General features: G+C 39.1%; 6 protein-coding genes across 12 annotated transcripts in view; 3 read left to right on the top strand and 3 right to left on the bottom strand.

Annotated features, from left to right (window-relative positions):
• Nucleotides 1-10673: 10673 nt before the first annotated feature.
• On the bottom strand, nucleotides 10674-27150 carry FLVCR1 (FLVCR choline and heme transporter 1). Its single transcript, XM_007425641.4, has 10 exons — nucleotides 25987-27150; nucleotides 24189-24333; nucleotides 23074-23214; nucleotides 20904-20971; nucleotides 20221-20324; nucleotides 19458-19568; nucleotides 19081-19186; nucleotides 18325-18436; nucleotides 14532-14599; nucleotides 10674-12897 (listed from the first exon to the last, which is right to left on the bottom strand). The coding sequence occupies exons 1-10, from the start codon at nucleotides 26686-26688 to the stop codon at nucleotides 12823-12825; spliced, it is 1632 nt and encodes a 543-aa protein (XP_007425703.1). The 5' UTR covers nucleotides 26689-27150; the 3' UTR covers nucleotides 10674-12822.
• Nucleotides 27151-27378: 228 nt separating this feature from the next.
• Nucleotides 27379-44092, top strand: SPATA45 (spermatogenesis associated 45). Of its 4 annotated transcripts, none has more exons than XM_088146946.1 (3): nucleotides 27379-27493; nucleotides 32864-33128; nucleotides 40984-44092. In XM_088146946.1, exons 2-3 carry the CDS (start codon nucleotides 32888-32890, stop codon nucleotides 41001-41003), a joined length of 261 nt encoding a protein of 86 aa, XP_088003072.1. In that variant the 5' UTR covers nucleotides 27379-27493; nucleotides 32864-32887; the 3' UTR covers nucleotides 41004-44092. The 4 variants fall into 4 exon arrangements, with proteins under 4 accessions (XP_088003072.1, XP_088003065.1, XP_088003079.1 ...); XM_088146939.1 differs by lacking the exon at nucleotides 27379-27493 and adding an exon at nucleotides 28544-29333; XM_088146953.1 differs by lacking the exon at nucleotides 27379-27493 and adding an exon at nucleotides 29339-29423.
• A 682-nt stretch (nucleotides 44093-44774) lies between these two features.
• Nucleotides 44775-60403, bottom strand: TATDN3 (TatD DNase domain containing 3). 4 transcript variants are annotated; one of them, XM_007425639.4, is made up of 11 exons: nucleotides 60292-60403; nucleotides 57346-57378; nucleotides 55861-55920; nucleotides 55597-55670; nucleotides 54314-54398; nucleotides 53762-53824; nucleotides 52769-52878; nucleotides 48507-48562; nucleotides 47465-47577; nucleotides 45933-46010; nucleotides 44775-45132 (listed from the first exon to the last, which is right to left on the bottom strand). In XM_007425639.4, exons 1-11 carry the CDS (start codon nucleotides 60340-60342, stop codon nucleotides 44989-44991), a joined length of 867 nt encoding a protein of 288 aa, XP_007425701.1. In that variant the 5' UTR covers nucleotides 60343-60403; the 3' UTR covers nucleotides 44775-44988. The 4 variants fall into 4 exon arrangements, with proteins under 4 accessions (XP_007425701.1, XP_007425700.1, XP_088003047.1 ...); XM_007425638.4 differs by having other exon boundaries at nucleotides 44777-45132; nucleotides 45933-46013; XM_088146921.1 differs by lacking the exon at nucleotides 55861-55920 and having other exon boundaries at nucleotides 44778-45132; nucleotides 60292-60384.
• Nucleotides 60404-60469: 66 nt separating this feature from the next.
• Nucleotides 60470-77880, top strand: NSL1 (NSL1 component of MIS12 kinetochore complex). The gene is made up of 6 exons (XM_007425647.3): nucleotides 60470-60717; nucleotides 63319-63397; nucleotides 65012-65142; nucleotides 67713-67764; nucleotides 73851-73918; nucleotides 74732-77880. The coding sequence occupies exons 1-6, from the start codon at nucleotides 60520-60522 to the stop codon at nucleotides 75002-75004; spliced, it is 801 nt and encodes a 266-aa protein (XP_007425709.2). The 5' UTR covers nucleotides 60470-60519; the 3' UTR covers nucleotides 75005-77880.
• A 3899-nt stretch (nucleotides 77881-81779) lies between these two features.
• On the top strand, nucleotides 81780-102670 carry BATF3 (basic leucine zipper ATF-like transcription factor 3). Its single transcript, XM_025165044.2, has 3 exons — nucleotides 81780-82148; nucleotides 90217-90321; nucleotides 98631-102670. The coding sequence occupies exons 1-3, from the start codon at nucleotides 82080-82082 to the stop codon at nucleotides 98814-98816; spliced, it is 360 nt and encodes a 119-aa protein (XP_025020812.1). The 5' UTR covers nucleotides 81780-82079; the 3' UTR covers nucleotides 98817-102670.
• Nucleotides 102671-133325: 30655 nt separating this feature from the next.
• The window catches only part of ATF3 (activating transcription factor 3), a 16429-nt gene continuing 5575 nt past the window's right edge, over nucleotides 133326-144179 (bottom strand). Inside the window, exons 2-4 of the mRNA XM_007425636.3 lie at nucleotides 142123-142366; nucleotides 141190-141297; nucleotides 133326-139793 (exon numbers count right to left, since the gene is read on the bottom strand). Coding sequence (XP_007425698.2) covers nucleotides 139596-139793; nucleotides 141190-141297; nucleotides 142123-142362 — 546 coding nt within the window. The 5' untranslated portion in view covers nucleotides 142363-142366 and the 3' untranslated portion in view covers nucleotides 133326-139595. The remainder of the gene's footprint in view (nucleotides 139794-141189; nucleotides 141298-142122; nucleotides 142367-144179) is intronic.

The following is a 144179-nucleotide window of genomic DNA, read 5'->3' on the forward strand; positions in this document are numbered from 1 at the left end:
AAGCCCTAACATTCCAGGCATAATTTGAGCCAGACCTCACTGGTATTCATTTTCAGAAAAAAAGCTTTTCAGTGTTATATCTCAGCCTCAGAATACATTCAGCTCTAACAAAGGGAAGACATCTATATATGAACATAAATAGTAGCAAGTGTGTAGCCCAGTTTCTAAGATTTGGAAGCTGAGTCAAGCTTCCAGGTAAACTTAATTTGTCACAGTATGGTTTACATACAGCTGTATCTACACCAACTTTTTTGCAGGAATGAATTGGACATTCAACTATTTAATCAGTGTTTCTCAAGCTCAGCAATTTGAAAGTATGTGGACTTCAACTCCCAGAATTCCCCAGCCAGAGTTGAAGTCCACACATCTTCAAGTTGCTGAGGTTGAGAAACACTGATTTACATGTTTGTAGTTCTCCCTAGTCTCTATGCACAAATGTGCTCTGTGCTGGAGGCTTCACACTGGGAGAAGAGGGAAGATTTTGCTAGATGTAAATGAACATGGAATTCAGATTATTACAGAAAGAACAGAAAAAGCCAGCCATTAAAAAACTAAGCTCTGCCTTTGGTCCAGAGGTAAGCAACCCATAGCCCGTGGAGAAGCTGGCAACATTCTGAACTGTGACCCAACTGCCTGTCCCATTGGGAATTATTTATCTGCAGCATTTTTGTATCACCAGTTAAGTTGAACTGTTGAACTCTTCTCACCATAAGAAGCTTCACTGTTTCTACTATTCAACTAGAACTTGCACTCTGAGACATATTTAACAAGAGAATCTCTTCTTTAGGGGAAGAAAACTTTTGAGAAGTTACAAGCAGATTTCAGGACAGCATTATCTAAATGCCATGTTCTTGCAATAAGTATAGAGGGAGGCATTTTTTTAGATATCAATATATATTACAAAGTGAAAAAAATGGGACTCAAATATAAAGCAGACCAAACTAATGACAACAGGTAGAACCACCAGCCTTAGAATTGGCAATGAAGATATCAAAGTGGTGGATAGCTTCTGCCTTTTAGGATCAACCCTCAACGGTAAAGGAACAAGCAGTCAAGAAATACACAGCAGACTAGCACTTGATAGAGCAGCCATGAAAACTTTGAAAAGATATTCAAATGCCATGATATGTCTATACCTACAAAGATCAGAATTGTGCAAGCCGTGACACTCTTGGAAGTGAAAGTTGGATTTTGAAGAAGCAGGATAGGAAGAATATTGATGTTTTTGAACTCTGATGTTGGAGAAGACTCCTGGGAATACCGTGGACTATCAAAAAAACAAACCAATGGATAATCAAACAAATGACCAGGCTCAAATTATCCTACATCAGACACATTATACAAAGATCTAGTTCTCTGGAAAAGGCTCTACAAGTAGTCCTTGACTTACAACCATTCATTCATCAACCATTCAAAATTATGAAAAAAAAATTATGAAAAAAGTGACTTACTGGTCCTCGAAGTTAGAGCCATTGGAGTGCCCCCACAGTCATGTGATCAATTCACTTACAACCACAGGGGCGGTTCAACTCCCCCCACCCATCTCCCCCGCCATCTCTGCCCTTTTGGCTGCCCTGCACTCTGCCTTGCGGCAGAGTGGAACTGTGTGGCACTGGGGCTGCTTGCTATGCCTGGGAAGCCGCAGCCGCCCCAGCCCAGTCCCAGCTGCAGTCACCCTTATCACCCTGCATTCCAAGACCCCTGCCACCTGTGTTCCACCACCCCGGCTCACCTTGCTGTTTTCTTGCTCCCACTTCTGATGAGGTGTGCCCAGCCTGGTCCTTCAGACCAAGAAGCCCCTTTGTGCAAAGCCGGCAAAAGCAAGCCCTTTTCTCCAGCAAACAATTCCTACACATGGCTCCATGAATGAACTCCCAGCCCTTTCACATTGGGTGAAACTGTTTCCTGTCTTCCCCACTGGCTGCTGCTAATGACTGTAAAATTCACTTAACAACAGCAAGGAGAATTGCCAGGATTGTGGTCGCTAAGTGATGCAGTCACGACATCTCGCTTTATGACCACATCGCTTAGCAATGGAAATTCCTGTCCCAATTGTGGTCATAAGTCGAGGACTACCTGTAATGCTGGGAAAGGTAGAAGGAAAAAGAGGGTGACCAGCAGCAAGGTTGATTGGACTTAGTTACAGTGACAATGACAATGTTGGAAGACCTGAAAAATCAGGTTAGGGACAGGTTATCATAGAGAAAAACTATCTATGTGGTCACTAAGAGTCAAAAACAACTTGATGGCACATAATCAATTGAATCCACTGACTGGGGTTAGTCCTGACATTATTTTATTTAAGACAATTATGCTTTGTAGCTCCTTAGTCATTAACACAGTCAAATTATGTTCATATCAATCTGCAGCAATGCAGAGTCCCCAATGCAAACTGCTGGCCACACAATTTCATATCAACAGACATCTTTGCTAGAATTCCTCTTGAGCTGAATTGCTGAACCATGTCATTGACATAAGTGCCAGGAAGACATGACAATCTTATTGGAGGCAGTCAATTCCACCAGCTCTGTGAACTTGCAATGCCTCTGCCACATTTGGTTCTGACAGAAAGAGGCATTGATGAAGGGAACTACTAACAAAGATGCCTCTTTTTGCTGTGAATCTGCTGCATGGGAAGGATTTTTCAGACTTATTAACTCTTAGTCCTAGAGTCAGTCCTATACTGACAGCAAATGAAGCACAAATATTTTGTGACTGAATTTCCCCAATGCTGTCTCTCAGCATCCTTGTCCTCTAAATTGAAAAAGCTATTGATACGTTACTCCTGTTCAGGGCAGTGCTGGAAGGTGTTTGGGGCATAGAGAAACTAAGGGCTAGCTCAACCAAAGATAGACAGACTATAACTCCTTGAAAGGCATGCCCAGCGAATAACCTTTGCTAGCGATCATGATGGATATTGAGCTTAATCATCTCTATAATGAACACTCAGTCAGTACATACAGTTCATCTGAATACACAAGTCTTGGAAATACAACCGCATGCTAGGGTAGACTAAAACAATGGTGTACCAAAGACCAGGACATGTTTTATTTCTCTTATGAATGGAGCAGTAGTGAAGGAATTTTTGTTATTCTGGATCAGTATTGACTTAGAGTAGGGCATGAGTGAATTATTATATTTTCACTCCCCTCTATTGGTCATCCAGAAGAGCACTGATTGGCCCATGGCATTGTCTGCATTTCAAGGTCAGCAAAAGTAAATATGATTAGAGGTTGAATCCAGTCTGCTTTGTAAGGGATTGGAGAGTGGAAACAGTGCAGTGTAGAAGTTGATTATCTTCATCCATTTCAATCTGTTGAAGGCCAGGATTGACACTGCCTTTATAGTTCAGGTAGATGATCTTTGCCAATGAGAAATAGAGAACGTGTTCCTGTTGAATATGATAAATGTCTTGTTAGCTTTTGAGTTGATAGCAAGAGGCAGGAACAACTTCTACCTAGGATAGCACTCACCAACCTGGCACCTTCTGGATATGTTGAATAGCAACTCTGATCATCTCTGGCCAGCATAGCTTTTGGTCATAGTTGGGAGGGGGGCACTGGAAGGTGTAATTCAACATACTGCAAAGATGTCAAGGTAGGATGGTTAAATTCCTACAATTTTTCCCACTCAAATTTAGTGATGGGATGTCAATTAAAATCAGATTCTCCCTGTAGTAGGCTGCCTCATGAATTAATTTCAAACACAAAAATACTGAATACATGTGGCATATGGGTGTTTATGCTTGGCATGGTTGCTGTTCTGCTGGTGTGAGCCAGCATATGGAGTGGGAAAAGGGGAAAAGCAGCTCACTTTTGGCCTTGAAGGGCAGCTGTGTTTTCACAAGGCCTGATGAGCTGACCTGACTACTAGCTAGGGCTGTTGTGGTGAGATGTCAAGATAGCAGTCCTATTGGTCCAGCTTGGTATATAGGTGTTGGGGGCTAAGATTTATGTATATCTTAAGAGGGATCCTAACATTGATTTCTATTGGATACTGTGCATAGATATCTATTAGATACTGTAAACAGATAAGTTATGTGGAAACTTTTATGGCAGGCTAAAGCCTTGTAAAATATATTTGGCTAAACTGAGGCTACCTTATGATAATAGCAGTTCTAACCTACCAGATTTTCAAATACATCACTGATCTTTTATTTTAACATTTATATGGAGGGGGGGGGTGAAAGATTACAATTATTCTCCTTTTTGGAGAACAAGTGTGTAACATCTTGGAAATCTTGGCAGGTTTTAGAGTCCAGATACACTATATTGGGATCTTTACTTCCTGTTTTGAAAGCTTTTAGGTGTATTTTGTTATTAATAGGGAAGTAATTACATTTTGATCCTGAATCACAAGAAATTGATGCTAGGATATAACTCAAATTTGAAAATAGAAGGAAAGATGCTGTATTGGAATGTTTTGTTTAAACAAAGGATTAATACTTTAAATCAGCTGATTTCTAATGATTATTTTAAAGATTTTAAGAGATTGTATTTGAGTCTGACTTATCCTTATATGGGTGTGGCAATATGTGCAACTAAAACATATAACAACTAGACAGTATGGCCTGGATGTTTTAGCAACCTCCAAGATACCTGCAATTTTAGCTTTTTTAAGAGATGCAGCCCTTGAATGGAAGCCTAGAATTCAACTTTATAAGGTGTGAAAATGTGAAATGAAAGTATTAGTTTTAGAACAGTATTAGAACAGTGGAATGAAGAATTAGAATATCCAGTTTTGGAGAACCAATGGATCCAGGTGCTAAAAGATGTGAAAAATACTTCCTATGATTTAAAAAGGAAAATAATTCATCAGAAAATATTATTTCATATTTATTGGACCCCACAAAGAATGTTGAAAAAGAGGTGTACAAAAGTTTAAAGATTTTTTTTTTGGCTTCAAATCACTGTATTTATTAGTATGAGTTTTGGGAATAAATATTATAGTTAAGGATCTCATGTGATGTTGGACTGTATCCCTAAAACACAGAATTTGCCATCCCATGACAAGTTTGGCTTTATGAAGCCTGGGGTATGGCCAAGAGAATAATTTTACATAATTGGAAAAAAAGTTACTTTCCTGATTTTAAGGAATGGATCCAGGATATGAGTTTGTTATCTGTGTTCTAAAAAGCAGAGGATGATACAGTATGATGCTATATGGTCTAGATTTAATGATAAGCTTAATGATTGGATTAACTTTATATAGTTATTTGTAGTTATTATATTGTTTTCTGTTAATTAGTTTTTGTTACATTCAGTTTAATCACTATATTTAAGGGGTTTTTTCTTCACACTATAATCACTATTCATCCTTTTTAGTGGTGATGGTGTAGATTTTTTAGATAGACAGACAGACAGACAGAAGACAGACAGACCCTTTCTCATTAACATTCTTCTCCACCAACTTCTCCTTTATATAAAAGTTCACTGAAGAACTGAAAATGTCAAAACAACAGCAAGGATCATATTAGCAACTTTTGTTCAAGGATCCCAAGGTACTTCGTAAATATTGATTAAACTTCAACTCAGTTATTAATGAAGCTGGTAAGTCTACTTTGTAAAGCCTTGTATGATTTCATTGCAGCCTTTAATAGATGGAAAGCATGGGCACAGAACCTCTGGTCTCCAAAAAGCCTTTTCCAAAAGATAGACTAAATTGTAATGTTTAATGTGACAGGAGATATTTTAAAAGACATAGAAAATAATTGCATCACCTGTAATAATTTTAATTCTCGGTCTGACCTCACCTATGTCTTTGTCACGGCCCATCCACTTTATGGAGCATGACCTAGATGCAACACTGGAAGGCATGAAGAGGATAGACAGATCATCTGGATATCCATAAAAATTACTCGGTTTAAATTGATAGCCAATATATGTCTTAGATGATATGTATGGTCTTTCAATCTTCCCCTAGATTAAGAACATAAGAGCTCTGCTGGATCAGGTCACAGCTCATCTTATTCTAATGTTTTGTTTGGCATTCTTACTAACCAGATGCCTCTGCGGGACTAGTAAGCAGGAGATGAGATTTACTTTTGTATCACTATTATTCCCTGCAGTTAGTATCTAGAGGCAAGCTATCCCAAACCAAGAGGCAAAGACATCAGGGGAAAGGATCAAAATCTTCCAGATGGCAGGTGTGGTGTCATAATCTAAACCCTGCCCCTTTTGTATGTGCATACAATGCACATACAATAGGGGTAGGGCTTGGATTGCAATGATTTACCCACCATACTGAGTGTTCAAGACAACCCTCAAAAGACTTATCCTTTGAAACCATCCTCTTGTGAAAATGAAATCCACAGATTATGTAAACCTGAAGTATCTTTTAGATGTTTTAAACCTCTTCCTAGTCAGTTTCCTCAGATGATTCTTAATCCTACCATTTAGAGAGAAGGAGATAAGCTTCTTCCTATCCACTTTCTCCAGGCCATGCATGATTTTATATACCACGATCCTGCTCCTCCCTTAGTCATCTTTTTTTTTAAAGCTAAAAAGCCCCAAACATTCTAAACTTTTCTTATACAAAAGGTATGAGCTGCCTGGTCATTGTCTCATTTTTCACGGTTATTGCTACTCATTAAATTTTTTTTAACTTTCTTTTATTGATTTTACAGTCAGAGACCAAAACAACCAAAGAAGGCACCCATATTAAAAGCAGCCAAAAAGTTTGTTTGATTGATTGAGCAAATCAGCTTGAAGGAGAATTGTCAAGATTGTTCTACAATCAATCATTGAACAGCAATAGTATTTGCCACAAATTTACTGACACTTCTAAAGATATTTGATGATTTGTCAGCTAAGAGGGGATAAAAAAATTGCTCAGAACTAGAGTGGCCATGGGTTAGTCAAACGAACTCTAAAGGTTGGTTCTACCTGAAGCAAGCAGCCCTATAGAATCCTAGATATGAAGCTATAATGGACTTTAAAAGATAAAAACACTTTGAAATGTATGCTTTGTATACTGCTAGTCAATGAACCAATAGAAGAACAGGTGTTACAGTGGAGCAAAAAAGTATTTAGTCAGCCACCAATTGTGCAAGTTCTCCCACTTAAAAGATGAGAGAGGCCTGTAATTTTCATCATAGGTATACCTCAACTATGAGAGACAAAATGGGGGAAAAAATACAGAAAATCACATTGTCTGATTTTTAAAGAATTTATTTGCAAATCATGGTGGAAAATAAGTATTTGGTCAATATCAAAAGTTCATCTCAATACTTTGTTATATATCCTTTGTTGGCAATGACAGAGGTCAAACGTTTTCTGTAAGTCTTCACAAGGTTTTCACACACTGTTGCTGGTATTTTGGCCCATTCCTCCATGCAGATCTCCTCTAGAGCAGTGATGTTTTGGGGCTGTCGCTGGGCAACACGGACTTTCAACTCCCTCCAAAGGTTTTCCATGGGGTTGAGATCTGGAGACTGGCTAGGCCACTCCAGAACCTTGAAATGCTTCTTACGAAGCCACTCCTTCGTTGCCCGGGCGGTGTGTTTGGGATCATTGTCATGCTGAAAGACCCAGCCACGTTTCATCTTCAGTGCCCTTGCTGATGGAAGGAGGTGTTCACTCAAAATCTCACGATACATGGCCCCATTCATTCTTTCCTTTACACGGATCAGTCGTCCTGGTCCCTTTGCAGAAAAACAGCCCCAAAGCATGATGTTTCCACCCCCATGCTTCACAGTAAGTATGGTGTTCTTTGGATGCAACTCAGCATTCTCTCTCCTCCAAACATGACGAGTTGAGTTTTGACCAAAACGTTCTACTTTGGTTTCATCTGACCATATGACATTCTCCCAGTCCTCTTCTGGATCATCCAAATGCTCTCTAGCAAACTTCAGACGGGCCCGGACATGTACTGGCTTAAGCAGGGGGACGCGTCTGGCACTGCAGGATTTGAGTCCCTGGCGGCATAGTGTGTTACTGATGGTAGCCTTTGTTACTTTGGTCCCAGCTCTCTGCAGGTCATTCACTAGGTCCCCCCGTGTGGTTCTGGGATTTTTGCTCACCATTCTTGTGATCATTTTGACCCCACGGGGTGAGATCTTGCATGGAGCCCCAGATTGAGAGAGATTATCAGTGGTCTTGTATGTCTTCCATTTTCTAATTCTTGCTCCCACAGTTGATTTCTTCACACCAAGCTGCTTGCCTATTGCAGATTCAGTCTTCCCAGCCTGGTGCAGGTCTACAATTTTGTTTCTGGTGTCCTTCAACAGCTCTTTGGTCTTGGCCATAGTGGAGTTTGGAGTGTCTGAGGTTGTGGACAGGTGTCTTTTATACTGATAACAAGGTCAAACAGGTGCCATTACTACAGGTAATGAGTGGAGGACAGAGGAGCCTCTTAAAGAAGTAGTTACAGGTCTGTGAGAGCCAGACATCTTGCTTGTTTGTAGGTGACCAAATACTTATTTTCCACCATGATTTGCAAATAAATTCTTTAAAAATCAGACAATGTGATTTTCTGGATTTGTTTCCCCATTTTGTCTCTCATAGTTGAGGTATACCTATGATGAAAATTACAGGCCTCTCTCATCTTTTTAAGTGGGAGAACTTGCACAATTGGTGGCTGACTATATACTTTTTTGCACCACTATATATGGTACTAACAGCTCTCACTGTATGTGGGCTGCTGCATCCTGCAGCTTCTGGGTAGTCTTCAAAGGCAGCCCAATGTAAATTGCATTGCAGTAATGAATCTGAAAGGTGAGCTTATGAATAAAGATTGTCAGGGTATCTTGCTGCAGACACCCCTCCACCCCTTGGCAGTTGCTATAAAACTAGGACCACCCCTAAGTCATGGACCAGCCCCTTCAGGGTAAGTGCCTCTCCATCTAGAATGATCATTAGAGCAAGCACAGTGTCACCTGATTTCTGAACAACTAGTACCACTGTCTTGCAGGGATTTCATCTCAGATTGTTTTTTCCCATTCAGACCAGTGCAACCTCTCAATACTGTGTCAGGACTTCCCCTACCTCCCTAGCTGTAATGGTACGTGGGAATGATCTTGGGAGACAGAAGGAAGAGCTGCAGAGAACAGTCATGTAAAAGATACGTCAGTTCACAGAACAGGGAGAGGCGGGCGTGGGAAGCGTTTCAGAAGGGACCCTCCCTAGCTTTCCAGAGAGTAAAAGGAGAAGAGGGGAGAAATACTTTCTGTCTTGCAAGATTCTGTTAATGTATCCTTACAATAAATATAGAGTTAGTACTCATAGTTGTGCTTCTTGTCTGGGCTATAGTAACACTAGCTTAATAAGGAGTGATTATATATACTTGGGTCTCATCAGTACTGATCAGACTGCATCCCAAGTCAATGGATTATGTTCCCTGTGGCTTCATGTAGATATTGAGTAATGGGAAGAGATATGTCACTAGCTTACAAGTGAGTAATTGAACAATCTCTCCTCCCTATTACCAATTTTGTCTCCTTTCAGGTTTCTAACTGACTTTTAAATGCACTGCATGAACTCGGCCACTGTGAAGCTGCCTAGATGAGACAGAGCAGAGCAGATGTATTGGTTACCAACTCTTGCTTACTCAGCACAGCAGATCTAATACTACTAGTCATTGAGCTGAAGGCTTTGCATAACATACTTTCTGGATCCAGATTCAGGTAAAGGTATCCATTCCTAGCCCAAAACCAAAAACACTTATATTAACAAAATTAATTGGGATAGGCCCAATTTGAAGTGCTTGTAATCACTTATAAAGCACTATACAAGGGAGCACTGGGATACAACAGACACCATCATGCTAAAAGCATTTACTGTACAGAAGGCCTGCTGGGAATCTTCCCAGTAAGAAATGCATTGGAAATTGGCTAGATAACAGACCTTTTCTGTTATAGCTTCACGTACTGGAGCACTTTTCTCATGAAGGTACATTTGGCCCCTTCTCACATTCTACAAGGAAATTAAAACTGGCCCAACTTGATTGTGGGTGGCTTATCTTGGGTACATATATGTAATTATTCATTTTTGTATATTATTTTGTTTTAGTCACTTTTTTGTTCACTTCCTGATGTCTTAGTCAATTTAGATGGTCTAGAAATATAAAAATAAATAAAATGCACACGATGCATCCCTCATCAAACAGCATTTTTTGTACGTTTTAGTTTCCTATTAGACATATAACATACCTTTCCTCTTAAATAGCTAGTCAGTTGTAAAATACTTGGGCAATATGGGAGTTGTTCTCAAATTCATGTAGCGCTATTTGGAATGCATTAATAGCATAAAATCTTTGAAGAATTATGCTGCCATCTACAGCAGAAACTGCCTCAACTTGATCCATTTGGGAAAAGCAGCAAATGATTCATCCCAATAGGTGACCTAGAACTTAAACCCCCAGAGATTTGCATGACCCCCACCTTACCAGCTTTTAAAAGAATATTAAAAACATGGCACTTCTCCCAGGCCGTGGGTTAGGGTGATTTGGGGGGCCATGTCTGCTGACAGGGGAGAGAGTTGGTTGATGTTGCCTCCAAATGATGCTATCTTTGGAGTTTTATTTTTGATGTTATTGCTTGTATATGTTAAGCTGCCCAGCTGAGTGGCTGGAGTTTGCATCCTAGAAATGTGATTACAAATAAATAAATAAGCAAGCAGGCTAGCTACCGAAGAACCAATGAATTGCTCTAATAAATTATATAAATGTATTATTCATACATTTCATTTATTCAAATGATTGTACCTAAAATAAGGTTACCTTTACAGACAATATTCAACAAGCCAAGACCAACCAAAAAAAGAAGGCAGATTGCTAAGCAACAGAATATTAGGAGTTTTGGATAATTATTCTATTTGTCTCACTGAAGAAGAGAAGAAGAATGGAGAAAAGAACATGGCATTATTTTACAGTAAATAGTTCTAATTCCCTCACATGTTGGTCATTTTGAAAAATACTGAGTATTGCAAACATTGGTGTGATCTAGCCAAATTTAAATGCTCTTATATCCTACAGATTTCAGAGAAAGAAAAAAAGGATAGGCTTACTTTTTTTCTCTGACAATTGGGAGTCTATAGGAGTGTAATTTGATCATGCTTTTCTCTTATAAATTACTAGGCACAGATGTATATATACTATAACATTAGCATTCGAGCAGCATATATTCCTCATGTGAAAATGAAGACTGTTACTAGCATCATGCTTACCCATTCGTAAAACAAGAACAGCAGGACCAGCGAGCTCAGCAAAAGCAGCAAACCATTCACTTTCATCCTTCTTTTAAAGGTGAGAAAGATCTAAAAGTTTATCTTGATTTACTTCCAGGTAAGCCAAAAGTCATGATAAGAGAACATTTAAGAAACATGATAATATTTCTTAAATATATACGAAAGAATTGACATACTTCTGCCAAATTAACAAGCTGAAAACAAGCACTGGCAATTTCTATTAACATCAAAAAAGGACACATGTAAAGATTTGCACTAAATCCAATTTTTGACGCGGTGGCGCAGCGGCTTAATGACGCCAAAAGTTGCCGGCCAGAAATGGCTGACGCTTCGGCGGTTCGAGTCCAGCCTTCGCGTTAAACAGGGTGAGCTCCTGTTTCCTCCCCAGTTCCTGTCAACCCAACAGTTCGAAAACTTACGTGAGTAGATAAATGGGTACTCACTGCGGTGGGAGGAAAAATGCTGGCGGCGCCTTGCAAAAAGGAGTTGGGAGCAGTTGCTGGTAAGCGCGAAAAACCGCGCGCGCCCAAAAAATGGCGTGAAGCAACGGAAACTCCGCCTCCTGCGCTCGCCAGCTGGGCTCTGCCCTAGGAAGGAGGCTCTGGCAAACCACTTCCGAAAAACAGTTGCCTTGAAAACTGCAAGGACTCGTCCAAGCAGTCACTGCAGGGTCAGCAATGACTGAGCGCAGACAAAAAAAAAAAAAAAATGGTAGACTTATTTTAAACGTAGCTACACACATTCCTGTGAGCTCTGCCTTATTTTATTTGCCAGAAATCCTTTTGTACATTCACTTTTCACAAACACACAAACTGATGCAAGGAATACAATGGCATGCATATGCCTTTGTATGATCTGGCAGTGCTTTCTTGTGATTTACATAATACAAAAAGATGTATGTTCATTTTCAGAATGTAATGAAAAAAATCCAGGATCCATGAATATCTAGTTTTGCAATCAAAAGTTCAGAAGGCCTTTACCTTCAAGAGCTTAGCACGTAAAGTACTTCTTGGAAACCAGGGAGTTATACCACTCTCTCATATGTATTTCAACATGAAGAGATTTCATAAACCACAATTCTACCAAAGCCAAAAAAAAATGGCAAATAGGATTAACAGTATAACACATTCAAAAAATGAATTTCTCATACTGCCTATTGTGCTAAAGACAATGCCCTCCTATAGGAAGGGCAGTTTTGAACATTTCAAATATATTTACAATAAAAACACAAAACACATATTTAATTTACATCAAACTGTTCAGTGTACACATTCTATACAAGAATTCCAAGGGTCGATTAGTTACTGGCACTCATTTTGACAGATTTTGATAAAATAGGTTCTAATTTATCACTTACAGCATAGTATATTTTATGAAAGTGCACAGCTTCCAAATAAGAAATGGAAGATTCCTGGGAATCTTATCACTGAAACTTGAAACAAATGTTGAAAATTACCATTTCAAAGTTAAAATGTTGTGTTCATTAAGCGTACACAAATCCTTACTTCATCCAGGAGTAGTTATACAATTATCACTGCTACCATGCAGCCCAATTTTTAGGCTTACAGTTCTTGTGATTCTCCATTAGGTTGCTTCTATTTGACAAAGCTGCCAATTGTGAGTCTAGTGTTTTTCCATTTTAAATTTTTGATTCTGACTGGCTTTTTGATGCGGCTGTATTTTGTTCATCTTCAGTAGGACTGTCAATGGGTATCTGTTAAGAGAAATAAAAGGCAATTCAGAACATCCCATGAGCAATTTTAGAAAATGGATTTAGTGAGAAGCTAGCATGGAATACAGTGGTACCTCGGGATACGAACGCCTCTACTAACGAACTTTTCGGGTTACGACCAGCTCCGGCCACAAAAATTTACCTCGATGTGCAAACTCTGCCTCAGGGTACGGTCATTTTTCCGCCCTAACACGTGGTCCGTGGCCATTTTTCCGCCCCTGACACGTGGTCTGCGGCCATTTTTCCGCCCGACATGTGGTCCGCGGCCATTCTGCCCCTGACACGTGGTCCGCGGCCATTTTTCCACCCCTGACACGTCCACGGCCATTTTCCCGCCGCACCGCGTGGCGCCCGGCCGTTTTCCCGCTGCGCCGCGCCCGGCCGTTTTCGCGCCGCGCGGCGCAGCACCTGGCCGTTTTCCCGCCCCTGACGCGTGGTCCGTGGATGGCAGAACGGATTAACAGTAATTATATTGAACCTTATGGGAAAATTTGCTTCGGGGTGCGACCAAATTCGGAGGGCAGAACGGATTAACCGGATTTACATTGAGCCCTATGGGGAAATTTGCATCGGGTTACGACCAACTCGGGATACGCCCAGAGTCACGGAACGGATTAAGTTCGTATCCCGAGGTACCACTGTATTATCAGGGCAAAAAAAGGGAGGGGTTCCCTGGATTCCAATGAAACATGCAAAAGAGTGGAAATATATACTCTATGACTTGTCCAAATCCATTCCTAAAATGAAGTGAACCAGCATTAATGCTAGTAAAAAGTTCAACTGGTGGGAATGTGTATTAAACACAAATGTGTCATATTTTCATGTATATTGAGAATTCTCTAATTCATGTCTTACAGTTCATTTAAATATTAAGATATTGGACCATAATGTTCATATTCTTTTGATAGACAAATGAACATTTACCTTCCATAAAGGTATCATATTAAATTTGAAACAATAATACTTGCAACAGTTTTGTGGGCAGTATGTGTAATAACATGAGAAAAGAATGTCATAGTTCGCTATTATGTCATTTCCATAAGTAGGGTAATCCATGCATTAGACTAAATCACCTGCTAATTATTAGCTTTTGGGACTGTGTACCCCAATATAAATAATTATGGGGGGATCTTGTTTATGGGACATAACTCACTAATAATTATACATATAACTGCAGGTTAAATGTGCACATAGACACGGAAGAGTAGGTAATAACATCATGAAATATTACAGTGCTGCTGATGTCATTTTAAAATGTGCAACATGACATCTACTGAATTTCCAGGAAGGAATGGTATGCTTGTTAGGTTCCAACTCAGATGGTGAGAGTGCTTTCTATAGAGAACTATTATCCTGCACTCTTTCAACTTCTCGGTGGTACCTCTTCCTCACATGTTGCAGACAGATTTGAAAGAAAACTTGGATAAATTGGAAGATTCTTCAGAGACAGCAAATAACACATTGGGTTCTGAGACTTCTAACAAAAAATGTACAAAAGATGCAAACTTCACAAAAAATATTTACTCAAATTTGGTCAAAAGAACTGATGTCATAATGGTACTGAGTTCAATGGTCTTATAATCACAACAGTAAATTTAAAGATTAAAATTACTTACAGATTTAATGTCCACAGTTACAATCCCTGAATTTACAATGTGCCTTCGCAAATCAGATTTAATTAAAGCTGAAAGAAAAAATAGCATTAAATATCAATTCGAACACATTTACAGTAGTGAATATTTTAAAGGTTGGCTTTGTTAATTGTGCTACAAAGACAACAGATTAATATGAACTGTCCTCTGCAAGATATCTGATACTTGCTTCATTGCAATGTTTTTCAGATATTCCCGAATGGAAGAATAGTTATATGAACTAAATACTGAAACACATTACTCAAAAATGCAAATCTAGATCAGGGAGAGGATATTTTGGTGATGGGTAGAGTGATTAAAACTCTCAACACAACATGGGGACAGAACAGCAGCCTTTCTGATGCAATAAAAGTAGAACTGATACATATAAGAAATATTCAAACTGACTGAACAAATAATTGAAAGCATTCTATGGAACATTTATTATGCTAAGAACTATCTCTATTCCAGCATCTTCACAACTTTCCATTTAAGTAAACTCCTACTATACACATAGGTAAGCTCTGACCTATGAGTTGAATACTACCCCCTTCTCCAGATACCTCCACAGTTTAATCCTCCTGGAGTCTGAGTTAAAGCTCAATTATTGCTAACTACAAGGAAGAAAATAATTTAAAGGCAAATAGTAGAGCAAGTCACTTTGTCCTTATTCAACATAATTTAATTTATTCTTTCCATGAAAGTTCTATTTTTTATTTATTTATTTAGTTATTTATTTATTTAGGTAATTTCGAGTCAGTGTTGACTCCTGGTGACTAATTATGTAATATCATGATCAAAGCTTGTTGAAGTTAAGCAGCAATATGTTTTTTATATTCTAGTTATACTATTAATTGGAATAAGTTCTAATTTCTTGTCTTTGGGATTTACTATATCTATAAATTACTGTAGGAGATTAAGATTTACTATTTCTACAGATTCTATAAATATCTGGGTTTAGATGTTTCTTGAAATGTATCACAATATCTTGAATTAAATATATCAAAATGTATAGATATAATACCAGTTGATACAAGTTGATGATTAAAAGGGCCATTAAGTATTTGGGGCAAGATTAATATTACTAAAATGTTTTGTGTGTGTGTGCGTGCCTTCAAGTCAGTGTTGACTCCTGGAGATTGCCTGGGCAAGTCCCTGCAGTTTTCATGTCAAGATTTTCAGAAGTGGTTTGCCCTTGCCTCCTTCCTAGGGCTGAGAGAGAGGGACTTGCCCAAAGTCACCCAGCTGGCTTTGTGCCTAAGGCAGGGCTAGAACTCACAGTCTCTCGGTTTCTAGCCTGGTGCCTTAGCCACTACACCAAGCTGGCTCTCTCAAAATGACTTACATGTATATCTTAAGAGGGATCCTAACATTGATTTCAATTAGATATTATGCATAGATAAGTTATAAAGGAAAATCTTATGACTGGTCACCCAGGTTTTAGATTTAGATTTTTTTTAAATTCCGCCTTTATCATTTTTTTAGAAATAATTCAAGGCAGTGAACATACCTAATACTCCCTCTTCCTCCTATTTTCCCCACAACAACCACCTTGCCAGGTGAATTGGGCTGAGAGAGCGTGACTGGCCCAAAGTCACCCAGCTGGCAGGACTAGAATTCAGTTTCCTGGTTTCTAGCCTGGTGCCTTAACCATCAGACCAAACTTGCTGTTTGATTAAATAAGAAACTAATTTAAGTTAAATAAAAATAAAATGGCCTACACTAGAATTTGCCTTAATACTCAAGACATATATCTTACCATCTTCTATGACTTGGATATGTAAGCAGAATCGGGCTTTAGATCACATGCTAATCAACTTTTCAGTTTAGGCTTTAATCCAGGTTAAAATGTTCACACATGCAGTGGGGCAAAAAAGTATTTAGTCAGCCACCAATTGTGCAAGTTCTCCCACTTAAAAAGATGAGAGAGGCCTGTAATTTTCATCATAGGTATATCTCAACTATGAGAGACAAAATGGGGAAAAAAATACAGAAAATCACATTGTCTGATTTTTAAAGAATTTATTTGCAAATCATGGTGGAAAATAAGTATTTGGTCAATATCAAAAGTTCATCTCAATACTTTGTTATATATCCTTTGTTGGCAATGACAGAGATCAAACGTTTTCGGTAAGTCTTCACAAGGTTTTCACACACTGTTGCTGGTATTTTGGCCCATTCCTCTATGCAGATCTCCTCTAGAGCAGTGATGTTTTGGGGCTGTCGCTGGGCAACACGGACTTTCAACTCCCTCCAAAGGTTTTCCATGAGATTGAGATCTGGAGACTGGCTAGGCCACTCCAGGACCTTGAAATGCTTCTTACGAAGCCACTCCTTCGTTGCCCGGGCGGTGTGTTTGGGATCATTGTCATGCTGAAAGACCCAGCCACGTTTCATCTTCAATGCCCTTGCTGATGGAAGGAGGTTTTCACTCAAAATCTCACGATACATGGCCCCATTCATTCTTTCCTTTACACGGATCAGTCATCCTGGTCCCTTTGCAGAAAAACAGCCCCAAAGCATGATGTTTCCACCCCCATGCTTCACAGTAGGTATGGTGTTCTTTGGATGCAACTCAGCATTCTCTCTCCTCCAAACATGACGAGTTGAGTTTTGACCAAAACATTCTACTTTGGTTTCATCTGACCATATGACATTCTCCCAATCCTCTTCTGGATCATCCAAATGCTCTCTAGCAAACTTCAGACGGGCCCAAACATGTACTGGCTTAAGCAGGGGGACACATCTGGCACTGCAGGATTTGAGTCCCTGACAGCATAGTGTGTTACTGATGGTAGCCTTTGTTACTTTGGTCCCAGCTCTCTGCAGGTCATTCACTAGGTCCCCCCATGTGGTTCTGGGATTTTTGCTCACCATTCTTGTGATCATTTTGACCCCACGGGGTGAGATCTTGCATGGAGCCCCAGATCAAGGGAGATTATCAGTGGTCTTGTATGTCTTCCATTTTCTAATTCTTGCTCCCACAGTTGATTTCTTCACACCAAGCTGCTTGCCTATTGCAGATTCAGTCTTCCCAGCCTGGTGCAGGTCTACAATTTTGTTTCTGGTGTCCTTCAACAGCTCTTTGGTCTTGGCCATAGTGGAGTTTGGAGTGTGACTGTTTGAGGTTGTGGACAGGTGTCTTTTATACTGATAACAGGGTCAAACAGGTGCCATTACTACAGGTAACAAGTGGAGGACAGAGGAGCCTCTTAAAGAAGTAGTTACAGGTCTGTGAGAGCCAGACATCTTGCTTGTTTGTAGGTGACCAAATACTTATTTTCCACCATGATTTGCAAATAAATTCTTTAAAAATCAGATAATGTGATTTTCTGGATTTTTTTTCTCATTTTGTCTCTCATAGTTGAGGTACACCTATGATGAAAATTACAGGCCTCTCTCATCTTTTTAAGTGGGAGAACTTGCACAATTGGTGGCTGAATAAATACTTTTTTGCCCCACTGTAGTAGGGAAGGTGGCTTTTCAAAGATATATAGAGACATTCGACAAGCAAAAAAGTAGGCAAAAGCCCACAACCTGTTTCACCACTCTTGTTTCTTGCTGTTAACATATTTAAATGTTTACATAATTTTTATGTGCTTTACTGTTATGATACATTGTGCTTTTATTCTTGCAAGACATGTATGTTTTTAATAAAAGGAATTTTACAGTTTCAAATAGATGACTTAAGCCTTTGGAACAGATCTCATATTATTCACTATTTTTCCATTAAGAACAAAAACATGGATATTAATGTGAGATAAAGGTAAGTGGTTACCTGTTAAAATGATACCTATAAACATCCACACAAAGAGGAAAATATTTCCAGCACGAGGACTGTAATCTGTTGCAAGCTTCCCTTGGATCAATGTAAAGATAATCCCAAATATCTGCAATTGTTTGTAAGAAGGAATTTCAGAATTTAACTCTGCCAGTTTTGCCCAAGTTCCCTGAACTCTGCCAGTTTTATTTTCTACCATGCCTCATAGGTGGGGTTTTGTTTACCCACCACTTTCAAAAAAGAACAGCATGTTCTCATCATATTGAAAGAGTACTGCTCACAGCCTGCAAATTTGTGCAATTGTGAAAAAAGAAAAAACACCCCACAATTACTCTACAATTCCAATGGAAAATAGCTTACTCAAGAAAAGTATTGCTCTGGATTCCAAGCATGGACAGAGATGTGAGAAAAAAATAACTAGAATAGACTGGAGTAGGCAAGATACCAGCGTCTCCACACATTATTTGTTCCACAGTTTCAGTGTAGATTCAGCAAAGGACAAATATTTTTTTAGATTATATTGATATAATTTTTACAACATATATGCTGTTTTCCAAATGTTTTCAACAGAGATGCTGCAAGCTTTAAGAAAGCTTTGTGTAATCACTGAACTATGATACTTTTAGATGCCTGAAAGTTCTTTCCTTAATTTTGCTACCCTATGATTTATCAATTATATTTTTACAAAACAGCATTACTGAAGAGATAGTTACCTGAGCTCAGAGATTAGTTTAATAAAACATTCCCCATTACCTGTGCTGAAGCATTTAGAAGCCCTGATGAGGTGCCTTCTGACTCTGGGTATGTAATTTCCACAGCAAATTCAAAACCAAGGGGCAGGTAACCTGTCATAAAGAAACTGACATAAAAAGTCAAAGTTCAAATTAGCAATAATTCCTACTATTAGCATCAAAAGCAATTGTTCTTCAGTATTTATTACCATGAGGACAACCTACAATGGTTTTTCTAGGCAGCTCCAATAATTTGAATATCCAGTTACAAAAATCCACCTTTGAAGGAAACATATATTCCACTAGAAAGTCTGCAGCCTGTTTAAACAATGTTATGTACCAAAAAATTTAACCTTCTTGAATTAGCATAGCAATATATTTTATTGCAAAAATCCTTACCCAAGTACTCCACCGGTCACAAATACAACTATAAGGCGTCCACAGTCCAAGGTGAATGTAAATACGACCATCCCAACAAAAGAGAGGATGTACACAACTAATGTAGTCTGTCTATAGAGGGGGAAAAAAAACAATCACTAATTATTTTTGTTATCATTTCATAACTCAGAGCTCAAACAAAAATGTACAATGCATTTTCAGTGACAATCTGTCATTGCCTTCTTTTGCCACCAAAGAGGTTACAGATAGTCCTCAGGTTATGATGGTAATTGGGACCAGAATTTCTGTTGCTGAGCGATGTGGTCGTAAAGCACAACATCGTATGACTGCATCACTTAGCGACAGCAATCCCAGCAGTCCCCATTGCAGCTGTTAAGTGAGGATCGTGGGTTGTTAAGCAAGCAATCTTCTCTCATCCTTTCCATTTCTCCTGTTATGTGCTCTTTGGCATAAAGATCCTGGCATTGATACAGCCAGATTCCACTTACAACTAAACCAAGAAATTTTGGTCCTCTGCCAAAAACAAAAAAATGAGCTATGGCTTCTAGCCAGCAGCTTCCCAAGAAATGGCTAATTAGCCATAATTCTCTCTCTCCAACACACACACAAACACTTTCAGCTAATGAACAAAAGATAGAATAATGCTCTGTATAATGTCTTCTGTAGGCAGTCTTTTGATCACTATTAACTACTCATCTTTCACATTAAAACTACAGTACAACAGATGACTTAAATAATTTGCTATTCCCATTCATACACTTACTTGTATGTCTTGGTATGATCCAGCCACAAGCCACAAATAATAGAGCCCACCATTCCAGCTACCACAAGTGTGAGGCCAATCCTACCTGCATTTATTTCTTCTCCCTTCATGTAATATAACAAAATTATATTATTATGCAGTGAATATGTAAGCTCACACTAATTCACTTTCTCAAAAAGTCAATCTATGAAATATTAGTAAAATGTATCAATCATTTTTGTAGCTGAATATCAAGCATAAGTAAATTCAAAGTATGGCAACAGTAAAAGAAATACAGCAATCTGAGGCACATATATGCATAGCTATAATTTTATTTTATAGCCCATTTTCATGTAGTGTAAATGGATATGTCTTCCAGCTATAAAAGAAATCCAAATAACATTAAACAAAGATTTTATTATCAAGTTTTTTATTAAGACAAAAATCTATAAAAAAGTAAACAGATGCAACCTAAGTCTACAGAACAGCAGTTTTAGATAGTATTCTCAAAGGTCTGAAGATGGAGTACCCAGTTTCATCCTTCTTTTTGTCTGAAGCAATAATGGAATAATAATCCATAATCAGACGTTGTATCAAGCTATTATTCTTATACTTAATGACAGTTCTCACACATCCTACATGCTTCAGTCCTGTAGAAGCAGGACATTGATTTTGGTTCAACAACAAATTCTATAGAAACTTACCTCATAATGAGCTAGTATCATTTGGTTTAGTAGAGTTGACACTGAATAAAAGGCTCCAGTCATAATTCCTACAATGAAATTATCAAAAGTATTGCCATGGGTACAGACATTAAATGAAGCCAAACTCACAAAACAAAGAACAAATATTCTGCCCCCAGAGGTAAGATTAGCCCGCTCACTCCTGGCCTTCTGGAGGGCTTTGAAGACCTAGCTCTGCCACTTGGCTTGGGGTGGGGAGGGAAGACATCAAACGTGGGGATGGCTAGTCCCTTAGAGGCCTGTTGTCTTCAGCCCCGAAATCCATTATTTTCTTGGACTTTCTCTTTTTGGTAATGTTTTGTATAAATTTTTATGTTTTATGTATTTATATATATTTATTGTTTTAAATGATTTGTGTGAGCCGCCCAGAATCCCCCACTGGGGGGAGATGGGTGGAGATAAATTTAATAAATAAATAAAAATAAATAAATAAATTACCCTTCAGAAGATCGAGTGACCTGAAAAAGAAATGAAAACTGGTACCTCAGTCTGACTCTGGACAGTAAGATCTTTTTGCCCAGCATGGGTTCATTTTCTGCTTGTCAACACACAGGCATAAACAGAAGCACTGCCCAGCACATTGAAAGGGAGACACCCAAAATGTCAATCAGCTCTGGGCAGGGCTATGAACAAGTGGAAGTGAAATATAAAGGATTTACAATGTATATTTAAAGAGAGACATTCTCCTAAAATTCAGTCTGGTGGTGGGCTCTCCTATCCATTCAACCCTTATAGAACTTCTGTTAAAGCACGCACCTTGTGTAAAATTCGCTTTTTATCACAGTTTGGGGGGGGGCACCATTTGGGCATTATGCCATTTCTATGACTGTGGATAGGAGAGAGATCATGACCTGTAAATATGGGAGCAGCGCTCCAAAAGAGGCCAGGATTGGGAGGCCTCAGAGCTAAAGTTCCATTCTTTCCTCCTCATCCACTGATGGCATGGAAGCCTACGATCAGCTCAATATTGCTGTCTAAACTGCCAACCTTGCTGTTTTCCAGCCACTTAGCTGGGAAAGATTAAGTAGTTAGGACAAACACTGACTATGTTTGGATCCAGACTCTAGGCTATACCAAAAGCTCATGTAAACTGTAACTTATAACATTGTGGCCAGTACTGTCTTACTTTCTGGAACACGTTAGAGCCCTACTTGTCTTATACACATACTCATTTACGGCAGTTAATATTGTTGTGCAAGGACACTACCTTTAGCATCTACATTCTATTCATAATTTTTGCCACAGGCTGAAATTCTATCACTGAAAAAAATAGGCTTCGATTGGCCTTATGGTTACATGACATTAGACTCAAGAGGTTGCCCCAATGCTTTTGTCATCTCCGGTCTCATGTTACCTACCAGCTCCTCAGTAAATCATTGGTTAAGGTTCTATGAATCACAGGGTGAAGAGAGGAGGCATGGAATGACTCTATTGATCTTGTCAGAAAGCCTACTACAGTATTCCAAATTCTGTAGAATAGTGACAGCACCACAGTCTCATATGAGAGGACTGTATAAGCACATAGCTCCATCACTGCACACCTATAGATCATTCTTATGGATCACTTGCTCCTTCACCTGCACAAAGCCAAAGGAGTGTGGGCAAATCTCATAATTTATGTTATATTCTAAGTTGCAAACAATGCTGTCTTAATAGGAATGGCACCATCACAACAGCCTATTGAAGTTTTTTAAAAATCCTACAAATCCTGCTCATAGATGAAGTAATTTTGCTACATGTATCTTTCAGTACCACAAACATTTCAGTAACTATGAATACACACATTATATTCAAAAATCCATTAGCTTGTTTTGGAACAGTTAAGAAAGACATTAGATACCAGAGAAATGAAAAAATCAACAATATTAATACAAGTTCAGAATGGAATGTACAGTAGTGTACATGCTTAAAAGAATAACAGCTGAAAAACAGAATTAGCTGCATGTATATGTTTAATCATGTTTCTATCATGGATATTGCTAATTTAAATTTTTATATGGGAATTTATAATAGTAATCATTACATATATCTTAGCAAATAAATCTCTATTAAAGTGCATGAAGGGAGTCAGGTTATAAAAACAATACAATATTTAGTACATGCATCATTAAGTAGTTGTTAAAATACTCACCATAGCTTATCAGCAAAAGAATAAAAGGAACATTTCTGAACAGATTGAGTATTGATTGTATATAGGAGTGATCTTTTGGAGATGGATCCAGGAGAACAACCTGAGACTGACTTGGAGGATATTTAGGTCTTTCCTTAAACACTAGGGAGAAAACAAAAACAAAGTAAATATGTAACATTTTCTCATGATGGGATGGTTTTACATGCACCTTCACACATAATACATCTTCATCAATATAATAAAAGAAGCATGTTCATATGTTCCCATAAAGGCACAGAGACTGGGATAACTAGAACTTCAGTCACTATGAAATCTGAAAGTCCACGTGTCAGGAGGAGAAGTAAGTATCATTGAACTAATCCCACCTTTTCACATGTAACAGGCAGAGATTGTTTATCCACAAAGATTCCCTTCCCGACCGAGAGGTTCCCAAACCTCTCTGTTGCACACAGTTATGCTCTTCATCTTGAAAATGACAAGAATGGCAACAAGGAGTGCTAATCTACTCCCCTCCTTGAAAGTACAACTTGCCCTTTTAAAACAACTTATTAAGACTTTATAGTAGAGTCAGAAGCTGCAGCATGCAACCTTCTCTGAAGAAATGTACTTACCAGAATTAAAAAGCCATTTATTTTTCCAATTCTGATTGTCAATTGCCCATGAATTCACACACCATAATTCTGCTAGTCATGATCTTTTTAGCATAATTCTGATAATTCTTTTTTACTTTTCCTTCCATTTGCTTTTTATTCCTCTTAACCTAAAACTCACACATCCCATTATACTCTTCCTTACTATCTTCTAGCAGTTATGCTACATTTTGTAGCTTCAGCTAGTTCTAGGAAGGAAAAACAAACCAAAAAATTATTTATAACAGTCCCCCACTGAGTGTGTTCCAAATTAAAACTAAAAGCAGTTAAAATTTCCCCAAAGCAACATTTAAAGTAATACTTTTTTTAAAGAATGGTTAACAGAATTAGGTAGGAATCTCAAAAATAAGCAGGCATCATTTTTGAGCAGACATTTTAAGGTAGCATTTTCCACAGTACATTGACATAATTCTTGTACTATTTTTTTTTTAAATTTAAGTAAGAGTGAAGCAATGTTTTACATACCAATTGCTGTTAATAAAAAGAGGAGTGTAGATACTGCTGCTGTGCCATAGAACATTATGCGGATATTATGTCCCATGAGATCCAGGTCATTATATGTGTTTGGAACTAAAACTGGAGGCAGTAAAAAGCCAATTGCTGTGCCTAGCTGTCAAAACAAAGAACTACATAAGAACAAAGCTAAAAACATAAGAAACCTATTAGACCAGGACAGGACCCATCTAGCCAACATTTTGTATAACAGAACAGCCAAAAATGCATTCAAATGCATAATCATGGACAGCAGGGCAATAGCCCTGAATCCCTGTTTCTCCCCAAGAGCTTCTATTTAAGTTCTGCCACCTAGATCTCTGGGGGTAGTATGCAACCATTAAGAGTTATAGATATGAATAGATCAACCCCTTCATCTGTGTAATTCCCTTTTAAAACAACATAATTTGTGCCCATCACATATCTGATGACAGTAAGTTTCATAGCCTAACTGTGCATTATATGATTACATATTTTGTTCATAATCTTTGTTTTTCAACAAATGACTCAAAGTTCTAACACTGAGAAAACTTCTCTGCCCACATTTTCAATCATACATGTTTTTATATACCTCTGTCATAACTTTCTCTCTCTGCCTTTACGAAAAAAAGTTTTAAATATTGTAGTACTAACAGAAAAATTGATATAGTACAGCAGCCAGACCACTGAACTATCCCTGAGACTGGTTTGCACATTTCAACATAAAAATTATCTATTCTACTCTTTGCTTCCTCATCTTTTAACCAATAACCAATTCTTGCAAGGTTGAATACTCTTAATACTTTCACGGCTGTTATGGTTACTCAGGAGCCTTTGGTAAAGGATTCCATGAAAGGTTTTTTGAAATCAAAACATATATTCTCTGTTGGATCATTTCTATCAACACGCTTCCTGATACCCTCAAAAACAGTGTTAATAATAACATCAACCTGAAAGTTCATAACACAAGTAAAGAAGAAAACTGAAAAGTATTGCTTTAGTCATCAAGATGTCACAGTTCTATTGTATTTAAATGACTTGGTTTTCCTGGATTAAAGTGCAGAGCTATATTTAGAATGCAAAAGTGTTACAGTATTTTTATATTTGTTTTCCTAACTACTAATTCTCTGAATGTTGAAAACATCAAAGCTTTGGTAGAAAATATTTTCTTTGAAATATGCTCATCTTTCTAGTTTATTGGTTTTGTAAATATTAGAGGGCTACAATTGAAGAATGAAAACTTTACATTTCAACATTCTTTCTCAAAGCAATTAAAAGAAACAAATGATTTAACTACAGTACACAAATATTAGATATATTTCTGCTTTTAGCTAAAAAAACATAGCACATATGGAAGCTTTCAAGATAATGATTTTTGCATGTCAGACCTTATTGTTACATGTTTCTAATATTATATAACTTAGAATAATTTTTCAAGACAATACTAGATTAAATGGCAAAGATTATGATGTCCCTGCTGACACCACAGCACCAGACAGAAGATAATTCTTGCAATCTATAATACAAGCCTAAATAGCAAGGATTTGAATTAAACATATGAAATCTAATTATTCAGTTGTAAATATCCTTGCCTATTCACAGATAACTGCTTCAGTCACCAATGCCAACAAGGATTTGAGTGATCAGTGCTCATCTATTAAGAATGGAAGCTAGACTTTTTTTTCTTAAACCCAAATGTTATTTCTGTTAATTGTTCTCACCAAAATTATCCATCAGCATCCCTACCTTATGCACCTCCCACTCAAACATTTTCTCCTCTTTATCTACTCACCTGATTGCCCAAAACAGCTACAGCACAAGCAGTGGACACTTCCCTGGGCCCGAACCAGACAGAAGCAATTCGGGAGGGCAACCCCAAAATGAAGACCTGGGCTACCGAACACACAATCTGAGCCAGCAGAGTGACCAGATAGAGGTTTTGCTGGACGCTGGCACATTTAATCCAGGCCCCCAAACAGTTTAGTCCTGATCCCAGCAAGGCAGTGAGGCGGAGGCCATGCGTGTCCAGCAACCAAGTGGCAGGAAATATGAGAGGAACGTATGACACCATATATGACATGGAGAGCCAGTCAATTTCAGAAGAGGAGACATTATAATAGCGAGTGAAGACACTGGTCGATATACTGTACTGGATCCACTGGAAGGCATTTACTAGCGAATAGCAGCTGAACACGGCCAGCACCACCAGCCTGCGTTTGGAGAGCCGAGGGGTCAGCTTCACCCCCGAGGCACAATCTGACAGCATCGCCTCTGCTTCAGGATACTTCTCGAGATCAGCAAAGGCAGCGGCGCTTCTTCCAACCTCCACATCGCTCTCGGTTACCAAAGGCACACAGCTGCTGCTGTCACCCAGCTCTTTGCCGGCCAGGTATCCATTGGGCTGGAGGGCAGGCACCGAGGCTTCCTCCCCAACCTCGCCGCTAGCCTTGCTGCCTTCGCCGGGCTCGGCCATCTCCGTTCCTTCCCCGCCCATTCTCGCTCCCCTGAACTGAGGCCTTCGCCCCGCCCAAGCCCACCTGCCGGTGGACCCCAGCCAGGAACCTCCCTGTCCACCACGCGCAGAACCGCTACCAGGAGGTCTTAGACGCGCCTCCCGCTTTCTTCCCGCCTTCCCACGCAGGTGCGCGCCCGGCCACTCCCAGCCTGCCTCCCCACGTGCTGGCCAAGCGCTCCCCACCCGGGCTCCGCTTATGGGATGCTTCGCCTGCTGCTCCTCCGCGCCCCCGCATTTAGCTCTCACTTCTCATTTCTGCCTCCACCCCACCCATGGCTGAGCTCCGACCTCGTTTCCCGCCTACGCCCCCCGCCGACCTCAGCCCCCCCGCCAACGGCCGCTGAAGACTCCAAATTCAAAAAGGAAAAAGCGGAACGGCCACAGGGCTTAAATAACGATCGCAAACTCCCACCGGCCGCCCGGACTTGTCTCCCCGTCGGCGAGTACTCGATGCCGGCTCCCGCATGCGCAATTAGCCTTCTCTTGATCGGCAGACGTTCCAAGACGAGGTTCTCAGCCAATGAGGGGACGCAGAGGGATTGGCGCTCCAGCCGGCTCCGCCAATCCTGGTGAAAGGAGGCCGGACTGAGTCCTGCGCCAATCGCTCTCTGGTTTCCCGAGTAGGAAATGAGGGTGGGTTGCGTCTCATTGTCCTAGGGCTCCCAAGCGGCCACGTGGAAAGGATTGGCGTGGCTGCTGGTCCCGGATCATGCCTTGGGAGACTGAGTCTCACGTTTTGCATCCTGCTGTGTCATGCTTCTAATCCCCAGGCGCAACTCATAGGGTATTGGCGGCGGGGGGGAGTGGGGGGGTAGCTATCCATGCCTTTCTCATTCGTGGCATTCGTATGAGGTTTCGGCGGCGGATCTCTATGAAAGAAGGCTCCTAAACTGCTTCTGGAAAATTGGGAGGGAGGAGTTGGAGTGCGGAGAGGTTGATGGAGACCTTCCCCCGGTTTTCTTCATGTGAAAGCAGCTGTTAGTGTGCAGCCGCCTTCCCCGATTTCATGTCGTATAGAGGTGTTGGGCTACAATTCGTAGCAATCTAAACCAGCTGTGTATTGCAGGCACTGGGGCAGGGGTGGGGTGGCGAGGAGAAAGGTCCAGTCTATGGTGACAGCAAAGTAGGGATGAGCATCTGAAAGATACTAACAAATCGGGACTGAAAGGCTTCAGGTTGGGAAAACGCTGCATTTGTGGGCATATCATTTTAGGGGCTGGTAAACGGTTTTATAGTCAGTCTTCAGTAGAGAGAACAGTACTGGGCTAAGAAGGAATTGACAGTGAACGGCTTCTTGGCCCTCTCTGAGGTTCGTTGTTTCCTTGCCAACGTTTCATTACCTGGCTAGATGTTATCAGTGCTAGCGAGAGTGAGGTTTGCTGGCTGTTTATAGGTAGTACTTTGCCCTGCCAGTCTTGGGTACTGTACTAGGATATTATTTCATCCCTGATTATTTATCTGATGCTGTTTCCTGCTTATTTGGGCGTTGGCTCCTGGAGGGCAAGGGGACATATTTCAGGCTTGAAGATTTTTTTTTAATCTTAAGAACCCAATCAAAGTTCAAAATAGTGATTGCTTTTTATCCAGATGACATAGTATGCAAACTGTAATTATCACTTTTGGGCAAATCCTCTGAAAGCATCTAACTACTGTACACTATTTTTGCAGTCCCCAGGATTGAGATTCCAGAATGCACTGGGAAAATCATCAATTTCAGCATTTTGATTTTTGTTTGTTTATTTGTTTTTGCTTCTTAAAAAAACTAAACAAGACCCAAAATAATTCTGTGTGATTTTTTTTTTTATAATACAGAACTGGGATTCTGTGAGTTGCTATTGGAAAAGGGATATAGTTTTGCTATGACAGCTGTACATATTGGCCATCCATTAACCTGATGCAGATTTCTTATGATCTATTATTGATGAATCCCACCACTAATTTATAGCAACACTTTTACTAGATTAAGGAATTTTGGAGGGCATTTTTGCACTCACATTGAAGTGCTATCCATCAGTTCTTGAGATGGCAGAAAACGATAAAAGTTCCTGTCTGCTTTGCTGATCCCAACTCTATAGCAAGCTCCTCCGTTTTGGCTTGCTGCCAGATGGTATTTTGTGTATACAGCAAAGTCATTGGTTAAATCCCTTGGCTCTGTTGCCCTCCCACTTTCTGAATATCACCAACCAGCAGGAACACTATTCATCACTAAGGCAGAGATGCAGCAATGTGCAAGTTTTGACAGATGCTGATTCACCTCTCCTGTTTTACCTTGCATGTCAAAACAGGATCTGTCCAAAGAGGGAGGAGAAGTGGTAAAAATAAGGCAGGAGAGCTGCCTATCTCGAAACTCAGCAGCTCCCCTTCCCTGCTGAACTGCTGCTAGGAGTGTTGTGAGAGCTGCCGGATAAGTGGGAAGGCTCCCCCAGCTTAACCAAAAACTGTTTGGCAGACTGTGGAAAGCTATTGGTTGCTGTGTTCAGCTCTCCTTGTCTGGAGCAAAACAAGTATGGTGGTAGAGGCAGCGGCTCAGGACCTGTGGGAAAGGGTGTGCCTGAAGCAGCCAATAGGAGCTGGATTCCCCCTCCCCACAGCTCGTTTGAGAATATTCAACAAACTGATCTGCTGTGAGTTTCTGCCAGTTTTCTTTGGGGTGGGGAAACACTTATTTAAAACCGGACAAACTGACTTAAGTTTCTTTCAGCCACGAGCTAAGGGTGAGTTAAAGGCGATGTCATGGGGACGTGGCAGAATAAAGAGGTTACCAGGACATATTCATGTCTTGGTTAGTTGCAAGGGGGAATTAAGATCCTTTACTCCCCGATTTTGTTATTTCATTTGTCTGCTGAAGTTTCATGTCTTTATATGCTTTGTGATAATATTGGTCCTTCACTTTATTGTGCACCATGTCATTCATATTACCTTAACGATTTATTAAAATAGTTGGCTGCCTATGTAGTGGTTTAGCCGTGATTTGAATTGCCAGTTGCCAAGCACTTCTAGAACCTTCCAAAGTTCTTCGTTACCAGTGCCCGTTTCTCAACAGCTGTTAAATCTTGGAAACCTCATTTCAGCAGAAATTGCAGTTCTGCAGAGCATAGGTACGTGTCAGTAAGCATGTGGGTTAGAAAGATCAAGGAATCATTGTTTATTTGGATTTTAAAAGACTTGTGGTGAAGTCCCTCATCAAAGACTTCTAAGCAAACTTCCTCTTTTGTTAAAGAACAAAACTCTAAGAGTAGGTAAAATATGTTATTTCAATGGATAGAACTATACAAATAGTGGGGGCCCAATGGGCCAATGTACAGTATATTAAATAGCTGATCAACGAGCTGAAGTTAGTATGAGGCCTGAGCACTGGAGTATTCAGGACCAATAAAAAGAACTTCTTTAGCAGTTTTAACACATAGGTAAACTGTTAAATGCAGTGTTGCCAAGTGTATAATAGTCACTGGTTTCAAGTTTCAAAAAGCAGGCAGATTCATGAAGGATGGGGCTATTAATAGCTATTAGTCTTGACACTAATATATGAGCTGCTAGGGAAAACACTAGTAGTTACAATGTATACTAACTTACAGTGGAAGTTATCGGTAGTTTTAATAAGTGATATTAGAGTAAAGAAGTTGTAATGGTATGTAGGAATGACCTTGGAGGAGGAGGAAGAGCCACAGCCCCGGTTGGATAAATGAAATTTGAGTCCAAAGGAGGAGGGATGGCGAAAGCATCTCAGAAGGGACCCTCCTTAGTTTTCAGGAAAGTAAAAGAGGGAAGGGAGGGGTACCTTTATTGTAAGGTTGCATTAACAGAATCTTGCAAGTCTGAAAGTACCCCTCCTGTCCCTAAAGGGGGCTTTGGTTATGTATCCTGGCACGTCTGGGCAGAAGCCATGTTTGACTTTCATTTTAAGCCCTTTGTACTTTTGAAAAATAATGGCAGACCAGATGGCAACCTCAGAAACCAAATAGGAGCTTAAAAATTCTACAAACCTTTTTACACCATTGGAGTTTATTATAAAATGGTGTGTCACAACTTCTGAAGCTGAGGAGGAAGAGGGGTTTGCATCCATTGGATTAGAAATGCCCCTCTGAACTCTATATTAGCAATTAAATTACAACTTAAATTGATGCCTGATCATTCCCCTACAGTCCTTCAATATGTTGGAGTATGAAAGAATTCTAAAGAGCTTTTGTTACATACTTGGTCATTTCGAAAGTTACAGTGGTGTGAATTACCTATTGCAAGAGAGCAGAAAACATGATAAACAGGTTTATCATGTTTATTCCTTGACCAGGAAAAAGGTCAAGACTTCCACTTCAAGGGAAGAGGCTTATAATCTTCATAAACTCACAAGTATCAATATCTCTAGAAATAAACAGTGGTGTATACTCCAGATCAGCCATGACAGACTACTGTCATAGATTTTTCAACATTTAAAAAAAAAAAAGCCTTGGGAAAAAGTTCATCATATCTGTGACAGACATCCATCTAAACATGCCGGAACCTTTATCTGACAAGACAGGGAGAGAGGTAGCATCCATCCTTCAGAATATCCTCCAAACAGGGTACATGTCCCCCAAATTACTAACATCCTCTGAAGAAACTTCTAGAATGTTACAGCATTCATTACTTTGTCACTCTAGGGTGACTATCATAGGGAGTTTTCACTGTACCCTGAAAAGTAAACTCTGGAGAGATTTTACAGGTAGCTAGAAATACCAACCAGTACACGGACTTTTGGGCTGATGTTCTTCAGAGCTACCACTGTAGCATCCACGCCATTCCTAGCACTGTAAATCTGTCTAATGAACAGGAAGTGTAAGTAAGGCTGTATTGTATAGGAAAAACTGTAAAAGCAAAAGGAAGGAGAAAGATCTTAACATGGGGGATCACATCAGAATTTCCAGAATGAAGGAAAGATTTGAAAAGGGCCATCAGGATACCCACATGAATGAAATATTCATAATCAAAGAATGAGGCACAAGGGGTGAACTATACATGATCCTTTCTACCCTAAAGAACTCCAAAGGGTCCTTGCTGACCAAGCACATGTGTAGAACGGAAGAAGTACCCAAAAAAAGAGGGCAGAGGAACTATAGACCAATTCTAATCAAATGAATTGGCTGGCCACAGAATTTCAATAGTTAAGAGGACTAGTACTGCATCTTTGATGGGGTGGGGTTTTACATTACCCTATACAGCAATATTTTGGTGGCAGTCTTCTCCAAACCCAAACTTCTACTGTTCAGTTAATAAGGATCCTGGAAGTAGAACTACTGTCTTGTGATCTTGTTTCTATTTATGTCTAATTGTTTTTAATGGTTTTTGAAGAATGTTTTAGTTGTTGGTTTTATTGTACGCCACCCAGAGTCACATTTGTGAGATGGGCAGCCATATAAATTTGATAAATAAAAATAATTAAATACCCACCCAGCTGGAACACATTAACTTCTTTTCTATAAGAAAGGGTAGAGTATTTGGGACTCCTTAGCTTGGAAAATAGGCAACCTAGGTGGAAAGTGCTTGAGGGGTATAAAGCCATGCATGACATGGATAAAATGGGCAGAGAGTTTTGTTTCTATTTCATAAAATGAGGATGGTAGGTCATCTAATGAAGCTGACTGGGGAAGATTTAAAACAGTCAAAAGAGCGTGCTTTTTCCCAAAATATATATTTAACTGGGGAATTAATGTCAGTTACACTGGATGGCTTTAAAAGCAGATTGGATAAATACATGGGGGGCAGGTCTATCAAAGGCTGTTGGGTTTGAAAACCCAAGACCAGTTGCAATGGTGGGAGATGGTTATAGCTTCATCTTCTCAGAGACATCTGGTTGGTTACTGTGAGAAACAAAATGCAGGATTAAGATCAGCTTTGGCCTCATTCAGTAAGGCCATTGTTATGTCCTAACTGTTGTTAGGAGTTGATTTCAGGAAGATTAGTACTGAATTATCTGCATTGGAAAAGAATATTTTTCTCCCCTGGGGTCAGCTGCATCATCTGTTCTAGCCAGTATATATCAGGTTTCATTCATTCCATAAGAACAGATCAGGGCTTTACAGTATTGTCTGTTTTCAGTGATTTAAAATATTAAGCAAATGAGGCCTGGTTTTTTGTGTGTGTATGTGTGTTGTTTTAAAAACATGAATTTGTCTTACAGTAACAGGAAGCTCATTTCACTATCATGGCTGAAGATGAGAAAAAGCACTTGCTTGAATTTAATAACATGAGGGAATCAAGGTGCTTGCTAGAAGGAAAGAGTGAAATTAGTTGGCTCAGGCCCCAGAGAAGACATTATCCTCAAAGTAATCGGGCTTCAGTAGAGAACTACAAAGAAGAAAAACATGAGTATGACAGTGGCAGGACAGCCTGGCTAAAAATAACTCCTCCTCATTATAAGGAAAAGAGGCATTTTCCTGAAAAAAGTAAGCTCATATATATTGAACTGTAAATAAATGTTGAACTTCACACATCTGTAATTCTTAAAATTAAGAGGAGGAATTCAGTTGTGATGGGTCCATTGCCTTATTACTGCAAACAATGAAAAGTTCCATTGGTACAGATGTTTTGATATACTGAGTGTGTACTGTATGTATGTATGTATGTATGTACTTACATCACTTCCGCTTCTGTCGTTAAGCAAGTCAATGTGGGTCATTAAGTGAGACATCACATGACCGCAACTTGCAATTTTACTGCCGGCTTCTCCATTGACTCTGCTTGTCGGAAGCTGGTTGTGAAGCATGCAAATGGCAATTATGTGACCGTTGGGATGCTGCAATGGCCATAAATGCAAGGATTGGTTGCAAAGCTGCTTTTTAAAAAAAAACTATTGTAACTTTGAACAGTTGCTAAATAAGGAAGTTGGTAAGTGAGGACACACACACATACACACACGCACACACAAGTGGAGCAGAATGATGGCAACCAAACCGCAGGCTGCATGGTAAATCTCCAGAGGCAGCCCTCTCAAAGGCATTTTCTAAAGATCGCACACTTTCCCTGCCCTACTTTCTTTGTTTCACTGAAAGGCTGTGATTTCTAGGTGCTTGTAGACATCCTTTTCCTTGCAAAAGCAATCAAAAAGCATTTTAAGTTATACTTCCTTTTCCTGCCCAACAGATGTAATGGTAGAATACAGGGAGATTAAAGAAGATGCCATTAATCCTAACACAATTCTGTAAACAAATTCCAGGGTGATTGCATGATTAAAAGCTTCACCCAGACACTCCTTCTCCTAAAATACTTCTATCATGCCTTGTTTGTATTTCTCTGGCTGAAAGGAGAAAATAAAGACAAATTATCTTCTCCAGCTATTTCCTTGGAGTCCTTGCAACATGAATGGTATATAAAAGTTTGTAATCAATAAACAAATCTCCTAGCATTCTTGGGCCAGTTTCTCCCAGCAGATGTGTCTGGAAACATGATCTCTGGGTAGAGAACTATATATAATTTAATAAATAAATTTGGGTAGAGAAATATATAACTTAAGGATTCACAGAGAAGTCTCCATATCAGTGTCATCTTACAAGATCTAACAGGCACCCCTTCTGTGTCATCATGCCTGCCCACTGGATACCTCCTAAGGTCCACGTGGCCCCAATCCCACATTGTTCAAGAGAGCCTTAAAGACCTGGCTCTGTATCCCTCAGAACCGATAATTTGCTGAAAATGTTTCCTACCATTTTTAGGTGGGAACCTCAGGAAATATGTAGCATAAGCCTTAAAATAACCTTAATATGGTTATAAAGCAAACCTTCATCCCAGAAGTTTCCCCAAAACTTGGGGGGGGGGGAATGTCATCCTATGCCCCATGGCCCTAAGTCATCAGAAGCAGTTGAATGTAGATCTCAGCCATGAAAAGTTTGCCCATCTTTAGCAGAAAAGAATTTGGGACCAAAATGTACCCCATTTCCAAGGGAATATTTTACAGCAGGGGTTCCACCTCCTTTAAGTGCCCATTTCTGGACATATAATCAGAATGGCTTCCTCAGCAGATCATGGGCCCTGATAATACATGAAGAAATGCTTTTAACTAGGTTATAAGCCATATGGGATTGCTGGTGCTGTTCTTACTATTGCTTCGCGTTATTGTTTCTATATCTTGCTTTTCTTTAAGAGCTCAGGGCAGTTTAAATTAGGGTGTCTCCTAATTTTATCCCCCTAACAACAAATCTTTGAAGAGGATTGGGCAGGGAGAGAATGATTGCTCCAGAGTTCCCCAGGGAGCTCTATGATTGAATTGGGACTTGAACCTGGGTCCCCCGATCTAAAAACTTATTTTCACACACTGAAACTGTGACAAACGAGCCAATTCAGCTCTTTTAAGAAGCAATATTATATGGTGTTTTTGCCAATGAATTAGTCAACATCATTAGAGTTGCTTTTAGCATGTGCTCCAAAATATTATTCAGTAATGGGGAAATAATCACGATGCCCCCTTCTTTATTTATTTATTTATTTTTAATTTATTGGCCGCCCAACTCCAGTGGACTCTGGGCGGCCCAGTGTGACTTGATATATTTTGTGATGAAACAGGTATTTTATTTTACTGACAGCTCTTTGGTCTTAGTCACCAACTTCCTTCTTTGTAAAAGAAATGCTGATCTTGAATGTGGTCTGATAATAATAGAGTGATCTACAACATTATCACCATCCAATTTATTTCAGAACAATATGGAGAAAAGCAATGCTTGTTTATCTAGCTATAGTTTTATCTTACTTGGCCCATAGTTACACAATTCACTTTTATGATCAGAAGAAATCCCGCTGAAGTAGGATCTTTGCTTTTCACTTTTACTTTCAAATATTCAAAGGTGATTTCACAGTCTTCCAACAATTTTTACTACGTTGGTCATTTTGAGAGAAAGATATTGAAATAAATATGAATGGTATCTGTCACATTTTATCTCTTTCAGGAAACATAGGATTCCTAAAAAAAAAACTTTTAAGAGTTTTTACCTGAAACAAATGCCAGTGTGGAACATGGAAACTTATGAATTACCCTACTGGATCCTTCCAGTTCAGCATCCTGTGTTCCAATGAACATTTAGTTCATTGGCTTGATTTAAGCTTTCTATCCAAGCATTCAGAAGCTTAACTATTTTCAGGGATCCACCTTCAAAGCTGTTTTTATAATACTAGACAACCCTGTGACCCGTTGGGTCATTCTTTGAGAGAAAGGTAGTACAGTCTGATGTGACCAGAATGAACATTAAATTTTAGGCTGACCATATTTTTTTTACCCCAATGCTGGACAGTCCCATGATCATCTAAGAACAGTATATATCATAAATAGAAAAATAATTGTAATAGAAAACAAACTTCAATAAATCAATATTTACTTACCTAGGCAAATAAACAGAATGACTACGGGTGGCCAAAAAAGCAGTGGGAGTGGGAGCAACTTCCAATTTCCTGCTGGCTTCCCCATTGACTTTGCTTATGGGTAGCTGGCAGGGAATGTCAGAAATCATGATCACGTGCCCATGGGGATGCTGCAACGGCCACAACTTTGCAAACAAAACTGGTCTGAACATCATGGAAATTTCAATTCCACAGGAGTAATGGACCCCAGATTTTTTATTCATTCTTTAAGTTAGCGGATTTTAGGTACCTTGATTCAAAAATTGTTGCGGTATAATGAATCCATTTGGGCTAACTTGAGGGTACAAACAGATAAATGTAATGAGTTTTAGTAGTATATAGATTATAGGAACAGCTTGTAAAATGTGCAAATAAAATGGCCAAGTATACTTAGTAAAAACTGTCCTCTAGTTCAGCTTTGCTCCTTTCTTTGAAGAGTTGTTCAGTATGATGTAATTAAGGTGCTGGAGTAGAACCTAGACACCCAAGATAACATCTCCTGACAATCACAGAAGCTCATTAGATGACCTTTAGACAGTCACTCCCTCTAAGACCAGCTTATCTCACACGGCTATTGTGAGAAAAAATTGGAGAAGAAACTGCTTATGCATGCTGCCTAAGCTTCTTAAGGAAAAATGGGGTAAAATTCTATGTTGTTGTTGTTGTTGTTACAATAAGAAAGAAGCGCACTAAAACCTTGAAATTATCCATCCACAGTTAGCAGAATGAACAAGCACAGATTCCTTGGAAATAAGCTTTCCCACTATATGAAATGTCTTCTAGAATATTTAGATTTAAAGTTATTTAATTAAATCAATGGATGAATAAATAAATAAATAAATTTCCCCTCTCACCTCTAAGGGTGGTATGTGTCTTCCTCAATCTTGGGTCCTCTACCAGAGGCCTAGGAGTTTGAGGGTTCTGCACAGTATCCTAGCTGTTCCTAGCACTGCACTCTTCTGGACAGAGAGCTCTAATGCTGTTCCTGGGATCTGTTGGAGCCACTCTCCCAGCTTAGGAGTCACAGTTCCAAGTGCTCCTACCACCACTGGGACCACTTTGGCCTTTACTTTCCACATCCTCTCTAGTTCTTCCTTCAGGCCCTGGTACTTCTCCAGCTTCTCATACTCCTTCTTCCTGATGTTGCTGTCACTTGGCACTGATACATCTATCACCACTGCTGTCTTCTGGTCCTTGTCTACTACCACGATGTCTGGCTGATTGGCCAGTACCTGCCTGTCCATCTGGATCTGGAATTCCCACAGGATCTTAGCCTTGTTATTCTCCATGACCTTCTGTGGAATCTCCCATCTGGACTTGGGGAGGGTCTAGCCCATACACTGTGCAGATGTTCCTGTACGCAATGCCAGCTATTGGCATTGGTTGTGCCATTCAGTGTACACTGTTCCTGCCTGCATCTTACACCCTGCCACTATGTGTTGGACCGTCTCTGAGGCCTCTTTGCGCAATCTGCACCTTGGATCCTATCTAGTGTGGTAGACCCCTGCTTCTATGGATCTGGTGCTTAGTGCCTGTTCTTGTGCTGCTATGATCAATGCCTCAGTGCTGTCATTTAGTTCAGCCCTTTCCAGCCACTGATAGGATTTCCCACTGTCAGCCACCTCAGCTATCTGTCGATGGTACATCCCATGCAGGGGCTTGTCTTGCCATGGTATTTCCTCCACTTGAACTTCCTCCCCTGTCTGCTGCTGCCTCAGGCATTCTCTCAGCAGCTCATCTTTGGGTGCCATCTTAGTGATGCTCCAGGTTTCATCCAGGACAGTGGCTTTGACACACATCAGACCCCACCTGCCCTCTTTGCTGCTGGTATACAATCTCTGGGTGTTGGACTTGGAGTGGAAACCTTGGTACATTGTGAGGAGCTTCCGGGTCTTCACACTGGCAGCCTCCATGTCTTCCTTTGGCCAGCTCACTATACCAGCAGGGTATTGGATAACTAGTAGAGCGTATGTGTTGATGGCATGGATCTTCCCATTGAGCTGGCTCTTCAGGACCTGTCTTATCCTGTGGTGGTATTTGGAAGTTGCTATCTTCCTTGCATCCTCATCGTGGCTCCCATGTGACTGTACTAGCATTTGGCCACACTTTTCCAGTCCAAATGACATCCCAATGTCCTCACTGTAGATCCGTGTTAGGTAGATCAGTGAATCGATGTCTCATTCACTCTTAGCATACTGCTTGATGTCATCCATGTAGAGGAGGTGGCTGATGGTGATTCCACTCTTGAACTTGTACTCATATCTAGTCCTTGTGATTATCTGGCTGAGGGGGTTTAAGCCTATGCAGAACAGCAGCGGGGACAGTGCATCACCTTGGTATATGCCACATTTGATGGTGTGAGCTGTCTTGAGTTGATTTCCAGTGTTGTCTTCCACAGTCCCATTGAGTTCTTGAGGAAGGTCCTTAGTGTCCTGTTGGCTTTGTATAGCGCCAAGTATTCACAGATTCATGTGTGTGGCATTGAGTCATAGGCTTTCCTGTAGTCAATCCAGGCTGTGCTCAGATTGGTCTGCCTAGACCTTGAGTCTCGGGTGACTGCTCTATCTATGAGCAACTGGGGTTTTGAGCCTCTGGTATTGTTCCCAATGCCTTTCTGAGCGGTGCTCATGTACTGGCCCATATGGTCTTGTAGCTTGGCAGCTATGATGCCTGATAGGACTTTCCATGTTGTGGGGAGGCAGGTTATTGGCTGGTAGTTGGATGGTAGTTGGATGGTGCTGTTCCCTTGTGAGGGTCTTTCATGATGAGGGCCCTTCCTTGTGTTAGCCAGTTTGGGTGGCAGCCTGCTGCTAGCAGCTGGTTCATCTGTGCTGCTAGGCATTCATGCACTGCTGTTAGTTTCTTTAGCCAGTAGATGTGGATCACGTCCAGGCCAGGTGCTGTTCAGCTCTTCATGTTCTTGACCCACTGTTGGATGTCTGCCACTGTGATGGTGACTGGTTCCTGTTCTGGGAGATTGCTGTGGTCTGCTATCAGGTCCTGCAGCCACTTTGCACTGGTGTTATGTGTCTTCTCTTTCTCTCATATGTTCTTCCAGTACTGTTCAGTTTGCTGTTGGTGGCTCTACTGTTACTGTGTGGTTGCATTGCAGTTGGGAATACACTTTGGACAGTTCTTTGGCGAACAGGGCATTTATCTTCTTGGCCTCTGCTTCTCTAATGTATCTCCTTAGCCTTGCAGCCAGTGCTGTGAGCCTTTGTTTAGCAGTCTCTAGGGCTTCAGATGGAGTCAAGCCCATGTATTTTTTCAGTAGCTGAGTCTTGTCCTTAATCTCCACACCCTTCTTTAGTTCCACCAGCCAACTGACTTCTCTTTGAATTGCCTTGATCTTAGCCTCCAACCACATTTTCCAGGGAGGGTATGTACTGCTGTCCTTCTTGATTGTGTAGCCAAGCATTTCCAGGATTACAGCGGCTATAGCATATACCAGTTCATTGGTTTGAGTTATGATGGTAGTAGGGATTGTCATGAGGGCTTTATTGGCATCTTCTAGTATACTATCTGATGGTACTTCTCCACTGAGCCTTGGTAATCGGTCTCAAGGGTTGACTGTAGCTAGTTTATCCATGATCTTATGCCTCATATCACCTGCTGTGCTCTGTAATGGAGGGGGTGGCAGTGACGTTCCAGCTTCAGGTGTTGGCTGCACATCCAGTTGTTCTTCCAGGTCTGCTTGAGTCCGAGTTGGAATGTGAAGTTGTTCTATCTCAAGTTGTGAGAGCAGCTTCCTCTTCACTATGTTGAAGCACTGGATAACTGGTTGTTTCTCAGTTAGTGTGGATGTAGGTCTTCTGTCTATCCATAATTCCTTCATACGTTTTATATATCCCCTATCATTAGGTCCACTGTTGTAGTAGCATTCCATCAATTCCAAGTTCTCTTGTCCATGTATGGTTTGTTTGTTTATATTTCAAATTTAGATACCGCCCACCTCACAAAAAGTGACTCTGGGCAGTTCACAATAAAACAGCAATAAATATTAAAATACAATAAAAACAATATAAAATACAATAAAAATAGAATAAAAACCAAACACATACACAATATCTTCCAAGATGCTGATGGTCAGTAAGATGTTAACATATGGGAGTGTCTTCAAGGTGCTAGCCACCCCCAGGGTTGGTTGCCCTTTTTTTTGCCCCATGCCATTTGGCAGAGCCAGGTCTTTGTTCCAGTAGCTGACTTATCATCAGATTGTTCAGGTTTCCCAACATCTGACGTGGATCTTGTTAATCCAGGCGATGTCCAAGCTGGCATGACTCTCTTAGTTCATGTCACTCTCATATTTGAGGTAGGCAGGTGAAGTGTTAGGGGGTCTTTGCCCAAGGACCCCTACTGGTAAGGTAGGTACCAGCCGGGATTTGAACCCCAGTCTCCTGCGTCAAAGGCAGTGCTCTAACCACTACGCTATCCAGCCGCGCTTCTCTATATATATAAAAGCATGCAAGCTCTGTGCAAATCCGTGCTGCTATTTCTCCTCTTTTTTGGCCATGCATAAGTCTTTCAGAACAGATCAATAAAAAATAGAGTTGTTTCATATGATTGATTCTAACTGGTAGACTTATTCTGCGCTAATTAAAATGTCCAGGATGTTTCAAAGGTTACTCCATTGCCTAAGAGTAATCCGAACAAGACACTGCAAGAGCATGGTGGGTTATTTGTCACACATTGTCCTGTTGTTAACACCAAATCGCTCCCTGGCAGAGTTAATTGAATTGTTCTGATATGAGACAGACATCATAGATGGTTTCAGAAGTCTTGTATAACTTTTGTTTATACACATTTCAACTACTGTGGCATGCTGTAAAATTATTATATTGTTAACTAATATTAAGAAAACATTTAATAACCAGATGATTCTGTTTTTCACTTTATATTTATTTTATCTTTCAGACAATGCAATTTTTGGATAAGTGGTGGTCTTACAAGCAGTTTCTCTGCTGGAGTACTGGAGTATATATATATATATTCTTGAATGAACTTGGCTACAAAGTTATGGTTAACTTTTAAAAATAGATTTGTATGGGTTAAAACAAAACACAATTAATATGGTGAAATAATATCTACAATAAAAATGTCCATTTCAGAAATATTTTCTCAATATTCCCCATAATAATCATATAAGGCTGGGCGGTATTGTTATATAATGCTGGTTTGCCTCAAATTACTAGCACATACAGGAAAGATTGGAGTCATAGATTAGTTCTCAGTTTAATGTTATTGTGTTACACTATCAAACCCTGTTCACATGGTAATCTACCCAAGTTATATTTTAGAGGTTATCTGCACTAATTGCCACCATGCCGAACAGGACTCTTTTTGAAGCTGAAGACTTTTTTTTTTAAAGTGGGGTTGCATTTATATAATTTTCCACTCACTTGAGGTAAAGTGAAAGAAGCTGGGTGGTAGCATTTAAAAAAAAAATCACATTTCTGCTAGGTTTTGAACCAGCATCCTCCTCTATGCTAGGTAAAGCTCTTAGTCTTTTTTTAGCACTGATGATAGATATAGAAGTCATTAGAATGCAAAATAGCTACCAAGATTTTTTTTTTAATTTTAAACCTGGTTGTTGTGCTTGCATATAACTTTGTCTATATGAATTTTATTTTACTTTGTATAGATATATTTTCATACACGTGTGTGTGTGTGTGTATTACACACATATAAAGTGATTGGCCATTGTTTTCCTGATACAGAAGATGGGAGGGCGTAGCAACAGGAGAATTGTCCAGTGGGAGAACATGGTAGCTTTGGTCTGACCTGAGTAGCTTGAAGCTCTTGCTAAAGAATCTCAGTCTGGATATGTTTTTCTTAAGTTAGTTTAAAGTTAAGCTGCCATAAACAGATGGCAGAAGCAGCTTAAACAATAAGTTCAGATGTGTTCTTAGTCATGTGGAAGATAGCACAGGTGTCTCAAACCCCAGGTATGGGGGATAAACACAAAGGGAGGCATCCCCTTGTAGATATATTAATGGCAGTAGAAATTATGGGGCTGCTAACTCAAAACACAAAGTAGGGCCATGGTTGGTGCGAAGACTCAAAGGATTTCTGGGAGCAAAGACTTTTCCCCAGACTTTCACTTATAGGCTCAGCCATTCTTGTGCTAAAGCAAGACTGGGTAAGGATGCAGAGTGAAGCACCATTTCCTGCCTCCCATTCTCCCAAAGTTTGCACCAGAGGACATCTGCAACCCAGTTCATATTATTTTTTCATAAACCTATTTTATTTGAGCTGACTCTGTCCTCACTGAGCACCATTAGATTGTATTTGAGTAATACAAATTTCAGTGTAAAAAATTAACTTGTTGATCCAAATAGAGAGGTATGTATGCCATTTAGCCACAAGAAAAACTTTAACTTTATTGAAACAAGTTCAAAGGCTTTTCTGGACAGGAATCTCAATCCTTTCAAGCCAAAAATAGCCCTTTGAAGATAAAGTTCCTTCTTTATCTTTCTATCTTAAAAACCTTTCTGATATTATGATAGGAAAATGTCCCCAGCCTCTCAGATAAATTCCACTAAATGCTTGCCTCTACGTTGACCATTTCAGTCTGGTATATCAGTCTTAATTAAATGATTTGAGACTTGTCACGGAAAGTATAGTTACTTTTTTATCCTGAGTAAGTACTGGCACAGTCATTGTTTCTTACATCTTATCTTCAAGTGCCTTCACTCTTCCTGGAGCTGAAAGTGATTTTAAAAATACTGATCCATCTCCAGGGATAAGTCAAGGTAAAAAAGGATGGAGGGATAGAATTCACAGCTGTGGTACCTGAAGCCTAGAGCCACAATTAAAACTGCAGACTAAGAAACAAATTTGTAGGTGGGTTTACTGTCATAATTTGGTGAAGGTGCTGCTGATAGTTATCTGTAGAAATTCCTACAGTTCCTTGGAGAAAGGGAATGGTTATTATGCCAGGTTAGGTTTAGGTTCTGTGAACAGATAACTCCCACTGTGGGCCCATGGTTAAACACAACAAAAAACTTTTCCTGGGAACAGGATAGCTCCAAGTTTAAGAGAATTTCATGTCAGTCACTTCTCAAAATATTTTATCTCAATAAATATTATTTCTTGGAATGCAGAGAAACAAAAGGCATGTGCCCCGATTAATAGCACAACACTTAAGCCAAGAAAATCTTGATAGCAAAGAAATACAAACATTCTTTGCTTGTAATAGTCACCAGATTATTATTGTGCTTTTTAAATCAGTAGATCCAACCAAGATAAACAAAACCTTACTGGACCTCAAAACCTTAAAAACTCTTTGAAACTACAATAATAAAGGCAAAGAGACAGGAATTTGTTAAAAATGAGACAAAAAACATGGTACAAAATAGGTTTAATATGTGCCTCTAAATATTTAGATTTCTATACTGTTGATGTTCTTGGCTAGAAGTGTGATGTTGCAATATTGTATCTCAACAGTAACAAAGTTCCTTACAGAAAAAAATGCTGTGGTCAGAATAACATTATGTAGATTACTTTTATGTAAGATCCTGGTTTCCATGCTGGTCTGCACTGGATGACCACAGAGCAAAGTTTATCTGTGGATATGCATACAAAGCCTTGGCTGTTGTGACATCACAGATCAATCCTGATCATTTCTGCTTTTAAGACATCACAAAACCTTGTTTCAGCATAGAATCTCTCAAACTGTGAATGGCGCAAAGGTTATTTGTCTTCTGAAACATGATTAGGGATGAAAAGCAGGGCACCTAAGCTGAGTCTGTCATACAGAGACAAGCTGGATGTCAGTTTTTTTCCCTTAAGCACCAGTAAAGAAATGCATCTTAAAGATTTTGTACATTGAATGTAATCAGATGCAAGAGTATTTTTATTTATCATGCAGATTATTTGCATTACAGAATACATACGAATACTCTAAAGGAAGAAAATGCTCTCTGCCTCCAGGATGACAATAGTACTGGAGTCACCTACAGTACCTGCAGCCCTTAACCCCCTTTTTTGGCTCTCAGACTCATTTCTGACCACAGATGTTGAAAACTGGGCACAGTTTCTTGTCAGACAGAAGTGGGACACACTCAGATGACAATTAACAGCTCCAGTGGCACTGTTAATTAAAAGCGCTCTAGAAGTGCTCCATTTTGACAACTTCCAGAAAAGCAGTACTGTACTGTATAGTCAGAGCAACCCGAAGTTCCTGCAGAAGGCTATTCCATAAAACCTACAATAGAGAAGCAACATCTCCTATCCTTGCCCCCTCTAATATCATGCTAATGGGAGACTATCAAAAAAATTTCCTACATATATACTGATGATATACTATGTCTTGTTGATAATTATGCATCTTCTATACCAAAGTATATTGATATTGACAACACATGGACAGACTCAACCATAGTTTCAATTGGGAAACTCTGAGCATCCTAGACCAAACTAAATTCAAAAATGCTAGGGAATTCCTGGAAGCTTGGCATTCAGACAAATCAGCCATCAGTAGACACATAGAAATAAATCACATTCATACACCATTCAAAAGAGACAATAAAAAAACAAAGAAAAAGACCAGAACACATCCTCTCCAGCAGCCAACACCCATGTAAGCAAGGATTAACTCCAGACAAACTATCAAGCAGAAAACAATACCCTAATCAAGGAACCATCGAGGAGAAAACCACACCCCCACCAAAACCTGGAGGTTAACCTACTGTATATAAACAGGGAGCAAACCCAATATTCACTAGCACGGATGACGTTACCTAGTTGGATAATGAAATGTCTGCAAGCAAACCAAGCTCAGAGAACATCAAGGACTCCACAGTTCATTTATTCTCTTCTATTAGATATTTTAATATTATGCATCTTATGAAATTACATTTACACATACATTTACTATATAGATAATCTGAATTAATGTCAAATACTATAGAACATAAGCTATTTCCTGAGGAAGTTTTTCAGTTTGGGAAAGACCTTCAGTGAATTCTGTGTTGTTACATCTAAAACCTCTTCCACTGAAATTCCTTTTATTTCAGCAATGTATTCTGCAGCAATGAAGATATTCTTTGGTTCATTTCTCACCTGAAATGCAATTATAAGATGCTGATTCTTTGCATCACTCATTTGCCTTTGGAACCAGTCACCAAGAGATTAGCTTTAGTCTTTATTCTGGGTCTTATTTATTGCCTCTTTTTCCTATTTCTTACATTTAAAAGAAGGCTTCCTAATTTTTATTGCTTATTGCTTAACCTGTCCATTTTAGACATTCAAGCTGAATAGGTGACCCGTTTATTCTTATTACTACTATTAATATTATATTTCTAACCCATGCAATAATCAGATATATGATATAGATTGCTACTTCAAATATAAACAGCTTCAAAAAAACATTGAAAATGTAAAATAGTAATACAATGTATTGCAATTGATCAAAAATATAGGAAACACAAAATCCATTATTCCAGTGCAGAGCAGCTACTTAAAATGTTTACTCTGTAAAGCCATTGCCTAAATACTAAGCTTTCCACCTACATACAGTAGCTCAAAATATTTAACTTTTCTTCCTTTGCCTGTGTCCCACTTGTTTGTGCTACTTTGAAAAGATCAGGCAGCCAACATCATAACTAGCTTACGGTATAAGCTTTTCCAACCTAGAAACAATTCCCATATTTCCTAGGTAGCATGATCAAGCACTTAGTTGATCTGCCACTTTTGTACAAACAACATCTGCAATTAATTTCATTAAGATCCCCCCCCTTTCTTTACACTTAAGAGTCTTGTCATTTCCACAGACTTCAAGTGATATAAATTCTCTGAACTACTGATACATTGTGTGTATTATTGTTGATGTTGACAAGGTAGAATCTCTGGTCAGTCCTCACCTGTTTCTCAGGACCTAGGGCAGGTGAGTCAGTTTCCAAGCAAATGCTTTCCAGAGGCAGCTGTTTCACAAGTTTCTGCTTCTTAAAGGTAATCAAAGAGAACAATTAACATCTATAGCTTCTAAGCAGACAAAGCAAACATTTGAACAAAAGACCATTAATTAGTTGATACAATTTCCACACAAAGAAACAATTGAAATATCCACCTTGCCACAAGCTGAAGGCTTTATATACTCAAATAATGTTGCAATCTTATAATGGCCTAAACAATTAGATGGCAAGTTTATATTCCCTATTTCAGTATATTCAAATAAAAAAACACATTTGGAAAAGTCAGAGACCCATTGACAAATCCATGATCCTTTTGCTTAAGCAATGAATGCTTTAGTTGATTAATATCTGACAATTTGATGTAGAGATTAAAGACACCAGGCTAGAGAGCAGACCATGAGTTCTAGTCCCACCTTAGAGATGAGGCCAGCTGGATAATTTTGGCCCAGTCACTCTCTCAGCCCTAGGAAGAAGGAAATGGGAAGCTGCTTCCAAAAATGTTGCCAAGAAAACTGGGGGAGCTTGCCCAGGTAAGTTTCTAGAAGTCAAGACTGACTTGAAGGCACACCTTGCTTTCCTTCTGTGCATATTCCAAGTTAGTCCTAGGGAGTTTAATGGGGTTTATTGTCATGGTCTAACCTAAGAAAGATTCCTCAGAGGAGAAAGATGAATCAGGTGTTCTGACTAGGATTTTAATTTTTTTTTTTTTTTACTTCTGGCCCAATTTATTAAGTATTCTTTTGTGTATGATTTCAACCCAGAATAGCCCCTTTTTGAAATTAAACTTCAGACTGATTATGTAGAATCCTGATCCAGGACAGAATATTTAGAGTGACTTCCTATAAATGTTTACTCAAAATAAGATTCTACCACATTTAATGAAGTTTGCTCTCTTATGTGCATCATATTTTGGTGCATTTTAAACATAATATTTATTATAACTATCAGTTTAGGAAATGTCTAGAATGATAGAAGCTATGTTGAATTACAGTTCTAATTACAGTTCCAGAAAAGGCAGCTTTTTCTGCTTGTTAAATAATGCAGTCATTATTTATTCTCCTAGATTGGGACCAAAGGCTTTTCCACTTGATTTGTCTCTCTTTTCCCAGCATTATTTTATCTATAAACCCATTTCAGTCACAATACCAGGATATCCATCTTCAGACAAAAATGGGATGGAAAGGAATAGCTGTGTTTATTGTGGGGGTTTATTTGTACTACTCATAAAAAGACATGCTGCTTAGATTTTCAGTTGTGCTGGAGAACGAAAAGTAGGGCTAGCTAACTTTACATACAAACTCTTGTCTAATCTGAATAAGCACCAAATAGATGGGACTTTTTTTACGTGTATTGGAGTCTGTTTATAAACATACTTAAATCATGTTACATACATTTATCTCCTGTAGATCCTGGTAGGTTTGTGTTACACAATGATATGAATAAAGAACTTTTGTTCAAAGCTTTGCTCTCTTGATTCTTACCTGTTCACTCCTTGTAATTGAAGGAGGGATGGAGAAAAAATACCCAGCCTTCACTCCTTCCATTGCTACAGATGGTTTCCCATCAAATGCATGGAGCAACACTTTCTCAGCACCTGAGAATCCCAACAGCAAGGAAAGAAGTTATATTATCAGTAGAATTATAATGTCAGAACCTAACATAGGCAGCCAATTACACAATGAGAAAGTTTCAAAGCCCCGTATTGTAATGCACAGGGACAGCTTGATGCCCTCTTGTGGAGTGAGGTCACTTGTATTCCCTTGTCATATATTCATTCATACTATATTTTTCTGTCTCATCACTTAAAATTTTTTGAAATTAACCCAAAGGCAGTTTTTTTTTTTTACAGAAGGATTATATGCTACTAAAACTAGAATTTGTCAGATGCCTAAAATCCTATCATATTGTCTGTGTGATTCAAGAATGCTATTGTTTCAAGCAGTCTAGCAGTTTCTTGCAAAAATCATACAAAGACGACAAATATATATTAAATTTGGGGACTCCACTTGCAAAAAAATGCTTTATATCATGAGTTCCATATTGCAGAACTGTTTAATTTAGAATAAGTCTTATATTAATTAGTGTAGTTAGGAAATTTTAGACTTTGGGCTCAGTGGTCTTACACGACCAGCATTTTAGTCTGCATGGTATACTGCATGATTTATTTTAAAATGTGGGAAACTAGCCCCTACAAGATTTGGGGATCCTCCAGTTTCTTCTCTAAATAGGGTGCTGGATTTTACCACAAATCCTGCCAATATCCCAAAGCTGGTTCTTGCTAAAATGTAACTGCCCCAGATTTTCAAATGTCTGTGCTTTTTCCAATAATAAAGAATGGCTTTGAAAATTGCAATGAAAGCAGATGAATAAGAAACTACTTAGGGATATATTCCTCATATTTCTGATATAACATCTAAAGGAGAAAAGTTGACTTAGCTCCCCATGGAGATGAGACCCCATATCAGGTGCTGACATATTTTGACAAGAAAACTAAACAAAATCATTAAGTAAAATAAATGATACCTTGTTCCTTTAAGAGGTTAATGGTTGGCCTTCCAGCTGAGCGGGAATGAACATTTCTAGAATAAATAAAAGAACAAAAACTCAGCAAGAGATTTTGGCAGAACTAGCATAATTTTCAGGGCCAGATAAATCAGGTATATGACTGAAATTTCAGCATGTCTAAGCTTTTGATTTCAGCTGGATATTTTATTTTACTATTAATCTGTTCCAGGATTTAAGTATAGGGTAATTATTATAATAATAAAGTTGTAATAAATATAATATACAAATAAATATTTGTGGATGAATCTGCTCTCTATCATAGCATCTTGCTGGTTCTTCACATACAGTATGCCTTCACTGATGCTGACACACCAATAAACTCTGTACTAACTCTGCACTGTTTTGTTGATAAGGAGCTGGGAATAAAAGTGATTTTAGATTTTCATATGACACAGTGCTTATAGGAAAAGGAAGGGGAAGCAGATACAGAGTTGGCAAAATGCAGCAAGTCATAAAACACCCAGGATGACATGTTAATATCAGAGAGAATTCTCAGAAGAAAAAATGTCACCCATGGAGAATGGACTTAAGACAGTTCCAGTTACTGTTGAACATAACCTATTGAACTTCATCTGGAGCAAGAATGACTAGTGATCCTCAATAGACTGGGCAATTTTTTGTACTGCTGAAGGCTCGTATGTTCTCAAGTGGGGGGGGGGGGATGCCTATGAAGTATTTGAGAGTAAGCCTCAAAAGAAAACTCACCAAAGAGGAGACATTGGACAAATTACTAACTAATACAAATAGTACAATGGATGTGTGCCAGAAGATAGACAAAAGAAAGAAGACCAAAGGTATATCTATCAGAGGGTCATCAACTAGATCTAGGCCAGCAGCTAATTCATCTGAGAGATGAAGTTTGCCACTGAATTCTTTAAGCCATTTTCTTAAATCTTGATAGATGACAGCCCTACAAGGCAAACCAGACCAAGAAACAAGCTCCCTGGAATACCAAAGACTACCTTCATTCAGATTGACTATAGTAACATAATCTTGCAAGTTTGATTGTGCTCCTCTTCCTCTTTCTTTTATAACTCTGTGAATTAGGCACATAGTAGCGGCCACATATTAGATCTGGTTGTTATCTTAGTGCAGTGGTAGTATGGCCTGAAATTGGAACATTTTTATTCAGTTATTTAAATAACTTATATGGCCACCTATCTCACACAGTGATCCTAGGCAGCATGCAACAACCAATAAATATTTTAAAAAATATTTTAAAAAATACATAAAAACAAGTCAAAGCCTTCCCACCAGGTAGCAGACCACCATACTATGGACCCCCTGACACAGCCCCATCCTAGCCCAATGCTTGGGGGAAGAGACAGGTCTTTACAGCCTTCTGGAAAGCTAAAAGGGTAGCCCCCACCCCCACCGCCACCCCTGAATCTCAGGTGGGAGACTATTCCAAAGGGCTGGGGAAGCTACAGTGAAGGCACACCTCTGAGGTCATACCAGATGACAACATATGAGGAAAGGAATCTGGAGCACACCATCCTGTCTGTCCTAGTGAGATGGGCAGATACCTTCAGGGAGTGATGGTTCTGCAAATAACCTGGCCCTGTGCCATGTAGGGCTTAAACCTGTGCCATGTAGAGATATCACCTTTAGCCCCTTGCCTTGGTCAGTTCACTCGTCGTTAAACCTAGAGTTCGCTGTGACTATTCCTCATAGCAGCAAGGGAGGACTTATTCAATCAGTCCAACCCAGGTGCCTGATTAAGCCTTTTTGGTTTCAAAAGGAGCTTGGGGTTGTACCTGAGGCTCTGATGCATGGTTCATCTGAGGCCCTCATCACCACATGGAACAAGGAAACAACCATGGTCTTGGTCACCAGTGCAGCCTCTTTCTGTCTGTAGATCTCAGAGAGCTCTCTAGTTCTCTGAGAAGCTCCAGAAGATGAAACAGGGGGAAAAAAATGCCCAGAGTGCCACTGGAGAAAAATAAGGCATGAACACAGATAAGATCCTTTCTTAAAGACAACCTTGTGGTGATAAGAGCAGCAAAATGTAATTATTTTTCCACTCGATCATGTCCACAGATAGCTGTCCCACAGCCATGTTTAAAATAACCTGATCCCTCCTAAGGATGTAGAGAAATGAAAGTACATCTACAAGGGCCCTGTGCAGACTACTCTAGGCATCTGTTGAATAAAATTGCTCAGATTCCCTCTGAGTGCAGATCCCTTGAACATGATTGGGGCATGGTCTGGCATACATAGGATGAGTTTGAACCTGTTACTCTTGAAAAAGTGGACCAGGTCCTCAATGCTGTAAGTGTGGCCACCTGTATATTAGATTCATGTCCCTCCTGATTGGTTAAGGCTTCCTGAGAGATGGCATGTAGTTGAATCCAAGCACTGGTAAATGCCTCCTTGAGGGAGCAAGTGGTACTTTCAGCTTTTAAAGAAGCTGTGGTCCACCCCTTCTCAAGAAATGTTCCCTGGATCCAATGATACTAGACAAATTTCCCCACGTTTTAGGGAAAAGTTGTTGAGAAGGTTGTCTGCTTGCAATTACGGAGGGCCCAGAATGAAGTGGATTATCCAGTCAGATTTCAAACTAGGATTCAGCACTGAGACAGCATTAATCACACTTTTAGATTACCTCTGGCAGGACCAGGATGGAGGAAATGAATCCATCCTAGCCTTTCTTGTTCTCTTAGCAGCTGTCAGCCTTCCCAGGTAGACCAGGCAAGAAACACGACCAGATGAGCTAATTCTACTCTAGTAAGGCTATATGAACAGAATCTTGCAAGTCTGAAAACACAAATCATCTACTGTCTCCTTTACAGCCTAAGAAGTTAGGAAGCATCCCTTCTGAGTCTTTTTCTCCACCCATTATGCAGCTGCAGGCTCTGCCCTCTCTTATCTGATTGTTCCCTAGGCAGCATCTCTTTGCCCTATTTCTCAAGGTCTTTCTCACATACATTACATCAGCTTTTAATACATCAACCATGGTATCCTTCTAGACTGGCTTCATGATTTAGAAGTGAGACATATGATGTTACACTGGTTCTCCTCCTCCTTCCATTGCCATTTCCAGTCAGTGTTGGTAGAAGAGGGAAAGATTCAGCCCAAGTCGCTGCATTCTGGGACTCCCCAGGACTACTTTCTCTCTGCCCTTATTTAAAATCTATAGGTAAGTGCTGGGTGAGATCATCTGTTGATTTAGAGTTAGGTATCATCAATACACCAATTATATCTCCAGCCTAGGGCAACCAAATCATGGTTCTTTCCCAGTATCTCAAGGCTCTGTGGATCTGGAAAGGGAGTACAGGCTTCGACTCAAGCCTAGCAAAACCAAATGGCTGTGGTTTTTTAGGTCCCCTTACTCTGGGATCTCCACCTTTGGTCCTGGATGGGGTTACACTCACCCAGACAGAACTAGTGTGCAATTTGAGGGTCCTCTTGGACTCGACTCCTGCTGTAAGAGTAGGTGGCAGCCATGGCCAGAAAGGCCTTTGCACAAATATATCTTGTGTGCCAACTGCACCCATTCCTTGATAAGGAGACTCTAATGGTCACTCATACCCTAGTCATCTCCTGTCTAAACTATTGCAATGTGCTCTACATGGGGCTGCACTTTTAAACCACCTAGAAGCTGCAATTGGTCCAGAATGCAGTGGCACAAGTAATTATGGATGCACCTTAGTGCGTCCATGTAACATCTCTCCACAAGCTGCACTGGCTCCCTATAAGCTTTCAGGTACAATTCAAGATGCTATAAAACCATTCATGGCACAGGACTGGGTTATTTATGAGAACATCTGTCTCCAACCGTCAGTGCTTGGCCTGTGAGATCCAGAAGAGTGAGCATGCTTAGGGTTCCTTCCACAAAACAATGACATGTCATGTATGTGCACCTTCTCTGTTCCAGCACCTGCCCTATGGAACATCAATACCCCTCTGAGATTTTGTATAATCTGCACTGTGATGTCTTGCTGAAGTTTTGAAGATTATACAAAATTAGAGGGCATGGAACAGAACAATAACATGTCTGAAAACATTTCAAATCACTCTATAACAATTATACAATAATGCAACATATTCATCTAAAAATGTTGCATTATAATTACAGTACAGGAAATAACCACATGATCTATGTAAACTGCAATCAGAATTTTAGAAAAATAAGTTCATTTAAAGAATATAATTATCACAAAGAGAAGCTTATTCTCTAAATTATAAAAATAGCTGTATTTTTGCAACAAATGACCTACAAAGGTAAGTCAAGTTGTTTTGCCAGTTGAATCTGTTTCATCAGGACTTGACGTTGCCCTTCCTTCTGTTCATCACTGCTGGCAAATCTGGGAGTAAAATCCAAACCAATCTACAGAAAAAAATTTAAAAAATAAGTTAGGTTGTGATTTTGGGAAAAACTGGAGGAAAGAGGGCTACGCATGCTGTTGTGTTCTTGGTGAAAGAGAAGGATCCAAATCTATCAAATAAATAAATAACAATAATACATATTTATGAAACACTTGCAATCTTTAATCATTTATTCAGCAATGTAAATAGTTTTATGCAGCTTACAACAGATGTTGACTGTTCTGTGGGACTAAAAGCAACAAAAACAACATGTTTGTTTAAGGGTAACTTCCAACATGAAAAAATTCTTATATAGAAAGTATTTGTCATGTAGAAAATACTGTGCAACCCATATGTATATCCTCATTTATGACAACTGCACATAAGTATAGTGGAGACTTAACATACATTTTATTTATTTTAAATGATTCTATATTTGTACAGTTCAAGATATATAAATTAGTATGCATTTTTCACAGATAATATAATATAATATAATAATATATTTCAGCATATGCAGTTTCTTAAAGGACTCACACACAATTATACACACAGAAATTATACAGGGGTGTTTTTGTCACACAAATATCTAAATAACATGTGTTGGTATTACTTTCCATTCTATCAGTACAATTCTGTGTAAGTCCACCTACATATATTGTAAGCCCATTTTATTCAGTAGGACTTGATTCCAGGTAAGTGTAACGCAGAAATTAAATCTAAAGTTGCATAACATGTAAACACCATAGGCTGTGTTGCAGTGCTATGTCCTAGAAACTTTTACCAAGATGCAAATTTCAATCAACTTTTTAGGGCTTAATTCTAAGTGATGTATACTGTTTTTTGCAGAGGAAAAATTATATATCAAAAAGACCCAGTAAAAATGTTATGATTAGTCTACTTGCCTCTCCGATGGCCAGCAAATGATCCTTATACAGTTCAATGAGTGGGAATGCTTCTTCTAGATCCTGCAGAAAGATTTAACAATGTGAAATGAATGTTAAGGTAAAATATACACATTTGCTTCTGCTTCATGTTTCTCTTGATTTTTGTTCTGCCTTCTTTTCCATCTACTTACTGTAAATATTTTTCTTACTTATGTGTTCTTAAAGTTATGAGCCTTCTGTGATGGTTGTTAAGATATATGACTTATTTATGCATCCATATAATATATGGGAATTTATTACTTTTTGTGTAGTATTTAGATTAAACCAAACTGTTGGTGTTAGAAATCTTGATGATCCCTCTGGAGAGTCCTTAACAAGCTGCCCCATTTTCACATGGATCTATTCTGTGGTCTTAGGCAAGTTTTTACACATTGAAATTTATTCTTTACTTGTAAGATTAAATAACTCCTGACTACAATGTAATAAAGACTGAAAAATACTTAACAAATCAAGACACAATATAGACATAATGGTATAGCACTTTAAAGCTGTAACTTTATTTTATATCACCTTTAAAATAACGCTGCGTTCACATCCAGCTGGAATACTTTGAACTGGATGGATGCCCAAACATGCAAAAACAAATCCTGGATACCTAGACATAAACACATGTTAAGGCATGGGAAAAGTCAGTGAATCAATAGTAAAATTAATATTAAATAAATCAATACTTATTTCAAATAAAAGAAAGTTAATTATTTTTCTATTCCTGATTCTGATATTTCTAATACATTCCTTGTCTGGGTACCACCTGAAAACAACTGCAACGTTACTTGTTTTATGCAAAAGAATACCAGTCTAGGTGGTAGTGTGCTGATAAATGTTTAAGAACTGGTTCTGCTGGCTCCATTGTTGCTGCTGCACCTCACAGCTAGCTGCAAAACAGCTGATTGGCATATTAGACGTAGTGGCTCAGCTCTGCTCTCAACCAGCACACAAAATTCCAGAAAATTTAAAAATTGGCTCTAGCGAGCCAGCTCCAGCACACCACTGAGTTAAGGGATCTCAAGTTTTATATACATACAGCATATATTGAATAATGAATGAAGGAGAAAGTATGATGTCAGATTAGCAAACCAGAAGACCCAGCCAAGCCATAAATACAAATGGATGCTGATTCAGATACTAAGGAATAGCAGAAGTGCTGGAAAGCAAGGGCATTTAATAACACCTAGAGAAAAGTAACCTCTTAACAGGCACATTCTTAGGCCCCTTTTTTTCCAACCCAAAGAAGCCACTGTATTCATCCTCATTTCCTCACCTTCTGATCTCATTAACACACATATGCCACATCCCAATCAAGTATTTACTCTACTGATTAAATGTATATCACAATTTGCATAAATCTATAAAAAGAGGCCACTCTCCCTCCATTTCAAGCTTGTCTTTCACTTCAATACCATAATAAACCAATTTACCCTTCAGTGGAACTGTATGCTAGTCTCCAGGCCTAAATGAACTCTTGGGAAATTCTCCTATGCATATATCCAATTACATCAAGTTGTTAAAATTTAATTGTAAAATACTGTTGGTGAATCTAATACTCCAAAAGAAATATTGTACATATTCCAAAAATTCAATACATCTTTTGACATTGTCTTTGAACACGGATACTTAAGGAACAATAGCAGAGTTCAATTTAATTTTGAAATTTAAAAAAGCACAACAAAAGTGCAAATGAAGATGTTTATTCCAAAATCCTGTTAAATAGATATAACTAACTGGGCAATTCTTTAGATCCTAAACTGTAACTATTTTCATCCCATTCAGTACAGGCTTGAAATAATTAGTACCTTTCCGAAAGTTGAATAATTTTTGTGAAATCTCCAGAATGTTCAGCAACTACTACCAGGGCCAAAACCTTAGACTGAAACAGGAAATAAGTTAGACAGAATTAAAAGCAGTAAGTCACAAAACTGTGCCAAAGTAAATCTATCTAAAAATATTATTCCCATATTTAAAATAAATGCAATTATAAGTTTTAAATTACAGTATAATGACTTAGCTAAGGTAATCTGTGTATAGAAGGTTTACAGAAGGAAAGTTCTGCATCTCACATTATTCCAATGCTGATTCTGTCTCACAAAACCTCTCCTCAGAGTTGCAGGTTCATTCTTCTGAAAAAAAATTAGTTGAGGAAAGGAAGAGATAGAGAAATATTTCCTTTCTATAGACTTCCTCAAACTATCTAAGTCAGTATTGTCCAAACTTGGCCACTTTAAGATGAGTGGACTTCAACTCCCAGAATTCTGGGAGTTGAAGTCCACTCATCTTAAAGTGGCCAAGTTTGGACAACACTGATCTAAGTTATGGTTCAATTCCATTTTTGGTCATTTCCTTCACACCTCAACAGTTGCCACCCATGCACTCCATCTCTCAATTTTCAGAAAAGGCTTCCTGACACTTGGGAGTTCTCAGGGTTAATGAATGTATAGGGGACAGAAGCTGGCAGCCTTCTTCTATGAACCCACTGCACTGAGCCACAGAGGACTTAATTGTGGGTTACTAAAGTAATTCACAATTTGGGTGGTTATGTCAGTCAGTTTATTATGGCCTTAGACCAGTACATGCAGTGTGTCCATGAGTGCTCGGTGAGAATTTATAAATCTATCTTAATAGATAGTAAATAAAATAAAATTTAAGACAAAGTTAAAATACATTTATAAAACAACCTGACTACAATCTGTGAATGAGGTCCAAAAGGAACAATCTATGACTAGATTATAAAGTAGACTCTCAAGTTATATAAAATGTGATTATCTAAAATTACAGAGATGTGATAGTATCTAAAATTTAAGTAAAATGTAATATGTAAAGTTGCAGAAAAAAAATGTAAGATTACATAGAGGACATCCGTCTGGCAGGAAATTAGCCCATCAGGGTCCGGTGGGTCTCCCACGCTGCTGCTGCACAAAACCTAGCCACATGCACTGTAATAAAAGGCAGTTCATCTATAAGCCACATCTGGGCATAGGCCAAGTCTGAGAGACCAGGATATCTGCTAATCAGAGGGATAAATCTGATTTGAGTGTCTCTATAAAAAGAGCAACAAAGAAGAACATGTTCTGGGATTTCCACCACTCCAGAATCACAGGGGCAGAGCCTTTCAGCCAATTGTACTTTTTTTATATTTGCCATCCAATACTGTAGAGGGGAGAGCATGACATCAGGCAAGAGAGAAAGCTTTCTGATGGCTGGGTGTTTCTAGCTGTGTGAGGTAGCCAGCAGCAGTGACAATGTATCTGTTATGTACTGATAACAGGAAGGGGGTGGTTATGTACAACAGGCTGAGCCATAAACTAAGGCTTACTCTATCATGCATACCTATAGTTTACCACAGGAAGCTGAGTTCACACAATATTCTAATATGAAATAAAATAAACTGCATGTTATGGCTCACTGAACCCATTCAGTGTTTCAAACTTTAACATGATTTATTAAACGTAACATTCAGTTCTGCTTAATTTCCAAACACCAAATGCAGATGTAACTATTTCTAGAGTTTGACAAAGGGAAAATAACAACAGAAAAATGTTACAAACCTTCTTTGCATCTTCCAATACACTTTCAATGTCCTGGGGGAGATTAAAAATATTATTATGCTGGCAGATCACTGTGTTTAAACAGAGCATATTTGGTAAAGACCAAAATTCAGCACACTTTTCTTTCAGTTATTCTTTCTACCTATAAAGAGTAACATAGCCTAACATTTTTTTTTCTTAAAATGACAATTCCTTCTTTCAAAAGAAAATATTGTTGTATCTATCAATATGCATTAAAATATGTCTCTTTAAAAAGGCCAGATATGCACCTACAAAGACAGCTTGCATTTGATTCATACAGATGTGTTTACTAATTTAGTTTACCTATTATGATTGTTGAATTCATATATGCCATCTAGTTGGTGTCAACTCTTAGCAACTACATAGTTAGACCTTCTCCAGCATGACATGTCCCCATCCTGGCCATTCAGATCTTTCAACGATGCATTCATCAACATTATAATTGAGTGCATCCACCTTGCTGGTAGTCATCCTCTTCTCCACTTTTCTTCCACCTTTCCCAGCATTATCAACTTTTTAAGAGAGATGGGTCTTCACTGAATGTATCCAAAAGATGATAATTTGAGCCAGATAATTTGTGCCTAGAGTGAGAACTCTGGACTTTGGTTTGGTTTTTGGCAACAAATGTGTTCTCAGGAGTCTTTTCCAATACTAAACTTCAAAAGCATCAATACTGTACTCTTTCTGTGCTGCTTCTTTAAAGTCTAACTTTCACTTTCACAGAGTGATTATGTGCCATCAAGTTGTTTTCAACTCCTAGTGACTACATAGATAGATTTTCTCCATGACAATCTATCCCTAACCTGTTCTTTCAAGTCTCCCAATGGTGCACTCATCACCACTGTAACTGAGTCCATCCAGCTTGCTGCTGGTCATCCTCTTTGAAAACCCATTGCCTGCACGATTCTGATCTCTGTAGGTATAGAAACATAATGTCATCCAAATATATTTTCCAAGGCCTTCATTGCTACCTTCAAAGTGCTAGTCTGCAGCACATGGTTTTGTGCAAGTCTAGATTTGCACATGTGTCACCTCTCTTGCGGGAGCTACATTGGTTGCCGATTTGCTTCCGGGTCCAATTCAAGGTGCTGGTTATCATCTTTAAAGTCCTACATGGCTTGGGGCCAGGTTATTTGAAGGACCACCTTTTCCCAATTTCATCTGCCTGACCCACCAGATTGGGGGGGCAGGGTATGTTATGGGTCCCCCTCATTAAGGAGATCCATCTAGTGGGACCAAGAAGAAAGGCTTTCTCCGTAGTGGCTCCCTCCCTGTGGAACATCATCCCTGCAGAGATAAGACTGGCCCCCACCTTGATATTCTTCCAAAAGGTCCTGAAGACATGGTTTTGCCAGCAGACCTGGTGGTTTGAATGTATTGTCACCAAGGGGATGGGGGTGTAGTGGGTTTGTATTTGGGGTCTGATTTCTGTAAACTGCCCAGAGTCACCATGAGTGAGTCGGGCAGCCATATAAATTGCTTTAATAAATAAATAAAATAAAAATATTTCTTGACTGCTAGTTCCTTTACTGTTGATAGTCAGTCCTAAAAAGCAGAAACTATTCACTACTTCAGTATCTTCATTGTCAGTTCTAATATTAGTTGCTGTACCTTGTCATTAGTTTGGTCTTCTTTATGTTTAACTTTAATTCCATTTTTTCATTGTGCTTCTTGACTTTTATTACTAGAACTTCCAGATCATTTTCATTTTCAGCTATCAGAGTAGTGCCATCAGCATAGTGTAGGCTACTGATCTTTCTCCTTTAACTTTAAAACTATGTTAATCTTCTTCAACCTCTTTCAGTATATATTCAGCATATAGGTTGAAAAATAAGGAGAGTATGCAGCCTTATCTCACTGCTTTGCCAACCTGGAGACAATCTGTTTCTCCATGTTCTTTCCAGACTGGTTTCCTGTCAATCAATGGTCTTTCCATAATCAATGAAGCACATATTCAATTCTCTTTGGAATTATTTGGCTTTCTCAATTATCCAGTATGCCTCAGCAAAAATGTCCCTAGCTCCCTGACCTTTTCTAAAACCAGTGTGAACATCTGACATCTCCCTTTTCATGCAGAGGGTCTAGTCTGTGATCCTAAGCATTATTTTGCTATAATATGAAATTAAGGTTATTGTATGATAGTTTGCACATTCTGTTAAGTCTCCTTTCTTTGTTACTGGAATGTAGATTGACCTCTTCCAATCTGTTGACCAGTGTATCCTTCTCCAGATTTGCTGGCATAGTTTGGTTAGAACTTTTACAGATTCTTCTTCTGCTGCTTGCATATTCCTGTAAATATTCCATCAATATCCTGTAGATAATCCTTCTGACTTGGTAATGATCTAACCTCATTTTCTAGTATTAGAGGTTATTTTCTAAGATTTCTGACTTCATGAATACAATATACTTAATTAAAATTCACAGACCAATGCTGAATTCATAAAGAACAATAACAACTCTTCATAAATAACATGTCAACAGCTGGACTAGAAAATGACAGAAAGCACTAAATATTTGCTACCATCCAGCGGTCGTTCAGATTTCTGCAGCTCCATCTGGTAGCCCTACTTGGACTCTAAGGTGGAGATGCTTAAGAAGAGTCAGGAAGATATGCCTCCAAAATATAACCAGGGGACACACAAATGCTTGCAAGCTTTGGGACAATCCCTGCTGCATTCTGCCCGATAGGACCAACGCATATCTTTTCAGATTCACCCAGCAATCATTTCAGACGGCAAGTTCGGGCAGACATTGCCTTAACAACCAGTCATCTAAATCCTTCCCAACCCTACCTTAATTAACAATATTTCCAGATGAAGAAAGTTTGCAACTCTTTTGCAAATCTCAGGTGACCTAGTAAGAGCTCTCAGTAAGGATTTTGGTGGTGTATTTTTTTTCCCCCTTCGTCCAAAGTCACTTACTCACCCTTTGAAACTCGGGTGCCGCGAGATGGCAGTGACAGTCCACCGCCCCCATCCTGGCACTAAGAACCACAGTTGTCCCACCTTCTGTTTCTACCCGGACCTACTTCCGGGTTCCACCGTCACGGCGGCAATGCATTAAATGAAGGTCGTTAGTTCTACTTCCGGGTTGGGCGGAGGTGGGCGGGGAAGTAAGAACAGCTTTGAAAGAGAGCGGGAAACGGCAACCGAGATGGAGTCGGTGGAGTTGAGGGCGGCGGCTCCTCCTCCTCCTCCTCTACCTCCGCGTGAGGAGCCCCGGGTGCAGTGCCTTTCGCGCCGATGGACGGCCGAGTTGCTGGGCCACTGCGGGCCTTTCGTGCGCAGACTTGGGGCCGGTCAGGCTGTTGCGACCGAGAACTTAGAACAAGCTGTTGGGGAAGCGCTTTGGGTAAGGGGAGTCTGGCTGAGATGGCTTAACCGTGGTGAGGGTTGGGCTGCTAGGAGTGATGGCGGCAGGTTTATTTGAATTGCTTCTCGTTAAGAATATTTCTGTCAGATGAAGATTTTAAAAAATGTTGAATTGTTTGCGGGCAGTTGCTTGGTTGAATGGGGATTATTTCTTTGCCCTAAAGTACCTTTAGTAAGGGGATGAGTAGCCTGTGGCCCCAAATAACACTTCTCCCATTCCTAAAGACCACTCTGGATCTAATTGCTGAAAATGGACATCCCAGATTCCTGTATCTTTGAGGTCAGAAGCACATGCAAACTATAGTATAAGCTCTAAAATATGCATAGCAACTGTCAGAAACCCTCCAGAACCCCACTTCTGATCCCTGTCACACTCATATGGTCCCAACCACTTTTCACCTTCAACCCCCAGAAATTATAAATGCAGCCCTTAGCTCTCAAAATGTTGCTGACTTTTAAATATAATATGACAGCAAGGCATTTTATTTGTGATTTCTTTTCTGTGAAGACAGCAAAGGCAATTAACTATCAATTGTAAAAAAAATTGAAAAGCAATATGGAAGCAACAGAAATATATCTAACAAGTAATAAACATTTCAAGGGAGAGGCTGTTAAGCATCCCTGAGGAAGAAATTTCACAATTAGCTCAGAAATTGTTATAGAAGTTGGCACTTCTGATGTTGATCTTAATTAAGAAAGTAAATTTACTTTACTTAAAGCACTCTACATGGGGCTACCCTTTGAAAAATATCCAGAAGCTACAGTGGGTTCAAAATACAAAATGCAGCCACGCAGATGATATTAGGTGCCCCTAGGATGGTACATGTAACACCTTTGCTGTGGGAGCTGCATTGGGTGCCAGTTTGCTTCCAGGTCCAATTCAAGGTGTTGGTTATTACCTTTAAAGCCCTATATGGCATGGGTCCAGGTTAGTTGAGGGACTGTCTCATCCCCATTACATCAGCCCGTCCTACCCGGTCAGGCAGAGAGAGCATGTTGCAGATCCTGTCAGCAAGGGAATGTTGGCTGGTGGGGCCCAGGAAGAGGGCCTTCTCTGCTGTTGCCACTGCCCTTTGGAATATTCTCCCCCCAGACGTGCAGGAGGCCCCCACCATCCCGGCTTTCCGAAAAGGTTTTAAGACCTGGCTCTGTCAGTGTGCATGGGGTGATATGGGATCTACCCATCCTTGGGGGTGGTTAGCCCCCTGATGATGCTCCCTGGAATTCCTTGCCAACTCTCCATCTCCTTGGAACCTATTTATTTTTAGGACTGTTTTTATGTTGCATTTTAAATAATTTTATCTTGCTGTAAACTGCCCAGAGTCATTTCATGAGATGGGAGGTGATAAATTTGATAAATAATAAATAAATGTCTATATTGGAAGCAGCCAATAGAACCTAAGCTAACCTGGTATTTAATTACTAATGTCTTTAGAAGTTATTAATCATATTTAAAATGAAGCCTTGGAACTGAAAAAAACAATAATTGAGTAGATAAAACTATACAGATCATTTCGTTAGGGAAAGCTGCTCTTGTGCATTTATCGTGGTTCAAGAGTATTTGCTATGTAAAGTTGTTTTTTTTTTTAAGTTTGAAATTATTTGTGTGTTATGTTATGCTTGGAAATCCTGTTAAGTGGGCTTTATTCCTTAGTAAGTTTGCTTAGATTTTGTAATTCTGGTAGTAAATAATATAAACTAGTATGATCTGCATACTGTATGTCAAGACTGGCTTGATTATGGTCATCTAATGAGTTCATAAAGATTTGAAAAGAACTATGATTTTCAAGTTGATAATGCCTCTGCCATTGCTAGCTTGCATGCAAAAAAAAAATAAAAAATCTATTTTGAGTTCCAGAAAGTAATTTTTGACAACTAAGGGATAAAGACTCTCTACCAGTTAGGATGTACATTCTCCAGAGACCATGTCAGAGCTTCCTTTCTCTTATTTTTTTGTGAAAAATCCTTTCCTTTAGCTGGTAATTAATTGTGAAAGCAGACCACAAGAGACGCCAAAGATTCCCTGTAGTTATTCCCTTGAGAGAAAGTAAGTTTCTTTCTATATAACATCCAGACTGGGCCATTCACTCTGTTTCAGAAAGAGCAATGGACTATTACATCCATTAATTTGCCTTGAGTTTTCTGTTTAGCAGCACAAATGTATTTTTTCAGGTATTTGTAACTATATATTAATAGAGTTGAATTTGGCATGCATTTCTTCTTATAAAATACTTGTCCTGTAAACAAGCATTTATTTTCCATAGTTCTTTGTATTTTTTCTGTTAGGCTTTTCCATATCTGCATTGTCATCCATTCTGTTTCTTGATCATGCTGAAATGGGAAAAAGTGTTAGGAGAAAAGTGCTGAACGTTGGAAGCTATCTTGCAATTTACTTATCAACATAGGAGCACCACTGTGCTTGAAAATATTGTGGGCTTGTTTTACTAAATGTGCTCTGTCAGAACCCTGTTTATCAATGAGCAGTGTCATTTCTCTGTGGTCCATTTTGTGAAATATTATTAGCATTTTAAGGTATCTTTTTAAAAATCATTACATATATATCTTTGTATATTTTGTACAGAACTTTGAAAGGGCTGTACAAGAGAATGTCACTGTTAATGGGCAGCCATGGCAAGAATCATCAGATGATCTTCAAAACGGTATGTTAATTTAAAAGCATCCCTAGAATTAATGTACAATCATCTTGACTAATATTGTTGGAAAACCAGTTAATATACAATGATGTTGACTAATATGGTTAGAAAACCTTATCCATAAGAAGTTATTTTACTCTGAACAGTTACAATACAATTCCTTGCACTGTTAGTCTGGTATAGAAATCTTAGGTATAGACATATTATAGGAGAAACTTCAGTTGTATGGTGAGGAGACCATAACATAATAGATCATATACTTTGCATGCAAAAGATTTTCTATTCTTTTCCTGGCATCTCAAATTAAAGGGTCTATTGCTGCCATCTGTTGGCGTGTTATTGTCTGTAGATGACAGTTTATATAAGATTCTCTAGTTTAAAATGTGAATAAAGTTTGAATGTTTGTAAAAAGAAAGATGTAATACATTTCCTTTTAGTTGCAATGAAATAGTAAATTTCATAAACAGAGTCAATAATTCTATTTTATTTTAATAAGCAGTAATGAATTCTAGAGAGCCAGTTTGGTATAGAGGTTAAGGTATGAGGCTAGAAGCCAGGAGACTCTGAGTTCTAGTTCCAGCTTAGGCACAAAGCCAGCTGGGTGACCTTGGGCCAGTCATTCTCTCCAGCCCTAGGAAGCAGGCAGTGGCAAACCACTTCCCAAATTTTGCCAAGAAAATTGCAGGGATTTGTCCAGGCAGTCTCCAGGAGTAAACACTGACTCAAAGCCACCCCAAAAAAGAAAATCCTACCAGACTAACTACTAGATGGCAGCAAATCAGTAGACCATTCTATATTTCTTAATGGCTCTCTGGATTTTTGCAGCCCGGATCTGGTAGCCATACTCAGGAACAATTGTGCTTATAATTTAAAAACTAGCTTGGGGAGCTGAGGAATACTTGGAGCTCTTGATGTGAATATAGATTTTTATGAAACTGAATACTTTGGTATTTGGACTTTTTTTTTTTTGGTCCAAATGGTATTTGTACCAAACAAACTTAAATAATGAGTGTGCATATATGTTTAAATTTTAAGCACATCATGTAGAAAGATGGATGCATGATGTGCTGTAGTTGGTTGGTTGTGAGATTCAGACAAACTTCTTTCCCTAGCTTTTTTTTTTAAAGGAAATCATTGATATACCATTGAGGCTTCTCAAAATACTTAGTAACTATAGTGCCCATACCTGTAGTTTTACTTTTACTTTGAGAAGCATCCCTGTCAGTTTTTTGCACATGATTCTTTGTGTCTTTTCCAGTTAAAATGATTTATTGGCAAGGAACTAATGTAATCATTTCTAAGCAATATCTTATTGAACAGTTAATACTTAAGGTTTTAATGTAGTAAATCATCACTTAGCTGGTCTGATTTTTACAGATTTGTTTATCATACATTTATTCGTTTAACATAAGTTCAGCTGTGTTTCACATTCTTAATAATAAATAAAAATTTTGCTGTAATATATCTTTTCCCTTCCCCTTTATAGTTCCACATATCTCTGATCGAGGTGATGGTACATACGTACCTCTTTCTATATTTTTTCTTGACTATTAAAGTAAAAATAAATTCACATACTCTACTTTTCAAATATTACACATTTCTATTTTTGTTGTAAAATAGACACAGACATTAAACTCCTTGAAGATCAGCTTGATGAATTAATCGTGGAAGTAGCTTCCAAGCGTAATCAGTATCCTAGAAAAGTGCAAATAAATGTTGTTAAAGGCATTAAAATGCAACAAGAATTGTTGGTGAGTAATTTGAATTCTTAAGTCATTGGGTGAAAATGTTTATTCTGAGAGAATTAGATAATGATTTTGCTTACTACATTAGCAGATATTTGTGAATAATAGATTCTAGCTTATGTGGCCTAGCTTAATATGTATTACTGAGGTGAGCTAATGCTGTGATCTCTAAAATCTATTATCAGTTATTGTGATACAGGAAAAATATTTATGCCTAGTTACTTAAAAGTTTTTAAAAAGTGCTTGTCGGAGAGGGGTTCAGAATAGGAGCTGTTACAGGCACACATACAACCAGTACTTAAACAAATGAGGATTTTTATTCTGGATACTATTTATTTATTTATCAAATTTATATAGCAACCCATCTCAATACGTGACTCTGGGTGGCTCACAAACAGTTAAAAACAATATAAAAACAGCAAAACGATACAACAATTTAAAACAAAAACATATAAAAACCATATAGCAAAATTCTTACCAAGGTGAGCACATCCGCTGTTCCACAGTGTGCAGTACAGCCACTGCACAGGCTCTAGCACACTTCTGGGTCCCCATGCCTGTTGGCAAAGCCGTGTTTTTGGGGCCTTGCAAAAAGCCAGCCGAGTTGGAGACACTCTGATCTCCAGGAGGAGGATGTTCCACAGGGTGGGAGCCCCAACAGAAGAGGTTCTTCTTGGCTCTCCCAGAGAACATTCCTTGGCTGACAGGACCCAGAGCATACCCTCCTGCCAGACCTGATGGGACAAGTAGATGTCATTGGAGAGAGGCAGTCTCTCAGATAGCCCTTGAATTGCACTGGGAAGCAAAGAGGCAACCAACACAGCTCATAGCCAGAAGTGTAACATGCGCCAATCAAGGGGTGCACATAACTGCCTGTGCAGCCACATTTTGCACCAGCTGAAGCTTCCGAATACTCTTCAAGGGTAGCCCCATGTAGGGCGCATTACAGTAATCCGTACGAGAATTGACCAAGGTGTGAGTGATTGTGAGCAGGATATGATACCTATGCTAATAAAGTAGTATGATCTAGTATTATATACAAGTGAAAATATTTACAAAATCAGTAGGTATATAAGAATATAAGAAATAAAATCTTAACCTACTTAATTTTCCTCCTCTTAAGTCTCTTTCCCTCACTTTTTGCTTGTACTTTATTACGGCTTTTTCTTCCCCTCCTTATCTCAATTACTGATGCTGGAAGGTCTGTGAGTTTTCTCCCAGCTTTCTTGCTGCCAAACAGAGCTTTTAACTCACAAAGTTCCACTGTTCTGCATTTGAATCTCCATACGCAGAACACGGTCTGTCCTCCTGGTCTTTCCACACTCTTTCAAGCCAGTCCAGGATTTTCTTCCTGGTCTTCCTCCTTGTCCCAGGCAAGTCTCCACTTCACTGCATATTAACCAGGTGACATTCTCTCCAGCAGCATGTCCTGTAGTATCTGAATTTTTTTTAAATAAACCTTTCCTCCACTTTTCCTTGTTTTTTTTATATTCTGTAACTAAGACATATATGTGCCATTGTACAGGTGCCTTCTAGCATTTTTCTCTTTCTGCCTATATGCTCTTTGTTTCATGGCTAATTTAGACACGCATTCTAGTTCTATCTTACTGGCTTTCTTAGGGCACTGTGTTTGAGTTTGAGTTCAAGAACACCTGCCTTACAAGCTTTGAGTAAAAGCAAAATACCTGTAAAACATTTGCAGGAAAACAGAGTAAGATAGGAGAAGTGGCTGTTCAGTTTTTTATAATCACTGGTATATTTTTTGCTCTTAGAATTATTTTTAAAAGTTTATATTTTTTAAAGAAGGAATCTGCCTTTCCTAATCCTTGCAGCAGGGGGCACTGTTTTATTAGTTATCCAAATTGCTGTAAAGTTAGATAATGCAGAAATTTGGTTATTCAGATTAGAATACAAAATGAATTATAAGCAGCATTTAACTCACCTAATTAATACAGATATTCCTCGCTTACCGATGATAATTGGGACCAGGAACTCTGTCACTAAACAACGTGGTCGTAAGGTGCAACTTATGACAGCAGGTCCGGCAGTCCCAGTTGCTGTCATTAGGCAAATCCTACATGGTTGCAGCATCCTGCAGTCACGTGATCACCATTTGCAACCTCCTGCTGGCTTCCCCATTAACTTAGCTTGTTGAAAGCTGGCAGTGAAGGTCACAAATGGTGATCACATGACTGTGGGACACTGCAATATTGTAATTGCAAGCCAGTTGCCAAGCACCTGAATAGTGATCACATGACCACAGGGATGCTGCAAAGGCTGCAACTACGAAGACCCATCATAAGTGCCCCTCATTCAGCGCCATCGTAACTTCAAGAGGTCACTGAAAGAGTGGAAGTTAAGAGAGGACTACCTGTATGTAATGAGACAGCAAAACCTGCTTTTGCTGAATTTACACATCAGATAGTGGCTGTTTTTGGAGAAATTCATACATATACATATATGAATAAAAATTTTCATATACTTTTCAAATGTTTTAACCATGAATTAAGTCACATTTTAGAAGTTATAATGCAAACCAAGGAAACAGACATTAAATGCATTTTTTGTCTATTTAGGGATATCAGCCTTTCGTGAACTGTCAAGAGATAAAAGTGGAACCTTCTCAAGGTAATTTTCTGAAATGATATGCTTCATTTATTTTCATAGAACATAACAATTGTATGTTTTAAACACTCCATAATCTATCTGTTGTTTTCCATAGAGGAACCTCTCTTGGTTCATCACCAAAACCAAAAAAAAAAAGTAATGCTATACTTTGATAACTAAACATATTTATTATGGCATAAGCTTTTGTGGACTAGATAGTATGCCAGTAGTTACAGGAAACAGTATCCTAAATTGGCAGATATATAAAGGTGTGTATATAATATATATATAGAGAGAGATGAGATGAGATGCGATCTGGCAATATGAGGGAACATCTCATGCATCTGATGTGAATATTAGTCAGAAAAAGCATAGTGTATGAAGTCTCTAAGGCAGCCTTTCTCAGCCTTTTTGCCTTGGAGAAACCCTTGAATAATGTTCAGGTCTCAGGGAACCCCTGCATAACAACTGTAAAAAATACAAAAACTTCACAATACAATTCACTTTTAACCTACACAATCCACAATTTACAATGTTTACAATGACAACAAAGAGGGGGGTTGGCAGCTAAGTTGTGTGTAAAACTTGTCAATCACTGTATTAGCATGGTATGTGTGAAGTTCAAAACATGATATTTATTTTTTTCAATCAAGCTGTCACAGAACCCTGGCTGAGAAAAGCTCCTTAAGGTGACAAAGCTATGCTTTTGGAGCAGTGTTTTGCAGGAAAAAAGTTTTGAATTAACTGAACGCTATATAAAGTTTGTGGTTTTAACATTACCACCTTCCAGGCCATAGTGTTTAGAACATCAGGCTCTCTTATGTTTGAAAGAGGTTCACTGATCTCCTGACAGTTAAATCAATATTTTAATCATATTATTGCAAATACTGTTCAGTCATTTGCCTGGGAAATTTGGGAAGAAAATAAGGGTGGGAGTTCTTGCAACAGTCTTGCAACATTTTGATAGTAGAATTTGATGGTAAGGCTACTGAACAGCACAAGAGTAATGGGAATAACTGCAGATAGCCTGGCTGGGGAGTATTTGTTGGACAAGGCTGAAACTGTCTTTATTCAGAAATGTATTCCTTGACTGTAGCGTCTGCATGGTGGGTTCCTCAGTACCATCAGGAGTCTGTCCCCAGTCTCCCCTTTCACATTGTAAGCATCTGCTAGGTTCACTTTCTTGGACTAAACAATGTCATTTCTAATTGTAACTAGTCAGTTTTCTTTTTGTTTCTCATTGCAGCTGTTCTCTGAGCATTTGTAAATCATGTCTCCTCCAGTTGTAGACCCAGTGAGGTAACAAGCAATGACTCTCAATCTTCTCCCCTTTCTTACTCAGGAAATTATTCAGGATTTGTTCCAATGCCTACAGGGAAAGAGTTAAATTGTCAATTATTGCTGAAACATGGAGACATGTAACTTCTTTCGCAATGCAAGGCTTTCTTACAGTTCTGTCACTGCATAAGAGATGCACAGAAGGTTGATCCTGTATCTAAAATGTAATCAAAATCAAAGGATTGAGGAAAATAAGGGCAACACACCACATAGTCGCTATGTGCTATATAACAAAGTTGCTTTCATAGGAATCTGCAAAACCACGGCCATATTGCATTAAAATATGTTATTACTGACACTAATAGCAACAGATAAGGATGAAAATTACCTATACATGAGAGGGCATTCACACAGAAACTATTTGTCAGCAGTAGGCCCAGCCAAAGAGTAAGAACTCAGATGTCAATCGGGGCAATAAACAATAAGGCCAATTACTTGAAAGCTTTGGTTCTCAAGTTCTGGATTTATGGATTTGCACATTGTAGATCAATTTGTTCTTGCACTTGGATGCAAAACCTTTAAAATGTGATCTATACAAACAAGCAAATGAATGTTGGTGATGCCAAGTTTGTGAGAGAGCCAGTGGCAAAGAGAAAAACCTGAAGTATACATCACTAAGATACTTGCAAAGCACACTGCCTTGAGATCCATTGAGCGAAAGGCAGTATATAAACATATTAAATAAAGCAGCTGTGAATCCAATTTCACAAAAGCAGATTCATTTTCATGTGAACATTCCATCAGTATATTTTTTTGCCAAACTGAGGAAGCAGTGTAGGAAATTAACTATAATAACCTATGCGATAGCATTCAAGCACCGTGCCAAGTCAGAGTAAAATGGTTTCAAACACAGACCTTGAAATTGCAAACTATGCATTCTTCATGCTAAACTAAAATTAGCAAACCATATTGTGGCTTAATGCGACATGTGAACTCTGTCATGTAAACCATATACATTTTAAGAATAAGCATCTTTTGGGGTTCTGAGAAATTTAATATATACTTGCTCTTCAAAATAGTTGTCAATTCTTTGAGGTAGGCAAGGTCAGGAAACGTTGGGAGTCTTGGAAGATACTTTAATGCAGTTAAAATATTGTTACAGACCCTTGAAAGCCTGTCAAAATCCTCTATGCCAACTTATACCTAACACATTTAAGATGGAGTTGTTTGGGGTTTATTTCTCATGCTTTCTGCTTTCCTAGGGTTCAGATATCTTTTCTGAGTCAAACCAATACATAATCACATTGATATGAGCAATAGTTTGGCTAATATTGTTAAAGCTTTATTACAGAAAGTGTTTAGGATATACAGTACTGTGGCTGAATTTCTATTTGTATTTTACTGATACCAGTTTTATATTTTCTGTTCATAAGCACTTTTTCACCAAAACTGCCGACTAGTTTAGTCCTTCTCTCTCTCCAAAATGACAATGAATTAGTATAGTGGCTCTTGAAAACTCAGAATCCAATATTGCAGTGTTGGTAATATGGTAACTAGGAGAGAGGAAACAGATGACATCTTGAGCCAGGATCTTAGATCTGGAATTCTGAACATGTTATCTGTAGACTAACAAAGGAAGTGGCAAAATCTTTATAGCAAATTAATGCCTAGAAGAGTGCTTGGTTTTACTGATTCTTTGTTTTTGTTAGCACTGTATAATTTACAGAAAAGACTATTTTTCTTGTTAATGAAAAATAAAACATGGAAAATTGGCAAGTTTTTAATCTGTTTGATTGACAGTCTCAGGCTTAACAAGATTTTACTGTTTAATAAATAACAAAATGAATAACCATTAGGAGTATAGAAAATTTAATTGTTGTTCTGCATGAAAAACTTGGGCTATACCTGGGTTCATGGTTAGTGACTATGGGATACAATGTGAATTATTCTCTCACTGAGGTGATCATAGCAGTTGCTAATTGCAAATTTACTAAGACAGACATGACATTTTACTATCAAGTTTAACTTGCCTTCAGGCAGCATTTCCTCTAGCTCGAAAACATTGCTATGGTACTTTATTTGCAGCAAAGAATTATCTCGTACATGTGCCACAAGTTCCATAGGTTAGCTGGATTGGTAAAGTAAAACTTTTTGTCCAATTACAATTTTTTTAAACATCTTCTAAAGTGAAAATAATGTTTATGAAAACATCATGCAGATATATTGTGAATGAACGTATTTGCACACTGTCTGGAATGTATATGTATCCCTGTGCAGTAACTAGAGTCACCAGAAATGAAAGATAGAATTATAACCTTTCATTTCCTTATTTCATTTCCCTGTGTTTTGGAAGCAGTGTAAACAACTAAGCTTTTAAATACTTCTCTGATGTGTGATTGTGTAATATTCTGCCAGGGCAAACATATTTTATAAAGATTGCTGAAGTAGGTTGGTTGGAATAATCCAGTTTCTTCTCAAATGAGCTTACTTGACTTTGGAAAACCCACAAGCAGTCATTGTGCTAGGATTTTACAATATATAGCATGCTGCAGCTTTTATCATTACTAATCATATTTTATAGATGGAATGCAGAGGTAAAGGGAAATAACTTGTCCAAGTTCACTCAAATTGATCATAAGTCATCCAGAAGGAATTTATTACTGTTATAATACTTTCAGTTTTCACTGAGTTTTACAAAGTTCAAGAGGATAATTCCCAGCCCAATGACTTTCCAATATAAAAGTTATCAAATGTAAAAAGGGTGGAGATTTTTATTTTTATTTTTGTGCCTTTGAATCAGTGTTGACTACTGGCAACTGCCTGGACAAGTCCCTGCAGTTTTCTTGGCAAGATTTCAGAAGTGGTTTGCCACTGCCTTCTTCCTAGGGCTGAGAGAGTGACTGGCCCAAGGCCACCCAGCTGGGTTGCACTTACTTGTGGTTGGCTACAATAGGAAAATAGAAATTGGATTTTGGAAAGAGATTCAAAAAGCAAAATCAGGAGCATCACACAGATGCTTGGAGAAACAATTCAGAAAACTGAGGCAACAAGAACAGTGAAGATAGGTATCATATGGGAAAATACCACCCTAGGATCAGTAAGGCTAACATCCAAATAACTGCATAGTCCTAGCTGTCCTACCTTAATGTTTCAGAGAGGATTGTCAAATTATAAATTGCTGTCAGATCCTCCAGTTCTGAGACTGTCCCAAACTTATAAAGCCACTCTGTCAAGTAATTGCAGTGACCCATTTCTCCATTTCAAGACTCCTATAAGGCTTCTTACTAGAAATATGCCCTACTCTTCAGTGAGGGCTCACACTCTCATGAAGTACTTATGAGTCACCAAAAAAATTATGCGGAGGGCCTCTCTTTCCAATCAAGACTTAGTTATGCTTAAAAGATAATTATTGAAATTAATGAGGTGATTTAGTCATGACTAATTTCTGCATCCAACCCAGTGACTATATTTCACAATTTGTTCTGAAAATATGCTCCTCTCATTGCTCAAGATATACTGCTTGAGTGTGTGTTAATTATTGTTGCTGAGAAGTGCTTTCCCAAATTTTTTGAATTGGGAAAAGTTAATTGTGAGTCAAAGCTACTTGACATTCTGTGCAGCAAATGTAAGCACAGCATTAAAATTGTGTAGCATGAAGGATTAGAGCAGTACTTCCCAAACCTGAGTAAATTACCCAAATTTGGGTAAAAGTGGTTTTTCTTTGGGTAATGACATATGAACCTATTACCCAATCACAACAGGGATGTTTAAATTGACTTAAAGTGTTTTACCTACATTGGGTAAAAAGGACTTTCTGATAAGTGGTTTTGGGTAATGAAGGAAAAAGTTTGGGAAGCACTGGATTAAAGTTTATTTATAAGCATTCGATCTGTGTTTGCCAGATGGTGCTGAGAGTACAAATCCCCATATCTGTTTTGTATTTTTTCAACGTTTTGTGATAAAAATGTGTTTTGCTGTTATATGTTTAACAGTTTAATGTCACTGGTTTCTGTCAGAAAATCTTTTTTAAAATATGGTTTTAAAATAAATAATAGGCTAAAAGAATGGGATAATTAATAACAGCTTGAAGATTTTTGTCCTTTATATAACTTCATTAAAAAATACTATGAGGTTGCCAATACACAAGAGCTTTTATTACCTACCCAGCAGGTTAGGGATCGTGAAGTTTTGGAAGGCAATCAAGATGAATGTTTGTTTACAAGTCTGCTATTACCTTGTTTTTCTGTTTGTTTTGCAGGATAATCCATTCATTTCTTCTAAGGTGCTCTGATTAGATTACATAGCTATTTTTCTGTCATATCCTTGCAACAACTGTATGGTTTAGGTTATATGGAGATATGGCCAATCTAAAGCCACATTGAGTTGTGTGCTGAGTACGGATTTTGAATGAAGTATGAAGTATCCCTAATTGAGTTCCTTATAGTCTCACTATATCATATTAGCTGTTATATATTTGACAGAAAAAGGGTTTATTTTATTTATATTTAATTTTGCATGTTTCAGATGCATTTCAGAAGTGATGGAAGTTATTTCTAATTTACTGAATGTCACAGTATATAATTTCTTTATCAAAATTAAGTAAATTGCAGAATGAAGTAAGGTGGTCCACAAAGCATTTGTGCTCTTCTTTATTTTGGAATAATTTTCTTTTTAGATGTTAAATAAAATCGCCCTTTGGAATAGTAGACGACTACCCGTAATGTCTTTATAATTCCTTTCTCTCTCTTTTACATTACAGTGCAGCAGATTGATGTTTTTCTTGGTTTTTCTTCTAAGAGAATACATGAATTTCTTTTTTTTTTTTTCAGATGTATCTATGGTGGAGCTGAGACTTTCAACAAAAACTGTGTCTAGACATATTGGAGAATCATTTAAGGTGAGATTTCTAAAGATGTAATGGGTTGGATCTAGATTTAGTCAGTTCAAGACATAATGGGATATGCATTAATAACTCAACTCCAATTGACTTCAAATAGTTGTAAGTACAATGAAGTCTGGATCCAAATTAGTGACATTTATCAGCTGAAAATGAAACTAATTGTGAAAAATTACATATTCCTGTCCTTAAATGTTTCAGTGCTCTCTGGAATTCAGTGATCTAGTAGTTCTAGAAAAGGTTTGTATCTATCCAGAAGTGAATTTTCCAGGCTAGGAAGTGATTTGTGGTGTTCTACATACAGTCCAGCCCCCAAATATCCATTTCCAGGGAACGCATAGTTTTGCAAATCCCTAATTTTTACTTATTGTCAAGCAAAGTTATAGGACACTTGTGAAAACAAGTAACCTGGTTCATTAAGTGTTTTAAGATATTGTAATTCTAATGGGCTATTTCATTTAGACAAAAGTAATCTAAGGGTAAATCTCTGAGATTCATGGAGTCAACTTTAAAAAAAAAAGACTATAGTGATCTCTAATTGTTCTACTAAATAGACCTTTCAGAACTTGTCTGCTATCCTTAGTGTCATCTAGGTATGTTCTGAATCTACTTACAAATTTCAGCCCTTTTAAATGCATACTGAAATTGCAAAACAGTTTTAGGGAAGGTTTGTAATACATATCAGATATGAATTAATGTTTAATATACTATTGCTAAAATTCATTAAGACAGTTTGTGAATTGTAGTACTCCCAATATATAGTAGTTCAATTTGAATAACCTGAAATTGTTTTTTTTTCTCTGCCATCTCCAGTCCCTGTCATCCCTCATAGAAAAAGCAGAAGGATTCTCAAAAGCATTGTCTTTACAACAAACCTTGGAACAGTGCAGACTCCATCAAGAAATCATTTCTGGTTCTGAAGTTAAAAAAGAGAATAAAAGCGATGTCAAAAATCTTACATCACAAGTGGAAGTCATACCCTCACAAACGATCAGTAATTCTGTTCTACTCAAAATAAAGAGACCATCATGTTCTCCACAGAGACTCTACCCACTCCGAAAAATAAAACTTAATTTTGAAACATGAACACTGTTTTGAAGAGACTATTGCATAGCCCTTCACTTTCTCTGATTTTTTTCTATAGCATATATAAGCATAGATTGTTTATATAGCATCATTAGTGATCCCCTGGAATCCAGATAACCAAATTTTGTTTGATAGTGATGAACTTTGTTACTGGATCCCTTTATATAGCTCTTAAACTACTCTGTAAAATACTTTATATTACTAAATTTGAACATTTTTCTTTGAAAGTAAACTTGCTACAGTATATTAGAACAGGATGATCTGCTACAAGGACTTGGCTTGCTTATGAAAACATAAATACTTGAATGGTAATTTCTCCAAACATTAGGTGAAGAGTGTTATCCAGAAAGCTGTGCATTTCCATAGCAAAGATTCCTGCTGGGTGCTCTGTGGAACTTCAGAAGACCTTTGAGTGGAGCATCTGCAACTGGAGTTTCAAAAAACTCTTGAAATTTCTGAGGCAAATTCTCAATCCCTTAGATGCATATAGACGGGTATCTAGTTCCCTGTAAAGTTCCCTTTACAGATTCCTAGATCAGTATAATTTCAAAATGTAGCTCAACTTCTACAGGTTCATTGTAATGATAGGCTGAGATTAAAGTATTTAGCTACAGATTGTGTTTTCACTAAAGTCTTGAAACTAATGAGGAAAATGTGTTACTCGAATAGTGCTAATAGACCTGCTCTTTCTCTCCTGCATACCCTTTTCCCCTAGCCATGACACACAGTCTTCTGGAAACTTGATGGGGGAAAAGTATGCAATGGCAGGTGAGCTAGGATTAATATTTAATCTGTCCATAACATACTTCCAAATCACAGTTTATATTTCTCTGCAACTTGAATATTTACTAAAGTTTTTGTCCTCCCAAGAAACCAGGAATAATGCATGTTTTATTTTGGTGATTCCATGGTATGCAGATTAAAAGAGATCCAACTGAATTGGCCTTCAATCTATATCTCAGGAAGATCACTGTAAGATTACCAATCTATATATTATTTAAAAATTCCTTGACCCACAATATAAATGTCAGTTCTAGTAAATAAATTTCACAATAGGGTGTTTTCAGCTGAATTTGCTTTTAAATCTATACTTCTATTCTCATGAGAAATGAAAACATTCTGTTTAATAGTTGATGATCTTTGAATACTTAGATGTCTTTTTTGAAAAAGTAGATTAGAGTGTACTTTGAATTGCATCGAGTGACCAAGTGATGTGGCAGAGTAACAGACTTGCTTCGACAATATATATTCAAGGAGAGCTATACAGCGGCAATTCTGGATTTGGAATTGCTGGAGTTGTACTGTATGTTACCAGTATTTTCCCTTAATATTTTTTAATCTCAGTTCCTCCAGGTTTTTGAACTCCCAATCCCTTTTCATTTTTATTTGGGTTTTAAAACATAATTGAGGTCCACTTAAAATTTTCAAAATCAATACCATGTTCTCTTTTTAATTAAATTTATTGCAAATATATTGTTTCTGAAAATGCAAATGTTCTCACCTCAGAACAACCTTAAGTGTTCATTATTTCTTCAAGAAAAACATCCTGAAGGAAAGAAAATGGCAAAAATACATGCAGCAAATATATTTTTTCAGTTTTTTTAAACTTCTGATTATCCTTTTCAAAACAGCTTAGAGTTCAGAATTCAAGTATAACTAAGGTATCACAGGAGAACCAAGCTATGTAATGTATAGTAAATATATTTTCCAAAATTATTTAATAAAAGTACAATATAGTACCCAGGATTCAAACAGTGGCTCAGCTACCCTGGTGCTCAATAAAGAGCTATATGTGTAGGTTTATCAAAAAGGGGATTCTTCCATTAATTTTGAAACAGGAGACAGACAAAAAAGATCTATTGATCAAAGGACAAAAGAAGGAAAATCCATACCAAATTAGTTCTTCCCCAACTGCAAAATGAACTGTAAAACATTTCAACCATTAAAATATAAATTGGTCTAGTTCTGCTATTACATACACAAAAGTGATTGAGTCTTTTGCTGTTTTAAATGCTGCTCCAATTTTTGCTAATTTTCCTGAAATTAGGAGGCAATAAAACTACCATTAATGGAATTAGTTAATTCTCCCAAATATTCAGATCATCTGAAAATGGAACAATATAACTTGCTATTATTTCTTAACTGATGGGCTTCCCAACTATGTATGCATTAAATTCAATGTTAAAATCTGAATCTTCTATTAGCTTATGGTTCTACTTATTAGCATTATTCTACTTATACAGCAATAAATACACCGAGTTTGCTTTAAATAATAAGAATTATATTTAGCTGTTTAAACCCAGGAATGATCTTTTATGACTTATGTGTTAGTTACATCGTTGAAGGAGTTTCATGAAAGCCTATCTAAAAGTAAAGGTTTTGAGTTCTGAAATCAAGTTATCTTCATATCAGTCACTCTCCAGTCTTAAACATGCTTGCAAGTGATATTACTGAATTGTCCAAGAATGAGGTAACATACTGTATTTCAGAGGGCCTTCTTTTTGTAGATAAGTTGTTGCTTTTGTTGAAGACTTTTTTTTCAATGTAATTTCTTTCAGATGAGTACCCTGAAGTACTGCAGTTTGACTGTAAGATTCAGAAGAAGGCAAAAGATTAATTGTTGTAGGGTGAGGGATAATTATTTCTGTCTTTTTTTATTACAGCACTTGGAATATGGGACTATATATTAAGTTTTGTAGAGAATATAACTGGAGGGATTTCAAAGCTGGGAGAAGAAAGTAAAGAGGCAAGGCAATGATGTTTGAACAAGGAAGTATGTTTGTGTGCATATACAGTGCATTCGGAAAGTATTCAGACGCCCTTCGGTTTTTTTTCAGTTTTGTTATGTTGCAGCCTGACACTACAATCGTTCAAATTCATTTTTTTCTCCTTAATCTACGCTCAGTACCCCATAATGACAAAGTGAAAACAGAATTTTAGAAATGTCTGTAAATTTGTTTAAAAGGAAAAACTGAAATATCACATGTACTTAAGTATTCAGACCCTTTACTCAGTACTTTGTCAAAGCACCTTTGGCAGCAATTACAGCCTAGAGTCTTTTGGTATGACACGACAAGCTTTACATATCTGGATTGGGGGATTTTCTGCCATTCTTCTTTGCAAATCCTCTCGAGCTCAATCAGGTTGGATGGGGACCGTCGGTAGACAGCCATTTTCAGGTCTCTCCAGAGATGTTCAATAGGGTTCAAGTCAGGGCTCTGGCTGCGCCACTCTAGGACATTCACAGAGTTGTCCCTAAGTCATTCCTGTGTTGTCTTGGCTGTGTGCTTAGGATCATTGTCATGTTGGAAGGTGAACCTTCGGCCCAGTCTGAGGTCCTGAGTGCTGTGAAACAGGTTTTCATTGAGAATATCTCTGTCATTTGCTCCATTCAGCTTTCCCTCAATCCTGCCAAGTCTCCCAGTCCCTGCTTCTGAAAAACACCCCCACAGCATGATGCTGCCACCACCATGCTTCACTGTTGGGATGGTATTGGGCAGGTGATGAGTGGTGCCTGGTTTCCTCCAGACATAACATTTAGAATTGAGGCCAAACAGTTCAATCTTGGTTTCATCAGACCAGAGAATCTTGTTCCTCACAGGTGCTTTTTTGCAAACTCCAAGCGGGCTTTCATGTGTTTTGCACTGAGGAGAGGCTTCAGTCTAGCCACTCTGCCATAAAGCCCAGATTGGTGGAGGGCTGCAGTGATGGTTGTTCTTCTGGAACCTTGTCCCATCTCCACACAGGATCTCACTGGAGCTCAGTCAGAGTGACCATCAGGTTCTTGGTTACCTCTCTTACTATGGCTCTTCTCCCCCAATTGCTCAGTTTAGCCAGGTGACCAGTTCTTGGAAGAGTCCTGATTGTGCCAAACTTCTTCCATTTGAGAATTATGGAGGCCACTGTGCTCTTGGGAAGCTTCAGTGCAGCAGAACTTTTTTGTAGCCTTCCCCAGATCTGTGCCTTGCAATAATCCTGTCTCTGTACTCTGCAGGCAGTTCCTTTGACCTCATGGCTTTTGCTCTGATACAGTATGCATTGTCAGCTGTGAGGCCTTCCATAGAGAGCTGTGTGCCTTTCCAAATCATGTCCAATCAATTTAATTTATCACAGGTGGACACCAATCAAGGTGTAGAAACAGCTCAGCAACAATCAAGAGGCACCTGAGCTAAATTTCAAGTGTTGTTGCAAAGGGTCTGAATACGTATGCCAATGTGATATTTCAGTTTTTCCTTTTTAACAAATTTACAGACATTTCTAAAATTCTGTTTTCACTTTGTCATTATGGGGTACTGAGTGTAGATTAATGAGGAAAAAAATGAATTTGAATAATTGTAGTATCAGGCTGCAACATAACAAAATTGAAAAAAGTGAAGGGGGTCTGAATACTTTCCGAATGCACTGTATATATTTCTCATTTTGATAATAGGGTTGCCTCTGATTGGGAGAGCACTATAAAATCCAAAATCATTAAAATACCTTGCAAATAGGTAATGAGACTATCTTGGGAATTCATAGAAGATAAATCAATGTATTTTTAAATGAATTATACAAGAAAATTCTGTTTCTTAGCTGTTCCACTAATTGGCTGACTTAGGAGAAGTCAGTACTTTTTTTAAGGCTTAAAATATCTCTTCACTTGAAATGTCACAACATTCAACTTTATATTTTTAACTTGACCATAAACTGGCATTGCATCAGAAGGCGTCTGGTTGTTTTCTTAATATAGCTCAGGTTCTCAGATGGATACATAATAAAACTGGTTGCTTAATCCTTATATGCATATGGTCTTCATAGTTATGGTACATCCCTGAGCTCAAGATAGGCAAAAAAGTTGAGATTTGATGGTGAACAGAACAGTACAGAGTTTGGTTTCCATTGACTGACTAATGAGACTTCAATATCCTACTAACTGAATTTAGTTTTTAATGGCCTCTTGACCACTTTCACAGATAAAATTTTATCTGTGCATGATGTTGAAGCTTCAGATATGCAGGTTCTCTCCAAGGTGCTTGATACTAAGAATATGGAGCCATAACCATCAAGGATCCTATAAAAATCTATCTCAGTGCTAATCCATGGTGAATAGAACCTAGACTTCAACTTTGTAAAAGACAATGGAGAACAGCCCTTTCCACTCTCAAAATCAGTTGCAACTTAATTGTAAAAATTTACCCGTTTGTTTTTTAATATTCATGGTATTCCTGGTTTAAGGTTATGGATAAGTGCAGAAGCCTTTTACAAAACACAGTGTGACATTTTAAAATTCAGTTATTATAAGTAAATGTGGAAGTGGTCCTTTTTTCTCAATCCTGTTTGGGAAGGACAGAGCCTAAGCAGAATCAGGCACACCAGGTCTGTAGGCTGGACTGGAAAGTCAACACTTTCTTGAAGGAGGCCATATTTCTGCCAAGAAAACTACATGGACGTGTCCATGAAATCAGCAGGAGTTGAGCTCAACTTGAACAACACTTTTCACGGTATATGAAAAAGCTCCTCAGTTCAGTCTCTGATACCCTCAAATTAGGGTTGTGAGAAATTCCTGTTTGAAACTCAGCAGAGCTGTTGCACATCAGCATAAACTGCAGAAATAAATGACCTAATAGCCTAACTGGATAAGGCAATTTCCTATGTAGAATTTCAATTCCTTCATCTGGTTCTATGATATCCAGTAGCTCTTATGCTTGGTTCACAAGCAGCCTAATGACTCTGCAGGCTTTGAAGGCTCCAGGGTCAGTTGAGCAGCAAGTCAAAGATAGTGCTTTTTTTCTATTTTTTCCTTTAAGTCACTTGTTCATGTTTTCATACCTTTGGAAGCATGTTTTGTCAATCAGACATTTCACCTGCAAGCCTGTGCATCTAAAGAAAATGCAAATGCAGTGTATTGGTTAATTATGGACTACAATTGCAGAGATCAAAGCTCATGGTTTCCACAGCTGAATAATCCCTCTCTCTCAACTCAGCTTCATCCCGTAGAGGGTGATAGGTACTTCATCTTGAGCTGCTGAAGGAAAGGAGGGGATACATCTAATGAGATAAGCAATATTCAAAAGTATCCACTTCCCAGTTCATTTTCTATTTTAGAAGGTTAATTTACAGTCCAGTTTTCTACAAAAGTAAAGGTATCTCACAATAAAAGTGGAAGTAGTATTAACGTTTTTAATGTTTTACGCTGAATTATTAGCTGAAATAAATGTTTAATAGCGGGTGCAGTTTATTTTGTGCATGACCATTTGTCCTTTCAAATGCAGACTGCTGCCTTGACTGGTACTTCTCGTGAAAAGGTGAGATTCAAAGATGGCACAACCCAGCCGTCCTGCCACTTGCACACTCATTAAGTTTGTCAACGGCTCCCCTTTACTTTACGGTGGAAACGCCAGAGGCGATTCCCTAGCAGCTCCCTCCGGATTTGCTCCCAGGCACGCCCTCCTGTTCTCCACCAGCACAGACCCTGGATCGCCAGATGCGCCTGCAAGCGCGGTCCTTTTGATCAGGGAAAAGGATGGCTGAGAGAATGAACAGCTCCCACGTTCAGCTGAAAGCTTTCGGTCTGCCGCGATCATCAGCCGAGCGGATTCCGGCTCTAGAGCCACCCCAAAACCCACAGCCCGCGAGCGGGACGGAAGAAGGGAAAAGCCCCTCTCTTTTCAGTTCCCCATCGGGCTGGCTCTGCCAAAGGCCGCCTCCCGGTCTCGCAGCCAGTTCCCTCCTGAAGTTTCAAAGGGCGCCACGTGATTTCCATGAACTTGAACTGAGCAGATCCGCGGCGCCGGGCAGGGCGACAGCAGCGGCTCCTGGTTTTCCCGGCCGCCGGGCGCTCGCTAGAGAAGAGCGGGTGGGGAAGCGGGCGGGCGGGCGGCGGCGGCGGCGAGCAGGTGCACGGAGGCAGCTCTGAGGGCAGCACGCGCGCCCGGGATGCCCCTGCTTGGGCTTTCCGCTTAGGCGGCGGCGGCGGCGGCGAGTGCAGCGAGTCCCCCACGCGCGTCCCCGGCGCTTGCTGCCGCTGCGCTGGTTTCTCCGGGACCTGAGGCGTCCTTTGGCCTCCTGACCGAGCTCCCCTTTCTCTTCGGCCGGGATGTCTCATGGGGTCCCCGCTGCGGGAAGCATTTTGCAACGAAGTTCCTCTTCCGAAGGAACCCTGCAGGTAAACCGAAGCGCGATGGGGCGCGGAGGGGAGGGCAGGGGAGGAGGGGGTAGAAAAGTTGGACAGACGCGCCCGGCCTCGAAAAAACTTCCTTCTGCGGTTCAGAAAGTGCCCTGGAATCGCGCTGTTCAGATCACGACGTCCACGACTTTCTGCGTTTGCGGGGCAACTCTTTCATCCTTGTCGTTTGGACACGCCCGATCTCGCTCGCACGCGGTGGCACCACGAAAGGACTGGAGTGCCGGCGCCCTTCCCTCGGAGGAAAAGGCTTTTTTCTAGGTTTCGGATAGCAGAGAGAAGGAAACCACAGAAGGAGATAGAAGAAGTGTGTAAAATTATGGATCGCGCCGCATGCCCGACCTTTCCCCTTCCCTTCTCTTCCCTTTCCCTCCTTATTACCAGAATTTGCTTCATTCAGAGAAACCAGGGACGTAGGAACTTCTAGTCAGACAGAAGGGAGAAACCGGCGGGACTTCCCACTGCTTGAAATGAATTTAAAATTCTGCAATGGGGGGTCTTTGAACAAATTCATCTCTCAACAGCAGCTACTGATCTTGATGTATATAAATTTGCCAGCAGGATTTTACAGGTGGAGAGTGGCCAGGCCAGCCTTCACCTACTTGTCATAGGTAGGATGGAGCAGGGGACAAAACTAACATACCCAGATCCTGCAGGCTGACTTCTGTCCTCTGGTAGGCCTCTGTGGGGTTCCAGACTAGAGAGCAGCTTTGTCTGATCCAGCAGAGTTTTGATGCCCTTAATCTTCCTGGTTACTCAAGATGCTGTCAGCCCCCCAGCTCTGTTATCTGAACAAATGAAATCATTGAAATCCCCCAAAAGGCAGGCCCTATTTGAACAGTGAAGAACAAAGTCATTGTGTTATTAGTGTGCGTCCGATTAGCTTAGTACTGTCTGTACCAGTCAACTCAATCTGGCACGCTGTAGATGTGTTGGATTCAAGTTCCCATCATCCCCAGTTGAAGGTTGAGGAAAACTGAAGTACATTGACTGGCAGGAGTCTCCAGAGTTCAGTAAGGGGTCTTTCAGAGGCCAGTTGGGAGAAGGTAGTGGTTGAACCGAGCATATATTCTAACTTGTAGCAAGTTGTTAACAAGCTTGTTAACTATATTGAATATACTGAAACTGCAAGGCTATCAGGTTTGCACTGAAAGAGAAAAATGGGAGGTGGGGACTTTTTTTTTTCCTGAGCAGGAAAAATTATAACACGAGAACGTCAGTAACAAATGGGTGTTCCTTGTCCTTGTATGTAGTGAGCAAGGCAGGAGTGGGACAGATTAGTAGAAGGAAGTCAAAGATGAAATAAAGTAATCTAGCAGGACCAGGGATCCATCTTCCTTTTCCTTAATGAGGCTCCTACTGTACTTTATGCCGCCAGTTTAAATGATAATAATAATAAATCGCTTCTATTGGTATGATAATAAACTTTATCAGATCTTTTGACTGATTATGTACTGAACAACAACTCCTCTAAGAAAAAGCTTAAAGGTGGCATTTCAGCTCTTGAAAGGTAAATAAATGGTACAGTACAGGCTGAAGTGTTACGGTCAGATATAAGTGTAACTGATTAAGTTTACTGCTACCGAACTGTGTACACCAGTTTTTCTGTGTCCCGTAGCAGTTTGTCTATGAGCCCAAGTGGTAGCTTTGAGGTTGACTTTCTCACACTCTCTTACCTTCCTGTAGGATTAGGGGGTCACAGAAAGACTTTCCGGGGGCCTCATCCCCATCTGGGCTGTGCCAGTCACAACTGCCATAAGGATTTGTTTAATTATTTATTTACTCTCTAAATTGCCATGGTCCTCCCTGAATTGGATCAGTATAATACGAGATGGAACATTGTTATGGTTCAGTACTATCTTCATGTTTTGGGTTGTGCCCGCAAAAGGGCATGGAAACTTATCTAAGTGTAATATGTAGTTGATCCCAGCCTGAAATCCCATTTCTCAAGAGTTTTCTTATGCAAAAGGCATTTCCCAATTTTCCTCTCCTATTATTTGAGGTGCTGCAGAATTTTTTTTTTTTATGTGATTTGGCATTTTTCAACATTTGTGTATACGTATGCTTTCGAATCAGTCTTGACTTCTGGCAATTACAAGGGCAGATCCCTGCAGTTTTCTTGGCAAAATTTTTGGAAGTGGTTTGCCACTGCCTTCTTCCTAAGGCTGAAAGAGAGTAACTGCCCCAAAGTCACCCAGCTGGCTTGTGTACCTTAGCCAGGATTAGAACTCATGGTCTCCCAGTTCCAGCCAAACTATCTCTCATTTTTACACTTACGTGATATGAAATGGAGGAGGATATTGGTGAGCGTCCTCCCACCAATACTCAGCTCTGTCACTCTGTTTTCTTCTTGGCTGCCCCTGCCCATAATATGAAGAACCTCCCTAGGAGGAGATTCTTCCTGATACTTCCCCTGGGATTTGACCAAGGATGAGAAGGCAGGGAGACTCAGAGCACTGCAGAGTATAGGATGATTCAGGTCATTTAAGATATTTAAGATAAGGGTAAGAACTCCAACTGACCTAGGAGAATTTCATTGCCCTACTCCCACCCATTGCTCTCCTGGAAAAAAATGGCTTTTTGAAAGCTATTGGTTTTTCATCAGTTGAACATGGTTTAAAACCTTCAAAGCAAGTGTTTGGTGGAGTACAAGATGTACCATCTGGCAACTACTTACATCTGCCGTGGTTGGGAAGGCCATGCTTGTGATATCGCCAGCATCACTTGTAATGTCTTCTTGCTTTGGGGTGGGGTCTTGGGCATTTCTGAGGACGCTTGTGTGGAAGCAATTACCAACCTCTCCAGGTGGCTATCATGCCACTGGAGACCACAGACATAACAAGGCGGCTTGTTGATACTTGACATGTCTTACTGGACTTGAGGTGGCTATTATCCTGTTGTTTTCTTGAATGAATCAAATCTTAGTTATTATTCCAGATGCTGGATGGACAAACCAGAACTAGTTCTGTCTTTCAGGGTGAAGCAACCCGCTTCTGATGGTGCTGTGAAGGTGGAGTGATAGACTTATGCTTTAATTTTCTGGGCAGCTCCTGAAATAATAATGTAACAGTACAACATGATAGATGTTTAAAATTTAACATCTAGAGCATGAAGTCAAAATAAAACCAATAAGAGGAATTGCCAGCAGTGTTAGAATCTAAACAGCAGCAATGCATTTTGAAAATAGGACAGAACATTGTTAAAAGCCTGGGGAAATGAAAGGTGAAGTCAGGAATTCATGTTCTAAAGAGGGGCCTGGAAGATCTTCATACTAGCAAGATCTCCCAACAGTGCTCCTGTGGTTATACCTTTTCTCAGAACAGACTAGGCCTCATGCGGTCCATTATGATGCTTTATACAAATCTTGAGATCCTTAACTAGAGCTGGGAGCAAAAGGCAGACACTTAAAATTAAACAATATCAAGCATATAATGTGTTTGGAACATCAGCATCCTTCCAGTATAACAATATAACAAGTTTTATTCACCACTGGCATTTTCCCTCCTGTTTCAGCCATATATTTTACAGGGGAGGGATCGTTTTCTTCTTTCTCTTATTAAATACACGTTGGTCAGGAATCCCCACTAATCTGCAAAACAGATCTCTCTATAGATTCTGAGCCACCTTCTACTCATCACAGCTCTTTGAAAGATACTTGATTGCAATGTGATTTTTCCCATAGCAACCCCCATTGCAAAGAGTGAATCAAGGAAGAGTAGCCTTCAGTTCAGCCTTCCTTGTCCAATGCACACGTCATATAGAAGAGTTAGTTTAAAAATAAATATACAAAAAAAGTTTTCATCAGTGCTGGTGTAAAAATTTGTCTGAGGGAGATTCTCACCCCCAAAAATTACTGGTTATTGAAAGATTCATTAAGTCGAATTGCTTGCCTATGAGGTGGTGCATTTATTCATGAAATCTACAAATACAGGATAGGCATAGGATGTTATGTATATCTTCTTTCTCCCAGAAGATAATGTGGTTCTCAGATGGAAAAACATAGATCCTTACCTGCCTGCCTTCCTGTCTAATCCAAATAATGTACCCCAAATAATAAACCTTTTTGTGCAATTCCTGCTATATATTCGTGAGAAATAGTTGTCACATTTAAAGCAAGAATGAATAGAATAAAAGATATACAGATACCATCTTACCTACAAATGTCATACACTGAACCATTTGCCTTTGTGAGCCAAACAGTCAAAACTGAGAGGAAAATCCAAAATGTTTTTGCACCTCTCTTTCACTTCCATGATTTCCTTTTGCTTTTCTTTGTCCTTGATATTTTGCTGGGAGGGGGCTCTATAAATTGTGATAGCAATAATTTCTTTAGGAGCTACCTTTTACGGTTCAGCTCACACTTTATCGAATGCCTAACTATAAACAAACGCCTTTGGAAAATTAGATACCTTACTAAGTAATTTATGAGTAACCCCCTCCAATTTCAAAATACATTTGATGATGATGATGATGATGATGATAATGACATCCATCTGACTGTTCCATGTCACTTTGTGATTCTGTCTTGTGTTGTTGCTGTCCTTAATCTGATCCATAGAATTCAGCAGTTGATGGAACTTTGTAGTTCTTTCACTCTTTGAAACATCAAGTCAATACAGGTCAAAATATTTCTTACTCATCGATATAAATCTTCCAGGAAAAAAAAATATGTATTTCTTGCTCATTGTGAAAAGCTCTGTCCCTCGTGGCTTTTTCCATGAAGGACACGTACAGTAATATGATGGAGATGTGTCTGGAATGCATCTGTAGATCATCTACTCCTATACTGAGGCTAGATTTAATATCAAAATGTATCTGCCTATGCTTGTCAAGTCTGCTCTTAAAACCCAGGATATTCTGAATTGGATTCCACAAGCAGCTTAGATATAAATGGAAATAGTGGCATTGTTCTTACAGGACACAAAATATGATGTAGGCAAGATGATAAAAGCAGGCATGTAAACTGTCAACATGTGAGTTATATAGAATTTCTCAGACATTAAAACAAAAGTATAAAATAAAACAAGAATATTGTTGTATTGGATGTAGCAATAGCTAATTAAAACTCCAGTCTTATCAAACTACATTCTAAACACACATTCCTGCTTCTGAAACTAGAATTGCATGCAATTCAGTATATTTTAAATACCACTATACCATATAGTATCTACCTATCTATTCATCCATCCATCTCACTGGTCACAAATATAAAACGTATATTATCTGCAAGAGTTTTAAAATTATTAAAATTTTATTAAAATTATTCTTCTAACTGGTGGTTGTGATCTCTTGAAGTGATCTGGTTTTACTGAAATGTCCTAGATGTCACTTTATGGCTCTACTCTTTTTCATACTAAAAACGCTTCTTTAAAAAAGCAGTGAAACAGGGAGAGATGAAAGAATGGCTGAGCAGGGCAAAATCATGAGTTAAATTGGGAATGTTCAACATACCCAAGAGGGATTTCCCCTTGGACATGCAAAACATTTACCATCTTAGTAGAGCAGAAATCCCACTACATATCGCAGTTTGTCTGGGTTGCTCCCCCAAATATGATTCAGACATCTTGTGTTTGATTCACGATTTTTGATTTAATTATGCCATACTCTTTCTGAGCCCGATTTTCCTAAAATTTGTTGCTCCAAGAGCTCCTGGGATCACACTTTAGAAATTGCGCGGCAAAATGGCATCTTCCTTCCTTCCTTCCTTCCTTCCTTCCTTCCTTCCTTCCTTCCTTCCTTCCTTCCTTCCTTCCCAGTTAACCAACTTAACTATTCTCTCTACCTATCCCAATTGAAATGCCTGAATGTTTCAATCCCACCCCTCCTGGCATCGCTAATCTGCCTGGTGATCTTCCCATTACCTTCCGCTCCCTACCTCTCTTTAGAAAGAAATGGGGCAGAAGGCAATTGGATCTGCTTTGCTTGGAGTCTATCAGCAGTGGCCGCTAAGGGGAGGTAGAGAGGACAAGGAAGAGACTGGGAAGATCAGGGATATGTCCTTGGTTTTTTTCTTGCCCTCTCACCCAATACTTCTGTCTTGAAATTGCATATTTCAGTCCTGCATCTGGACCAAATACGTGTGTTTCATCTAGGCATGCTCCACTCAAACCTGGCTATTCCATGCATCAAATGATTCATACATGGAATATTTTGCACACCAGTTACCCAAATTTGGGCCCGATGTCTCTAACCCTACAACATACCCACTGAACATCATTTTCTTGTGATTCAAAATGGTATGTACATCTGTGTCACCTTCTCTGAGGATATGTCTACAAGGATTGTGCATGTGGAACTTGTGTCTGTAGTGCATATTAATAGCTATTTCTAGTGAGAATTTAACATTGATCAGCAAAGGGTGTTGCACAATGCTGGGTTATGCACTTTCTCTGCAACTAAATCCAGAGTGATTTGAACAACTATTTTTTGTAGACAGGGCCTCTCTACTCAAAAGTAATTTCATATTTTCCAGGTGTACTGGTCTGCAACCTTCAAGTGCTTCTACATGACAGCTCCTAGAACTATCAACAAAAAGCATTATGGAGCTATTTTGTTGCAGGTAGTCCTTGCTTAGCAACTGCCTCATTTAGCAACTGTTTGCAGTTACAATGGTGATTAAAAAGTAACTTTGTGACCAATCCTCACATTTATGACCTTCACAGATCTGTAAAGCAAAGGAAAGCTGAAGTAAGATCATAAGCACAGTCACGGTATCACTTAGCAACCACTTCACTCAATGACCAAGTTGCCAGTCCCAGTTGTGTCGCTAAATGAGGACTATCTGTATTTCAATGGATTTTCCCTCTGGGGAGAAATTAACAGAGAGTTATTTGTACATATTTTCCAATTATTACAAATCTTGAACTGATTTCCCATCAATAATTAAAATTCAAAACATAAATTTAGATTAAAACAGTACAAAACAGCATAAAATAACAAATTCAGTTTAAGAGTGAGGAAAACTCTTTATGTATATAGTCTTTTCATATAGTATGATTTTTTTAGCTAATTTAATGGATATTTATATTGTTTACTGTTTTTAACTGTTTGATTTTAATTGTGAGCCACCCAGAGTCACCCTCTAGGGGAGATGGACGGCATATAAATTTAATAAATAAATAAAATACATAAATAAATAAATGAATAAAAGGAGAATATATTGGTATATTGGCAATGTCTGGCAATATGAACTTCTGAATGGGGAAGGTACTATGTACAGTGCCTTGGGCTCCTGGAGGAAAGGCAGGGTATAAATCTAATGAATGAATTAAGGATTCTAGAGTGAAATAGTCTGAACCTCACAGGTAGCTGGTAGAAAGGCATTGGTTGCATTCACATGACACAATCTGAATTGAATTAGCCTATTTTCTAAGCAAATGGACTCAGATCACACAGCACGCTAAGCTGCATAACATTAATAAATGTAACATGTTGGGCAAATGCAGCCAGTGGGTCTTTAACTGAGTTGATTATGCCTACTGTGTTGTGGCAGCACCACTAACTCAGCCTGGCCTTATGTTACCTCACAAGAGAATAAAATAAAAGACCTTGGGCGTATTTGCTAGTATTTCTTGGAAGAAAGATAGGATCCAGGTGTGATCAGTGCATTTCAAAATCTTGATGATTTCACTTCCTTCCTTCTGTTTTACTTATTAAAATAACCAGTCCAATTTCCCAGGAAAAAGACAGCAGAGTCTGGCTCGCTCACTTCCTCTTCCTAGGAAACCCTACAAACTATCATTGTGGGTTAGCTATCTTTCACTCAAAATGCTCAAAACCTGAACCACAGTGCAACTACAAGAGTTCTTGTGCCAAGTCTTTGCATTAATATACCCACAAGATGATGTGTAAGTTACTTTTTCAGTTGATATAATGTAAATATCAATATCTGCCACTCTTGGAGAATGTGACCAGGGCTCGCATGGCTTTCTGTGGTGTGTTTGTCAATGTATAGCTTCCTTGACTTTCTGGATGTTAAGGGATTTTTTGAAAAAAAAGAAAGAGAACTAAATCATTAACTAACCAAGCATCTTCTGATTTTATTGACCAGAGTCATGATGATGATGAAAGAAGAGTAAGACGGAGAGAGAAGAACAGAGTCGCTGCCCAGAGGAGCCGAAAGAAACAAACCCAGAAAGCAGATAAACTCCATGAGGTGACTGATGCACTGGCCTCCTCTTGATCAGCAATTAGTGTCACTATCAAACACAAACAAGTCCTGGGTCACCTTAAGAATTAACAGATTGTTAGTTGCTTAATTCAGGGGCATCCACAGTGGGGGGAGGAGTAAGAAAGACAAGACACAGAGGGTGTTTGAAGGTCCACCTCTTTTATGTGTGACACATATGCAACACACATAAAAATGGTGGGGCTTCAGTTGCCATCCTGAGAGAGAGAGAGATTTACCTTCACACAGATCCTTTTGGTGTAATAAGCTTTTATGGACCAACACCCCTTTCTCAGGTGTAGGAAATGTCATCCTCAGTTAAAAACTGAGCACCGATCTAAATTTGCGTGATCAAGTTTTATTCATAAAGGCAGCCTTTCCAAGTGAGCATTCTCTAGATGGATCATGCTACAGTGCCTACATCAACATCTGGTGACCCAGTCTGGGAAAGGCTGAGCTAGACAGATGCTTAAGCAGAGACTACCAAGGGGATCACCATCTTGCATACAACATGCTGTGATTGGCGGTATGCTGCTTCTGACCACAGAACATTCCCATACTTAGATGCTGTTCCTCCATCAATACTTTTTTGAATATGCTTAAGCTACTGTCTGTCACAAACACTTATGGCACTGAATTCAACTGGATATAGCTCATTAAAAAGGACAGGTTTGTCTGGCTTTACCTGCAGCTTATCAATTTCAGGAAATGACAGATTTGTCGTGCTCTGAATCAGGATTGAGTTGTTTTCTCTCTCTACTTTCTCTCCACATTGTTCATGGTTTTATAAACCCCCATTGGGTCTCCTTTTGCTCATCTTTTTCTTCAAAACTATACAGTTTTGACCTATACAGTTAAAGGCTTTATTCAGACAACCAGATGCTAAGGAGAAAGGGCTGTCCTACATTTAATAACTCTGTAGAATAAAGGCAGGGAAGCTTCATGGATGAGGATGGGCTAGAGTCTGGATTTCCCCAGTCCTAGTCCAACATCTTACCCACTACATTACGTTGGCGCTTATGCCATGTATTCCTGGCGTGAGAAGAGCATGAGTAGGGACTTTCAGGTACTTAAAAGCTCTAGATGTAAAATTCCTGATTCAATAGCAGATTCAGTAGATCTTTTGTTCTTAAGGAGATAGTCCATTCATTGTGTGCTTGGGACTGGACTTTATAGCTAAAACCCAGGACTCTCCCCCTGCCCCTGCCTACATGCAGAAGGTCTCGTACATATGAACTTTCAAGTTGCGAACTTCGGCTGATACGAACAAGATGGACCCAGAAGGTGGACCCAGAAGTTGGGCCAGAAGGCAGGAGAAAGTGTGCCAAAAACTAACCCTTTCCTGCCATCTCCTGACTTCCAGTGCTGACTTCCGGTCCTGACTTCTCGCATGGTCGGTTGTGCTTGGTGTGTGGCGACCACAAATTGCTTAACTGCAAACGTCTGCAATTAAGTGCAAGAGTCCTGAAGGGGAGGGGGGTAGCATGAAGAAGCAGCAATCCATTACGATGCTCACGAAGATGGAGATATTGAAGAAAATGGGAGGGGAGAGAAGATGGCGAATGTGGTACGTTCCTACGGCATGAATTGTTCCACTATTTGAACGATCATTAAGAACAAAGACAAGATCATGGAACATGTGAAAAGTTCAGTGCCTATGCAATCCACAATAATATGCAAGAGGAGAGGAAAAGTAATGGAAGAGATGGAGGTGCTGCTCAGTATGTGGATTGAAGAGCAGCATCAGCAACATGTGCCGCTTAGCCTAATGATCCAGGAGAAGGCTAAGAGCTTATTCCATGACTTACAACAGAAGGCTGGTGAAGGTGCTGCTGAAGAGTGTTTGCTGCAAGCCATGGGTGGTTCCACCACTTTAAGGCTCGTATGAATCTTCATAATGTGAAAGTCAGTGGTGAGGCAGCAAGTGCAGACGAGGCTGCAACCAAGGAGTTCCTGGAAACCCTCAAGGAGATCATTGAGGAAAATGGTTATTTGCCCTAGCAAATATTCAGTGTGGATGAAACGGGGCTTTATTGGAAGAAAATGCCAGATAGAACGTACATCAGCTGCCGAGGATAGGCTAACTCTGCTGCTAGGTGGCAATGCTTCTGGTAACCTGAGCCTAAAACTGCTGCTAGTCTACCACTCTGAGAACCCACAAGCTCTCAAGAACATCTCAAAAAGCTCACTTCCTGTTGTGTGGAAGGCTAACAAGAAAGCTTGGGTCACCTTTGTCATCTTTGAGGACTGGTTTTTCCACCATTTCATCCTGGAAGTGGAGAGGTACTGCCACACGAGAAATATTGAGTTCAGGATTCTGCTGATATTGGATAATGCCCCAGGTCATCCTCCTTACTTGGACAATTTCCATCTGAACATGAAGGTTGTGTGTCTGCCTCTCAACACCATCTCCCTCCTGTAGCCAATGGACCAGGGAGTGATAGCAACCTTCAAAAAATACTATCTTCGGCCCATGTTTAGGCAGGCAGCCCAGGCAACCAAAGTGGACTCACAGATGACCTAGTGCTAGTTTTGGAAGTCCTATGACATCTACAAGGCCATCAAGAACATCAATGCAGCCTGGTGTGAGATTACCCCTGCGAACATGAACTGGGTATGTAAATGTCTGTGCCCTCAGTTCGTTCAAGACACTCGTGAGCTTGAGGTGGCAGAAAGGGAGTCGCAGGCTGTTATCAGCAACTTGGTTGCCCTCAGCAAGGAGCTTCAGCTTGACCTGGAGGAGGGGGACTTTCATGAGCTGCTAGCTTCACAGACAGAGGACCTTTCCAATGAAGACCTCATGGAGTTGGAGGAGCAGCGAAAACAGGAGGAGGAGGAGGAAGAGGAAGAGATTGAACCACCAAAGTGGTTCCAGCCCAAGCTGATGGTGGAGGGGTTCAGCTTAATTGAGAAAGTGCTATCATTGTTTGAGATATGCAGGACCCTAACGTGAAGCACTTCACCAAGGTGTCTGCAGCTGTCCATGATGCAATCCAGTGCTACAGTGTCATTTATGAGGAGAAGAGGAAGACTACCACCCAAAGTTCACTGGACCACTTTTTCAGGAAGGTGGAAAAAAGTAGAGGATGAGCCTATGCCATCTCCACAAACACCTACGCCATCGTCGCAAGTGCCTATGTCAATGCTGCCACTTATGAAAGGTGTGAACTGCGCATGTTTTTTTTGCTTGTTGCACTTACGAACAGCCTCTCAGAACGTAACCCGTTTGTAAGTAAGGGACTATTTGTGCTCAGAAAGCAGTAGACTATGAGGACAGGGCCAAATAGTTGAGCATCAGTACCTAGACTGCCATATTAGGTACACATGGTTACCTAATGCAAGTCCCTGCATTAATGCCAACAGTATTTAACAATATCACCTGGGAACCACAACTCAAAAAGTGGAGCTGCAGCTATGAATGCAGATATTTCCAGGTTTTGTCCTAGTCATCTTCTGTTATAGGGATCTTCTGCTGATTTCAAAGAACCATTGTATTTCAATTACATGATTCATGAACATGATCCATCTCTTTGCTGGTTTTTGTTTCCTTTTCTGCTGCCTTCTTCCTCTCTCAATAATCTCATAGGATTTTTCTGTCCCCTCCTGGACCAGTGTTCTCCTTCCTTTCTGCCCTTCACATCTGCCAATGTGCTGCAGAGTCTTCTGAGGAATGTTTTAGGGTATGGATTCATTTATGTTGGGATTCATTAGCTTGGCCTCTGTAAACTGAGTTGGGGACCTACTCATCCTGTGTCGCCAGAAACTCAGTTTGCAGGGCAAAATCAACGACTCTCTCCTGTCCACCATTACTGATCCATTGATTCAGATATTCCATGGGTTTATGTTATTCAGAAGCAACTAGCTAAGTGGGCACTTCCTGATTTTTCCTTCCTCTTGAATTTGAGAAAGACTGCTGCATATCTACATTTAGGGCCCATCTGGCAAGCTCTATAGGCCTCTATATACAGAAACCCTCAAAACAAAGCTCTGCTCTAAGAGCACAATCCTATGAGTGTTTCTGCAGGAGATAATACTCCTTAGACACAGGTCAACCCTACTGTTAGACAGAGGCACCAAACAGTAGAAAGCAGAGGAGGGAAGAGTGGCAAGTTGTTGGAGGACATACCTGTATCTTCCATACAGCCTAGCCCTTAGACCAGCCCCTGCCCTCAGGTAGAATGTTAAGCATTAGACTCTTCTCCACACCCCAGCAACATGCTTTTGTTCTATCCTCAAGATAAGAGAAGGTGCATTGGTTCCAAATCACATCAGGGTGTTGTTGTTTTCTTTACCATATTTCAGGAATGAGGTCAGTAGTGCTGCTGCCCTCATGGCCAGCCTCCTTCCTGAGGCAGCAATTTTACCAGGGATTGGCAGCAGCAGTCCTCCTCTACAGAAGCTGTCTGGAAATGCTACCTCTCCATTTCTCAATCTGCACTGGCACTATTGCAGCCAGAGTCAACACCACTGCTCTGTTCTTTTCTGGCCCCCAGGGCCTTGGTCAACAGCTCATGGTATTCAGGCAGCTCCAGGCACTTGGTCTGCCTGGGATCTAGCAGGTGACATGCCTTATGGATTGGAGCACTTGTCTGGAGAAGAGTGGTGGCACTGCTGTTCCAAGGAGAGGAGGTAGGAAGGGCAGAAGCATGGAGCCCAGAGCTAGGACAAACAAGATATTCCATGAGATTGATATTCCCCTGACCGAATAAAAAAGTTGATTTTTGGAGAAGGTCCTGTTTGTTCTGACATCCAGAGTAGAAATGGTCATGGAGGCACAGAGCCCTGCAGCCGGAGGGGAGGGGGCAGTCTTAGAGCAGACCAAATGGAGCCCTGCAGGTCATCTCCGGTTCCTCCTCCACATAATACTGAATGTTTGCATAGAGAAAAGCTTGTTTCATTTCCCAAAGGAAAACACAATGTTCCTGCTGGATCACCTTGATCCAATTTCAGCCTGCATCAGCAGCAGGGTGGCACTGTGATGGAAGCTCCATTGTGCAGACATGTCCTCAGCAAACAGTTAGCAGGCCATTTGGGCACTGGGGCAAGGAGAATGTGTGAATGAGCCCACTATCTTGTCACCAGTGTATTGAAGTCAGTTGCCAACCCAGGGCTTATGGACTTGGAATGAAGAGTGTGGGTGCCTTTTTATCCTCTGCTTCATACAGCTTAATATTTTGCCCCAGACCAGCCTGGCATTTTCAGGATAGCAGCCTAAACTATGCAAACAGAATCAGGATATTAGAATTTATATATTTTAGGACCTATATCTTATTTTGCCCAGGTATCTCTTCCAAACAGTCTCATTATAACTGATAGGCAGACAACTGGGCAGGGGAGGCAATTTGTAATATTATGATTTTTTAAAAAAATAGTCTTTCTCTCCCCTCTCTTGTTTTTCTTTAAGATACATTGCAGTATTTTTTCATGCTCTCCTTCCCAATTGAACAATTGATGATTATAAGCTGGCTTCCGAAGAATAGAATGTAGAATAGCAAGGGTGTTGACCAAGACTGAGACTGTTATCAGTGCTTCAGAGCTTTCATATGAGCAATCATGAATATAACTGAGTAAAATGATGAACAAGGGTGGAGGACCAGAGTCCAACATGTCCTTTCTGTGGAAGAAAGCACATTATTCATCTATTCGTGGACTCCATAAGGCAGTTAATGAATATATTGGTCACAGTGGCTGAGCACTATGACTTTTGTTGTTTTCTTTTTTGTTAAGGACATTGGTACATTTCTTTTTTAGCCACATTCAAATCAAGGGAGAAACTACCCACTTGCTGTACATTTGCCTTGTAAAGCAATTCTTTTCTGAGTCTCGCTTTCTTTATTTTGTTGGGGTTCAAAAATAGTTTCTCATTCATGCTTCGGTTGAAGTTGGCAGCAAAGACAGGCACAGAGAGATTTGATGTTTGTAGGAGCAACTTCTCTTTTCGCCAGAAGTCTGGTACCAAAGGCCTGCCCTTCCCATGCAAGAGCCCTGAGCTCATTCAATGGAGCTCTGAGGGGGCTTTGGTCATCAGATCACTGGGTCCTTTTTAGGCATTTCCAAATGAAAATAGACAGGTTTTGGTGTGATTGGCTTTGGCTTGCCATGGCATGCAGATCCTCCCACTGTGATTTGTAATCCACCCTTTATGGATCAGGAGATTGAGCAAATTCGACCACTTGTGGATTACTCAGTAAACTGTAGGTGAACAACTCCAGATCATGATGGCCTGGCAGGTTTCCAGGCATGGCCTGTAATGTCTCACTGGCTTTCTTCCAGACCACCAACTTGCTGCTGCTCCAAAAGCTCTAAGCTACATTTCTGCTTCTGCTGTCCTACTTCCCCAGTACCCTCAATCCCCAAGTATATGCATCTGTGTGTGCATGTTCACATATGCATGTTTGGAATGATTAAAAACTGAAGACAGTGTTCAGTGGCTCTGACCAGTTTTTTCATCCAGCCCCACCTGCTTCTGAAGGTGGTCCCCAAGTGTCTCTCAAAGATGTCTGCAGCCTTGGCCTGACAAGTTACACTCACTTGCTATAAACCAGGCCTAAGTAGATCATGGTTTAGCAAGGTGTGTGAATCCACATCTGTGATTTGGAATTCTCTCTTTTCCTTCCAGTTCATCCATATTTTTGCTTATCAGGAAAGAAAAAAAGTTAGGGAAAGGAAGAATAACAGCATGATACCCTTGGGCAGCACTAGGGGCTGTCAGTTTGGAAACACATATATCCTTTCTGAGTTAGCCCCACATTTGTTTCGTTTCATCAGAATAATTTGTGAGAAGGGAGAGAGACATCTAGTTGCTGTTATTCTTAAAGAACTGGGGATCAGGAATTCTTGCTGATCCAAGGGCTTCAGTATTCAGTGTTCCACCAGTAGATTTACCTTCTGCTTTCCCTGATCTGTAGCCCCCCATCAGCCAAACATTGAAGTAAACCCACATTTGATGGCCAAGAGATAATTTTCACAGAAATACTCCTTTCTCTGAAGATGATGGGCTACAATCTTTCCCTTGTTTCTTTAAAGTACTGTCATTTGAGTATCCATATCTATATGTAAATTGGTGCATGCTTTCTTTTCAATTGAAAAGAAAAAAAATCTATGTCCTCTTTTCTTTTGTGCTGCATTTCTTTTTTAATGATGCGTCGGCAGCCTCCTTAGAGCCTCCTTCATGACTGGATTCACAAATGTTTTGGTCTGAGAATATCAAATATCCATTTGGCATTTCTCACAAAATCACCCATTCCTGAGTTTTACAGCTTGAGTTTTAAAAGAGTTTTAAAATTGCCCTTGGCGGTTTACATCAGGGCGCACCACAATGTTTTAATCCAATGGCCAAGAGCTCCCCGCCAAAGATAGAGAACAAAACAAAAGCAAAACTTGATTTAATTTAATCTATGTTTAAATGTAATTAAAAGCAAGTTAGTTTAATTAAGAACTGTATAATCGCTCCCCATATATTTTGTGATTTCCACCATGATTGAATTAAAAATTACAACTGGATGGCAATTTTTACAGCTGAATGGGGGGAGGGAGCAAGCAATATGAGATCTGGAGTCTCAGATTTTGCACTCCTTGTTTACAGTGATAAAATGTAAGTGCAGTTGAAAAGAACAGCCAAAGCTAACCCTTTTGTGGGATGTTAAAGGTCATGAAGAGAGATCTCCTTGATGGCAGCCCATTCTCCAGGTGCTGATCAATAAAGAAACTTTCCCAGCTAGACTCATCCCTTTTGGACTGTGCAGTCCCAACCACACATTCCACTTTCGAGGACAGTTAAAGACATTTGTCTTTGCTCAGGTCTTCCCCTGATAGGGGAGTTCTGTTGTTTTTATTAATATTTATTATACAGATGATGTTAAGAGTAATGGTTTTATTGGAAAAAAATGATTTGCTGTAAGATTTGCTCTATTCTGCTTGGTACACTGCCACTTAGGGATTAGTTTAATGGTAATTTGATTTAGAAATAATTTAAATAGAACAATACAGATAAACTATACTTTAAGTAGGTAAAATAGAAATACACAAAAAGCCTGGTGGAACAAAAATGTCTTACTCGCTCAACTAAACCAGAGTGGAAAGAAAGTAAATTAGGCTCTATGTATCTTTCAAAGGAAGTAGATTTTTCAGATAATTGTATCATTTTTTTTCATTTTCTTTTTTCTTGTGTTTCTTTATTTCCTTTTTGAGAATTTAAACACTTCATGAAGAGAAGTAGTTTTGGAAAAATCTACTTTCATGGATCATGGATTGCTTGTTTGCATGCTTGATTTGTTTATTTTTATCAATTATTTCAGGAATATGAGTGCCTTGAACAAGAGAATACTTCTCTAAAAAGAGAGATTGGAAAGCTGACAGATGAAGTAAAACATCTGAGCGAAGTGTTGAGGAACCATGAGAAAATCTGTCCCTTGCTGCATTGCTCTTTAAACTTTGGGTTGATTCCCAGACATGAAGCCCTCCTTGGTCCCTTGCCAAGGTAAAGCTCGCTCCTGAGAAACCTGAAGGAATGAGAAGACCCTCCACTCTCTTCATTTTGGCCATCATGTTGCATGAACACAAATCCTTATAGCAGCATGCACCACATCTACTGTTGCCCTGGGGTCTACCAACCATCAGGAATTAATGTTGATGTTAAAAAGCCATGAACTGCAGGCTTATGGGAGCAATTTTCAACTGAGCAGGGTACACTCTGTGTGTTTCCACTGTGCATTCCACGCAATAGGAAACCTTGTGTAGTGGAAGTGCTGGAATATGAAGTATTTTAAATTCAATTCATTTTTAACCAGGTAGATGTCTGGTCCCTATTGCAATAGAGACTTTGTTGGTGACCATAGGGAATGAAGAAGAGGGCTCAGAACCAAAGGGATCGTACACATGACAATCCGTAGTCAAAGACAGGGACTGCTTCTGCTTCCTAGCACTCTGTCTGTTTTTCCCTCTTCCATTTTTTTTTATGACAAGCACCTCAAGTTTTGTGAAAACCTGATTATTGTATTTTGGGATATAGCTTTAAGATTGTTTTTAAGTGTGACTATATTGCACAGCATATAAGGTTTGGGAGGCATTTCTTCCAGTGCTTCAAGGCACGGTTTTCTGCAGTGATTATCGACTTCCATATATTTCTAGCTGTACCACGATGGAGCTGAACTTGCAACAAAGCTAGTATTTTCTTTCAAAACTCTTTGAAACTCTGCAACCCAGTGAAGCCTGTGGCAGCCCAATTCCTCTGGGAGGGAGCTGCTGCTCATGTTCCCTTGCAGGTCCAGGATCCTCTTCTGGGAAAGGTGGCTGGCCAGCCCTGCAGCAGCCCTGACCAGATTCCTTTCATGTGGCCAAACAAATGTATGCATTTCTCTTTTCTATGGACGGACTTGACAGACTTGTTTAGCAGCAGGACCCACAGCACCAGGGGGCAGAGCTTGTGAGTGTTTGGTCTTTGTTGCTTTCTGGCTTCGGCAGTAGTGAGAACAATTGCAAGTCGGCTTGAAACTGCCTCTGATGATTTGGGAAGTGAAAATGGTGTGGCATTGAAGGGTCTTAATTTAGCATCCTGAGTTTGCTTAAAAACTCCTCATGAAGGAAAATCTCTCACTTTCCATGGCAGTGTATTCCATTGTTGCTTGTTAAATGCTTTGATATTTCTATGTATGTCTGCATGCAACCTTGGTATCCAAAGATATTGGATCAAAGGAAGTGGCCTCTCTCCTCCCCCTTATTTTCTCCCAGTCCTGTTGTCTGTGCATATCTAGTGTGCAAGAAGTACAGTGGAACCTCGGTTTACAAACTTAATTCATTCTGTGACTCTGGTCGCACCCCGAATTGGTCGCAACCCGAAGCAAATTTCCCCATAAGGTTCAATGTAATTACCGTTAATCCGTTCTGGCGTGGAGGACAGGGAGGCGGCTATTGCTTGGAGGGAGAGTCCCCCTCCCTACAACCACGTGTCAGGGGCGGAAAATGGCCGCAGACCACGTGTCAGGGGCGGAAAAATGGCCACGGACCATGTGTCAGGGGCGGAAAAATGGCCACGGACCACGTGTCAGGGGTGGGAAAATGGCCGTGGACCACGTGTCAGGGGCGGAAAATGGCCGCGGACCACGTGTCAGGGGCGGAAAAATGGCCACGGACCACGTGTCAGGGGCGGAAAATGGCTGCGGACCACATATCAGGGGCGGAAAAATGGCCGCAGACCACGTGTCAGGGGCAGAAAAATGGCCGCGGACCATGTCACAGGAGGGAAAATGGCCGCATATCCTGTTCGTACCCCGAGGCGGAGTTCGCAAACTGAGGTAAATTTTTGCGGCCGGAGCTGGTCGTAATCCGAAAAGTTCGTTAACAGAGGCGTTCGTAACTCGAGGTACCACTGTATATGGGAGAACAACAGGTTTATGGGAAAGAGTGGCACAGCTATTAAGTTGAAGCAAATCTTAGTGAAGAAGTACACAAACCTGCATTCTTCCAAGGTAGTTATTACATTTGGAGAGTTTAATGGGGGAACGAAGGGGTTATTGTTATTGTGTTTTTACTGATTTTTGGATTTTGTTTATTGGTTGTGTTATTGGGTTGTTTTTAATTGTGTGAGCCGCCCAGAGTCACAAATGTGAGATGGGAGGCTATGCAAACTGAATGAATGAAAACATAAAATAAAATATCCAAATACAAGAATAATTGCCAAGGGGAGGATCTCAGATCTGTTCTCCCTGCATGCTTCTCCTAATGGTTTGGGGATCCAGAGGAAGCCTGTGCCGTGTGGTAGAAATGCAGCTCCCCTTTATATAGACCTGTCTCTGCTTGATTTAGCAGCCCCAGCCCCAGCCCCAGTCTTTCTGGGTTCCCCAGGCCTTTTAGGATGTAAGGGGGCAGCTGAAAACTCTTCTCATTTTAGCGTCCTTGTTCTAGCGCTACATCAGATGCCTTTACAGTTTATCCGCGTTTGACTTGGATATTTTCCTGGAAGTGCCATTCCAAATAATCTTCCCTTCTTTATTTCTTAATACCATACAGCATATTTTCCTGTGTATATACAGCTTGCCTTGGTTTTTTTAAATGATTCTAATGCCTTAAAAAACCCCAGTTTAAAGCCTTTAAAAAACCACTTTAAAAAAAAAGGCTATTACAGTACATGAATTGCGAGTTTCCATTTTTCCAAATTTTAAAGCTAATTGTATTTTCATTGTATTTGCTGAATTGTTTGAGCATTTGCACTGGGGGTTCCTAAATGCTCTTCATCACTCATGCCCTTAACTGATCATCCTTGATAGATTTTGCTTTTGATATACTTCTGCACCCATGATGCAGGACTTCTGCACAGTATTTATATCAGGAAAACTAGCAGTGCAGTCTTGTGCATGTTCTACCAAGCAGTAAGTCTCACTCTATCCAGTGGTGTTTCACCCCCTAGTAAGTAGGTTGGAAGAATGTTGCCTCAGCGGAGAAATGTGGTCCTCTTCAGACCGGTAAGGGGTTCTTAGCAGCTGCAGGCGCTCATAGATTGCTAAAGTTGAATATGCCTTTCTATACCCTGAAACTGGCACCAGTAGAAGGCCAGAGCTGGCTTTAAAAAGGCAGGGCCTTACTTTCAATAAATGCAGAGGCAGGAGGTGGTGCTTCTTGCTTTACAATGCTGTAGTGACAAGGATATCATGTTCCCTGTTACTCTTAAATAGTATTTAAACCTTCTCAAAGCACTCCTGCCTAAATCAGTTGGTTTGTGTTGATTGGCTGGCTGATTGAACAGCAGTTGTTTGTTTTTCATTCTGATCATTATCGGTCTCAGTCAAGCTAGGTCTGTGCTCCTTGGCTGTTTATTTTATTTTATGCTTTATTTGTACAATTTAAAGGCTGCCTGACAACAACCCTGGGTGGTTTACAATGAAAAAGTATGAAAAAACACAAAAAAACAAGCATACCTACATACCTACCTACCTACCTACCTACCTACATACATACATACATACATACATAACCCATCTAACCTTCATCTTGCTCCATTGCGCTATCCATAGTCTCAGGCAAGATGGCTAGCGGTAGGGAGTACAGAAATGGTAATCAAAAATATCTGAAAAATATCTGAAAGATATCAACAAAACTATTGATCTACTTCCATTGGTGGCAAGTGAAGAGAAGGAAAATGTACCCATTTATTTCAAAACAGTTAAAAATAGCTAAAAGGTCTGGGAGTAAAAATGTTTTTTTTAAAAGAAAGGATTTCCTGTCATACTTTACTTTTGCTCACTATCATACTGTGTAAGGGAAGCTTCAGAATTTCAGTCCAGCAAAATCAGACTTTAGTAAATCTGACTCTTGATATCCATTAAAGCAGGGTTCCTCAACCTCAGCAACTTTAAGATGGGTAGACTTCAACTCCCAGAATTCCCCAGCCAGCTGGCTGGGGAATTCTGGGAGTTGAAGTCCACCCATCTTAAAGTTGCTGAGGTTGAGGAACCTTGCATTAAAGACTAAACCCCAATGAATTCAATAGGATGTACTTTTGGGAAGAACTGCATAGGATTCCACTCTAATGCTGTTGTTTTCCTTTGTGAGTTAGCTATGAATCAGCTGCAAGAAGAAAGTCAGTGTGATCTGGGAGTTTGGTTCTTCTTGTAATCCCACAAATTCCTTGAGGTGTTTGAAATGCTTTGGGGAAACTATGTAAGCATTAGGGCAGGGCAAGAAGTGCACCATTGCATCCAAAGCCAAATATCATTTACAGAATTGTGGAGGGGTTATCTAAGTATTCTAATACCCAAACCAAAAAGTGTACTTGAGAACCAAGATGCAAGTATCCTTTTGCATAAATAAGAACCCAGTAAATCCTTTGAATAAAAGTCATTATGTTCCCCTTTTTAGAAAAGCCTAGATCCTCATTATCACAGGCATTACAAATGTGACTGTGTGAGACACATATTTCCCTGGTTTCAAGGACCTGATAATGGAAGCAGAATTGTTTCATATGGACAATTTCATATGATTCTTGCTCTCAGATGCTTGAGAGTTTTCTTAGAGGTTAGATTTATTCAGTAGAACCCTATTTCCATACATCGTGTAATATTTTCCCTGCTTTAATACTATTCTAATTATTGTGGCTTCTGTAAAAGAATCCTGGGAACTGTTATTTGATGAGATGGCAGGAGTTCTATAGGTATGCCTAATTTCTCTTCTCTAAACTATAGTTCCCAGGATTCCCTGAAAAGAAGAAACAACAATTCAACCAGTTCCTTTTCAATTGTATTTTACTCTACAAGAAGGGCATCATGGTTACATTTTTCACTGAAGTGGTGGTTATTTTCTGTCACTAAGATTTTCTCTCATCACAACTGAGCTTCTCATCACAACTGTAGAAGCTAATCAAAGTGTAGTTGCTTCAGATTCATCCAAATCTATTTTGCATGAATCTGAAGGGGCCTCCCAGTACCAAGGTTCTTCCATCTTTGGTTCTGGATGGGGTGGCAATGCCCCAGATGGACCTGGTGCGCAATTGGGGGGGTCCTCTTGGACTCATGGCTCCTGCTGGAAGAGGAGGTGGCAGCTGTGGCTAAGAAGGCCTTTGCACACCTTCAGGTTGTGCGTCAGTTGCGCCCATTCCTGGACTGGGAGGCTCTACTCACTGTCACTCATGCCCTTGTGACCTCCCATTTGGACTATTGCAACGCACTGTACTTGGGGCTGCCTTTGAAGAGCATTTGGAAGCTTCAGCTGGTACAGAATGCAGCTGCCCGGGTTGTAAATAGTGTTGGCTACTTGGCTCATGTAACACCACTGCTTCGGGAGCTGCACTGGTTGCTGGTGTGTTTCCGGGTGCAATTCAAGGTGCAGGTTGTCATCTTTAAAGCCCTTCATGGCTTGGGACTGGGTTACCTTAGCGACCGTCTTTTCCCAGTTATTTCTACCCATCCAATCCAGTCCGGCCAGATGGGCATGCTCTGGGTCCTGTCAGCCAAGGAATGTCGGCTGGCGGGGACCAGGAGATGTGCCTTTTCTGCTGTGGCACCTGCCCTCTGGAACATCCTCCCTCCTGAGATTAGGATGGCCCCGACCCTTTCAGCTTTTTGGAAGGCTTTGAAGACCTGGCTTTATGCCTGGGCCTGGGGCCCTGACTGTGCAAAGGGCCCCATTTCATGGTTGTGCTGATACCGACAATTTTTTACAATCTCATGGCTGTATTTATATTTATATTTTTTTGTACTGTTTTAAGTGTTGACTGTTTTTCTTGTTGTTAGATGCCCAGAGTTGCTGATCCAAGATGGGTGGCTATATAACTTGAATAAATAAATAAATAAAATAAAAAACCTGTGACTTCATCGCTGATGAATGATGCAATTTCTTCTTTCTGTTGCTCACACCACTCTGTGAAAAGCTTCAAAGTTATATTTATCTTTCAAAGAAGTTGAACACTTAATCACACCAAAGCACTGAAGTAAACATGTTGTCCAGCTTTGGAGACCCACTCATCTGGAGGACATCTGATTGGGGGAAGACTATGTGCTTCTCCTTAAAAGAGAGTGCTAAACTCCTACCCTAGAAATGCACTGGCAATTTCTGAAAGGGGAGTACAGGACACATTCCTCTTTTGGAAGAAGAGCATGCATTTCCTCTGCTTTTAAAGTGGCAAATTTTATGGTGTGTAAGGGAGAAACAATGAAGATCCTGATTCTTTTTTTTTTTAATGTACTACTGTAATCACTAGTGATGGACTAGTATTAGTTATGGGAGAAGTCTGACACTAGCAAGGTTATTTATAGATGTATTATTTCCTGAATGCTTCACCACCATTAAGAGATCTAAAGAAGTCTCCGCCTTACGCAACTCTCCCCACTCCCCAACTAGTCATTAGCATTACAGCAGATATAATCCACTCATGATTGACTTTGACATTAAAGTTTCAGTAAGTGATACACTTTCAGTAGAAATGTTTCTTAACCAGAGGTTGTGCTGAAAAGGGGAAGGAAGGGGGAATTTGTGTGAGAAAAAAAGAGGAAGGAGAGAAGAAAACACATCATCCCGTGGGACACTTGCAGTTTCTTATAGATCAGTTTTCCCCAACTTGATGCTCTCCAGATACGTTGGGATTAAAACTCTAGAATTCTCAGCCATCATAGACAATAATTCGGCTGGGTAGGAATTAGCATATCAGAAAAGCTATTGAATTTGGGAAACTGGTCAGAGACCTGTGAGCTTAGCACTATACATGAAATACAAAATAATCATAGCTAACTTCTTGGGGACAGGATCCTTCCTAACTGAGATGAGAAATTATTGAATTCCCAACTTCTATTAACCCCAGCAAAAATGGGATTGATTAAATTCAGTAACATCTGGGCCACATGTTTCTGATTCCAGGCTACATCATCCTAAACTCTGCTACTTTTATTGCATGTTGCAATCAGAAGAGGATGAATGTGAGGGTGGGACAGTCTTGTCTTCTGCTTCCAATAATTTCAGTGAGAGCATTACTCCCCTGAAGTTGTCTTCCCTCTTTTCCATTCTTACAGCTCTCCTGCAAAGAATCACTGAATTGAACTAGTTGGATTGATATTACTGGAACCTGGGTTTAAATTCCCACCTGTCCATAACTATGTTGGTGTGATCTTAAAGCAGTCTGTTTCTCAGGATAATCTACCTCACCAGTTTATTGTGAGGAGAATGGGAGATGATCTTTTATATGTACCACTTGACAATATTGGGAATCAATTGTAAATAGAAAATAATAAGTAAAGCATAGTAATGAAGAGACATCATGTTTACAGTGTAATTTATTTTTTGTCATGTATCTTGAAACAAAAAGACTGACCAGGTCATTCTATAAATACATAAGCAACTTCATGATCATTTCCTCCATGCTGAAGAGTGATATTACATTGCAATCACTGCTTTATAAGTTTGTTGAGCCTTGGAATGGGTGTGTGTGTGTGAGTTATTTCATCTGTCATCCTTTTTAATTTGTATTATGGTTGGGGTCTCAGAACTTGAACCAATCCATGTCTCTCTGAACCTCTGGGAAAACACAACCTCAAGGTAAGAGGTACTATATTGGCTGATGTTGTATTAATACTAACTGTAGCTTTTATTTATTCTTTAGTTTGAGATACCACCTTAGATGGAGCTCTTTCCTCCAGTTTTTTCCAACAACCCACTGTGAGTTAGACTGAGTGGAGAATTAGTAAGCGACTCTCCACAACCACCCAATGGAGTTTCATGGCTGAATGTGGATTTTCCTGGTCCCAGTTCAATATCTGAGAGCCAGTCTGGTGTAGTGGTTAAAGGCACTGCACTAGAAACCAGGATATTGTGACTTAGGCATGAAGCCAGCTGGGTAGCTGACTGAAAGGCATATGAGAGAGAGAAGTAGGTAGGTAGGTAGGTAGGTAGGTAGGTAACACAGACATACAGATGACTTAACCACTAATGCAAGAGTCCTGCTTGATCAGACCAAATAAGATGGCACTTGAATATCTGGAAACTGTGTACTCTCAATGTGTGAAATGGTTTCTGCTAACCTACATTTAATGGCTTTGCCTGCATAATAAATAAATTGGGGAAAAGCCATTTCTGAAGGAAGATTTAGTTTAGCTCATTTTCCTATCAACTATGCCTCTCTTCTCTCCCTTTCACTCAAATGTACACATCTCCACACACAGGATAACAGCTCTTAAATTTTATCACCTTTATAAAGAAATCATACTTTTGAAATTAGAAGCCTTGATCTCAGAGATCCTAGAGAATCCAAAATCCTGCTTAGCTCATACCGGTAGGGTGGAAGGAAGGCAGGAATGACATTTCAGTGTTTAATCTCCCAGATTATTTATCTGTTGTATTCCCTTCCATTGGTGTTTAGATCTCCTGCTGGACTAAGAATCCTGTGGACTGGCAGCCTCTTCTGCTCCTCCCTTAGGCCTTCTTTTTCTGTCATCAAAACTGACATCAAATTAGCCAAGGAGATTTCTACAAAAACTGAACAAGGGAGGGTTCTGAGGTTTGCTCTTCCACTTTGCCTTTGGAAGAGAAGATCCTCTTATGTTCCTGACATTCCCTTCCAGAGGCCCTGGGCTTTAGAACTGGAGACCTAGTCTGGATTGCCAGAGCCTTTTTCATGATTACATTAAACTAGAAAGTAACGTATTGTGAAAGATACCATGAGAGCATTGCTTGTTATCACCCTTCTTTCAAGAAATTGTGGTCCAAAATATGACACCTTTTCTTACACAAATGACACAGTCACCACCGGTTGCCTTCTTAGGGATTTCAGATATGATGAGCTAACGTTGACATTTGTCAAGGTGATACTTCTCCATTTCCTGAATATTCATCTGTGAAACTTGCAAGAATCAGTCCTGCCTTCCAGGCCTGAGCCATGATTTTCGGTCACAGTAACCCACCTGCTAAATCAATATACAATGGCAGTCTCATACCTGTAGAGTGGGACAACTGAAACCATTAGGACAAGGTCATCATGGCTAATGGCTAATCATATTAAGCCTATGTTTTCTTCAATCAGTCACAGGCACTGCACTGCTGTATTGTTGTATTCCTTAGGCAGCGCGGCCTATTTTCTTCCAGTTCATCTGCTCCACTTCCTGAAGAAAGTGGGTGGACACTTTTGGGTGCTATGAGAACTACTGGTAAAGAGATCCAATTGGGTTAATGGCTGGTTGGGTTAAGTGTATATAAGATCAGTGAAACTAATAAAACCCCAATTTAATTAAGCAATGAATTCACAGGTAACCCCAGAAAACAGAAGGCCGTAAAGCAGCATTAAAATGCTGCATTTTACATCAGGCAGCAGTAAAGACAGGATGGAGAAGGTGCAGGAAAATCTGGGGCACAAGGAACTAACGGCTTAGTTCATACAATATACTAGATCAGGTGAAAATGGGATTGGATAGTTTGTAGTTCAGTATGATGTTGGAATCTAGCCTTTTTAAAAAGCTTCTTGGTGAATCACATTGTGATATTAAGCTAAAATAGGTTGTGGCTTATTTGTTTGGGCACAGCATATTGAATAAACACAGCTATGGTATTTGTTAAACTTAATTTAGGCTTAGTGAATGTCAACATCAGCCAGTAGGTAGAAAAGCATGGGTGAGAACAATAAACCCCAAATGCTGCAGCAGAAAATAGGAGGTTAGACCTTCTCTGTCTCAGATCATTTCTAGCAGTGCCAACCTTTCCTTTATTCTCACTATATATTTTGGGCAATAATTCATATATCTAACATGTGAGCATCTGGTATCCTCTTTTCCTTTTATTTGGAAGATTAATAAATCTGCAGGTGTCTGCAGGATGTGGTAGAAAAAGTCATGATGGTAACTGTGACAGTGTGATTAAAGCTCTACCTGTTTTTAATGGGCTTTGTGGCTGTCTTGACTTTTTTTTACCATACCCTGCAGACCACCCTGTTCCCAAACACTGTGAATTGTGGGTTTACATGCAAGATGGGCAGTAGTTTCTAAGGAAGAACATATTAAAAGCACAACTGTAAACAGTTCCAAAGAAAAAAAAAGGAAGACAGCAGAAGACGCCAGTGTAGTTACACAGACCTTAGTGAAGATCTGAAAATGAAAGAAGACTTGTAAAGGAAATGGAAGAAGGGCCAGGTTACAAAACAAAAGTATAGAAAGGTAATCTGCAATTGTGGAGCTAGTGTTAGGAAAGTGAAAGTTCAGAACAAGATGAGGTTAGTGAAGGATGGATACTATAATACAAAATGGGCTTCTTTATTAATCTTCCAAATAAAAGGAAAAGAGGATACCAGCTGCTCACATTTTCAAGACAGAAAAATGCTAATGAGCAAAGAAGGGAAGGTAGAATGACTCACTCCCAGTTTACTTTGGTCTTTCCTACCAAAAAAGTCTGTTTTCCACCATGAAATTGTGAAGAATGGGACGAAGGGACAGGATTGAAGCTTGAGACTGATAGTAAAGGGAATGCTCTTCATTTAAATTTCCAGGACCAAATGAACTGAATTCTAGAGTACTGGAGAAAGCAGCATGATTTTGCTGAATCATTCTCCTTGAGAAATACTGGAGAGCTGGTACAATATCAGATGAATGGAGGAGAGCAAATATTGTTCCTATCTTCCAAAGGGGAAAAAGGAAGGTCCAGGATTCTGCACACAGTCAGCCTGACATCAATACCTAGGAAGATTCTAGAGCAGATTATAAAGAGGCCCATCTGTAACCACCTTGAGAAGAATGCCCTAATGACTAGAAATCCGCGCATATTTGTCAAGAGCAGGCTAACGTCATCTCATTTGGATAACTTCCTTCACTGATTATTTTAAATTTTGTTTTATTTTATACACACCTTGATGTAGCAATTATTAGGATGCTATAGGCATAATAAATTTTGAGTTCAGCACAGCATTTGACAAAGTATTTGGCATTCACATTCTGATTAGCAAGCTAATTAATTTGGGCTAGATGGCCTGACAGTCGAGTGGTTACGGGCTGGCTGGGAAAACACAGAGTGCTCATCAATGATTTCTCATCAAATTGGACAGAGGTATTGAGTGGGACGCCAAGGATCAGTCTTGCATTCTCTACTCTAATAATTTGGTTAATAATTTAGAAGGTGGAGGGAAGGCTTGTCAAAGACAAAAGGGGGGGGGTATCCTAGAAGACAGAAAAAAATCATAATGAGAAATGGTTAGAGAAATGGGCTGAAAGTATGAGAATGAGATGTAACAAGGACAAATGCAAATTAATACAAAATCAGATGCATGGGTGTAAAATGTGAGGTACCTAGCTTGGTACTTGTGAAAAAGTTTATGGAACTGTACCTGACTGCAAACTGTAGTAAATATGACCCGTAGTGTGATGTGGCAGAAAAAGAAAAAAAAGTAAATGTAGTTTTAGACTGCATCTACAAAAGAATAGATGCAACCAAATCACAGAAAACAAGAATATGATTAGCGAACTAGTGTAGTGAGTAAGGAGGATGACTTTGATGGAGATACAGTACGTGAGCTCCATTACCAAAGTGATGAGACGAAAAACATAGCTTAAGTCTGCCATAGGCAGATAGCATTTGTAAGCAGCTCAGATACCACCTCCCTAATTCACAAGAGTATAAGGAAGGAGAGGAGGTATTGCACAATCAGACTTGTAAGATTCTGTTATTATACCCAATCTCTATAAAAGTAGCCTTCTGGTAGAGTTGATTTCTTGGTCTGGTCTATCTAGCGGGGCTGACAACTAGGAACTAACTGTATAGAGATTGAAGGATCTGGATATGTAAGGCTTAAAAAAAAAACCATGATGACAGGGATTTTATTGCACTCTAAAATTCTGTGAAAGGATGTCAGGCACCTACCTGTTCTTTCCTATTCCATAGTGCAAGACATAGAATACTGGATTTAGGTTAGAAGAAAGCAGATTCCCACTGAATGTTAGAGAAAGCAGTAAGAGCAGTTTGACAATGGAATCAGTTACATAGAGAAATGGTGGGTCCCCTTCATTGCAGATGTTCATGCAGAAGCTAGGACTTGGTCTGGGACGCTTTACTTTAGATTTCTGCACTGAGCGGGGAGTTGATTCAGTGGCCTAAAAGGCCCCTTCCATTTTTTGATTCATGATTCTATATTATCTTCTGCGTTAGGGGTCCTCCTGGCCCTGTTTGCAGTTGCTGGAATGGAAGCATGTCCCACTGCACTTACATGCAACTTGTAGGCTTCCTAAACATTTCTTAACAGCCACTGGGAGAGAGATTTACTGCCCATGGTCTGACTGAGCGTGGCTTTTCTTAACAGAGAAAATCCAGGAGGCAGTGAGATATGGAAGTCCAGCTTGATTTCCATTCCTTTGTAATACATCAGAATCTTTCTTTCATTATCAGGAGATGAACCAAAGTAACAGCATCCATTGTAGAATATTTGGTCAATTCTTTTTTTCTACCAAAATACACACAATTATCCAAGAGTAATACCATTGAACTCAATACAGATTACTTTTGAACAGATATAAATAGGATTTTGCTGTCATTGATTTTTGTTTGATCCAGCAAGGACGGTCTTGTAAATGCTCATTCATTCTTCCAGCCCTGTTTTGTGAGATGTGATACAGTAAATCTGGTACTCATGAAATCCTGAGTAACCTTTAGAAACATACCAAGTTTAGTGAAGATTAGATGAAGTGTTTCTAATCTTTTAAACAGTTTAAAAAAAATCATAAATCCAAGGCGGAGCAGGAATACTGCTGTCAACTGAATTTAGGAAGAAGAAGCATTAACCCACTCTTTGGGTCATTTAAACACATTTTTTAAAAGGCACTGTTTATCCAGATACTATTATAAATGTCAACGCATAGCCATTTTTTACAGTTTGCTATGCAACCTTTTCCATTTTGGACAAGTGAGAAATGTTTCATATCTGAAATGGGACCAATAGCTCAGCAAAGCTCAGCTGCTGCTCAGCCAGGATCACAAACATTCCATTTTGGGAGTTGCAGGGCTGGGGATCTGCAGGCCTTTCACGTGGCCATTTCCACATTCATGGGGACTTTTGTCTCACTCGGACTCCGGCTGCCTGAAATCATAGTTCTTCAGCAAACTCAATCTTTCTAGCCAGTTTTTCTTTGTTGTTGTTAATTTCATAGTTCCTGAAAAAAAAAATCTGTCCAGGTTGATTTGCCCTGTTTACATAAGCAATGTTTATCAGCAAAACCTGACCTTAATTTCTCTAGTGAGTTTCTAGCTTCTATAAGCAGCATGCACCAAATTCTTTCCTCATACACACATTTGTAAAGATGCACATTTATACATAGACTGTACATTGCAATCTACAACCATGTACATATATTGCAGCTGTTGGGGGAAAACGCTGTTTAGAAAAATACAGCATCATGCCATCATCACTTTCAGTGGGAATTACTATACAATAAGAATGATGTCTTGATGGCCAGGCAGCTCTCCCTCATACCACCAGCATACCACCAGCTGTGATTCTCTGGAAAGGCCAGACTGAACCCCAGCATGTGGTGGTTGTTTTGTGCTGAGGGAACAAGCAGTTTGGTTCTTCCCTTTTCTGCATGGAGCAGGCTAAGGTGATTTTTGTTATGCCAAAAGTTGCTGCAGCTGAAGAGCCAGAGGCCTAACTCAGAGCAGTCTTTGCGCTCTCTTATTGGCTAGCTGGAGGGAGCACTGATTGGTTAATGCTGCCCCAGTCCCAGCCTCCTAGAACATCATCTGGGGCAGGGTCTGGAAAGCACCTTCAACTGCTACTTGGCCACCTTCTTCAAAGCAGGCAAGAAAATAGCCCCTGCCTGTTCCTTAGCTGCCCTACTCCTAGAGCCAATGGGCAGCAATAGCTCCCAGGCCAGAAGACCTTCAGACCTCTCATTCAAGTTCACAGCCTTGGGGACAAAGGGGAAAAAGGAAAGAGGGTGAGTGTGTGCATGCTTTTCAGCGCTCCTTGAGAGTTGGCTGGCTGAACCAAGGGAAAAATATTTTCTTGCTGATCCAATTCCCGTGACTGCTATTGCTCCATATACTGGGGAATGTTTCAACTGCCCTGTTCCTTGGCCTCCTCCCAGAATTCTGTTTTATTCTAAGAACATGGATAATAGTGTATAGCAGGATCTAGATAAGCTATCAGAGAATTAGGGGAGGTGATGTCTCTTATATCTGTGAAGGAGAAGACTGTATGTGTGTGTGTATGAATTTAATTATAACAGTAAAATCTAATATAAACTAAACTTAAAGAAAGAAAAAAGAATAGAAAGGAGTAAAAAGTGCAAGGAAAATTAAAAAAGAGAGAAGAAAGAGAAAAGAAGGAATATAATAAAAAGAAAAGAAATACTGTATATAAAGAAGTTACTTCCAACATACATCACAACAAGTATAAATAAATTTAGTGACTTTTCATCACCTCTAAGGTTACAAACATTTATCTTCTCATCCCATATCCCATCTCATATCTATAAACAAATCCATAAAACATCATCTTTTCAGTTCTGGCATCAGCAGAAGTCCATAAAGGATTGCCAGAAGTAACAACATATCTTGTTCTAATCTTGATCAAATAAACCAACTTTATATTCCTTCCTTTTACTTCTAACAGTTTTAATCTTGAATTCATTCAAATATTGTCATAGGATTTGATTTCTCTTAATTTCTTCTTTGTCCCATCACAGAGTTCTTCAAGGCTTTAACAAGCCTCTTTTGTAAATCCAATAGGAAAGAATTATCCAGGTCACTCTCTTGGTTTGTCATTTGTATTTCCCTTTTAAATTTTAAAACCTCAGCTAGTTTCTTTTGTAGATCCAGTGAAGTATCCTTTTCTAAGTCATTCTCTTGGCCTGTCAGTTGTAAATCCACTTTTGAAACTATTTCTATCTTGTCAGATAAAATTTGCTCTGCACCTGGCATTTCTTCAAATAACATCTTTTGGACAAAGTCTATCCATAGAAGCAGACATAATTACTAACATTGTTGATATTGTGGCTACTATTTTCTGATTCCATTCTTCAAAGTCTCCTTCGGTATTTTTATTTTTGTAACATTTTGCATCATCTTATAGGCTTGTCTATCTTTCCACAACCTAAAATCTTTAGTTTCCTGTAGTGTCCAATTTTTGAAATCATGAAATTGCTTATCTTTGTTATATCTTGTAAAAACCAAAAAATGTTTTATTTTCCATGAGAAACTGTTTGTTCTTTATAATTAATTCCAAAATCTGATTGTAAAAGTTTCAGTATTCCAATTTTAACAGAACCCTGCAATGAAAATAAGCCATAACTGGTTACGGAAATAATCACTTCTGTTTTATTTTTCACTTTAGATTTAACACATGCTAGCTATCTTGTTTTTAGATGATACATATTTTACTACATAGTCTGTAATATTTTAGATTTATAGTTGTGTTAGGCACTAGCCTTTGTTTATTCGTTTACCCAAGTTTAGAGAACCAAATTAACTTGAGATGAGGCATTTTATCTAACAAATGTTTTATTGGGCCAAGAAACATCTGGATGGGTCATTCAACACCGTGGCAAAGTGTTGAAAAGAACCACACCTTGCAAAGCAAACAACAAAGATTTTATAGACATCCACAAACGTAATCAAATTGTACATCCCCTCATCCCCATATAAGGAAATGCAGGGGTGGTCTAAGGGGGGGTAAAAGGTGGATCCCAGAAGAAGAAAGTGAGCTCAACTTTCTTCTCCTGTTACCAAGGGAATAGCCCATATCGGTCCTTATCTCTTCTTTGTTCCTCTTTGGAATTTCTTCTGGCCTTCTTTGTAACTTCTTTAGAATTTGGTGTCTCTGCCTGCCCGGTACAAATCTAATTTATAGCTTACTTGTTCAGTCAGGCATCTGGCTAATTGCTTCTAAAGGAAATGGGATGGGGGAATGGTGTGCTCTCTTGGAAGGCAATCAGGCATTCAACAAAGAGATAAGGTGGGGGAAAGAAACGCTGTGCTCTTTACAAAGCAAGTTGATCCTTTATAAATAAGATAGAGTGCACTGTTACATGCATGTTAAATATATATACAAAATATAAAATCATATATTAAAATAATGCCCTTCAGTTGCACATAATTACTGCACCATTATAGCAATGTACAGTATGTCACATTTTTATGTGTTATTTTATCTCTGTTATGCTAATATTTTATCTCATCTATTCGATTTTACTTTAGTGTTGTATTTTTAAAAAATTTGTGCTGGTCATTGACCAAATAAATTATTAATAATGTTGGTTGCACAGTCACCCAGATGTTTAGCGTTGATTTGGCATTTTTATCCATCTATTGAGTCCTTCCCAAGAACCTGGAATAGGCAGATGTTGTTTGATGGTGTTAAATGTATCGTCACAGGATGTAAATTGTTCCTAGTAAAGCTGCCTTTTGCAATTGACTGATGGTGATTTTGTCAATGTCAGTGGTCTTCAAGTGGTGCTCCAGATTTCTTGGGATTGCACCCAAGGCTCCTATTACTATTGGTACTGTCTTTGCTTTCTTTTGTCACAGTCATTCTATTTCTATTTGCAGGTCTTTATATCTTGTGACTTTTCTCCAGTTCTATTCTGCTGTCTCCAAGTATTGCAATGTCCACTCTCCAGACTTTTTTGTCTTTCTTATCAACAATTGTTAAGTCTGGGGTGTTGTGTGGCAGGTACTTGTCTGTTTGAATTCTAAAGTCCCAGAGCAATTTAGCCTCTTCATTTTCTATTACTTTGTCTGTTTTGTGGTCCCACCAGTTCTTGCTTGCAGGCAAATGGTATTTCTTGCAGACATTCCAATGCACCATTGTTGCTACTTTGTCATGTCATTTGTAGCCAGTCTCTGCGATCTTCTTGCAGCAGCTGACTAGGTGGTCCACCGTTTCATCAGCTTCTTTGCAGAGGTGGCATTTGCTGTCTGTTGCTGTCTTCTCAATTCTGGCTTTGCATGCATTTGTTCTTAAGGCTTGATCTTGTGTATTATTATTATTATTATTATTATTATTATTATTATTATTATTTGCACTTTTTGGAACAAAGGGTCCCAGTGCCTAGCTTTCCTTTGTACATATTTTATTGGGGGCATCTCTACGAAGTGATTGAGACAGAGGCAGATCTCTCTGCCTGGACACATCCTTTCCCACCAAAACGTGACCTGAAATCCAAGGAATATTACTTCTAAACCCATAATAGCATATACATGTTCCGCAAAACCCTTCCAGCTTATACTATTTAATTTTCAACTTGGTGGCTCTTTGAAGCATGAGGAGGAACTAGAAGGAGCTTAAACCAGCGGCTTAAAAAAAGATATATTTTATTATAGATATTATAAATAGTCCAACTACAGACTGGAAGTATGATTTCTATCCAGAAAAACACTTTAACATTTTAGATCTCATGACTGCTGCCATTTGAAGCATTATCAACAGGACTACCTGGATTCAGTTTCCAAGATGGATGCACTTCTATAGCATTCCCCAGCTCCTAATAAGGGAAGTCTAAAATCATTGACAGAGTTCTCCAAGTATAAGCAATCTATTTCTTTCAATCACAAAAGGAAACAACTTCTAAATTCTGACATTTTTTGGCTTTTTTAAAGTTGTGGATAAGCTCTATAGCTATTCTGTCTCTGCACAAATTGCATACATTGCTAAATAAGCAAGCACAGTGTTAGCTGAGCTGAGTTTAATTCAAAATGCCATTTGAATTAAAGCTTCTCAATATTTTCTAAAATATAAGTATTTATCTTCACTCCCTGGCTATAAGAAGAAAAAGTTACATACAATTTTATTTTCTTCCCCAAATGAAACAGCTCTGCCTGATGGTCAGTTTTCATTCCTACTCCTTCCTGTAAAAGAAATTTTGCTACTACATTGATGGGAAAAAAAGAGAAGGGTTTTTTTTTTTTCAGTTTTCTCTAGACAGAGAGTGGTGGAAATTCCAGCTGCCATACAACAAAAAGATTTCTTGATGATAGAAATGTTGTTGTTGTTAAGTGGCTCAATAAAAGTGATTCCACTTTATGTATTTATTTATTCAATTTATATAGCCACCATCTCACATTCATGATTCTGTGTGGTTTACAATTAAAGACAAAAACAGTACCAAAAAAATAAAAAATAAAACAGCCATACAGACAATACAAATGTTAAAAATAGTTAAACAATTAAAAGCGATACAGTATTACTTTGCATTAATTTCTCAGTAGGTGGTGTTGAAAGGCCCCTTTCTATACCGCAAACAAGAACAAAAAATGATCAACAAGTTTAGTAAACAGTGCTAGTAAACCTGGGCTGCAAAAATCCAGTCACCATGGTAACAAAGAGTTTTCTGTATTTCCTCACTGCCACCTAGAGGTTGTCTAGATTTTTGTAACCCAGATCTGGAATACCTAAAGCAGTGTTGTCCAAACTTGGCCACTTTAAGATGAGTGGACTTCAACTCCCAGAATTCCCCAGCCAGCATGGTTGAAGTCCACTCATCTTAAAGTAGCCAAGTTTGGACAACACTGACCTAAAGCTACCCATCTACTTTTGGACAGTAGAACTACACTGGGATGTCGAGAAAGTCTCATGAATGCTTTCACCAAATATCTGCCACGGGAGAGTGATATTCAGATTCACCTAAAATCTGCCATATGGCCAGGAGTGACTGGTCCCAAACAGCCATTACTCAGAATGCTTATTTGTACAACGACAAGAAGAAGAAAAAAAGCTCAAAAATTAAGTACAAAAGGAAATGGTTATGAATTCCAAGCAAACAAACAAAAAATCCCTTTCTTCTGAATTGACAGTTTTTGGTACCAACGCCCAGTTCATACATGCCATAGATAAAATTGAAAGCCAGTTTGGTGTGGTGGTTAAGGCATCAGGCTAGAAACCAGGAGACTGAGTTCTAGTTCCTCCTTAGGCACCAAGCCAGCTGGGTGACTTCAGGCCAGTCCCTCTCTCTCAGCCCTAGGAAGGAAGCAAAGGCAAACCACTTCTGAAACCTTGCCCACAAAACTGCAGGGACTAGTGCAGGCAGTCGCCAGGAGTCAGCATTGACTCGAAGGCAGCAAAAAAAAAAAGATAAAATATTCCCTTGCTCCACCAAGACAGTACTTCAGTGCCTCCTTTTGTGGCAACCTTGCTGTCACAATTAAAATAAAAGATCAGCATTTACAACCCTTTTTCTTTTCAATCACAATAAACAGGAAGCCAAGGAAGTTGTTAGGCACCGACTGGAGACTGCAGGGTTATCTGATTGCAGCTGAGGCATTTACCTACTTATTTGGGAATACAGTAATTCCATATAGACATGTAAAGGATTTCAGTGGATTTCAATTTCAGAAAGGTATTCTGATTCATTTCAGCTATGAAAATTTTCAGCTGAACTATTTTTGAAAGGGAGTCTTGTAATGTTCAAGTATACTGTACTGTCATCTGAAGGGACAAAATGAGTAGAAAGCTTAACATTCTTTTGCTTTCTGTTTACTAGAAATGTCTCCAATAGATACTCATGCTTCACACCAGAATTTCAGTTTTCATTACGCTGTAGTTGCTAGGCATGAGAACCGTCCAATGAATGAAGTTAGCATGTTTTGCTTTAGAACTCAGACTTTCCAAAGAATTCTGCATCACTCAGAAGCTGGAGTATTTAGCTGACTTCTGTTCAGAAGGTTGGCCACATCATTCTGCTCCCTCCCTGTTTTTTTCTCTCCTTCTCCCTTTCCCCACCAAAAACAATTAGTTAGCTCCTTCTGTGCTCAGTCTTTATTAGCTTTTGGTCTCCTATAGTCTATTTTAAGTCATTCTACCTATCTACAAGAATTTTTAAAGGCATGAGAATGGGGAAATTCTCATGTTATGCTTAATATTAGGGTCCATCAACAGCAAAGGTGGAATCCCAATCTTACCTAATCATTCAAGCATAGCTTTGCTGTGCTGACCAAACATATTATTTCAGGCTTTGAATGGAGTCATTGCACAGCTCAAAGGAAAGTTTTTCTTTTAAAATTTATATTGCCCCAGTTTTAACGTAAGAAATGAACGTGGTAGATATTCTGGCCACAGGACATGCATATGTCATAGCTACAAGGACTTAGGAACACATAGTTCCAGAAATGGGGGAAATTTCATGCCAATCAGCTATGCAGTGAAAAGGAAAGAATACTTAAAGGGCAAGAGATAAAGTCATTTCTCTTTTTCTTGTGCCTCAGTTGTTAATCAATCCTACTATTGATTTCCTGACCAGAAAGAATTGTGAGTGCACAACCCCTGCAGTTCACGTCTGCTGCATCTATTTGCACATTCATGCACAGACACATTTGTATGTTTAGTTTCACAGAGCTTGACTCTGGCACTTGTATTCCTCTGGGCAAGATGAAATCTTACGTGCACATACTGGCACGGTGACTGTGGACAGTCTTCTAGTCATTCATCTATTTAAAAAATTCTCCAGGTCAAGATGAATTTAGAAATCAATATCCCTGCTTTCCTTTTCCCTGGGTCTTAGAGTTTAGCCCCTGTTCAGCAGACTGCATAGGTCCACAGGGCTGTTGTTATATGCAGAAAGAAAAAAAGAACAAGAGAGAGAGAAGGGGAAAGCATGTTTAATAAGTCTCTTATTACTAAACAATAAAAGGAGTTCTACTTTTATATTCATGTTGTTAAATTGGAACTATTTTAGTATATAACACTAGGAAAATGAGAAATCAAGCATATGACCAAGTATATGCAATTCAAATTTCTAATTAAACAGTTACCTAATTACTGTAACCTCCCTACAGTGGTGAAATGAATCCTTTATATGGGTAGTAATTAATTCTAAATGTGCGTCTCTAAAGCATATGTACATATGTTGAAGACAAATGGTCATAGGTGGCCATCCTGTTTAATTAGGTCATGCATATGTAAACCAAATTTGTCTTCTTTCTTCTTTTGGCAATGACCCTTCTCATGAACGGCACTTGGAATAGAGTGGGAGGCCATCTGGAATTATTCCAAAGGCTCTGGATTTTTTTCAAGTTTGCCCTCCATCTACCTCCGCCATCTGGTGGATTCACCTTATGTCTGCCTTCTTTATATCTTCAGCTTCTCTCCCCATTCCCCATGTGTCCTGGAATGGCAACAAAAAGGAACAGAAACCTCATCCTCCCTGCTGTCACCTAGTAGGAATCCAGATCTTTGCACCCCAATTATGGTAGCCCTGGTAAAAAAAGAAAAAAGAATTCCACATGTATGAATGTCTATGTATGTATGTGTATGTATGTATGGGAAGAGGGAGAGAGAAAAGCAACAGAGAAAATTATGTGCGAGCGTGAGAGAAAAGTGTGCATGAGAGAGATGGGTGGAGGAAAGAAACAGGAAACAATGTGTGTGTTAGAGAAAAGGGTGCTGCTTACTTATCTGAGCAAAAAGTGAGGAGGGCACGCTAGGATTATGGCCAGAGCCCCAAATGAATTTGTGCTAGGACCAGCACTGTTTAACTAGCTTCTCTAAAATAACCCGAACTAAAGACTTCACTTAATTCATAAAAGCCAAAAGGGCACACATGTGTAATGAAGAGTAGAAAAGATGACCAGCATATATTCTGCACCCTGTGTTGGTCAATGTGGACATTAGCATCCAGGGAGAGGGTGCTTTTTTGCTTTTCAACATTTTGCTAGACAATAGAAAGCTGATAAACAGTACCTAACTATCAACCTTGAGCGGCATAGGATTGGTGGGCATATATCTAACCTTACTCTTCATTGTTAGCTTTTTTTCAGTTCAAGGTGCAATTCACTGTTACAAAAGAAATCGCTCCATTGCTCCTCAACACTGCCTGACTTTTGTTCATCATGTTCTCCTTTCTTAGGGTGTTTAAAGGTCAATCTACTTGGGAGTATTGGCAAAAAATAGTACTTATGAGTGTGTGTACTAGATAACCTGTCTCTGTGAGCAAGAACATCTGAAGAGAGGGTAAAAAAAATCAAGATGGCAGCCATGATGCATGTAAAAAAAGAGTCAGGACTTTGCTTGTGTGGTCATGGCCACCATTACTGACTTTTTTGATCACCCCTGCCCCACAAGCAGAAGTGCAGCATTATACTACGGAAGCACTGAGCCAGAACCATGTCCATCAGCCATACTGTGCATAGGGTGAATCAACGAGTTTCAGGCAGTGTTACAAGAGAGGCAGAAGAGATTAAAACATACACAGTAAAACTTTTGAAAAATAACTCTTAGCTGGGTGGGTAAAGGAGAATAGCTTTTAGGATATGTTTCATCCAGTAAAATGTCAGGCTGGCACCCTCTCAGTCTATTTGTGTGTTTGTGTGTGTGTGTGTAAAACAATTAGGAAAATCATTTTCTCCTCATAGAATAGTTTTCTGTAAGTGTGAAACTGCAAAATGAGTAACAAGGAGCCAGTTATTGAATGAAAACCTAATGATCAAAGGTGTATGTGTACAGACAAAGCTATGGATTTGAACCTCCCTGAGAATAAGAAGCACTTACGTCTTCACATTGGCAGTAGACAGGTAACTGCTTTGTTGGGCTTTATGGCAATAAAGATTCTCAAAGAACTGGGTTGGTGAGATGTCTCTTGAGTCCTTGCTAGGAAAGAAGTTCAGCTGTGTAAAATCTGGAAGCCTGTGCTTTACGGCTGAGTCCTGGTCAGAAGAACTTGAGAAATGTTCTTGAAGTACTGTAATCCAGCAGCAGCCTTGAAAAGTAGCTCAGGAATGGAGAATTTTGCGAAAGACATAATTGTGATAAGCCTAGAACGAGTGAGTTTCCCAATTCACTACTCATGTTTTCTACTCACTGTTGGCAATCGGCCACAGAAACTGAGCTAACAACCACAAGAAGCTGAGTCAAAGGTAGGTTCATTCAGACCTTTTTATCTACTGAAACTGGTAACAAATCACTTGCATTTCAGCACTGAGCTGCTGTTCCTCCATTGCTTTTCAATATTCTCCAAGGTCTGGTCTATGTTCCCAAACCAAGTGGGGAAGGTTAAACTAATTTGTTGATTTAAAAGCTAGACTAAAAATATACTCATGGCTCAAAGGAATGAGAATTGTTGAGAGGTTAGCTTTCCTATTGATAGGATTCATTAGTAATAGTTGGGTTTAGAGCATCTACTTATTAATAGCATTATATAACACATTATCTGGTATCTATCTATCTATCTATCTATCTATCTATCTATCTATCTATCTATCTATCTATCTATCTTCTGCCCTGTTGTTCTGCCAAGTATTCAAGGCAGCTAAAAAAATAACATCTCCTTCAAGTCAAGCTCTTGGTGACTTCAGTAACCATATTTTTGGCAACAATATGGAAATGGTATTCCATTGCTTTCTCTGAATTTAATAAAGATTCAGTTTAACCCTAAAGTGGGCACCAAAATCATTTTAAAATTAAAATACTAATTAATAGTGTACTTCACCCCCAGGATCTCAGAATTTTCAAATCATCCTAGATTTGGGGTATTCATTATTCATTCCATGGTATATGATAACAATTAGCATATTTTTTGTGTTCTCTTTCAATTTCAATTTCAGTATCACTTTCAATATTGTATTATTTCTTTCCTGGCAATGACTAGAACTAATATTCTACTTTCCTCATCCATACCCTAATAAAAATAGTATACAGAAGTATATGTATACTGTAATAAATAAGCACATTTAAGAATGAAGATAAATATGACCCCTGTTGTTATCTGGACCTCTTTTAGTCAGGCTTTCAGCAGGATATCGCACAGAGACCGTTTGGATGACCTGGATGAATATCTATGCTGCAAATTGAACAACACAGGCCTGCAAGTTCTCATGAACTTCTTGGCAGCTTTCAATGCCATCCTTCGTGGTATTTTTATCAACTGTGGGCTTTCTGAGCACTTAGCAGTTTCACTTACTGAAACCATCCCTAATGCTGCAGCTCATTGGAGCTCACGTAGGAACATAGAAGAGTGTTGCTATATCACACCAAAGGCCTATCCAGATCAAGCATTCCATATCCATAGGAGCTAACCGAATGTCGGTGGGAAGAACATAAGCAAGACTTCCTTCACTTTGCTTGCCAATAACAGGTATTCAGAGGCATGCTGTCTTCGATCCAAGGAATAGCATATTGCTGTCCCTGATCTAGGATGTAGCATATAAACGTCCTCTGATACCAGAAGTAGTGTATTAGTCATCCTGACCAGTATTCACTAGCTTTATGCTCCATGATTTTGTCTAAAAAACTAAAAATTGATCTAAGCTAGTTGCGATCACTATGTCACATAAGTTCCAAAGTTAAATTATGCACTTCCCTTGAATGTATACTGAATTTTGTGTTTCCTTTTCATGGACCTATCAGTATGATAAAGGCCAAATATTAAATCATATATAATTGAAATAATATGATTGGGAATATTTCAAATTAATTAATGGCGGAAACTGAACATTCAGATTTTGATGGCATGATGGAAATATACATGCTGACGCCATGGATGGAAAAACTGAGTTTTGATCCAATGTTGTGATTCCATTATTTCCAAAACCTATTAGCCATTCCAGAATTTGCAATGCTGTCAGTAATATGCTTACAAACTATTAAGGTTGTGTGTGTGTGTGTGTGTGTGTGTGTGTGAGATGTGCTATTCTAAGCATTTACTTAATTAAGCAAAATGCTCTTAATTCTTGTAAGCAAAAGAGTCATTCATAAACACTGTTCATGAAAGTTTTAAAATAAAAGTTTACTCTTAGTAGGATTAATATTTTACTATTGTTTTTGTTATTACTGTTACACCTAAAACCACTGTGTGCTGATAATCTGATAGAACTGCAATGAAATATCCATATGTGAAAACAGATAGCGGAACTTTTCTTAAATGTAAAACTGAACAACTGACATGTCGCTAGAAGTTTCTGAATATTCAAATTAGCCAACTGGATTTCTCCAGAAAGTTACTAATTACAGTCAGAAAACTATCACAGAGAGAGTTTTCCCCCAATGGGTTTGTGATTCTACATCAAGTTCCCCCACTGATAGCCTGGCTACTTCAATATAGAATTCTATGGTTCAATTTTGCAATGAATACCCCACCACACACACACCCCAATGAGTATTAATCACCACTAAACTTAATGATATCTGCAAATAGAGCTTTTTTACCTGTAATTTTCATTTAGTAATAGCTGAACTATTGGCCATAAACACGTTTAATAGTAGTGGTAAATGTGCAACCACGAATTTCCTTAGTTCACCACAATACAGATGAAAATGATAATGTGGACTTCTTAGAATTATATTTCAGTGTCTATTTCTCTGAGATGTTGGAGGAAGTTCATTTCCATGTAAGTATTCATTGTCCTCAGCAAGCACCTTGAGAAACTGAAGTAGAAACATCCTCAGATCTTTTATGAAATGTAGTTCTAGCTATAAGCTTCTAGAACAAAAATGGGCAAAAGGAAAATTGGCATCTACTGAGATCCCTGAGTGACTTAAGAGTAAATCAGCAAAGGATTCTGACATTCAGGTTCCATACAGGAATGCACACTCTGTATTTATATTTGTGCAGTTACTCAAAAATCACTGAGGAACAGGAGGAAGCCAGGTGGACATACTGGGGTGAGTTTGATTCTGGAACTGATTACAAGTTTCTGAGATAAGCACATGCTGAGAGCATCTGAAACCTTAATTCTCAATGGGTCTGCTAACCTTATTCAACATTCTGGACTAGGCTTCAGTGGGCTTTGGGGTTCGAGCAAAGCAAAACAACCACCACCAAACAAAACAAACAAGGGAACGTGCAAAAGTCTGAAGTTCTAACAGTCTCAAATCCAAGTCTTTAGTGACAGAATATCCTCAATTATGCATCTGATCTTTTGAGGAGAGTGTAACCTCTTTCAGAACAAAATAAATGCTACTTAACCAGAAATATGAAGCATTCACATATAGTATCTCTGTCCTGGTGGGCTCTCTGTATATTAGCCCCATCCACTCCATTACCAAACTAGCTTTCTTAGGAGCTCCAAGCTTGGAAATAGGGTCCAGGCAACAAAATATGGCAGGAGTTTCTGTCAGTCCATATTTACCTACCTACTTTCTCTGTAGGCTGTGTCTGGCTTTTTGGATCATGCTTCATAAAGCTTGCCCTATCTTTAAGGCTTATGTGAAGTTAATCCCAGGTCAACTGTTTACAGCAGTAACTATTTATGCCTTGCCAAAAAGGAGGCAATGCATCACTAAAGCAGAAGACAAATGAAGATACAGTGTGGTGAGCTTGATTTCCTCCACAGAGTCTTGCTGCCTCTTTGTGTATCCATGCAGATATTAAAGCAATGCAGTTTACATTCACTTAGCTGATCAGAAGGTAAGAGTAGGGATTTGCTTAGATTTTTATGGGAAAGCTTTCACAGGAGAAGGAGGGAGTTCAGGGGGATTGCTATCAGTATCAGATGCCAGGCTGGTATTAGGAGTTGATTAAAATACCATCAGAGATTTTGGGGAGTAGAAGCTGAGTAATGGAGAAATCTGGCCAGCAGCTAAGGTGCTATAATAACTAACACAGGTGAGGCAGTTCCAGTGGCTGTTGAGCTATTGTCTGTTGATTTCTAACTTCTAGGTTGGATGTTAAATCTGAAATGGAGGGAGCAGTTACACTAATAAGAATTTATGGGATGCTGGGTGAGAGCATGTGAAGGCATGATTTGGTAGAAGAAATATGTTGTAGAGGAAAAGCGCTGTAAGAGAATCGTGTACTGTAGAAGGTCATGGGCAGAAGATAAGCAGGTCTATCTATCTGGCAATCACCAGGCAACCCATGGCTACCTGTCAGCTCTGCAGTGTGAAAGGAATGGTAAATTGCTAATTCATGTTGCAACACAGTTGACTAAATAAGAGTAGTTTATTTATTTATATTTCAAATTTAGTCAAATTTAATCCCAATAATTAGTGGCATAGATAGGAAAATATATACGTTAGGTTCATATTGTGATGGATAAAGAGCAACCTGTTTTGTTTCTCTATGCTTGGTTAGAGAAGGGGAGCAAACTGGCAACACAAAAAATGCAAAGTAATTAGCAATGCTGAAGCTGTAAAAGCAAAAGTGCCTGTCTGCTCTGATAAAACTTCTGTTTCTGTAAACTGAATAAAAAGGGGGGAAAATAGAACCTGTGTGATCCTGCCTATTTTCATCACATGCAAATGGTTATACTAATTTATATAGACAGACTGGAGATACCTGATATCACATTTGTCGTCAGATGTTACAAGGGAGAAAAGGTAACTGCTCTGAATTCCCTAAATTAGCCTACTGTCATTCTCTGTCTTACTGTAAATATGAAGGAAAATATTATCTTGCTGAAGTAAGATTCAACTTCAGTCTGGCTAGATATTGTACATGGAGTGTCCATGAGTGTGAGTGTATACATGAGTGTAAATGAGGAGATTACAATATGTTATGGTTTACCACAACAGCAAAAGTTCTGAGACTTCCCTCATCTAAGAGCAAAATTCTCTCCCTCCATAGGTCAGAAAATTTTGATCCTTGAGTATTTAGAATCTTTATTCCATTGACATCCCACCAATTCACACCAGCTTAGCACCAAATCTTTTCTCCACCAATTAAACAAGAGAAAGATGTCCTCAGGTTGAGCTCGACTCTGGTGACTTAATGGACACATTGATGAAATGTTCTTTGCAATAGTCCACAATTTACTACTGACTTCTTGGTGTTTTGTTTTTGTTTTGATTTCACAGCCTAGCCTATAGCCTGGAATTCTCCAGTGGCCTCCCACCAAGCATTAACAGTCCCCAGACTGCTCAGCTTCCATGTCCAGACAACGTAGTCAAGTGCTGAAGCACACTGAATAAGGCCTTAAACCATATGACCCCTGGGGACATTCCACAAATTTAGGCAGAAGTCTTTTACACATTTTGATGAAATCAGTCCCTCTGACCTCAGTTAGGATTTTGAATAGACAAGTACTGGATTTCACTGTGAAAGACAGCATATAATATAACAAATGAATGTTGTAAAATATTAACTTTCAGTTATATTTTATGTAACAATATTTTTAGTTTAACATAGTTAAGCAAGATAGTAGTTTGAGAAAATACTGAATTCAGATAAGCTCAAGGATTCTCATTGAGAAACAAATACAGAGTTTAACATAATGCATTCCAGGGGTGGTCAAGTATCTTTCCTCCAGGGCACACATGTGTAGTCAAAAAAGAAAATCTGAAAGAGTTCATTTTCCCATCATCCACAGTTCCTCACATCAATTGTAACATTTGGTTTCTAGATAAACTTACTGTAAACATGATTCTTATCACCATTCATTGTCATTGCAAGTATCATGCATATCACAATATCATGTGGTTTCCTCAACCATGAGCTGGCATTTCAGGAGCTATGTAGGTTTCTCCCATAAGTGAAATGCTGACTATCATAACCAGATCTGGTCTGGATTTTTCAAGATTGCTTAAAAGAAAACAGAACCAAGATGTTTAAATAATCTTGAATATTGTTTAAATATGTAGATAACTTGCAAGCCATTAGGGACAGACTTTGGGCTCAGCATTGTAGGATATGTGTAATGAAAATAAATGGCATTAAGTTTCCTTGTTGACTTACCAGTCAAAATGTAGATCAGCCTTCTTCAACCAACCTAGAACTCTCCACATGTGTTATAGTACAATTCCCAAAATTTCCATCCTGCATGAGAATTCTGGGGGGTATAGATAAATATATTTGGGGGTTCTAGATTGGGGAAGGTTGATGTAGAATATGTTTTCCCCAAGGCTGGGAATATATCTGTCTTGCTGTCTTGCTTATTGTGACATGATGGCATAACATGAAAACACACGAACCAACCAGTCCGGCAGCCAAATCAAGAAACAATGTATCTAAATCATTATAAAGGTGTCTTTTTTGCTGATAGGAAGTGGATGGTTACACTCCCTAGATGGTGCAAACATGATGACATGAAAAGGTTTCAGATCCTGTAGTGTAGCACAAGAGAACATATTTTGATTCATACTGTCCTCTAGTGGTTATCTGTTAAACAATGTACTATGTGAATGGATGTTTTAGGTTTTGTAACAGAAACCCAAGTCACACTGCACGCTTAAGCTGCTTCTGTCCTGTGCTCATGCCAGTTGGACTGTAAACCAGTTTAAGAAATCCTTTTTGGACTGAGACACTTTGGCAACAGCTTGCAAGGTAATCAGTTCAGACTGCAGACTATCACCTTCTCCCGTTGGACAATTATTCTCTGCTGTGCATACTGCACATATATACTTTTACACACACACTTGCACAAATTAAAGCATCAAAATACACATATCTGTACATGCAGGCAAAACAACAACAACTTCAAAGTAAACATTCCTTTCTTGCCACCCTGTTGGTCTCTATGTCTTTCAAAACTATCTTTAAGAGAAGGCATTGTGGTTATAACATGTAGAATATTACAAGTTTGAAACCTCACAGATTTTTTTTTTAAGTTACTATTTTTCTTTCCCTGAACTAACTACTTCTCTAGTGTGTGTGTTCAATAAGTTCACTGGTGCACAATTTCATCATTTACCCAGTCACTAATAAAATGGTGCACAGCTAGACTTTAAAAAATGGTGGAAATTACCTCACGCGATTAGAGATCTCTCACTCCTGGAAAATTGCCAACATTAACATCAAAGAAACCAGATTATTTAAATATCTAAGAACTCCAGTTCAACCCTTGACATCTTTGTCTGAACAATTGAGATCTGTACCTTTACAAGATCTGGTGACAAGGAACATCCTCTGATTGTCTACTTACAACAGCCGTAAGCATGTCATGGCTTTGACTGAAATCTTCAGAGCTAAGTTAGTGAGCTATCTACACTATGGCACACAGTTCTGCAGCTATCACAACGTGGGCTGATAGAAGCTGTCCAATCAACATTTTTAAGGCTCCTACTTTATGTGCCCAATTATTTATGAAAACTAGAAACAGCCCTGATTTCATTAGAGGTGCAAATCAGAATAATAATTAAAACTGTATTTTCTCCTTCCAATAAGAAATTATACACAATGGAAATTGAAAATAAAACTTAGCATATATAGCAGAGTCCAATAGGTTAGCATGACCAGAAAGCAAAACTCAAGACTGAGCGGAGACCAATTTCCACCACCATCACCAATTTCCTCCTTCCAATGCCACACTTAGCATCCCCTCTAACTCCAGTGGAGCTTGCAATGAGGTGCAACTGATAATAAAAGGCATTGATATTTATTGCAGTACCCATCTCTTTAAGAAAGAACAAGTAAGCATGCTGTCTATGTCACCCACCAGCCAGGGGCATCTGCAGGGAAGGAGAGTCCAAGAAGTTAAGATGGCAGCTGTAAACACACAATTGAAGCCATCCTCTTTACACGTCACATATGCAGCACATAAAAAAAGGGGAGGGCCTTTGGTCAAATGGTCACCACTGCCATCTTTTTCTTGTTGTTTGTTTTACTTCTCCCTGGAGATGCCCCAGCCACCAGCCTTTCCAAGCCTGGAGGAAAACATCTTCGGAGGATGTATGCAAAATAAAAACAGCGTATTGAAATACTTCAGCTGCTTGGACCAGAAGCCATAAACAGGACCTGAGAGAGTTTCTATGTCAGCAAGGGGCATGGGAGCAAAATCCATCATCCCCTTCTAAGTTTTGAGCTTTCACTCTGTTCTCAGAGGAGGAGGTTTAAAATATTGTATGGCTTTGGGGATGCTCTTGCAATGGTTTCACCAGATCTAGAAGCCATCCTGAAGCCATCTTGTTTTTTCATGGCTTTCTTTTGAAAACTAATGGCACCCATCACTGGAGGGTTTTTATTTCCTTTTGGATGTTTAAACTTCTTGAGGGAATACGTCATGCACATTTAACAGCTTTACCTATTAAAACCTTCATGATTTGCAGTTTAATGTCTCAGACAATAATTCTGCTTGGATTACAAAGAATGACTTGTCTCTAGGGAATTATGAACAAAAATATAGCCCTATTTTATCTTAATTTATAGATATTGAACTTTCAACTATCCTGACATCCATCAGATCACATGCTGGTGAGCAGCTCATACTATTTACAAATCTGGATTTTTAATACCGTGAGTCAGACAAACAAAATTGTCTCACTGTTGCCATCCCTCCAAATAAACTGAGAGTAATTTATCTTCTTATATAGGAAGCTGCTGTGGTAGCTTTGTTAATACTAGTTGAGTGATTTAGTAACACTAACTGACCCCTCTAGAGGCAGAAGTGTCTTTGCAGAAAGCTTTGATTTTTGTACTTAGACATACTTGTATGAACTAAAGGATACTTGTTTTTTGAGTAGAAATTGGGCAGAAAATATATTTGGATCTACTGAAAAATTAGTAGGTGTGTGGAGACGAGAGAGAGTGAGAGAAAGGGATTTTTTGTATTTTCTGCCTGCCCTATTGTCAGTGCTGTCCACCCACCATTTCTTGAGTGCGAGACAGATGATGTAATCTTCCACCCACTCCCAGCCCATTTCAAATGCACTCCCACCTGTCAGCCCTTCAAGGTAGACCAGACTAGGAAACCAGTGTCATGCAGTTCAATACTACTTTATTGTAAAACTATAGCGACAGAAACTTGCAAGTCTGAATGTGCTCCCCACACTTCTTCCCTTTATCTTCATGAGAACTAGGGAGGGGCCTGAGACGTTTATGCTTGCTACATTCTTACTCTGGTCTCAGACCTTTTTTATCTGATCATTGCCTTGATAGCAGCTCTTCCTCCTGTCCCTCAAGGCTATTTCTTCTTCCCTCTCCATCACCCAAGTTTTGAAGCTCTGAATAATGATGATGATGATGATGCTATCACTATATATTTTACACCATCAAACAACAATATCTGCCTATCCCAGGTCCTTGGGAAGGACTTGACAGGTGGGTAAAAATGCCAAATCCAGTCTAAACATCTGGTTGACTGTGTAACCAACCATAATAATTAATCAAATTTATATAGCTGACTCTGGGTGGCATACAGAAATTACAAACAAGTTGGGATTCTTCATAATTGCTGGTTTGGGTCCTAAGCCCTCTTAACCTCTTCTGAGTGGATGGTCAGCAATGTTTCCTTCCAATCCAGTATCAGCTCTGTTCCAATTGGCCGCAGTGCTCCACATTCTACCTCCCCTCATCACTGACCTGTGGAATTTTTTCACCCTGGGCTACTGGAGTCCTATGTTCTCCTTGGTCAGCAGCTGCCTTTTATTATTATTATTATTATTATTATTATTATTATTATTATTATTATTATTTGGTTGATTCAAATACCAAGTCAATGAACTCCTTGCTCTTGTGCTCCCCCCATCCCCCACAGAAGCCCATCACTCCATTCGGTCCTTAGATCTTGCAGCAGACATCCTTTCAGTTTTTGCTTAGACTGCAAGAAGCATGCTTCCCTGGCTTTTCCACCCCCTTCCCTCACTACCACAAGGATTCCCTTTCCTTGTTTTCCCCTAAATCTTTAAATATGGGGACTAGTGAGGAGGCAACAATCCTTAAAAGGAAAAGACAGACACTGGTAGACATCCCTGGACAGGGGCCAGCCAGCAAGACTTGCCTTCCCTGCAAGGATGAGAAGGGAAAGAATCAGGGGAACACTCAGTCACGGTATGTGATAGTCCTAGTCCAGAATGAGCATCAACCCGGCCCTGTTGCCACATCTCTCCAATGCAGACTGGAATTTTTAAAGTTGGCTTCAGGAATAGCCAAGAGCAGCATGGGAGAGAAACAACTTAGGCTGCCACATGGAATTGCCTGGAGAGAGTGCAAAAAAACCCAAACAAAGAATACCTTAAAGGAAGGGTGATGGCAGATAAAGCAAGAGAGAAACTGACAAAATAGAGAGAAAAAATGGATGCCATCACTTTTGAATCTACCCCTCTTACCATTGTCATGTGTCTTCCAATAGATTACTCCAAGAGGATTAAAATGCAGTAGAAATGAACAAACAAGCCTAAAATTCAAAGAGGCAATTCCTTTAAGTCAACAGAAGGTTTGCAATATATTTGCAAATTCTTAAGTGTCCAAAATTCGCTATCAGACAAGATAGCCAGAAGCCAATAGAAGGGCAGAATTGGGGATGTGGAAATGAGATTGATATTCCAGCCACGTGTGTACCACAGTATGTTCTTAAATGGAGTGAGACATATACATTTGATTTTTTTTTTTAATTGGGATTAGAGTCCTACTAAATCACATTTGGGGCTTTCAACTTTATTGGGAAGAAAAAACAAGCAAATGTTTTTAAATCCCCCATGTCTGGAAATATGAATTCCAACAGCTCAGTGTGAACATTGTTTCTATGTTTATGAGATACGTGGGTGATGCAAAATAGAGAAATCAACTGGGCAGTCTGTTTATTAACTAGGATGAGATAATTTAAGCTCTTTTACTAGGTAGCAAAAGAAACCCTCAAATTTAGTCCCAGAAAAGGTTATGTAAATTCTTCTGTCTCCTATGTAAGCTAAACTCTCTCTGTTGAATGGCTAAATTTTGTATTTGCCAGGTGCTATAAAAAACAGCAGTAGCTATTTTGGCATAAGAAGCAAACAAACATATATCCCAAATCCATACTTTTATTAGACCAATTAAACATTTACAAAATAGTTCCAGGTTTTTGAATTTCCAAGATATGCAAGGCAAGAAAAAGGGAATGGAGTGAGACTATTTGCTGACATATGTAGAAATATTCTGTCTTCAAAGATGATATTTACCACTGAGCTATAGACTTTTATTAAAGTGTGCATGTCTGATACAGTACTTGGAATCAGTTGTACAGGGAATACATGATAAGCCTTTGGGAGTTAAATTTGCCTCCCTCTACGAATAGTGCACTGCAATTTATTATTTATACATCTATTTCTGAATTAACCTGAACAAATGTAATAGCCACAGCACTTCTACTGGCATCTGTAAAGGACCAGAAAGTATTCAAGGGCATGGTGGTAGTGGGAATGCTTCCCTTCTCTAGGAAAGTTGCCATGGAATGTTAGCATGAAAAATCAGGCAACAGTGTTGGAACCACAGAGAAGCAGAAACAGGGGCAGAAAGAAAAGACTCCCAGCTTCCTGGGGTACATATCCCATAGTTAGTGTGATGTTGTGAGGTGCGTGTATGTGCATAAACAGACAAAAAGAGCCAAGGTCAGCTACAGAACTTTTATAATTGCTTATTAACAGACATTCCAGGAGTCTCAATAAATCAAATGTCAGTTTGGGAAGGAGGCATATACCTGTTCTCCTGAAATATCTATCTATCTATCTATCTATCTATCTATCTATCTATCTATCTATCTACCTACCTACCTACCTACCTACCTACCTACCTACATACCTACTATAGTATCTCAACACGGCTACTCATTAATCCATGATCTGAATTTGATTCTCAAAAGAATGCCTTTTTTGTATTGTCGAAGGCTTTCACGGGTGGAATACGATGGCTGGTGTGGATCTTCCGGGCTGTGTGGCCGTGTTCTGGAAGTTTTGTTTGAAACAAAACTTCCAGAACACGGCCACACAGCCCGGAAGACCCACACCAGCCAATGCCTTTTTTCGCATTAATTGTTTGGGCATAGATAGAAGAGATATTTGTTCATAAATTAGTTTGTATGAATAATAGGTGGCTCTGCTAGCAATTATTTAAACCCAAGAAGCCTGGTATTTGGGCTGATACCAGTTCAATGCCAAAAAAGTAATGATGTAGAAATGTTCCCTAAACAGATATCTTGAACTTCTAATAATTCAGTTCTACTGAATTATTCAATTCTAAAAATCTTAGCTGAATATTCGGGACGTTACACTCCTAATACATTTGGAGGACACCAGATTGAAGAAGATTCTTCTTGAGAGATCAACTGAGTAGCAGTCATGGACATTCTATTGATCACATAGTAGGAGAACCATGGCCATTAGTATTAGCTAAAGGAATTGTACATACAAAACCTTTAAAAAATATCCAGGCTAGTTGGACTGATGAATAACTGGACAGGTTGTTCCAGGTGCAGAGCATACCTTACAATAATGACATGAGTGAAGGCAACAGATGTCCAGGTAAAAAATGATGGTTACTGGCACAGAGTGTGAAGTGAGGTATGATGTAGGCATTACCATGGGCATTCAGTAAGGGTCATGCAGTGAATTGGCATGAGTTAGGACACATTGAAAAAACTCTATATAGGGATTCTACATAAATATTGGTCCTTCAAACAAGACAAATTAAGTCAAATAGGAGAAAACACACATTAGTCTTTATTATTATTATTAAAGTATCAAAACGTAAAACTTAATAAAAAACCATCTTTACTGTATTATTAACTGTTCAAATAAAAACAGATATGTGCATTCATGCACTTCTCCCATTCAAAATATCTCCTAACCACCATGAAGACCAGAATCTGGTCTTGTACGAGTTTGCATATGCCCTAGATAACAAGGGAAAATTCCACCATGGTCACATCTACAGTCATTGCAAACAGGCAAAGTTACATCAGGTGGATTTTCCCTGACATGGAGCTGTCAGATCACAGTCCTGTCCTATAAACTAGAGCATATCCTATACCCAGTCTTTCTGCCTGTTATTCTCTCAAGCAATGAAAAAATAGACTGTTGTACCATCTTGAGGCACATGCTCTCCCAACACTCAAATAAACTGATGTGCAGAAGTAGCCACAGCTAAACAAAAAATCTCTTTGACAAAGGTAGCAGTAAACATTTGGCATGCTAGTTAACAACATTTGTGTAACTTGAAGCAGCAACAGCAACATGACGCCTGCGTCATTTTAAATAGGATATCAAACACGCATAGAAAAATATTTATGGGAGAAATCTTAATTCTCTCATGAAATTTAACAAAAATCGTCTACATAACATCATACATAAAACAGCATCAGAATCTACTTTTTTTCTTTATTGTTCTGGACTGCTTTTGGAAACATCTGAAATATATGGACAGAGTAGTGGGTCTGTATATGCTTTTGGGAGGTATCATACTGTGCTAGCAGGCCATTGACTTTTATTACCGGAGAAAGGGCTTGAACTCAGGGAGCCTTTACATAAGTGGAAACTGTCTTCTACTTACAGAAGGTCTACTCCATGTCTAGATCATTAACTGAACAAAATGAAAGCAAATCCTGAGATGCTCTTCCAAAGTAGAAGAAATCTGTGTGAAAACAAGAATCGATAGGATGGCCACAAGATTTGTCAAAACAAATATATCAAATCTCCCTCTGCCCAAAGAGAAAAAGAGCAAAAGAGATTACAAGATTGACTGACATATATGCAGATTTAAATGCAGAAGTACAAATTTGGAAACCATTCCTAGAGTGTAAGGAGTAATACAATGCATCTCACTGGAGTGGGGAAGATTTGAACTAATTCCTCCATCTAGTGGCTTTGTCTGCTGCTCATGTACTAACTGGACATGGGTAATTCCCAGGTCTCTTCCCTCTTTTTTTGGTGACTCTCCCTCTTTGCACTAGCCATGGAATGGACAGTCGAAAGCTGAGGACTATTTTCACCAAAGCAAGAAATATGGTCACCCTAATGATGGAGCCTATTGGAATATTCTTCTGTGCTGTTTGCAGCACAGGCTATACGTTTCCTTCCACTTTTTGTTTTTGGATCCAGCCCACAGCATTTACACTGAGTGAAGTATGTTTTCAGAGACGACAACAAAAGTTGCAGAAGGTAAGTGCTGTATGTGTTATCATATATATCTATATGGGTGCATAGAATTATTGTTAATCATTGTTTAATAAACCCAATTAAAATTTGTTCAACAATGTTCTTGCTAGCAGTTTGCACTTATATAATACCTCTCCATAAAAAGTACAGTCACTGAATTGATATATAAAGGCCACTGGGATCTTTTGTCAAACATGGTGAGGAAAAACATTCAGAAACAGCAAAATACATTTCCTATGCAGGAAGAAAAAATAATTCTCTAAAGAGACAGAATTTGGCCCATTTCCTTGCATTTCGGTTACATGAAATATATATTTGGAACACACTATTGGACATAACAATATATCCAGCTCGCTGAAAGCATATTAAATACTTCTGTTGCAGAATTTAAAAATCAGTGTGAGATAAAACAGAAAAGTAAACTAGTCAAAACTGAGGGTCTACATTTTTGATGCTGCTGTTTGAGTATTGTATATGTATATGAATTTTAACAGAAGTAATGTTTGGATAAAGTATTCTGTTCTGCAAGCTATTTAGTCTACTGCTTCGATTCTGTCATTAAAGAAAATAGATCTCAAAGACCAAAACATGCAAATACTGTGTAACATACTTAAAAAGTTGAGCAATTTTTTTCTTTTTTTTTTAAATGTATGCCACCCTTTAAAACCACGTTTTTTCTAGGGCAGAAATTGCAGAATTAAAAACCTGAGCCTTCTAATTTAGTTTAAATTCTGGGTAGAAAATGTTTCAGAAAACATTTGAAGTTTTGCTTTATTTTTGTAATTTTGTTTTTGCATTATTTTGAAGTTTGTAAAGAAGAACGTAGGTTTTTAAAACAAACCCTTTAATTTTCCAGATATTGAGATCTAAAATGACATATCTTGCACGTTCAGCAGAGTGCAGACTTCTAGATTCTATTTTACTTCTTATTATAAAGGTGAATTGTTAAAATCTGAGACATAATATTCTTGTACTGTTTAGGAATATGATAAAAGGAGTAAGTCCAGTGCAGAGATCCTCATATGTAAAGTCTGGGAATTGTGGCTGGCCTTTTGAACAAGAAGGTATATGATATCTGGAATTAATCCTCCATTATCATCACCTCAGCATAACAATGATCGGCACTGTTGAAGCTGATCACATGGGTAGACAATTGAAGGATTGGGCACTGGGTTTTATTCCAATCAGCACTACAACTAGAAGGATCATCTATGGAAGAAATCTATTGGGAATAAGGGAGGAATCCTTGTTCAGTGACATAGTATCTGCTTCATATGCAAGAGATCCCAGATTTAACCTTCTGCATCTCAGCTTAACCAGGAGTGTGAACTTAGTGTGACACTGTTGAAGGGCAAGTTCAAGGAATACAAAAACTGTTAAGCATTGTGATCTATGACTGTGGAAGGAAGTAGGTGAATGCAGTTCCTTGGGGACAGCAAATTTCACGGTAGTATCATTAGATCAAGTTAAATATAGAAGTTAACATTGCCAGTTAAACAGACTATAATCTTTGTTGTTTGAAATTTACTATTAACTAAGAATGGGTGGATAGCATTTCAGCTGAGTGGGGGTAAAAGGATCCTTGTTTTTAGATCCAGTTTTCAATCCACAGATATTTTACCAAACAATTTTTTTTCTTTCACATTAGTGTAAAGAAACATGGAAAGATCACATGCAACATTCAGAACTGAAGTTAGGTAAGTGTTACAGTAAGTCTCTGATTCATTTTCTCATTGCATATAGAGTGCTGCAGGCTGAGAAGTACAGTGGTCAGAGAAACTTCAGGCATCCAGTAGGAACAGTAGGGCTATAAAAGACTAGGCTAACCCCTAGATGGCAGAAATGAGATAGAGCTGTCTGTATCTCTTTGCTGCTATCTAGTGATCATCCACATCTTTGCAGCCCAGATCTGGTAGCCCTAACCCAAGGAGTACAGATAGTCCTCAGTTAACGATTGCCCTGTTTAGTGATCATTCAAACTTACAACAGTACTGAAAAAGTAACTTTGTGACTGGTCATCCAACTTACAGCAGCATCATACAGTCACATGATTGCCATTTGAGAGCTTTACAGCCAGCTTCTGACAAGCAAAGTCAATGGAGAAGCCAGCAGTAAGTCACAAGTCGTGGTCACATGTCTGACTTAATGACCGCATTGCTTAGCAATAGAGTTGCCAGTCCGAATTGCAGTTGTTAAGTGAGGACTATCTGTAAAATGAATGCATTGCAGTCTATGATTTCCCATATGATTCCACAAGGCTCCAGAACTTTTTCCAAAGGGGTACCTTCCAGATGTGTTGAGGCAACTCCCAGAATACCTAGTCTGCATTGTCTTTTGATCATCCTGGCTGGGAATTCTGAGAGTTTAGCCCTTATACATCTAAAAGAATGTCCTGCAGGACAAAGAGCACTTTAAGAAGTTTAATCTAAAAGTTAACATTGCCAGTTAAACAGACTATAATCTTTGTTGTTTGAAATTTACTACTGATAGTATGGAAGGCCAATGCTAGTTTTGGGGAGTGCTCCCATACTTCTAAGAAGATCCAGATTTTATGATCAACACAACTTCAGTTCAACATGGAGCAAGACTCAGCAGCTGGCCTAAATACAACCAGTAAGCCTCCATTACTATCTTCTACTACTTGTTTATAGAATGATGAAAGAAGCATCTCCTGGGCTTGCTTTTAAGTTCTTAAGAAGCTGTCATGATTCTTGGGCTACTTCCTCATGGGCCTTCAAAGGGATACTTTTAGTAAAGAATCCCTTTAAAGTGGCTTCAAAAAACACTGCATTCCCCTGACCCACTTCTAAAAGCAAAATAACTATGTTACATCATCTCATTGGCTTTGACTATTTCCTCTGACAGTTTCACTAGATGAAAGAAGTTTCTGTGCATGTGCAAAAGCTTCTTCTAGTGCTGCCAGGAGCTGACTGGAAGTCTCTTCTGACTCATGGACCTGCCAGGCAAGGATTCAAGGCAACTAAAAACCCAGGCTCTACTGAGGAGAATTGTGTCACGTTGCCTCACTGAAAAGAATCACATTGCTTTTGTGATGTGAAGCAATCCATCAAGGCAAATCCAAACCACATAGCCGACCTTTACTTTTTTCATCTTAGCAGAGCCATAACCTTAGTCATTGGACAATTTTTCACTTAGTTAATGCCTACATATGAATTAATATATGTAAATTGCCAGCAATCACATTTTCTGGTTCTGAAAAAGATTGTGCCAAGGAAACATTTGTAAGTTGAGGATCAAGGACAAGGTGAATCACAAGTCAGAGAGAGCATTCAATTTTACATCTCTAGTGATCATACCATGGTTATATAACATTCTTTTGAATACTGCATGTGACTCATTGAGTTTTTGGAAGGGATATTCCCCCTTCTTAAACTAAGCCAGGAGTGGTAATGCTCCAACTTGATATATTGAATCTTAATCCAGTGAGAAGTTCTGCAAGACACTGAAGCCAGTCACACTGTCCCACAATCACCTCTAACTTGAGTCATCGAAAAACCCACAGAAGGGCTTTTATGAAAACATTTTTTAACAAAGTGCAGTGCTCAGGTTAAATGTTGCATTAGTTGTAGGAACACACAGCAATTCCCATTATATTGCAATGCTTTTTGGAACTGAAAGCAGCATTCTGGAAGTTGCTAACCTCTTTCTTTTGAAAGTATAAAGCAAAACAAATAAAACACAACCCAGTCTGCCTACATTTCCTACCCAGTGAGTAGAATCCTTTCAGCTTGGCAGTTCATCAGATGTGCATCCCGAGAACCCTTCTGTCCTACCAGAAACATTACAAGTGCATGCCAGCAGGAGTTTAACAAGTCTAGAGCCATATTGCTTCTAGGATAGCAAGTATGGCAGCTGGTTAAATCTGGAGCAAAGGCTGTGGCTCTCTTCCACCCAACTGAGTCTTTGCTAGCTAACGCTGAAGCTAACATAGTCCTTTCTTCTTAGCAAAGTCATGTCAGATCCATCTTCTCTTGACTAAATGGAGGCCACAAATGTTGAAATAACTTCTCTGTGGCTACTAACTTGGGGTGGCAAGTTGGTTTTTTTGATGGTAAGAAGCATGGCTAAAGAACATTGAGCACTGTCTCATCATTGTTTAGCCTTGCAAGGTTCCCTCCTTGATCTGCTGAATGAAAAGGTTCCTTTCATCCTCTGGTGTCCTACCATTCTGGGCCCGGACAATACAGGTGGGTCTATGTAGGTTGAGCATGTAGATCAAGTGCTGCTTCTCATTTTTCAGCTCTTCAATCTGAGCTTTCAGTTCTGCATTGATTGTTTCCAGTTTTTCTGATTCCTGGAAAAAAGGTATAAACATAGAAGTGGAAGCTTTAAAAATACAAGTGAAAGAAGAAGAAAAAAATCTGTAGCTTAGGGCTCATTCACATGACTATATGTGCTGGGAAATATGCTATGGAAACCCATTTTCTGTCAAGATTAAATAGGTGATTATGATTATTTCCTCTTTGTATTATTTTGCCTTTGTATGTCAGCTTCTCAATCTTTTGACCTCTATGCAGAATTCTGTAGCTAAAATTGTTCACCTCCCCCGTGTTTGGACCATCCAATACATTTTCCATATACCTTATATGCCTTCTCATTTCCTCCCATACCCCCTTTAACAAGTTATTATCTTTCCATCTTCTTACCATTTTCCCCAACATATATTTTTGTTCTTCCAACTCTATAATGCTCCATTTATTTCAATAATCTGTCTTACTTGTTTTTTTTTAAAGCCAGGTCTCCCCTCTTGAATACTACCACTTCTATTTTTAAATTTCCTTCAAGAGCCTTCTGTTTCTTGAAGTCACAGCTCCAACCCAACCAAACAAATCCCTGTTTTATGGTGCAGTGGTTCAGGTGTTAGACTGGAACTGGAAAGTCATTATAATTCACTGGAAAATTTTAGTTCAGTCACTACATCTCAACTCATAGAGCTGAGCTGGGAAAACAACTGGTGGAAGCAGTCTGAAGGAAAAGCAATATATAAATTTAATGGATAAATGATCTGTTATTATCACTCCCTTCCTCTATTTTCTGCAATTTGGTGCCCTCTATAAGTTTTTGACTACATCTCTGGGTGGCTGGGGAATATAAAAGATACAGTCCAACATGGCCAGAGAATCTCCTATTCCCTTTATTCTTTCACCACTTAGCCAAAAGACCCTGAATTTAAGATGCAGGCAGGCAGGCAGGCAGAAAGGAAGGAAGGAAATCTGCCTCTCATTTTAAAGATTAGTTACTTGGGAGAAAAAAATGTAGCCTTCCTTTCAGATAAACACAGTATTTAAAGCATCAGATCTTTGAGGTAGTGGTTTGCCTTTCTGGATTTTTTTTTTTTCCTGCTACAGCTACAACTACAGTGAGCATTTGATTAATTCTTCTGATTAAGTTTTGAAAATTGTTTAAATTTTAAGAGAAAAGATTACCCAATATTATTCAGGCTAGTAGCCTTAATCAGTTAAGCAATATCACTTCTAAAGCTTTCATGTAAGATTTTACATTTTCTTTCCAGATAATTGGTAAGCCTGAATAATTTCATCTTTAGCAACCTAAGCAATATTATGATCAATCAACAACTCACAGTGAAAACCTTCACAGTCATTTTATCAGTGAACTTTTAAGGACCTTTCACCTTACATAGATGTGTCTACATTTCCCAGATATTAACCCAGAGGTATCAGTTAACTTACTTTCTGGAGGCATTCAGTTTTTTCCTTCTTTTTGTTTCGACACTTTGCTGCTGCAATCTTGTTTCTTTCTCTCCGACGTCTTTTCCTTTCATCTTCTTCAGGTGCGCACTAATAGAATTCAAAGAGGTTAGGGCTGTTTGGTTATCAGTCAAAAGAGAAGTGGCAGGGGGTGGGGTGGGGAGAGCAAGTCTTTATGTTCCCTATGTTATAATAGCACTAAGTGTGATTTGTTCCCTGTCAACAAAATGGCTAACTGGTTAGTTCACATTTAGCCATTTTACTTTTACTTTGTATGAAAGTTGTCTGGCATATTTAGGAGATCACTGGAACATAGAAAGTTGATGTACAGTAAGTCAGAATAGCTCTGATATGTAAGAACAGCCTTGAAAAAACTTCCCTGCAGTCGCCAAATAGTGCCAAATGTATTTGAATTTATTTGATCTATTAAAGAGGGTAGATGCAAACTCTGCCCCTTATGAACCAGTGTGTGGCATCACTACTATATCATTATGATGTCATCTTTTGTTATGTAGGATAGCTACCTAAGCAGGGTTGGACCTCATTAGTTACTGTATGGGAAACCACCAGGGAATTTCAAAGCTGTAAACTAGACTGGGAAGTTAAAGTTCAATATCTACCTACCTACCTACCTACCCTGTCTGTCTGTCTGTCTGTCTGTCTCCTGGAAGAAGGCAGTGGCACACTACTTCCATCTAATCAACTGGAGTCAATTTTGATTCAAGGGAAAGTCAGCATTACATAACTTTATAATAATGAAGTTTGGCACATTCTATGATTTATCAATAATGATAATGATGATAATAATAATATTAATAATAATGATGATGATGCAGGGGGGAGACGTTCTCTGTTTTTAGAAAGCAGATTAAAAAGCCATGGTTGAACATAACATAAAAAATAAAAATAGAATACCTGTCTTTTTAAGAGAGATGTTTCACCAGATCTATCAGAAACCATGACTGTATCCAAGGTGGAGGGCATCCTGTGAGATAGGCACTTATTCTGGATGGCAAATCTTAATTCTTCTTTCACCAATGGGGTCAGATTTGTGAAGTCTTCAAAGCCCAGAGATACTGGAGGAGACAAGCATGGAATAATTGCAGAAGCGCTGACTTCTGAAGCAGACACCTGGCCCAGGTGTTGGAGCATCATTTTGCTGCATGGGAACAAGGATGATAAGAATGAATCTTTCCAAAGTTTAATGAAGCAAAAAAATATTGACTACAGCAGTCAATTCAATTAATACAGAGTTCAGAAAATCAAATACTGGATAATGATGAGATTCTGGCCCATGATTGGATATTGATAGAACAATTATATGTACACTTGCAGACCAGCATTTATTTATTTATTTATTGTATTTATATAGCCACCCATCTCAGTCTTGTGACTCTGGACGGCTTACAATGCAAAACATGAGAACAAAAAACTAATAAAACAACATTACAACAAAGCTGAGACCCTTAAAATCTATAATCCAATCAACTAATAGCCTGGCCCCAGTGCTGAGTGAAAAATCAGGTCTTCCAGACTTTTCAGAAGGCTAACAGGGTTGGGGCTGCCTGGATCTCAGGGGGGATGCTATTCCACAAGGCAGGCACTTCAACAAAGAAGGCAATCATCACCTTCACCACCACCACCACCACCACTTTAACTAGAAATTGACCTACATTTCACAAAACCATCAGGAAGCAATCTTACCATATAATATTACTGACTACAAATAACTACATTGAATAGTACTGGTTAAGGAATACTGTACACCAAAAAATGTAAGACTGAATGAGTGCTTGTGCAATAAAACTTCTTGAATTTGGACAATTCATTTCTAATTAATATCCCTGTCTCATGTTTAGATAATTAGGATCTGCACATGACATTGTCTTATACCTGTGTTGTTTACAAGTGTTAAATACACCAAATCAATAGTGAATAGTGAAATAGTTCGGTTTTTTGGAAACAATATATATCTTTCACATATATAAGTGTTCACATCTAGTTTGCCATTCTAATTATTTTCAGAAGCAACTCTTTTCTTACAGCTACACTGTGGAGATTAGAGGCAGACAGCATTGGTTTTCTGCTCACTGAAATCAAGCATCTTCCTTATACTTTATTGGAAAAAATATGTTTGGGACATATAAGGACAGAATCGTTTATTTGTCTCCTTCAGTAGATTCTGAAATCTACTTTGCATAATAACTATAATCACAGCAATATTACAATTCACAATAGATAAGCCAATTATTGCCTTTAGGCATTTATATACACAAATGCATCCAATAAGCTATTAAACAAAATTTAGTTTATGCATTATCTTTTACAGTTTCAGGTAATGGTTAGAGTTTGACAAGCCCAATTATGAACAGACACACCAATGTTAAGTCTTTTATTTAAAGTGGTATAATAGAGAGCAAATCCAAATCAGGTCCAAATTTATTTATGAAATAAAATAAAGACTCCAAGTTCTTTAATGCTTGTTTTATGTCCACACAATTTCTAGACCTTCAAGATATACACAACCAATGGTTAACACAGAAAGGACTTCCATATACTATTAAATATGTACTGTCTCTATATGGTCATGGACACATGCTTTGCTACTTGTAAAAGACATAAGTGAATTATTTATTTATAATTATAAATTTATATCAGATCATAATTATATAAATATATAAAATTATAATATAAAATATAAATTTATAAATATTTAATAATAAATACATAAAAATAAAAAATGTAAATATAAAATAAATAAAAAAGACATAAATAAACCCATAGTTATCTGTAACAGCAAAATGTACAGTAAGCATTTGACAATATATAGAGAGTGCCTACATTAATCTTTTCACTGCTGTATTTTCTGTTTAGCAATATAATGGTGTACAGACCTAACCTCAAACAAGGAAAGTAGAAAACCAAAGGATTTTTGACCTCTTGATCATCAGAGAGAAGATTTCCTGGAATTG

Source organism: Python bivittatus, unplaced genomic scaffold, assembly GCF_059951505.1.
Source record: "Python bivittatus isolate LINGU-HERP-01145 unplaced genomic scaffold, Pbiv_v1 ctg000020_np1212, whole genome shotgun sequence".
NCBI lineage: Eukaryota > Metazoa > Chordata > Lepidosauria > Squamata > Pythonidae > Python > Python bivittatus.

What these genes read in the sequence shown, in the direction of transcription:
- FLVCR1 (XM_007425641.4), bottom strand. Translation starts at nt 26,688, where the DNA reads ATGGGCGGGGAAGGAACGGAGATGGCCGAGCCCGGCGAAGGCAGCAAG. An exon ending in TCTTTTGCTGATAAGCTATG is followed by an intron (nt 20,972 to 23,073) that starts GTGAGTATTTTA and finishes ATTTCATTGTAG; the next exon opens with GAATTATGACTGGAGCCTTT. An exon ending in TTCTAAATGCTTCAGCACAG is followed by an intron (nt 18,437 to 19,080) that starts GTAATGGGGAAT and finishes AAACAATTGCAG; the next exon opens with ATATTTGGGATTATCTTTAC.
- SPATA45 (XM_088146946.1), top strand. Translation starts at nt 32,888, where the DNA reads ATGGCTGAAGATGAGAAAAAGCACTTGCTTGAATTTAATAACATGAGG. An exon ending in GAGGCATTTTCCTGAAAAAA is followed by an intron (nt 33,129 to 40,983) that starts GTAAGCTCATAT and finishes TTTATCTTTCAG; the next exon opens with ACAATGCAATTTTTGGATAA.
- TATDN3 (XM_007425638.4), bottom strand. Translation starts at nt 60,342, where the DNA reads ATGGGGGCGGTGGACTGTCACTGCCATCTCGCGGCACCCGAGTTTCAA. An exon ending in ATTATTCAACTTTCGGAAAG is followed by an intron (nt 54,399 to 55,596) that starts GTACTAATTATT and finishes GTTTATGTCTAG; the next exon opens with GTATCCAGGATTTGTTTTTG. An exon ending in ATTTGCTGGCCATCGGAGAG is followed by an intron (nt 52,879 to 53,761) that starts GCAAGTAGACTA and finishes TTTTTTCTGTAG; the next exon opens with ATTGGTTTGGATTTTACTCC.
- NSL1 (XM_007425647.3), top strand. Translation starts at nt 60,520, where the DNA reads ATGGAGTCGGTGGAGTTGAGGGCGGCGGCTCCTCCTCCTCCTCCTCTA. An exon ending in AAATGCAACAAGAATTGTTG is followed by an intron (nt 65,143 to 67,712) that starts GTGAGTAATTTG and finishes TTGTCTATTTAG; the next exon opens with GGATATCAGCCTTTCGTGAA. An exon ending in AAAAGTGGAACCTTCTCAAG is followed by an intron (nt 67,765 to 73,850) that starts GTAATTTTCTGA and finishes TTTTTTTTTCAG; the next exon opens with ATGTATCTATGGTGGAGCTG.
- BATF3 (XM_025165044.2), top strand. Translation starts at nt 82,080, where the DNA reads ATGTCTCATGGGGTCCCCGCTGCGGGAAGCATTTTGCAACGAAGTTCC. An exon ending in CTTCCGAAGGAACCCTGCAG is followed by an intron (nt 82,149 to 90,216) that starts GTAAACCGAAGC and finishes TTTATTGACCAG; the next exon opens with AGTCATGATGATGATGAAAG. An exon ending in AAGCAGATAAACTCCATGAG is followed by an intron (nt 90,322 to 98,630) that starts GTGACTGATGCA and finishes CAATTATTTCAG; the next exon opens with GAATATGAGTGCCTTGAACA.